Source organism: Oncorhynchus keta, chromosome 29 (assembly GCF_023373465.1).
Source record: "Oncorhynchus keta strain PuntledgeMale-10-30-2019 chromosome 29, Oket_V2, whole genome shotgun sequence".
NCBI lineage: Eukaryota > Metazoa > Chordata > Actinopteri > Salmoniformes > Salmonidae > Oncorhynchus > Oncorhynchus keta.
The window spans coordinates 19,018,226-19,162,404 of record NC_068449.1 but is presented as its reverse complement, the minus strand read 5'-3'; the positions used below and the strand labels follow the sequence as shown (position 1 = coordinate 19,162,404).

Here is a 144,179-nt window from a genome sequence, read left to right as displayed (position 1 = left end):
GCAAACAGTTTGCTAGCCACTGCTAGCTAGCCATCGAGCTAAACAGCTGGTGCAATATTTTTGGTAAACAAAACCCGATTGACTCGAGAACAGACAAAGCAACTGATTGCATCATTTTGAAATAGATGAATGTGGCAATAGCTAAATATGAAGTGATGAATATATTACATGAAAGAAAAACATGCTGAGAGTGGGATATATTACGATGGTTAATTTATAAAACAAAAACTATTTTGCGACTTCACACTCACCCTTCAGCCATCTTCAGACCATGACATCACCAATATTTACTGAACTCTGACCCCACTGAATGAGGAAGAAGCTTGTAAAATGCAGTTTTTCAATTTGTATCTTCTTCTAGTAAATACAGTTTTAGGATATATAGCTGATGTAAAATGTATTATTATTATTTTCCAAATTAATCATGTTAGCTATTAGCTAGCTACGCTCTTGGGCATTTATTTAGGACTACCGTGTCTGCAAAGGCTCAAGCTTCGCGTTGGTAGGCTGCTGCGCTGGCGTTGCTGGTGCAATAACTTTATGAAAACTAAATCTAACATTACGTTCAAATTCTCCTTACAAAATGTATCATAATTGAACACCAACATTGCACCCACTTGTATTTATTATCAAGTCCAGCTAAAGTGAAAGTTATCAAAATATTTCAGAATAAGCCTTTAGGGCTGAGCCAGTTGTTATAGGTTTGCATATTTGGCTAAGTATGCCCTTTCAAAGTTTGTATCACTCATTTTAATGGGATGCACATTATGCAATTACTTTTTAAATGGTTTCTGAAAATGTTCATGGTCTATGGCCTATCCTTTTTAATTAGTTTGAGCTTGTTCAGTATTATAAATAAGGTCAAATGTGGCCTGCCAGTCAATAGCACTCTCTCCTAGAGAGAGGTCTGAAAATGTAGGTAATGAAGCAACACATTATAAGATTTAACTCACCTAGCCACATGATTAGTAATCAAATCCGCCCGTATGTGACTCGATCTTTAATGGGTCTACATTAATTCCCAGACCAGTGGGTTGTTGACCCTATCCCAGCTGCATTTCCCCCTCATCAGTATGCAGGGTGAAGGGATCCCGACTTTACTGAACTGATAGTAAAATGGTCAGGCTGCGAGCTTCTGGAGGAGAGCTCTCCCCTAATTGAAGATCCCCTGTATCCAGACGCAGCACAATGTGTGCGTATGTTCTCCAATATGTCTCCCCTGTCCAGACCCTCAATCCCCCTAATTGGCTCCTTCAGTTCCCTAATTAACGCTGTCGATCCTGTCTACTGCTGAGCCCAGGGTAACACACACCCTTCTATTGATTAGCATTCCCTCCTGTTAACTCATCCATCTGTGTCTATAGGGTGGGGGCCATCAGCTATCATGATCATGACTACTGCATACAATAGTGAAAATTCTGACCACACAGTCTTTACTCTCCACTCATTTGAAAAAAAACGTGGGACTTTTATTTTCTCTGATGCTGCAGTGTATTGTGTCGCTTTCAGATATTTTTCTTCCTACTGAAAAAGCTGTTGAATTTTAGAATGTTTTTGCCCTTAATGTTTATATTTAGTTTTTGAGTGTCATTTTTTATGGATAAGCGCCAAATATTGTCAAGCTGTTCGTGGTAATGTAGAAATAGGCCTGCAGTCATTAAACATGACAAAACCTTTACATTTAAAGCCCTTTTACATTCACACATCCTATGTTATATGTGTTTGATGTGGATTGCCCTAAACGTGGTAGCATATTCACAGCATATGCTCCCAACATACTGTATATACTTCAGACAGCACATAACAGGTCAGCATATGGTAAAAACACTATGATGACAACAGTGGCTGGTCATAATGGCCCAGAAAGGCACTGTCAGTATTGTATGATTTAAGATGCATATCAATTGCACACCACACAGACACACACCCTCACACCCTCACACACTCCCGCACCCTCTCCATCCTGCTGCTGCTGCTCCGTGGGTTAACACCATCTGCTAACGATCAGGAAACACCAGCTTTGCACAAGTCAATGTCCCTAATTATCCACCTAAAGGAGGGAGGACACCAAAGGGAGGCCGACCCCACTAATCCCCACAATGTGTTCTACTTCCCATTCCCACCTGTGCCCAAATAAAGGGGGGCCTAGTGGGAGGACCCAGGATCCAAGTGTCAGGGGACCAGGGACCAGGTGATGCCAGAGCGCCTGTCCCCACCACAGAAGGCCCCTCCCCGGGCTAGGCTGGCAGCTGCCTCCCCCCACTGGGACGTCCCACAGCTGACAGTCCCAGAGTACTGACAGGGGCTCTTTACAGTGTCAATAGCCCCATAAATTAGAGCTAACCGCCTTTGTGGCGGGCGATGTGTCAGGCCTTTTGGCCCAACAGCGCTTGTTACCATGATGAAATGTAGATTGAATGGAGGGGGCCTGTGTCCCAGGCACGAGAGCTTGGCCTCCCCCGGTCTTTGTGTCCCGTGCATGGCTATTGTCCAGCTCTATTCAGAGCTCTCATGGAGAAGGGGGTTGAAGGGGGACTGAGGAGTTACATCTCTTTATTTCTCCCCTGATCTCGACCTCATCCGTCAGCCATGGGAGGATAAGCATGTATTTTACACGCTTGATTTGTTGCTAAGTGAGGGTGAGCCATTGTTGTGGGTTTGAGTAAATACACGTCTGTGTCATCCATCCCACATATGTCATTGTGCCGAAGTGTTTGGTATAGTTAGTCAATCATTGACTATAACGTTTTAAAATATCATTGATTTCATGAAAATATATATTTTTTTATCTTTTAAAAACTGAAAAACAAAAACTTTGATATTCTCTGTTTTGATCTGTTGGTTTTCAAACACTTGAAATTGCAATGGTGCCATATGAGACTTGGTGTGTACGTTGAAACATCCTAAGTAAAAACGGCACGTATTTACTCTTATTGTTCTGATGTGTCATAGGTATGAATACAGGGACAGTGACAAATCCTCTGGCCCATAGATGAGAGGGCCACAGCCCTGTCCCCTGCCTGTGCCAGACAAAAGTGACGCGCCGTCCTGGCGCCCGCACTGCCCTTTCATCTCCCACACCCTGTTGAGGTGAAGATGGATGATCCCAGAGCTCAGAGTGTCATATTCAGCCTCCCTCTGCAGCATTGCATTGTCTGGCCCTTCTCTCTCTCTTTAGCTCAGGGTAGACTTCTCCTCTCCCACCCCTCCCCTACCCTGCTCAGCACCACTAACTACTGCACCTCCCTGTGCAGTGCACAGATAGGGATATCGTTCTTTGTGTTTTACTGTTGTAGTGCTACCTAGCCTGTTTCAGAATGAGAAAGACAAAAGACATGCAAATAAAATGGAAACAGATGTAAATAGATTTACAGCAATTTATGTCTCAAGCAAAACAGCAGAACATGTATTTTTTAAAAGGTTTAATTTAGGAAAATAAGACACCTGCAGAAGGACACAGCACTTTCCATCTTTGTCATTTGTTTCAGTAACACTGAATTTCCGATATGGAATAGCAATAGCAGATATTATCGCTGTTACATTCAAAAAAGAGCTTCAAGAACAATAGTATGAAATACAAAGCATAACCAAATTATCTGGCTTAAATGATCTAAGTGTTTCTGTGTGTGCATTTAAATGTTTTCAATATAATCAAGGAATGTAATTTAGAAAAATAGCAGCGGAATACTCAATAGAAGATATATACAAAATATGTACAGGTCCTGGGGGCTACCAATGTTTTTTACAGTTCAACCAACAATTTATCTCAGTCTTCAGTCCACTACTGGGGTGGGCACTGGGCCTCAAGTACAGAGCTCAGTCCTGGATGTCACCTGCTCACTTGCCCATGGAAAAGCTATGCAGGGTGGATGCGGTGGTTGGTAGAGGTTGGCAGAGCGAACAGGGACAGGGCATACCAGGAAAGTGCCTGTAGGAGCTGGCTAGGTGGAGAGGGTCTTTCAGCAGGCTCTGTACTGGTGCATGGTGGAAGCCCAGGTAGCTTGCAGAGGGTGGTGAGTGTGGGGCTGGAGCCGGGAGAGGTGAAGGGTGGTGGAGAGCCGAGGCCGTGCTACCCACCAGGGAGTGCAGGGACTGGGCCAGGGGGTGTAGGGGGAGGTGAGCTGTGGGGGCCGGAGGGTTGATCCGGCGGTGGCTAGTGCGACTCTGGGAACCACCACCTCCATACACGTCCCCCACCAGCTTCTTCATCTCCTCCAGGGAGCTGGACAGCATGAGGATGTAGTTACGGGCCAACATCAGGGTGGAGATCTTGGAGAGCTTGCGGACGGAGGGCCCCTGGGCATAGGGCATGACCTCCCTCAGGCCGTCCATGGCCTGGTTCAGGTCGTGCATCCTCTTCCTCTCCCTGCCGTTCACCTTCAGCCTCAGGTCCTGCACGTCACCCTCTTTGAGGGTCTTGCTCTTGCCTCCCCCAGCACAGCGGTCAGTCCTGCCCTGCCCAGCGGCCCTGGCTGCCCCCTCATCCCGGCAGTAGGCTTGGAACATCTTGTTGGAGAAGAAGCTGCCCATGGAGTCATCCACCACCAGATCTGGAGATGAGGAGCGGCTGGAGTTGGAGCCAGCGTCAGAGTCCATCTCAACAGATGATGTTTAGAAAATAAATGTAAAACACGAAAGTGGAAAAAAACAACTAAAACCACAAAGCAACTGAGGTTAGAGCCAAAGATGTTTGTGAAAAGTTCTTGAAAACAAAAAACAAAAAGCTGGATCTTTCTTCACTCTCTGTTGTCTGAGTAGGAAAGCTCACAGTTGCCTGAGGGCCGATGCTCTCTCACTGTCACTTCTGTCAGAGTTCAGTAGATAGCTAGATACAGCAGGCGCAGGCTGTGTCTGGTTCTAGTTGGGGGTCTGTCCCCCTGCAGTCCTACAGGAGTGAATTTATACCCCCAACCCCAACAAAGGAACAATGAGGCGCATAATGAGACATTTAGACTCGCAGCCAATTGCAGAAGGGACACAATTTCACCCCTTGCAGCCCCACCCCGCCCTTACAGCCCCCACCTCCCTACGCCCACACCCACGTTTAACTCCCCTTCATCTCCTTACCTTCTTCTGATCATCTCATACACAGTAGCCCTTCCCTGCAATCAAATGACCTAGTGTGCTCGTGGGTGGAATGTTATTCATATTTTTCACAATTTCATAATTAATTAACATAATTTTTTTAAAGATGCAGAAAATCCGGTGTTTCTATGTCAAACGGTTTTGTTATATTTCAGTCTTCTGTGATGTATATAAAGTGTCAAATTGGAATGCAACCTCAAAATGAAAGACTATAATAACCATGAGTGTGAAGTGTATACTATTGTTCCAAAGTAGATTTGCTTGACTACCAAGTAACACTCTGTGTGACCCTGATTTAGCCCATTGCAGTAAAGGTTTTTAACTAGAGCAAGCAAGTATTCACACGTACGTGTTAAGGCATACACAACACTGTGTTAACTTAACACAAGACATCTCACAGTCCATCAGACAACCCACACATTAGACTGACTCATAATGGTCCTCACGTGTTCGTGTGAAGATACAAAGGACACAGTTTGTCATCAGGGGTCTACATTTGCAAGTATGTGAAGGCGTTAATGTAATGGTTATGGTGTGATAAACTATGTTTAAATGACTAATGATTATTCCCCCATTAGAGTCAGTGCCAGTGGGACACTGAAATATGTGTTGAATTCTGACATTCACCCAAGCACTGCGTAATGTAGTCAACATTAAAATGTATGTGCTGCCAGTGCTGGACATTGATCACAGTGATGGACATTGATCACAGTGCTGGACATTGATCAGAGTGATGGACATTGATCACAGTGATGGACATTGATCACAGTGCTGGACATTGATCACAGTGATGGACATTGATCAGAGTGATGGACATTGATCACAGTGATGGACATTGATCACAGTGCTGGACATTGATCACAGTGATGGACATTGATCACAGTGCTGGACATTGATCACAGTGATGGACATTGATCACAGTGCTGGACATTGATCACAGTGCTGGACATTGATCAGAGTGATGGACATTGATCACAGTGATGGACATTGATCACAGTGCTGGACATTGATCACAGTGCTGGACATTGATCACAGTGATGGACATTGATCACAGTGATGGACATTGATCACAGTGCTGGACATTGATCACAGTGCTGGACATTGATCACAGTGATGGACATTGATCACAGTGATGGACATTGATCACAGTGCTGGACATTGATCACAGTGCTGGACATTGATCACAGTGATGGACATTGATCACAGTGATGGACATTGATCACAGTGCTGGACATTGATCACAGTGATGGACATTGATCACAGTGATGGACATTGATCACAGTGATGGACATTGAGTACATGTAATGTTTGATCTGTTGCATTTCATTTGGAGGGAAATGTAACCAAATATTTAAAAAATACCTCCATCTCAATAAGAATGTGAAAATTAGGTCAGTAATGAACCTGAAATATTTAGTACTGCTTCTTGTCTCCACTTAAAGGCTAATATAGTATTCTTGACATGGTCATATAAAATACAGTTATATGAAACCCTGCATGTGGTGCTTAAACCTAGACAAGAACGGTGTTAATGGCAGGCTAAGTACAATTCAACTGTGGATAAAGACAATGGGGTCAGATTCAATAAGACTTAGCCCCCAAACAGTCTGCGAAATCACATCACTATCACTGGAAGGGGGTCCTGGAGAGGGGAGGAGGTAGTTAAAAAGATACTAAAGAGTGGGCGATGCATTGTCGTGCCCTCATTCAGCCGCAAAGCCCTTCAGATTGGTCCGGTTAACTTTCTAAGATCCAGTGTAGCGTGGCTATTCCTCCATGGCTCTGCAGTGGCCATAGAGGCTTCATTAACATCACTGTGTGTGTGCTGGTTCATACGGACTCTGATTACTCACACAACACAGCTTATAACACTTTCCTGAAGTGACAAAACACAGAATTTATGTAGATGTTATATGCCATGGACACTTCTGAAAAGAGTGAGGATAATATCAACATGTATGTACAGTATATATGTACAGTATGTATGCCCACAACATGCTGAATTGCTTGAGAATATACCACACATTTGCTATATTCAAAGCCTACTGGGCACACGCTGGGTTTAATCAACATTGTTTCCAAGTAATTTCATAGAAATTACGTTGAACCAGCGTAGAATAGACATTGAATTGACATCTGTGCCCAGTGGGATAGAATCCTTTTCATTTGGTTGGATATTATCATGCATGGCTCCAGCATGCTGTCCAGATGTCTGGCTGTTTCTCTAATCACATGGCTGAGATATGAAGCCCAGCTCGATCTTTTCTCCGAATCACTCTTCTTATTTTCACTAGCACATTTTTGTCTCTTGCTCTGGAATTTCCTGTGAAATGATGCCAACGTTAACCTAGGGAAAGTATTGTGGGTGGGAGTGTTGGTGAATACACCAGTGCTTTGTGTGTTATGTTGTGTAGTTTCAGATGAACAATGTCCCGATGGGCAGAAATGAGAAGTGTAACTCACTTTTGTAACTATTCCTCCGGCTTGTCTAATGCAATACCAACCTCGACTCTGCTACTGAGCTTCTCTGACTGGTGCACTGGTACTTCGTTCTCTCTGACTAAGCCTGACTCTAAGCCTGAATCTAAGAAGTCGACGGTCTTATCGGTGCAGACAGCTGTTGTATTTGTGGACACATTTAAATAGTGTTAGTGAAAACGGACCATAATGAAAATATATTGTTGTTGTCATTGTGATTCTTTGTGCTTTGGTTGCAATCACTGAAGAGGTAGGCTACCGTATTTACAGTGTGTGTATTTTGATAGCCTGTGATGATTGACTGTTTGAATGTCGTCTGTTCTGTAGTACAGGGGTGTCAAAGTCATTCCATGGAGGGCCTTGTATGTGCTGGTTTTGGTTTTTCCTTTAAATTAAGACCTAGACAACCAGGTGAGGGGAGTTTCTTACTAATCAGTGACCTTAATTCATCAATCAAGTACAAGGGAGAAGCAAAAACCCACAGACATTCGGGCCTCCGTGGAATGAGTTTGACAAGTGCTGTAATACATACATTTACTCTGTCTGAGTGCATGCATGTGTGTCTGTGTGCTCGTCAAACACACACATGCACAAACATAATTCAAGAGAGAATCAAGTGGGTCTACAGGACCCCCTACCTCTGTTCCTATAGGGGGGCTCTGCAGGGTTCCAAGGCTTGGCCAAGTCTCAGGGATCTTATAATTGGATAAACCTTGAGAGCCAACTTGGGCCATTTGTTCAGAACATATGGATTTGACCATCGTTAGGCTGCTAGCCAAAATGGCTGCAGGGGACTCAGACTCCTAATTGGGTTCGGTCCTAATTAAGTATGTGGAACACAATGGCTCTTATTTCGCTCTTTATTAGTCACACACACTTTATAATGGCTGATTTGACTTTCAAACAGGGACAATGTTCCACACTTCACATCAGGGATACCACTGTTCCATCTACTGTTAATCCTTTCAGGTCTATGGTCTACATATTTCTCTTCTTGAGGGAAGAGCATAAAGGTGACAACATTACCCCTTTTGATGACAACAAGATTTAGGAAAATTATGAATCATTACAATAGCTTGTATTTATACAATTAGACCCCTCAAATCCAACTCTGGACCTCGAAGCCAGTGCAACTGCTTTTTAAATGGTTCCCCTCTAATCAGGGACTGATTTAGATCTGGGACACCAGGTGTCTGCAATTAATTATCAGGTAGAACAGAAAACCAGCAGGCTCTAGACCTTGTAAGATTTGAATAACCCTGCCATATAATCCAGCCAGTACCGGGACATGAACTCAGTCACTGTCACTAGCCGACTACCACCCGGTTATTCAACCCTGCACCTTAGAAGCTGTTGCCGTATGTACATAGATATGGAATCAATGGTCACTTTAATAATGGAACACTTGTAACTTCAATAATGTTTACATACTGTTTAACTCATTTCATATGTACTGTATACACTGTATTCTAGTCAATGCCAACCTAGTCAACTATTGCTGTACATATACTGTTGTATTCTACAGATATATTAAATATTCTATCCACATACTGTCCATAAGGTCTATACATCCCAGCCCATACACATATATGTATATATACACAGTACCAGTCAAAGGTTTGGACACAGGTTTTTTCTTTATTTTTACTATTTTCTACACTGTAGAATAATAGTGAAGACATAAAAACTATGAAATAACACATATGGAATCATGAAGTCACCCAAAAAGTGTTAAACAAATCCAAATATATTTTATATTTGAGATTCTTCAAAGTAGCCATCCTTTGCCTTGATGACAGCTTATCCTCTTCAGCAGAGTTAACTCTGGGTCTTCCTTTCCTGTGGCGGTCCTGTGGCGGTCATGAGAGCCAGTTTCTTCATAGTGCTTGATGGTTTTTGCGACTGCACTTGAAGAAACTTTCACTGTTGAATTTGAGACTGGTGTTTTGCGGGTACTATTTATTAAAGCTGCCAATTTAGGACTTGTGAGGTTTCTGTTTCTCAAACTAGATACTCTAATGTACTTGTCTTCTTGCTCAGTTGTGCAACGGGGCCTCCCACTCCTCTTTCTATTCTGGTTAGGGCCAGTGTGCGCTGTTCTGTGAAGGGAGTAGAACACAGCGTTGTACGAGATCTTCCATTTCTTGGCAATTTCCCGCATGGAATAGCCTTGATTTCTCAGAACAAGAACAGACTGATGAGTTTCAGAAGAAAGGTCTTTGTTTCTGGCCATTCTGAGCCAGTAATTGAACGCACAAATACTGATGCTCCAGATACTCAACTAGTCTAAAGAAGGCCAGTTGTATTGCTTCTTTAATCAGAACTACAGTTTTCAGCTGTGCTAACATAATTGCAAAAGGGTTTTCTAATGATCAATTAGTCTTTTAAAATGATAAACTAGTATTAGCTAACACAACCTGCCATTGGAACACAGGAGGGATGGTTGCTGTTAATGGGCCTCTGTACACCTATGTAGATATTCCATACTAAAAAATCTGCCGTTTCCAGCTACATTAGTCATTTACAACATTAACAATGTCTACACTGTATTTCTAATCAATTTGATGTCATTTTAATGGAAAATAATGTGCTTTTCTTTTAAAAACTAGGACATTTATAAGTGACCCCAAACATTTGAACGGTAGTGTACATATATATATATATAATATAATACTCCAGATTCAAACATCGCTCATCCTAATATTTATATATTTCTTAACTGCATTCTTTCACTTTTAGATTTGTGTGTAATGTTGTGATTTGTTAGATATTACTGCACTGTTGGAGCTAGGAACACAAGTATTTCGCTAAACCCGCAATAACAATGGCTAAATATGTGTATTCGACCAAAACAATTTGATTTGATTTGATTAATGAACAACATGTGAAAAACACATTAACAACAAGAGAGTAGGTGAACAGTCCTGCTCTGTCTGCATGTGTAAATGTGAGAGCCTCGTAAAACCCTCTCTCCTTCATTGTTATTCATGTGTTTACAGAAGAGATGGGCCACACACAGAGAGAGAAGGGAAGAAAGAGCAGCCAACCTCCGCTCTCTTTTACCCTGAATTAAAGTGTTTGACTTTCCTCTCTGACCGGTGCCTTTAAAGACCTCTCTCTCTATTCAGGGTCTCCGTGAGTTTCCATTTTGAGGTTTAGGGACCCCTTCGGCCACCTCTTGGGGTTCACGTCCTATGAAAGTGCTCAGGTGACCAGAAAATGAGGGCATTATCACAGGCATATGCTTGTAGCGACAGAGGATCAGGCCAGATTAGACCCATCATGGCTCAATAAAGTACTAAACTAAGGAGTAAACACTGGCCTGTGTACCGTGTGGCTCCGCTACTCTCTCTCTGACATTGTTGAACAGGATCAGTAGAGATGCTCTGTACACATCAGGCCTTAATCTGGACCTACGGGTGACAGGACAACACCACAGAAGACAACAGAATCAAAACCAAAGACAACAACAGTAACGACAGAAAGAGAGATAGACTGGCTAGAGACTCTCATCATCTCTCCATTTCAAACCCTCACTTTGTTTTTGAAGTTTGCTGTGGGACAGATTCGCCAAAAGCCGACCGGCAATGTTATCAGAAAAATATATTTAGGGTTTGATTCATTTGCTCACTTCAACTGTCTGCAAAAGAGTTATCAAGTTGTTTCAGAGTTTAGATGAACAGCCTTACACGTGTTCTGTGAACAGGGAGCGCAGCCCATTGTCATCACCGAGCACTAGCACAAACAGCACTGTGATTTATTCATTTACACAGTCTGAAACAATTGCATTATCTCAACCATAAAAACAAGACAAGGATGCTATGAAATTCCCCCGGGATGTTTATGAGTCACTTAAGAGTCCAATAACTTTCCCTGCACGCTGTTCTTTAGGTCCCTTAATCTTTAAGCGGCTGTGGCTGGGACCCTGCTGTGGGGACTTGAGGGAGAGGGTCCCTGCCGCTCCCTGGGCCCAGGGACAGAGGCTGATTATGGGGGGATGAAAGGAGCCGTGGCCCTGTCCTCTGGACCTGAATGGAGCTCAGTCAGCATGCTGTCCCATATACAGCTCTGCTCCATGCTGCTTGCGCTTCATAAATTACACCACAACTACCACAGAGAGCGCAGGGGAGCTCAGCGGGGAATAAAGAGAGAAAGGGAGAGAAAAGAGAGAGGGTTGTCAGAGACATTGAGGGGACAAGCCCAGGTCCAGTAGAGGAGCAGACCCTTGTCAGGGTGAGAAGGCCCAGTCCAGCAGCTCTCCATCAGGTGTCAGAGACCACCATCACTACCCCTCCCTGGGTCGCTCACACACATTGCCTGGTGGTCTCTGGCTCAAAATGCCACAAAAAATGAAGGGTACACTACATACCTAATTTTACCTACTTCAGTGGTTTACTTTCTGTTAGGCATACACTATCTGTGGTTGGTTGCCTACGAATGCTACAAGGCCATTTGCAGAGAGACACATACAGTAGTTCTCCCTGCAACACAGTGCAATCTTCTCAACTGTCCATCCTGTGACATCATCTTCTTTGCCATGTGAATGATGTGACAATACCTTCACCAACACTTGATCCTGGATAGTCTAGTCTGTGAGTAGATTAGGAAACAGATTAAGCCAGTACAGTATCGATCTAGAATCATGACTACCAATAAAGTCCTGGTACCTATTGATCTATTCTAACAAGGACATTTCTTGCATAATATAGTGTGAATTCAATTGGCTGATCAAATGATCTCTCCATCGTTGTATTGGATAAGACATTTATCACAATCTCTTTCATCACAAACAAAAAAAACACACATACACAACACACACACTTCTTTTCGGAGCCCAGTGTATCAGAGTACCATTGTGCCCGTCACACTTTTGAACAGTTGGCTGCCCACTGGTGCGTGAAGAACGCTTTGTGTCCCCAATCTGCACACTTTTGCCACAGTGCAGTCCCTCTGTCCCCTCCACATGCCCCTCGGTGTCATCCTGCCTGACAACAAGGGGACCTGCCACCAAATAATCTCTCCCCCCAACGCCCAGGCACGACTCCTGGCTTTCATCAGCACCATTGTTTCAGCCTGTTACCTCCGCTTGTGCTCCCTCACCAAGGCAACGCACCCCCCCGTCCCGTCCCGGTCCCGGTCCCATCTGCGGACAGAGGCTGCCATGTGTCCATTGAGAGGGCGCTGTCGGTGACGCCACTGTATGTGAAGTACATGATGCGCTCCTATTGTCTGTGGTCAACACAGAGCTACTTACCGCTGACCCCAAGGTCACAGCACACAAAACACAAGTGTTGGTGGTCACTGTGCCTCCTCATTCCCCAATGATTGACGGGATGTGGAGGGTGTGTGTGTTTGTGTGTGCCATCCTCCTCAAGAGGTGCGCAGGCCCTTTCAAATCTACTGTGCTCCTTCTGTCTATCAGCTCTTTGATGGCATCAGACTGGTTAGAGACACACAACTGGGTTTATTGGCTGATGGTTTGATGAATATAAATTAATAACTGCAATTTATTTCAATGGGCACATGCCTTGTCAGGACATTAAAGGACTGGGAATGCACGGTTTATAGAGCTGTAATGCGTTATGCCTGATTTGTCTGGCCCAAGACAACCAAAGTGCTTATTCTTGTAGTGAAAAAAAACTAAAGATGTGACATATTGAGGGTAGTAGTTGTAGTTGCAGTTTCATTCTCACACACACACACACACACACACACACACACACACACACACACACACACACACACACACACACACACACACACACACACACACACACACACACACACACACACACACACACACACACACACACACACACACACACACACACAATCTAGCACAGATGGGGCTAAGGTGGGAGATTAAGAATATCCATTAAATGCTCATTCAAATTCAGGCAGGTCTGAATTCTAATCATGAGATCAGCTCTGCTTGTGCATGTCACAACCCTTGTGAAAACCACAGTATCTGTAATACCACAGTATTCGTCGTTGGGAGAAAGAGAGGAGGACCAAGGTGCAGCGTGGTAAGTGTTCATCTTGTTTTAATAAGAAATACTGAACACTGAACAAAACAATAAAATGACAAAACGAACAGTCCTGAACGGTGAAACAAAACACAGAACAGAAAATAAGCACCCACAACTCAAAAGTGAAACCAGGCTACCTAAATATGGTTCTCAATCAGGGACAACAATTGACAGCTGCCTCTGATTGAGAACCATACCAGGCCAAACACAGAAATCCCAAATCATAGAAAAAAGAACATAGACAACCCACCCAACTCACGATCTGACCATACTTAGAACAAAGACATAACTAAATAACTAAGGTCAGAACGTGACAGTATCCTACAGATGTAACAGTCAAGGACTTACAGATGGTCAGGATATCTCCAAGCAAACACACAAACACAGGCATACCTGCACCCACATACTCCCACTCCTACAGAAACCCAAACTCTCACTGCCCTCTCCACCTAAATAGGTCCTGTTCCACTCTGATAGCCGGACAATAGAGAGGACACGACCCTGTGGCTCATCGGCCTCCTGTTGTTTAACTAGCGGAACAGGAGTTATTGAACAGGGCTGAGGGGGATGATGTTTCAGACCTGCCCTCTCTATAGGCTCTGGATTTATCAAAGACAATTCATTCAGCCTGTCACTGTATCACTACCACGGAAATGCCAATAACATCATTGTCGTGGCCCTTGGTGATAATGTCAACATTGTCATTATGACCATCATGAATTGTCTAATCATTAAGAATTCAGCATCAGATGTTAGCCAGCTTATCATTCTTATCATGGGCACACGGGCACCTTCATAGATATTATGCCCTCCAAATACACCTCTGCTGTTTTCAATCAGGATCTCAGCAATCTCTGCCTCTTTATCTGCATCCGCTATGGGTCTGTCAAACAACCACCCCTCATCACTATCAAATGCTCCCTAAAACACTAATCGACCTGGCCCGGGTATCCTGGAAGGATATTGACCTCATCCCGTCAGTCGAGGATGCCTGGTCGTTCTTTAAAAGTAATTTCCTCACCATCATAAAAAAGCTTGCCCCATTCAAAAAATGTAGAACTAAGAACAGATATAGCCCTTGGTGCACTCCAGACCTGACTGACCTCGACCAGCACATAAACATCCTGTGGTGGACTGCACTAGCATCGAATAGTCCCTGTGATATGCAACTTTTCAGGGAAGTCATGAACCAATACACGCAGTCAGTCAGGAAAGCAAAGGCTAACGTTTTCAAACAGAAATTTTCAACCTCTAGCTCTAACTCCAAAATGTTTTGGGACACTGTAAAGTCCATGGAGAACAAGAGCACCTCCTTCCAGCTGCCCACTGCACTGAGGCTAGGTAACACAGTCACCACAAATAAATCCACGATAATCGAGAATTTCAATAAGCATTTCTCTACAGCTGGCCATGCTTTCATCCTGGCTACTCCAACCCTGGCCAACAGCTCTACACCCCCCGCAGGTACTTGCCCAAGCCTCCCCAGCTTCTCCTTCACCCAAATCCAGATGATGTTCTGAAAGAGCTGCAAAACCTGGACCCCTACAAATCAGCCGGGCTAGACAATCTGGGCCCTCTCTTTCTAAAATTATCCGCCCCCATTGTTGCAACCCCTATTACCAGTCTGTTCAACCTCTCTTTCGTATCGCCCGAGATCCCTAACGATTGGAAAGCTGCCATGGTCATCCCCCTCTTCAAAGGGGGTGACACTCTAGACCCAAACTGTTACAGACCTATATCCATCCTGCCCTGCCTATCTAAAGTCTTCGAAAGCCAAGTTAATAAACAGATCACTGATCATTTCGAAACCCACCGTACCTTCTCCGCTGTGCAATCCGGTTTCCAAGCTGGTCACGGGTGCACCTCAGCCACGCTCAAGGTACTAAATGATATCGTAACCACCATCGATAAAATACAGTACTGTGCAGCCGTCTTCATCGACCTGGCCAAGGCTTTCGACTCTGTCAATCACCGTATTCTTATCGGCAGACGCAACAGCCTTGGTTTCTGAAATGACTGTCTCGCCTGGTTTACCAACTACTTCTCAGACAGAGTTCAGTGTATCAAATCGGAGGACCTGTTGTCCGGACCTCTGGCAGTCTCTATGGGGGTACCACAGGGTTCAATTCTCGGGACGACTCTTTTCTCTGTATATATCAACGATGTCACTCTTGCTGTGGGCGATTCCCTGATCCACCTCTACGCAGATGACACTATTCTGTATACATCTGGCCCTTCTTTGGACACTGTGCTAACAAACCTGCAAACGAGCTTCAATACCATACAACACTCCTTCCGTGGCCTCCAACTGCTCTTAAACGCTAGTAAAACTGATTGCATGCTTTTCAACCGTTCGCTGCCTGTACCCGCCTGCCCGACTAGCATCACTACTCTGGACTGTTGTTGTTCTGATTTAGAATATGTGGACAACTACAAATACCTCTGTGTCTGGCTAGACTGTAAACTCTCCATCCAGACTCACATTAAACATCTCCAATCCAAAATTAAATCTACAATCGGCTTCCTATTTCGTAACAAAGCCTCCTTCACTCACGCCGCCAAACATACCCTCGTAAAACTGACTATCCTACCGATCCTCGATTTCGGCGAGGTAATTTACAAAATAGCCTCCAACACTCTATCACGTCTGTTTTGTCACCAAAGCCCCATATACCACCCACCACTGCGACCTGTATGCTTTTGTTGGCTGGCCCTCGCTACATATTCGTCACCAGACCCACTGGCTCCAGGTCATCTAAGTCTTTGCTAGGTAAAGCTCCATCATATCTCAGCTCACTGGTCACGATAACAACACCCACCCGTAGCACACGCTGAAGCAGGTATATCTCTCTGGTCAACCCCAAAGCCAACACCCCCTGTGGCCGCCTCTCCTTCCAGTTCTCTGCTGCCAATGACTGGAACGAATTGCAAAAATTGCTGAAGCTGGAGACTAATATTTCTCTCACTAACTTTAAGTATCAGCTATCTGAGCAGCTAGCCGAATGCTGCAGCTGTACTTAGTCCATCTGTAAATAGCCCATCCAATCTGCCTACCTCATCCCCATATTGTTTTTTATTTACTTTTTTGCTCTTTTGCACACCAGTATTTCTACTTGCACGTCATCATCTGCACATCTATCACTCCAGTGTTAATTTGTTAAATTGTAATTACTTACCTACTATGGCCTATTTATTGCCTTACCTCCTCATGCCATTTGCACACACTGTATATAGAGTTTCTTTTTTTATATTGTGTTATTGACTGTACGCTTGTTTATTCCATGTGTTGTTGTTTCTGTCGCACTGCTTTGCTTTATCTTGGCCAGGTCGCAGTTGTAAATTAGGACAAGCCTACCTGGTTAAATAAAGGTGAAATGAATAAAATAAATAAAAAAATCAGGATCATCATTCACTTCTATCAAAACTCCCAGTTATCTGATTGTTCTTTCCTTTCTCTAAAATGACCCTCTAGACCAGAGGAATTTTGAGGCTGGTAAGATCTGATTAATAGGATGGAGCTAGCTTGCAGCTCTATCTTCTGACTGTTATGTTTTCTCATTAGGCCAAACAGGCACCTGTTCCTCATTTGATTCTACAGGTGGAAGTCATATAGATGTGTGTGTAGCACTTTTCTTTTCCTGTTGGAGAGTCGCAGGGCCCTGAGAACCTGCTCTGCTGAGTGTGGAATTAAATATCAATACGTGTCTATGATGGTCATAAACGCTGGACTCAGAGACGAAGGGAGCAATGAAAAGAGAGATGCATTGACCTCACCTGCCATTTGTATCAGGAGGTCGGGCGGATGGTGTAGAAGAGAGGGTTGTAGACAGGGCAGTCCCCGGTAGGGGGCTCCAAACCACATTTATTTATTTATTATAAAAAAATCTATGAATTGGAACTCAGTCGGGGTCTCAACTTACATCAATTTCTGAATTTGGTTGTGCATCAGCAGTTTGGCCCATGTCAATGAACATTTTCTAAGATTGGTAAGTTAGTCTTGCCAGCTACTGTATCTAAACTTGTAGTAATCATGTTTAAATTACTGACTGGCTACGCAGGGCACGTGCCCAGGGGCCCTGTCCTCCAGGTGGCCTCCATTGATTTTGTTGTCAATCTCACTCAGATATCAGATCAACATGGCATAAATCATGGCAAAATGTGTAGAATTGCAGCAAATTTGCTTTAAAAATGAAATATTTCCTCTATGCCCCATGGCAAAATGTATAGAATTGCAGAATACTTTTGTCTGTCTGACTGTGATACTGATATTCAATTATCAATTCTTTATCACTGATTGATATTGTCGACCTGTAATTGATTTGCAATTTATTTTCGACTTTCACTAATATGATCTTTGCATTGAGGAAGATTGATTGATTGATTTGTAATCCTTTTACTCAGTATAATGTCAAATAATAACATCCTAAGAAGAGTAAAAACCATTGCAAATTAATGTGCAACACACTTTAGGGATCCACAAGGCATTAATGCGCTGTAGATTTTAAGGCAGAGTACACAGTACTTAAACAAAAAGCCTAATTAAAGTACAGCTCTACTGACTGCACCACAGTATATTCGGGAGACAGTGGGTTGAAGGGGGACGGTCTAAATTCCGGCCCTTAAAACATTAACCGTGTCCCTACAAAGGCCCAGGGAGCTATGGGGCCGGGCTGGGGACGGAATGGTGAGCGAGTGGGCTGGACGCTGGTTAACCATTGCAGGGCCAGGACTGAGAGGGGTCATGCCTTATTGTTTAGTTAGCAGCTCTGCCCAGGCCACTGTTAGCAGTGTAGAGACAGGTTATGGCAGCCGGAGTGAGCCAATACAAAAGCCGTCGGTCCCGAAAGACTCAGATGGAGATGTATGGGTCCGAGCTGGGGTAGTCAACACGTGGGATCCCCGGTCATAAAAACCCAAAGAGGGACAGCTTGGACAGGGTGAGCCCCCCTCCAGTCCTCTTCTTATGTGTCTCTGGTGTGTGACAGTGATGGACGGAACATGAGGCCTTCCAGACATGGCCTCATTTTCACAATGTGGGCGAAGGCAGGCACAAAGGCGGTGCCAGCCCATTAGGACTTGGGCTCCATGCCGTTCAGGCTGGCTGGAGGGGGCCTCTCACTGCTGCACAGAGGCCACAGGGCTACTCTGCCATGGCCTCTCTACGAGGCCTGGGTTGTTTTGTTTCGCAGAAAAACGTAATAAAAAAATACCCTTAATTGGTGCTCAATAAAATTTGCATCTGCAAGCATATTAGATTTCCTCTCTCCTCTTCTGACATTCTCTCCATCAATGACCCCATTCCAGCCATTCACTTTCAGTCTTTATCCCAGTTTTATTGGGCATCCGAGAAAGAGGAAACTCCTGTAAGATTGCACCATTCCCCCTCCACGTCTCCTCCCACCAATTCTACGATCTCTTAAACAATTGCCTTCTGCTGCGCTGCTGAAAGGCTCTGAGGAGACTGATAATAATACATAGCCTAAATGGAATGTTGTTATGCTAAACTGAGCAGAAGGGATGGATTCACTAGAAGATTTGAATAGTGGTCACAGTTTATTTTATTTTTTTATCGTTATTTCACTAGGCAAGTCAGTTAAGAACAAATTCTTATTTTCAATGGGGCAGAACGACAGATTTTTACCTTGTCAGCTCGGGGATTCGATCTTGGAAACTTTCGGTTACTGGCCAACACTAACCACTAGGCTACCTGCCGACCCCACTAGGCTACCTGCCGACCCCACTAGGCTACCTGCCGACCCCACTAGGCTACCTGCCGACCCCACTAGGCTACCTGCCGACCCCACTAGGCTACCTGCCACCCCCCAAAAAATATGTTTTGATGTTTCTAGACAACAAATGAACATGTTTAAATACACACAGACCTAAATATACAGATGTTGTGATAAGAATTACCATACCATTAGATACCATACCAGAATATCATGCATCTTAATGAATTCACCATAGTTATGACATTCCTAAATTCACATTACAGCCAACAATAACAAACATCTCCCAAAATCTATTTCAGACAAGTTTATAGACATGTCAATGGAGAGCCTGAAATATAATCCCAATAACTTTGAACGGCAAGTCTATTATAGTCTCTCAGGCACCATGGGAAATCATCATCCCAGTGGAAACAGAGGAGGTAAAGGGTTTGGAGACGACATGACATCTTTATGAATGTAATAATATGGCTGATGGGGGCATCAACTGATGAAAAAGTTTGAATGATCATCATCAACATTTGAACTTTAACCGATCAAAAATGAAATGTAGCTGGTGGTAGAAGCTGTAAGAGGACGGTCTCAGTGTAATGACTGGGATGGAGTTAGTGGTACGATATCAAATGCATCAAACATATGGAAACGGTTCCATTCCATGAATTCCATTCCAGCCATTAGAATCAGCCCGTCCTTCTGTAGCTCCCCCCACTGAACAGATGCCTAACAAAGCACAATGTAATAATAACATGGATAATCATCTCTAAGGTGGGGTCACATTACAGTGTATTCAACTGTCATCCTTAACATCAAACATATCGTTATAAAATGAAGACCAAAGTGGCTTAAACATTGTTCCGCTCCCAGCCAGGGACGTCCTAACCCCTAAGGATGTGGTTTAGGGCTGAAGATGTTTTAACTAGAGGATGAGAGAAAAGTTGCTGTGCAGTTGTCTCTCCAAGCCCTGTTAACCTAAAAAGTGTACTTCTCAGAGTTACCTAAGAGGAGGGTTTTGGTTGGAGAATAGTTAAGGGCGAATGTTGTTTCTGGTGGGATGCATGAATGAGATGTATAGATGGATAAAATAAGTATCTCCAGTGCACAGATGGTTACAGGCAATAAAATAGTCTATATATTTTCCATTGTGTATCTCCTAACGACAAAACATTTCAAGTGTTGTATTGTTAGCAAGGTCATGCATATTTTCCAATGTGACTGACTAATACTGTTATAGACAAATATAGTCAAATATATTATAATACAAATATAGACAAATAAAGTTACATGAAATTAATATAATTATTTCTAGATCAACATTCCTTCTGAATCGGTGAGCTGTAGGGTCAAACCAAACATACAGAGAGACCCTAGTTTCCAGTTTCGCCGTGAGGTCCAGTGGTTGTGCCCTGAATGTAGCAGTGGGAGAGGGAACTCTTTCGGAGTGGGGATCCATGATATATCACATATTTTGGGAAAGTGAGTGTTAAAGAGCGGGAACTTCCCCTGTCTTTATGATGTGGTTATTTGGCTGTTCTCTTCTGCTTTTTTGTCTGTAATGAAAGTGATGGTTTCTATGCTTTCCATCAGATAAGATGGATCTGGACTACCTTCATAAGAGCTTGTGCTCCCCCTAGTGGTACCAATCACACATACCATCTGTTTATTTGAAGTAATTCTACAGTACTGCAGTGCTGTGCAGTGAATCATACCACCCAGAGGCTGTAGAGTTGTTCTTCCAGCAATCAATTAAACATCATTCCAACTGGTGTAGAAAAACCTAGCACCAAGATATATAGTCACAGTACAGAATATTCTGTATCTATGCAAACGCTGTTTTACTGTATTTCTAATGAAATGTAACCTTTTGAAATGACCTTAATTCTGAAAACCATAGTGAGTTACTGTATGGGCCAGTCATATGTTTGATTTCAAGGGAAGACGTCATGTCACCACAGCCAACGCCGACATTGCACATCATATTAGGTTCTGTCACACAGGCACAGAGGGCCCTCTTAAAATTCAGACTTGAGGCTTTTAGAAGGGACCTCAGTGCTCCATCACAGAGCAAAAGATTAATCTTGGATGTGTTTCCTGAGAATCACTCATTTCCGCTCGCAAGATGAATAATGCAGTGGAGCCAGCTGATCAGGCACATTTGTGTGGCAGGTTGGCGCGGGGGAGAGTTATGCAAGAGAGAGAGAGAGAGAGAGAGAGAGAGAGAGAGAGAGAGAGAGAGAGAGAGAGAGAGAGAGAGAGAGAGAGAGAGAGAGAGAGAGAGAGAGAGAACAAAATAAAGAAAGAAAGAAAGAAAGAAAGAAAGAAAGAAAGAAAGAGAGCTGAGGCTGAGGCTGAGTTTAGCTGGTCTAGTCTTTGAAGTGGCAGCCACCTCACCACCACCACTTCCCTATGGGATCTATACTGCTATACCCTTGGGATTCTACCCATCCTGATGTTGGTTCCATCTGCCCTCAGTTACCTTAGAAAGGGACTCTCAGTATGGATGATGATTTTGTTTTGAAAGTAAGAAGCCATTTACTGATAGACGTAACTCTTGGTTAGAGGGGTGAGTTCCCTCAGGATGACACAATCTGGGAGATGAGAAGGCAAGTCCTTATCCATTGGCACATGTAAGTAATGACAAGGTTTGGATGGTAGATCAGGGATTGATTGTCATAGGATATTTATGACGGGCATAGAGTAGTTATCACCATTAATGTTATTCATGCATCATTCATTATTAAGTTTGTGTTATGTCTGAAGATATTATACTAAAAGGCATCAAGGGGAGGAGATACATCTCTGTTTACAAGACAGTGTAGGTAAACCTCCTTATCTCTCCTTTCTCTCCATCTCTCCCCTCTCTATCTTTTCTCTCTGTCTCTCCTCTCTCCCCTATCTGTGAGGTGAAGGTGTGCTCTCGCTATTTAATGACATCAGGGTGGCTGGAGGAGGGGGACGAACATCCAGGCAGACACGTAGGTTCAAACATTTATGAGCGTAAATGCACAAAGCGAGGCCAAGGAGAACACCTCCTCCCCCAGGAGAACTAAGGCAGCCAGAAAACTATTAACTCATAGCTGCCAACAGAACAGTAGGATGGAGCAGGTGGTAGATATTGCCCTTCACTAATATCTTTTTCATCCACCTAATGATTTGGAAGGGAGGTACAATGTATAAGGTAATCTGATCCTAGATCTGTGGTTAGGCCGGAGCGGGTACTGCCTGTGTGCTTGTTACTTTAGTAGGCCTCTGATGTTAGGTCTGTGTTAATCAACCTCCCCTCCATGGACCGGCCGGTAGCTAGGAGGCTTAGGATGCCCTACAGTAAAGCACAGGGTTACATTTCACATGTCCTTCTTCTAAATTTGACTAAATCCTACAGATTCCATTTTCTGTTCAAATTTTCACCCAAAAATGTGTAGTTGCCTGAATGTCAATCTCTGCCGGTAAAACGATAATTTTGAATAAAACATCCTGTTCTTTTCCAACTGCTGATGCAGAGTAGAAGTGTGTTATAGAATCGCACTCACACGCTGCAGATAAACTGTCATATTATTGCCTTTCATTTCTTTCCAAATTTGCAGCTCCAAAGATCCTAGAATTTGGGAGAGGAAGCTGAGATATCCTGGGGCACTGGAAGCCTGTTCTCTTTTCATTATTTTCCCCTCCCTCCTCTGTCGCTCTGAAAAGTCATTTAATTCCGCGTCCCGTTTTTAAGTTGTGAGAAAGAAAAGGAGAGGAGAAGAGGAAAAGCTGGAGGGGCTCACGACTCTGTTACCTCCCTTCTCCTACGATTCCTCTGTCATTGAACATGAGCTGGTTAATGACAGAGATATTGATAGCCTCCCGCCTGCTGGGACAAACGTTTCGTTTTCAGTAGGGCATATAACGAATATAGAGAGGGCCTGGTCAACCATCTCATCACTAGGACTTTGAGGAGTCTTTTCAAGTCAGGCACATCAGTTTTATGGGCTGTTTATGGGATAACAAACATTACAAGCCATTTCACTGACCTTCATGAAAAGGGAGAGTATGTGAGAGAGTATGAGTATGAGCTGGAGGTATGGTCACTCTATCAGGTTGTCCTCTAAACCCTCTGACCCCACACATGTTTGTAGTCTCACAGAGGAGAGATTAAACATCACAACAGAGATCCCAGCCAGACCTGATGAGTCAGCCCCACACCATGCACACAGCAAACAGCTGAGGCCGAGATAAACAGGCTACCTGTTCCTTGTGTGTGTCTGTGTCTGCTTACCAGTAATATTTACTGTGCTCCCTGGTGGCCCTACTGCCTGCTCTGTAACACTCCCACTGCACAGACTGACAGTGTGACTCAGCTGCAGGTCCACGACTACATGGGGAGTGATCGAAAGAGCTGAACACAGAGAGATCAGAGTACTACCAAGTCTTCCACTGGAGAGAGGGTTTACTACGACTGACAGAGGGCGCTATGGAGCTCTGCCCACACCACCAATCCTGGCAGCAAAAGTAGAGTATCATTGTGTCTCATGTCAAATAAGAACCGTTTCCTGTAGAAGACAAAGAGCCCTGGTTGGTGGTGTTACATCACTTTACAGGCGTCCTCACCAGGGCCTCTATGGTAAACCTCATGTAACCCAGTCATTGGGTTCATTGGGCTGAGTGTAAAAGTGGGGAGGTTAAGGAACATCCACATAAGGAGAACATATTCTCCAGGGCAGACTGGTTACATAAGTCATAAGGGGATTGGCTAAACTTTGACAACGCTGAAATAATTTAGTAAACCTCTGCCAATAAAATCTAGTAAGACGTTTTCCCATCCACACTCAGATTACTCCCAGACAGTTCAAGCCTAATTCTTGCTCGAGAAATAATATTTAGCTGAAAAACTATTTTTGTCAATTTTAATAGAAAACTATTACAATAAGGTACTTAATTGTTACCCAGAAATGATTTGAGAAAGTGACAGAAAATAGAGAGAAATAGAGACATTCAGAAAGAGAAAGACAGAAATAGAGACAGACAGAGAAAGATAGTTTTAAAAGAGTATGAGATTTTCCAGGCCTGTTGTTCACAGGCATCTCTTCTGTGGGGGTATTACATCTCCCAGAAGGCACAGCAGCAGCACAGACAAGCCTTGGTGCATCTCCAGACACAGCTTCACTCCTCTTACATACACATACACACCACACTGACACACACAGACACACACATTGTCACAGAAAGAGAGAGCACATACTTGAGTCTTAGCCTCAGAGAGAGACAGGGAAAACACATGTGCCTCATCAGGCAGAGAGAGGGACTATGACTCTGCTCTGAGGAATTGTAGCTGGCAGACGTGTGGACTCGAGTCACATGACTTGGACTCGAGTCAGACTCGAGTCACAAATATGATGACTTGCAACTCGACTTTGACTTTAACACCAATGACTCAACTTAATGACTTAACTTGGACTTGAGACTTTTGACTCGAACTGACTTGATACCCTCTCCAAGCCCAAATATTAAAAATTATGCTATTAAAAAAAGTTTGCAGAGCATCGACTCTTTGTTTAATGGATTACAGTTTGAATTGGACAGCAGCCAATCAAATTGTGCCAGCTGAGAAAAAGTGGTGCATGGTAGTGCAGAGGAACGTTGGCAGGTGAATTCAGATGGAGCCCTTGGAAAGATGTTACCCCACATTATTATTTTCGGATATAGACTACGTTGTATCAACAATAAACGGATTGCAACTTGCAAAACATGCGGGAGGAAAATTACAGACAGAGGCGCAACAATTTCCGACTTTGTTCGACATTTGAAGCTGCACAAAGAATGGTAAGTCGTGGCTAATATAGCCGACAGTTATGTCATTTATAATTTTGCTAGTGTAGCATGTTGGCTATAACATTAAATCAATGAGCCTCCACACAGTCAGTCAGTGCGGAAGTGTGATCATTGCACCCAAGATTGAGCTACAACTGGCTAGGCAGTTGGTAGCCTAAACCCTGCCTGATGTTACTGCTGTTCCTAAAACCATTGACATACGTTAGCTCACTGTAACCACACACAGAGAGAGTGTGTGTGTGTGTGTGTGTTAAGGTTGGGTGATTGTGTACAAGCCTACATCGCCCCAATGGGCCACATAGCATTCCTCGATAGTCAATCGCTATGGGGGGGCTTTCTCATGGCTACCCATGTATTTACATGGAAATATAAAGTTTATTTGGAAAGTAATAAATATCTATATTTGTAAAAGCATTCATGATTTGCGTACATGTAATTATACTAACTATTACTCTTGTTAAAAATATGAAATGTAACATTAAATCAATGAGTTTGGTGAAGAGCACATTATGACTTGTTTAGGAATCGAAACTCAAAGTTTAGGACTTGAGACTTGACGGTCTTGACTTGAGAATTGACTCAGACTTGCCTGTCTTGACTTGGGACTTGAGTGCTAAGACTTGAGACTTACTTGTGACTTGAAAAACAATGACTTGGTCCCACCTCTGGTGGCTGGGTCCTGGGAGAACCACCATGACATCTGACATTTGGTCAGGGGTTTGTAAGAACTAATTTACTGCTGGTACAGAGTAAACCTTCAGAGTCCTTAGGCCCCAAAGCACCTTTGTCAATAGAGTAGACAGGAATGCCAGGGTCATGTGGAGCTAAAGGGGTTATGTGGTTTGTTCTCCTGGTCCAATAGACTTCCGAGCCTCATGACGCCTCCTGGCACAGAACACGTTCTCCTGCTCAACGGAGTCCGGATCCATACCTCATAAAAAAACATCCAGCGCTCTCCCCTCCATACTCTCCCGCTCTCCCCTCCATACAAAACCCTCACACTGTAAACAACCTTGTTAAACACCATGGTTTAATTCTCCTGGAGGACCATAATGTTTCCCAGAGTCCCGCAGGGGCCCGACTATCTCACACTGATGCTGACACGGAGAGGAGGAACGCTATTTGCAGGGAATGGAGTCATGGATTTCTGGAAATATTGATGTTTGGTCGCTATGACTACAGGATAATTATGGCGAGTACCGCTTAGCTTGAGCCTGGAATTTATTCAGCTAAGGCCTGTAGAGTGAATCAGAGGCATCCTTGAAGCTAGATTTCAGATTGAATTAAGATTGCTTTGTGTAGCTTCCCATGGTCTTCACCAGCAAGGCAGACACCGCATTGTCCTTCACAGATAAAATATCTCCTCCAATCTGTTGTTGTTAAGTCACTGTGAAAAGTGTCCGAAATATTTTCTCTGTAAATCATGAACATCCTATAACCACTGTGTTGACTGCTTGGTGAAATAGTACAGTGTCATTACCACTAAAGGCTAGCTAAACCCTCATCCTCACAAATGTACACACTTTTCCGTTATAAACAGCTGTTATTAGGTATGTCAGTGTCTACAATGTTACTACTGACCCTGCTATGAGGTCATGGGGGTCAGGGATTAGGGATCAGACACTATACTGGATCAACGTAACCTTTAATACAGTGGTCTGCAGCCAATCAAGACATTCACAGTGTATCAGGATCTTTGTCTACGTGCACAGACAAAGATGTGCACAGACAAACAAATCAAATCACATTTTATTGGTTATATACACATGGTTAGCAGATGTTATTGCGAGTGTAGCGAAATGCTTATGCTTCTAGATCCGACAGTGCAGCAGTAACTCACTGGTAATATCTAACAATTCCACAACAACACCTAATATCTAACAAATTCCACAACAAAACCTAACACACACAATCTAGTAAAGGAATGGGATGAGAATATATAAGTATAAAATATGGATGAGCAGTGACAGAGCAGCTAAGATGCAATAGATAGTGAAGGATATAGTATATACATATGAGATGAGTAATGCAAGATATGTAATCATTCATAAGTGGCATTAATAAAGTGACTAGTGTTTAATTTATTAAAGTGGCCAATGATATCAAGTCTGTATGTAGGAAGCAACCTCTCTGTGCTAGTGGTGGAAGTTTAACAATCTGATGGCCTTGAGATAGAAGCTGTTTTTCAATCTCTCTGTACCAGCTTTGATGCACCTGTACTGACCTCGCCTTCTGGATGGAAGCGGGATGAACAGGCAGTGGCTCGGGTGGTTATTGTCCTTGATGATCTTTATGGCCTTCCTGTAACATCGGGTGTTGTAGGTGACCTAGAGGGCAGGTAGTTTGCCCCCCCCGGTGATTCGTTGTGCAGACCACACCACCCTCTGGAGAGCCCTACGGTTGTGGGCAGTGCAGTTGCCGTACCAGGCGGTGATACAGCCCGACAGGATGCTCTCAATTGTGCACCTGTAAAAGTTAGTGAGGATTTTCGGTGACAAGCCAAATTTTTTCAGCCTCCTGAGGTTGAAGAGGCGCTGCTGCGCCTTCTTATCCACACGGTCTGTGTGCGTGGACCATTTCAGTTTTTCGGTGATATATACACAGAGGAACGTAAAACTTTCTATCTTCTCCACTGCTGTCCCGTCGATGTGGGTAGGGGGGTGCTCCCTTTGCTGTTTCCTGAAGTCCAAGATCATCTCTTCTGTTTTGCTGACATTGAGTGAGAGGTTATTTTCCTGACACCACACTCCGAGGGCCTCCTCCCTGTAGGCGATCTCACCGTTGTTGGTAATCAAGCCTACCACTGTTGTGTCGTCTGCAAACTTGATGATTGAGTTGGAGGTGTGCATGGCCACACAGTCATGGGTGAACATGGAGTACAGGAGGGGCCTGAGAACACAACCTTGTGTTGAGGATCAGTGGGAGTGGAGATGTTTCCTACCTTCACCACCTGGGGGCAGAAAGTCCAGGACCCAGTTGCACAGGGCTGGGTAGTCAATGAACAGCATTCTTACATAGGTATTCCTCTTGTCCAGATTGGATAGAGCAGTGTGCAGTGTGATGGCGATTGCATCGTCTGTGGACCTATTGGAGTGGTAAACAATTTGGAGTGGGTCTAGGGTGACAGGTAGGGTGGAGGACATATGATCCTTGACTAGTGTTACGCACACCTCACCTGGAGGGGGGAACGCAACACCCTGCTACACTCAACTCCCTGTAGAGTGAAAGAGGTATGTGACTGTAGGTGCGGTTAAGGATGACTGAGCCAGAGAATTATACTGTTAACAGGGAATTTATTCCTTCACACAGTAAATTGGGGAAAAGGGGCTGGACGGAACCAAAGCAAAGAAAGTTCAAGTTAAAAAGCCCTATCTCCTACTTACCCACAACTTATCAATTCTTAACGCCACACTCCATCCTATTGGCACACACATACATCTGAAGCAGCAGCTACAAAATACAAAATCTGTCTCTGAGCAATAACCAACACAGGACATACCAATATGCTCTCTCCTCCTAACAAAGGAACACTGGCTTTTAAAGCTGCAGAAGGAGTCGGTAATTGAAAACAGCTGTTCTCCTGACGAGAGGGCGGGGTCAGAGCTCCAATCATCAATGGGGCCGAACAATCAGCTGCTTAGGGGAATCCAGGAAGCCATTTCCTGAAATACATACACATACATACAAACCCAATGTTTTAATAGTCACAGTGGGTACAACATCTCATATACGTACACTTCCTTATAAACTTCAATGTTATTCTCTGAGGCTACCAGGAACATATCCCAGTCCACGTGATCGAAGCGATCGTGAAGCATGGAATCCGATTGGTCAGACCAGCGTTGGATAGACCTAAGCACGGGCACTTCCTGTTTAGTTTCTGCCTATAGGAGGGGAGCAACAGGATGGCTTCATGGTCAGATTTGCCAAAAGGAGGGTGGGTGAGGGCCTTGTATGCATTGCGGGAGTTTGTTCCTGTCGGCGTGATGCACTGAAAATCCCTTTGTCTGTACGGACTCCAACAGCATGTCTCCAACTACCCTTGTCTCCGTGAAACAGAGTATGTATGTTACAATCCCGGATATCTCTTTGGAAGGCAACTCTTGACTTGATTTCGTCAACTTTGTTAACTAGGGGCTGGACATTATTGAGTAATATACTCGGAAGCTGTGGGTGGTGTGTGCACATCCAAAGCCTCACTAGAAGAACGCTTCGGCACCCTCCCTCGGACGGCGTTGTTTTGAGTCGGCCTCTGGAATCAGTTCAAATGCCCTGGGAGGTGCAGACAAAGGATCCACTTTAGGAAAGTCGTGTTCTTGGTCGTATTGCTGATGTGCTGGTAAGTTGACGTCTCTCTGATATCCAATAGTTCTTCCCGGCTGTATGTAATAACACTGAAGGTTTTCTGGGCTAACAATGTAAGAAAGAATACATTAAAAAAACAAAATACTGCACAGTTTCCTAAGGACTAGAAGCAAAGCTGCAATCTCTATCGGCGCCATATAACCATGAACATGAACAAACACACAGACATACAGCACATGCATATGGATGATATGAATCTACCGGCACACAGTGGTGTTTCTGTATCCATGCTACAGAGGACATATATCAGAGAAGAGAGGGAGCAGCATGATGAATCAGAGGCATGGCACAAGTCTTGATCTGAGCTCATGCATCAAGGTGGAGCTTGAACCAAGAGGAGCTCTGGGGAGATTGGGTTAAGTGAAGAAAACAAATCAGCATGTCCTTCAAATTCCTGCCTGTATACCTGCTGGGGGGGGAAGCTGCTCTGCTGAAACTTTGTAGAAGAGTTTTAGTTTTTGTTAAGAATGTAGTGTAGCAGCTCAACCCCAAGCCTCCAGGAACAGAGTGAGACTCTTTATAGACAGGGATCTTCCACTGTGTTTTGTTCTCGGGATGATGAAAGTGAGGAAAGATTAGACAAAACTGTGGAGTTCATTTCAGAGGCATGTTTTATATCTGTCAGCAGGCTGTTGTTGCTTTGTTGTGTCAGAGGAGGTACAGATGATGCAATAATGGAACGACACAAACAAGGGGCTCAATATTCCTTTACTCTAGGGCCCTGAGTTTTCCCTTATCACACCTGAGGAGAAAAACTCCTGGCCTAGTTTAATCCTGGTCACACCATGTGGTCAGTGAAAACTCCTAACCATGACTGTGAGATGTGATGGTATTCTGTGATTGGCCCAACTGTGCTGACAGCAGCTTCCTGTGAACAGATGGCTCACTGGGACTCCACAGAGATGGAGGGCTGTAACTACGGCTCCCTGGAGAGAGCTGTGGAGGAAGAGGCTAAACTGCTCCTCCATTACTTCACAGCAAGACAGGAGATATATTCTACTCACAAGTCATACCAAGAGGTAAAGAGGATGTGGAGGACAACACACGTGATATTGCACACCTCATCCACAGTGCCTCATGCACCTTGGCGTGTGTGTGTGTGTGCCTGTGTGTGCACCAAGGTTATTAATAAATACTGAACAAAAATATAAACGCAACATGCAACAATTTCAAAGGTTTTACATGCAAAGATTTTACTGAGTTACAGTTCATATAAAGAAATCAGTCAATTGAAATCAATTCATTAGGCCCTATCACATGAAGGGAAATACAGATATGCATCTGTTGGTCACGGATCCCGTTAAAAAAAGGTAGGCGATGGATCAGAAAACCAGTCAGTAGTGTGACCACCATTTCAATCATGCAGTGTGACACATCCACTTCGCATAGAGTTGATCAGACTGTTGATTGTTGCCTGTAGAATGTTGTCCCATGACAATGGGCCTCAGGATCTCGTCACTATATCTCTATGCATTCAAATTGCCATTGATAAAATACACTTGTGTTCATTGTCCATGGTTTATGCCTGCCCATACCATAATCCCAACGCCACCATGGAGCACTCTGTTTACAATGTTGACATCAGCAAACTGTTCACCCACACTATGCCATACACATGGTTTATGGTTGTGAGGCCAGTTGGACGTAGTGACAAATTCTCTAAAATGACGTTGGAGGCGGCTTATGGAAGATAAATGAACATTCAATTCTCTGGCAATAACTCTGGTGGAAATTCTTGCAGTCAGAATGTCAGTTGCACGCTCCCTCAACTTGAGACATCTGTGGCATTGTGTTGTTAGACAAAACTGCACATTTGATTGTCCCCAGCGCAAGGTGTACTTGTGTAATGATTATGCTATTTAATCAGTTTCTTGACATACCACACCTGTCAGGTGGATGGATTATCTTGGCAAAGGAGAAATGCTCACTAACAGGGATGAAAACAAATTTGTGCACAACAGTTTTGAAAAATAAGCATTTTGATTTTAATTTGAAATTTAGGTTAGTTAAATTTAGTTTTCAGATCCACTTAATTCGTCTTTATTTAGTTTATCAAAATATTTATATTTAGTTTTTGTCCGGAATATATATAATACAGTGCATTCGGAAAGCATTCAGACCCCTTTCCTTTTCCCACATTTTGTTACTTTATAGCCTTATTCTAAAATGGATTAATTTCAAAATCTTTCCTCATCAATCTACAGACTATAGCCCATAATACAAAGCGAAAACAGGTTTTTAGAAATGTTAGAAAATGTACTAACTATTAAAAAATGGCTACTTTATTTACATAGTAAGTATTCAAACCCTTTGCTATGAGGCTCGGAATTGAGCTCAGGTGCATCCTGTTTCCATTGATCATCCTTGAGATGTTTCTACAGCTTGATTGGAGTCCACCTGTGGTAAATTCAATTGATTGGACATGACTTGGTAAGGCACACATCTGTCTATATAAGGTCCCACAGTTGACAGTAGAGTTGACAGACTCTTCCTGGTGCTGGCTGCCCAGCCAAACTTAGCAATCGGGGGAGAAGACCTTAGTGAGGGAGGTGACTAATGATGGTCACTCTGACAGAGCTTTCCTCTGTGGAGATGGGAGAAACTTCCAGAAGGACAACCATCTCTGCAGCACTCCACCAATCAGGCCTTTATGGTAGAGTGGCCAGATGGAAGCCACTCCTCGGTAAAAGGCACATGACAGCCCGCTTGGAGTTTACCAAAAGGCACTTCAGGACTCTCAGACCATGAGAAACAAGATTCTCTGGTCTAATGAAACCAAGATTGAACTCTTTGGCCTGAATGCCAAGCATCACTTCTGGAGGAAACCTTGCACCATCCCTATGACTGGAACGAATTGCAAAAATCACTGAAGTTACTGTTTTTATTTATTTACTTTTCTGCTCTTTTGCACACCAATATCTCTACCTGTACATGACCATCTGATCATTCATCACAATTGTAATTATTCGCCTACCTCCTCATGCCTTTTGCACACAATGTATATAGACTCTCTTTTTTTCTACTGTGTTATTGACTTGTTAATTGTTTACTCCATGTGTAACTCTGTGTTGTCTGTTCACACTGCTATGCTTTATCTTGGCCAGGTCGCAGTTGCACATGAGAACTTGTTCTCAACTAGCCTACCTGGTTAAATAAAGGTAAAATAAAACAAATAAAATGGTGAAGCATGGTGGTGGCAGCATCATGCTGTGGGGATGTTTTTCAGTGGCAGGACTGGGAGACTAGTCAGGATTGAGGGAAAGATGAATGAATTAAAGTACAGAGAAATCCTTAATAAAAACATGCTCCAGAGAACTCAGGACCTCAGACTGGGGGCGAAGGTTCACCTTCCAACAGGATAACGATCCTAAGCACACAGCCAAGACAACCCAGGAGTGGCTTCGGGACAAGCCTCTGAATGTCCTTGAATGCCCTAGCCAGAGCCCGGACTTGAACCCAATTGAAAAGTAGCTGAAAGTAGCTGTGCAGCTACGCTCCCCATCCAACCTGACAGAGCTTGAGAGGATCTGCAGAGAAGAGTGGGAGAAACTCCCCAAATACAGGTGTGCCAAGCTTGTAGCATCATACCCAAGAAGACTCGAGGCTGTAATCACTGCCAAATGTTCTTCAGCAAAGTACTGAGAAAAGGGTCTGAATTTGATGACTATGTACTTAGGGTATCATTCTCTAATGGCGCGTTTCCACTGCTGGGCCATTGCCGCTTGATTCCTGAAACAAATTGGGTATAATCAGCCTCGTTTGATTATCTCGTACTGACCTCGAATCAAGTAGGCCAGTGGGTGCTGTTACTAATGGCCATACTCAATGATTGGTCTCACGCAAAGATGTCACAATGTTGGGTATTTTGTTACTTGAGACATTTCTATAAGAGAAGGTAAATCTGTCTACGAATGGTACAACCACAGATAGAACTTGGTACAGCTACACTAACCAAGAACTCTAAAGCTAAAACTGATAACTGATTTGTCAGTTGGAGATGTCCAGGTGCTTGTGGGCATTTGAGCAGACTCCAGCATGCAGAGGCAACTGGATTCTTCGACCAGGAATGGAAAGGTAAAAAAAGAAGAACAGGGGGAAACATTAGCTGAGATGGGAAGTAAAACATTGCAGGGGAAGAAATAAGAAACTCAAAAAATTATTTTAGAAGGTAAAGTCACATTTGTAGGGTCATTGATTGGTGAGGAATAAATCCATAAAATAAACATTTAAAAAAGAACAGGAAAAAGTGGATCAGAAGGCAATATTAGAAGACATGATGACGCAGAGCAGTGATGATCAGCACGGTAATATATTGTTTTTAGCTAAATTACTATCTAGTTAGCTACCGATGTCTTCAGTGTAGCTTGCTGTAGTGTGTGAGAGTGAGCACTGAGCGAGATGTGAATCTGGGTCAACAATTTGTCATATAAACATCCGTGGAAGGCCATTGTCGAGGGCTTAGCTGCATGTTTGATATTAGCCGGAGTATCTAACATTACATTATAAAAACATACTTATACTTTCAGAGGACATTCCTGAACCTAAAGACTCAGAGGAAGCTGCGTGCTCGAATAGTGAAGTCACAACCTCAGAGCCCTGCACCATCAGGCGCCAAAACAGTTCACTGTCAATTGATTGTCAAAAGTCACACAATTTATCACAAATTAAACAGGGGTGGCCAAACTCATCCACAGATGATGTTCCTAAACATTATTCAAGGAGATAGTGTGGATCTAGGAATGCATATTTACAACTGTCACACTTATTCAATGAATCATAGTTTGACCCATAGCCTTTATTATTTGCATCATTGGTGCATCTGGTTGGTAGATCTGGTTGGCTCCCCACTAGCCTTTGCTGGATAATATTTAATAAATGTGATGAGACAATACATGGTTGGAGAACAAAACTGCACTGACACTGGCTGCACTCAGGTTTGCTTTGGAGTCTGTACCTTATCATTCCTGAACTGTACATCATTACGTCTGCCTATATATTCTCTCAGAGAAGAGAAAACACACTTCGAGCACAACCAGCGAATACCTGCATTTCATCAGGGAGACCGAGGCCTCATACCAGGAGACACTTGAGGCCCAACGTCAGCAGCAGGATCAGCTAATCAAATCACTTCAATCCGCTGCGGGAAGATGAGGCAGCAGCCAGTGCAGCAGACAGGACAGCCAGTGCAGCAGACAGGACAGCCAGTGCAGCAGACAGGACAGCCAGGGCAGCAGACAGGACAGCCAGGGCAGCAGACAGGACAGCCAGTGCAGCAGACAGGACAGCCAGGGCAGCAGACAGGACAGCCAGTGCAGCAGACAGGACAGCCAGTGCAGCAGACAGGACAGCCAGGGCAGCAGACAGGACAGCCAGTGCAGCAGACAGGACAGGCAGGGCAGCAGACAGGACAGCCAGGGCAGCAGACAGGACAGCCAGTGCAGCAGACAGGACAGCCAGAGCAGCAGACAGGGCAGCCAGAGCAGCAGACAGAACAGCCAGGGCAGCAGACAGGACAGCTAGGGCAGCAGACAGGACAGGACAGCCAGGGCAGCAGACAGGACAGCCAGGGCAGCAGAAAGGACAGACAGGACAGACAGGACAGCCAGGGCAGCAGACAGGACAGCCAGGGCAGCTGAGGCGGCCCAGACCGCTTCGTTAATTAAACAACAGCTGCATAGCTATATTTGGACAGTTTGCCCAAGCCATAAAAGGACTTCAGACACCAGCAGTCACTAGACTAAACTGGCTGAAGGTTTTTTGCACTACACCAAAGCATTGTGAATTTGGCTTACATTTAGTATTCATTGAATTTAGCCTACTGTTAAACAATGAAAAGGATGTAGATTTTGCAGATTTTGGAGCAATAAACTTCTTGAACATGCTTAGTTGTGTTGATTTTTAAATGTAAGAACTAAAGTTTAGACAGTGTACTATGATTTACACACTTTTATTAAACAACAATCAAACATTGGTCAAACATAGAAGATACAATTGTGTAGTATGGTATTCGCCGGGGGTCAAATAAAAACTATAGTATAAGAACATGCTGTACAGTACCAGTCAACAGTTTTGACACACCTATTCATTATCTTTAAAAAAATGATTTATATATATTTTCTACACTGTAGAATAATAGCGAAGACATCAAAACTATGAAATAACAGATATGGAATCATAACCAAAAACTGTTAAACAAATAAAACTATTTTTGATTTTTCAAAGTATGATGACAGCTTGGCATTCTCTGAACCAGCTTCACGAGGAATGCTTTTCCAATACTCTTGAAGGAGTTCCCACATATGCTGAGCACTTGTTGGCTGTTTTTCCTTCACTCTGAGGTCCAACTCATCCCAAACCATCTCAATTGGGTTGAGGTCGTGTGATTGTGGAGGCCAGGTCATCTGATGCAGCACTCCACCACTCTCCTTCTTGGTCAAATTGCCCTTACACAGCCTGGAGGTGTGATGGGTCATTGAGCATGCACCCTTGTGGGGCCCCCATGTTGAGGATCAGCGTGGCAAATGTGTTGTTGCCTACTTTCACCACCTGGTAGACTCAGCAAAGATGACTAAGATGCACAAAGTAAACAGTAGTAGTCTGTCAATTTCCGCTTCAACCAGGAGCTGAAGGCTAAACTTCTCTGCTGTTTTGGTTCCGTAGCTACCATGTTGTAGCAGCGTATTGTGCACCCGTGCACATGCACAGATACTTTGTGTGACTGTGTGAGAGCAAAGTCTTGCATCGGCCGGGTTAGAGCGGACCAGCAATGGCCGGGTTAGAGCGGACCGGCAATGGCCGGGTTAGAGCGGACCAGCAATGGCCGGGTTAGAGCGGACCGGCAATGGCCGGGTTAGAGCGGACCAGCAATGGCCGGGTTAGAGCGGACCGGCAATGGCCGGGTTAGAGCGGACCAGCAATGGCCGGGTTAGAGCGGACCGGCAATGGCCGGGTTAGAGCGGACCGGCAATGGCCGGGTTAGGACCACTTGTCAAGTCGGTGACCAGCCTTTCAAAGTGTGTTACATTCTGGGGCAAAAGATTGGCGGACTTGCGCCTATAGGTCAACTGCATGAACTTTATAAAATTACGTGATCAAAGGTCATTGAGTTTTGATTGCAGTCAACTGCAAGTTTCTTCAGTTGCTCTTCACCACCTTCATCCTGCAGTCATCGCCTGCATTGTGGGAGGCTCTATTGTCAACCAATCATTAGTGTGTTTTTGTTTGACCCACGTGAACATGACCAAAGACATGACTGAAACTGCGATTTATGTATTTAAATGTATACAGTGGATATAAACAAATAAATGGGACATTGAAAAGCCACGTTAGTGTTGGACTTTCACCTACAGTCGGTTGCTTTAGCCTTTACCACCCAGTCGAGCCCAATGTTTGCAGTGGCAACGTCATCTCGCATCTCAACGTCATCTCGCGTCATCAACGTCATCTCATGGCAACGTCATCTCGCTGAGTCTACCTTTAAATGATAAAGTAAACATCAATGTGATTCAGAAGCTTGAAAACCCCATGAGAAAAAATGATTGAAAACCTATTTGATGTTTGCCCCTAGCTCCTGTCCCAGCCCCAGCCCCAGCCCCAGCCCCAGCCCCAGACCCAGACCCAGACCCAGCCCCAGCCCCAGCCCCAAAACTAAATCCAAATATAATTCATTCTGGTTTTATTTGATTTTATTTTGTTTTGGAGTTAAAGCCCGGGCTGTATCACAACTGGCTGTGATCGGGAGTCCCATAGGGCGGAGCACAATTGGCCCAGCATCGTCCGGGTTAGGGGATGGTTTGGCCTGGGTAGGCCATCATTGTAAATAAGAATTTGTTCTTAACTGACTTGCCTAGTTGAATAAATGTTTAATAAGATAAAAAGTATATAATAACCTTGGTGTGCATGCACACCCACAGAGAGAGATTTGGAGAGAGGGAGATAACACCAACCCTTCTCAACCAACTCACTTTCATCCGTGTCTGCCACTCTGACCCTGTGGAATCTCTGCGTCTGTGTTCCTCGGCTGAGAGATGCTCTATGGGGCTGAGGGGTCATGTGGGTCACCCTTCATTAGTGAGGGACTGGGACTGTTCCTTCTCTCCCTGTCAGATCCACATGCTGCATCTTCCATCTCCACCATCCTTATCTCTTATCAACTAACACAGTGTTTCCCAACCCTGGTCCTCGAGGACCCCCAACAGTACACCATTTTGTTTTAGCCCTTGACAAACACACCTCATTCAACTCATTGAGGCCTTGATGATTAATTGATAAGTTGAATCATGTGTGCTTGTCCAGGGCTACAATTAAAATGTGCACTGTTGGGGATACTGCAGGGTTGGGAAACACTGATCTAACATGACTGACAGCAGGGAGCCATCCATACCCTGGGAGCCAACACACACATGTGAATGCACATACATGGAGAAGGGCTGCTTAGTGCAGATGCAAATACACCACATCCTATCAATACATTTCATTAGTCTATACTGTCTTCTTGGAAAGACAATAGCAATTGGAAAAGTAAAAACATAAACTGAAAGGTATCAAAGCTCTTTAAAGCAGACAAATCTCATGGATTTTCCATCAATATTTCAAAAATGTCATTAGCTGTGTCACAGCCTCGCTAGCCATAGTGATTCCTCAATGGGGTTTTTCTGCTCCTCACAATACTCTGAATATTTCATCACACCCACAGCAAATAAAGAGCTACAATATTAATTTCCTCTGAAGCAAATATTCTTCATCTCCTCTCCTCTCTACTCCTCCCCTTTTCCTCTCCTCTCCTCTCCTCTCCTCTCTACTCCTCCCATTTCCCTCTCCTCTCCTCTCCTCTCCTCTCCACTCCTCCCCTTTCCCTCTCCTCTCCTCTCCTCTCCTCTCCTCTCCTCTCCTCTCCTCTCCTCTCTACTCCTCCCCTTTCCCTCTCCTCTCCAAAATTTCAAAGAGCCACACAGGCTTAGAAGAGATATGTTTTCCCTACCACTTACCGGACCTTATTATAAAGTGTTACCAAATGCTTGAACTGAAAGTGCACTCAGAGATAGGGAAACAGACTTATTGGAGCAGTCAGAGAACTTTCGGCAGAGCCTGTAAGAGGGAGTTTAAACAAATTTCATCCACGGATTTTAAGCAGCACTCATGACTCAAATAGTGAGAGGAAGATGAAGAAAGAGGAGCCATGGGTGTCTGACACAGAGGACTCAGGTGTTGGGTAGATACCCACTGGGAACAGATGTCTGTTCAACTTATATTTTGGATTTGTTGTCAACTAATGTGAAATCAACATCAAATCAATGTCACCATGTCATTGGCTTTAGGTCAAAAGTTGGGTGAAAAAAACATGAAAATTCCCTTATGGTGATAAGTTTTTGCAAACCCAATCAGTTTTTCACGTTGATTAAAATGTAATCACGTTGCATTTTTTTTTGTTGAAACGACGTGGAAACAACTTTGATTAAACAAGTTTTGCCCAGTAGGTAATGACTGAAATGAATGCCGCGGAACCTGTTCCCAACATTCCTGCATGCTAAGCTGCCAGGGAATATTACACAGCTGATCTGAGCCCGTTTCATAACGTCACTTACAAGGTAAGACATTCACCCACACACTCATGTTAAATTAAAACAGCCAGCTCTCTGTCTGTCCTTCTATGAGGTGTGCTATTGATTGTATTCCCCCAGGCCTCACAAAGTGATGTTTTCCAATCAGTCAATATTCATCGCTCATAAAAACCTTTCATGGTCTGTCATGTCTCCACTCTCTGCTGCTACAGTATGGTCTGTCATGTCTCCACTCTCTGCTGCTACAGTATGGTCTGTCATGTCTCCACCCTCTGCTGCTACAGTATGGTCTGTCATGTCTCCACCCTCTGCTACTACAGTATGGTCTGTCATGTCTCCACTCTCTGCTGCTACAGTATGGTCTGTCATGTCTCCACCCTCTGCTGCTACAGTATGGTCTGTCATGTCTCCACTCTCTGCTGCTACAGTATGGTCTGTCATGTCTCCACTCTCTGCTACTACAGTATGGTCTGTCATGTCTCCACTCTCTGCTGCTACAGTATGGTCTGTCATGTCTCCACCCTCTGCTGCTACAGTATGGTCTGTCATGTCTCCACCCTCTGCTGCTACAGTATGGTCTGTCATGTCTCCACTCTCTGCTGCTACAGTATGGTCTGTCATGTCTCCACCCTCTGCTGCTACAGTATGGTCTGTCATGTCTCCACTCTCTGCTGCTACAGTATGGTCTGTCATGTCTCCACCCTCTGCTGCTACAGTATGGTCTGTCATGTCTCCACCCTCTGCTGCTACAGTATGGTCTGTCATGTCTCCACCCTCTGCTGCTACAGTATGGTCTGTCATGTCTCCACTCTCTGCTGCTACAGTATGGTCTGTCATGTCTCCACCCTCTGCTGCTACAGTATGGTCTGTCATGTCTCCACTCTCTGCTGCTACAGTCTGTCATGTCCCCACCCTCTGCTACTACAGTATGGTCTGTCATGTCTCCACCCTCTGCTGCTACAGTATGGTCTGTCATGTCTCCACCCTCTGCTGCGACAGTATGGTCTGTCATGTCTCCACTCTCTGCTGCTACAGTATGGTCTGTCATGTCTCCACTCTCTGCTGCTACAGTATGGTCTGTCATGTCTCCACCCTCTGCTACTACAGTATGGTCTGTCATGTCTCCACTCTCTGCTACTACAGTATGGTCTGTCATGTCTCCACTCTCTGCTACTACAGTATGGTCTGTCATGTCTCCACTCTCTGCTACTACAGTATGGTCTGTCATGTCTCCACCCTCTGCTACTACAGTATGGTCTGTCATGTCTCCACTCTCTGCTACTACAGTATGGTCTGTCATGTCTCCACTCTCTGCTGCTACAGTATGGTCTGTCATGTCTCCACCCTCTGCTGCTACAGTATGGTCTGTCATGTCTCCACCCTCTGCTGCTACAGTATGGTCTGTCATGTCTCCACCCTCTGCTGCTACAGTATGGTCTGTCATGTCTCCACCCTCTGCTGCTACAGTATGGTCTGTCATGTCTCCACCCTCTGCTGCTACAGTATGGTCTGTCATGTCTCCACCCTCTGCTGCTACAGTATGGTCTGTCATGTCTCCACTCTCTGCTGCTACAGTATGGTCTGTCATGTCTCCACCCTCTGCTGCTACAGTATGGTCTGTCATGTCTCCACTCTCTGCTGCTACAGTATGGTCTGTCATGTCTCCACCCTCTGCTGCTACAGTATGGTCTGTCATGTCTCCACTCTCTGCTGCTACAGTATGGTCTGTCATGTCCCCACCCTCTGCTACTACAGTATGGTCTGTCATGTCTCCACTCTCTGCTGCTACAGTATGGTCTGTCATGTCTCCACCCTCTGCTGCTACAGTATGGTCTGTCATGTCTCCACTCTCTGCTGCTACAGTATGGTCTGTCATGTCTCCACTCTCTGCTGCTACAGTATGGTCTGTCATGTCTCCACCCTCTGCTGCTACAGTATGGTCTGTCATGTCTCCACTCTCTGCTGCTACAGTATGGTCTGTCATGTCTCCACTCTCTGCTGCTACAGTATGGTATGTCATGTCTCCACCCTCTGCCGCTACAGTATGGTCTGTCATGTCTCCACTCTCTGCTGCTACAGTATGGTCTGTCATGTCTCCACTCTCTGCTGCTACAGTATGGTCTGTCATGTCTCCACCCTCTGCTGCTACAGTATGGTCTGTCATGTCTCCACCCTCTGCTGCTACAGTATGGTATGTCATGTCTCCACTCTCTGCTGCTACAGTATGGTCTGTCATGTCTCCACCCTATGCTGCTACAGTATGGCCTGTCATGTCTCCACTCTCTGCTGCTACAGTATGGTCTGTCATGTCTCCACCCTCTGCTGCTACAGTATGGTCTGTCATGTCTCCACTCTCTGCTGCTCCAGTATGGTCTGTCATGTCTCCACCCTCTGCTACTACAGTATGGTCTGTCATGTCTCCACTCTCTGCTGCTACAGTATGGTCTGTCATGTCTCCACCCTCTGCTGCTACAGTATGGTCTGTCATGTCTCCACCCTCTGCTGCTACAGTATGGTCTGTCATGTCTCCACCCTCTGCTGCTACAGTATGGTCTGTCATGTCTCCACCCTCTGCTGCTACAGTATGGTCTGTCATGTCTCCACACTCTGCTTCTACAGTATGGTCTGTCATGTCTCCACACTCTGCTTCTACAGTATGGTCTGTCATGTCTCCACCCTCTGCTGCTACAGTATGGTCTGTCATGTCTCCACCCTCTGCTGCTACAGTATGGTCTGTCATGTCTCCACTCTCTGCTGCTACAGTATGGTCTGTCATGTCTCCACTCTCTGCTCTACAGTATGGTCTGTCATGTCTCCACACTCTGCTGCTACAGTATGGTCTGTCATGTCTCCACCCTCTGCTGCTACAGTATGGTCTGTCATGCCTCCACTCTCTGCTGCTACAGTATGGTCTGTCATGTCTCCACTCTCTGCTGCTACAGTATGGTCTGTCATGTCTCCACCCTCTGCTGCTACAGTATGGTCTGTCATGCCTCCACTCTCTGCTGCTACAGTATGGTCTGTCATGTCTCCACTCTCTGCTGCTACAGTATGGTCTGTCATGTCTCCACTCTCTGCTGCTACAGTATGGTCTGTCATGTATCCACTCTCTGCTGCTACAGTATGGTCTGTCATGCCTCCACTCTCTGCTGCTACAGTATGGTCTGTCATGTCTCCACTCTCTGCTGCTACAGTATGGTCTGTCATGTCTCCACTCTCTGCTGCTACAGTATGGTCTGTCATGTCTCCACTCTCTGCTTCTACAGTATGGTCTGTCATGTCTCCACCCTCTGCTGCTACAGTATGGTCTGTCATGTCTCCACCCTCTGCTGCTACAGTATGGTCTGTCATGTCTCCACACTCTGCTTCTACAGTATGGTCTGTCATGTCTCCACCCTCTGCTGCTACAGTATTGTCTGTCATGTCTCCACCCTCTGCTGCTACAGTATGGTCTGTCATGTCTCCACCCTCTGCTGCTACAGTATGGTCTGTCATGTCTCCACCCTCTGCTGCTACAGTATGTTCTGTCATGTCTCCACACTCTGCTGCTCCACTATAATTATTTTGCAGTCAAGATAAGTGCCCAAAATAGGCGGTCCAATGCCGTTAAAGGCTCGGCTATCCTGTAGAAACAGGAAACATTACAAGCTTAGAAAAAAAGGTTCTACCTAAAAGTGACTTGTTAATTGATTCCGTATAGAAGGTAAGCTGTGTGGTGTTGTGTGTTATTGGGGAGCAGTGCTAATAGTCGGCTGTGGTTCTGTTCTGTGTTGGGGTAATGTACTGTGAAGTGGAGGGGAGCTGGTGACACATCTCCGTGGTGGTAACATTGTCTTCTAAAAGGTTCATTATCTCTTCCCTCCTCTGTTTCAGTCCACATCATCTATCAATGTAGACAATAACAGAGACAATCACAGAGACAATGCCAGGATGTTGTAGCGGGATCCAAGAGCATCCACAGTCGTGGCTGAAAATAGGAAAACAAATAATGTGCCATAGCTGGAAAGAACATTATGGGAAATTATCATGATGGTTTATTGTGTCCTGACCCTGCTTTCACATTAGGTCCAGTTAGGTGTTGTATTTGGACATGGAGCAGCTTGGCATGGTGTGTGGATCAGATGTGGTTGCAGTACATGCAGTGTGTAGAGTACATCAGAGGCCAGGGCTCATCAGAGGCCAGGGCTCATCAGAGGCCAGGGCTCATCAGAGGCCAGGGCTCATCAGAGGCCAGGGCTCATCAGAGGCCAGGGCTCATCAGAGGCCAGGGCTCAGTCCTCTCATTTGTAAATATTTATTTTTACCTTTATTTTGACATTGAAGTCATACTAAGACAAGGGTCTCTTTTACAGATGATCACTGCATAAATACAAGTCAGTATACAACATCCATCCATGTCTGAGGACGTTGGGAGAGGATGTGGAAACCTGCCACTAGGGGCAATAGTGAACACAGTTACCGTCAAGTAGGTGTTGTGGACGGGGATGGTGAATGGGTGTAAGTGTAACAGTATAGCTTCCGCCCCTCTCCTCACCCCTACCTGGGCTCGAACCAGGGACCCTCTGCACACGTCGACAACAGCCACCCCCGAAGCATCATGCCACAAAAGCCGCGGCCCTTGCAGAGCAATGGTACAGTATGGTAGCGTGAAGGACTCATAAATCAGGTTAGCTATTACTGGGCCGATGAGGCTCTGTGGCCCTCTGATGGCTGTTTATGGATCTGGGCTCAGACATCTCAAACAGCCCTGATTATTTTAACACTGTACACACTCCATCCAGACAAGGACTCTCACAGTCACTGGGGGGCTGTAGAACCCAATGACATAATGAGATAATGTACAGGACACTGTAATATAATGATTTACAACATCTCATCCATACTCATAGTGTGTAGTGGACACCAGGCATATGCCCACATAATGGGATTGATTGTATGTAATGACTAACATAAACTCGCCATCCACTAATTTACAGGACAGCTCATCTCCGCGATGAAGTTGTAAACAATGTGTTACAAAACAATCAATTTGGTGATTATACAAAACAGCACACACACATAATTAAATACATACACAACTATTAGGGCACAGGGCGAGACCCAGACGCAGACACGGGAGGCAGATGGTTTGAGTCTCTAATATTTATTATAATCCAAGGGGCAGGCAAGAGAATGGTCGTGGACAGGCAAAAGATCATAAACTAGGTCAGAGTCCAGGAGGTACAGAGTGGCAGGCAGGATCAAGGTCAGGGCAGGCAGTATGGTCAGGTAGGCGGCTTCAGAGTAAAGCCAGGCAAGGGTCAAAACTGGGAGGACTAGCAAAAACAGAGAAAAGGAAAAAAACAGGAGCACAGACATGACATGCTGGTTGACTTGACAAACCAAGATGAACTGGCAACAGACACACAGGGAACACAGGAATAAGTACCCAGGGACTAATTAGGAAAACAGGTGACACCTGGAGGTGGGTGGAGACAATCACAAAGACAGGTGAAACAGATCAGGGTGTGACAACAACTCTTTATTCAGTAGTGGATACCACAAAAAATGTACTTGCATTGTTAGGCATACACTGTTGTAATATTTAGCTGCAAGATTGTCTTGGGGTGAGACAGGGACATGTAATGCACACATGCACACTCTTTCCCACTCTCTCACACACACACAAACATACACACACACACACACACACACACACACACACACACACACACACACACACACACACACACACACACACACACACACACACACACACACACACACACACACACACACACACACACATGCGTACAGCATGATGTCTCTGAACTCCTCTGGCTCTTAGATGTGGTGTTGCTGAGCAGCTGGTATATTTCTATACTGATGAAAGAGGGACGGAAAGATTGAAGATTGAAGAGGAGGAGTAGTGAGGGAGAGCAGAGAGGGGCTCGATCAAACAATTGCCTAATCAGCAATCTCTCTATAGGGGCTCTGTGTGTACCCTCACATCATCATCAAACATCAAGCCAGCACAGAGCGCTACACACTGTCATCAAACATCAAGTCAGCACAGATCGCTACACACCACCATCAAACATCAAGACAGCACAGATCGCTACACACCACCATCAAACATCAAGTCAGCACAGATCGCTACATACCACCATCAAACATCAAGTCAGCACAGATCGCTACACACTGTCATCAAACATCAAGTCAGCACAGATCGCTACACACTGTCATCAAACATCAAGTCAGCACAGATCGCTACACACCACCATCAAACATCAAGTCAGCACAGATCGCTACACACCACCATCAAACATCAAGTCAGCACAGATCGCTACACACCACCATCAAACATCAAGTCAGCACAGATCGCTACACACTGTCATCAAACATCAAGCCAGCACAGATCGCTACACACCACCATCAAACATCAAGACAGCACAGATCACTACACACCACCATCAAACATCAAGTCAGCACAGATCGCTACACACCACCATCAAACATCAAGTCAGCACAGATCGCTACACACCACCATCAAACATCAAGTCAGCACAGATCGCTACACACCACCATCAAACATCAAGTCAGCACAGATCGCTACACACCACCATCAAACATCAAGTCAGCACAGATCACTACACACCACCATCAAACATCAAGTCAGCACAGATCGCTACACACCACCATCAAACATCAAGTCAGCACAGATCGCTACACATCATCATCAAACATCAAGTCAGCACAGATCGCTACACACCACCATCAAACATCAAGTCAGCACAGATCACTACACACCACCATCAAACATCAAGTCAGCACAGATCACTACACACCACCATCAAACATCAAGTCAGCACAGATCGCTACACACCACCATCAAACATCAAGTCAGCACAGATCACTACACACCACCATCAAACATCAAGTCAGCACAGATCACTACACACCACCATCAAACATCAAGTCAGCACAGATCGCTACACACTGTCATCAAACATCAAGCCAGCACAGATCACACACTGTCATCAAACATTAAGCCAGCACAGATCGCTACACACCACCATCAAACATCAAGCCAGCACAGATCGCTACACACCACCATCAAACATCAAGTCAGCACAGATCAGTCATCAAACATCAAGTCAGCACGGATCGCTACACACCACCATCAAAGTCAAGTCAGCACAGATCGCTACACACTGTCATCAAACATCAAGTCAGCACAGATCGCTACACACCACCATCAAACATCAAGTCAGCACAGATCGCTACACACTGTCATCAAACATCAAGTCAGCACAGATCGCTACACACCACCATCAAACATCAAGTCAGCACAGATCGCTACACACCACCATCAACCATCAAGTCAGCACAGATCGCTAACACATCATCAAACATCAAGTCAGCACAGATCACTACACACCACCATCAACCATCAAGTCAGCACAGATCAAGTCATCAAACATCAAGCCAGCACAGATCGCTACACACCACCATCAAACATCAAGCCAGCACAGATCGCTACACACTGTCATCAAACATCAAGCCAGCACAGATCACTACACACCACCATCAAACATCAAGTCAGCACAGATCACTACACACCACCATCAAACATCAAGCCAGCACAGATCGCTACACACTGTCATCAAACATCAAGCCAGCACAGATCGCTACACACCACCATCAAACATCAAGCCAGCACAGATCAGTCAGCACAGATCGCTACACACCACCATCAAACATCAAGTCAGCACAGATCGCTACACACTGTCATCAAACATCAAGTCAGCACGGATCGCTACACACTGTCATCAAAGTCAAGTCAGCACAGATCGCTACACACTGTCATCAAACATCAAGTCAGCACAGATCGCTACACACCACCATCAAACATCAAGTCAGCACAGATCGCTACACACCACCATCAAACATCAAGTCAGCACAGATCGCTACACACCACCATCAAACATCAAGTCAGCACAGATCGCTACACACCACCATCAAACATCAAGTCAGCACAGATCGCTACACACCACCATCAAACATCAAGCCAGCACAGATCGCTACACACCGCCATCAAACATCAAGTCAGCACAGATCGCTACACACCACCATCAAACATCAAGCCAGCACAGATCGCTACACACTGTCATCAAACATCAAGTCAGCACAGATCGCTACACACTGTCATCAAACATCAAGTCAGCACAGATCGCTACACACCACCATCAAACATCAAGCCAGCACAGATCGCTAGTCATCAAACATCAAGTCAGCACAGATCGCTACACACTGTCATCAAACATCAAGTCAGCACAGATCGCTACACACTGTCATCAAACATCAAGTCAGCACAGATCGCTACACACCACCATCAACCATCAAGTCAGCACAGATCGCTACACATCATCAAAACATCAAGTCAGCACAGATCGCTACACACCACCATCAAACATCAAGTCAGCACAGATCACTACACACCACCATCAAACATCAAGTCAGCACAGATCACTACACACCACCATCAAACATCAAGCCAGCACAGATCGCTACACACCACCATCAAACATCAAGTCAGCACAGATCGCTACACACCACCATCAAACATCAAGTCAGCACAGATCGCTACACACCACCATCAAACATCAAGCCAGCACAGATCGCTACACACCACCATCAAACATCAAGTCAGCACAGATCGCTACACACCACCATCAAACATCAAGTCAGCACAGATCGCTACACACCACCATCAAACATCAAGTCAGCACAGATCGCTACACACCACCATCAAACATCAAGTCAGCACAGATCGCTACACACCACCATCAAACATCAAGTCAGCACAGATCGCTACACACTGTCATCAAACATCAAGTCAGCACGGATCGCTACACACTGTCATCAAAGTCAAGTCAGCACAGATCGCTACACACTGTCATCAAACATCAAGTCAGCACAGATCGCTACACACCACCATCAAACATCAAGTCAGCACAGATCGCTACACACTGTCATCAAACATCAAGTCAGCACAGATCGCTACACACTGTCATCAAACATCAAGTCAGCACAGATCGCTACACACTGTCATCAAACATCAAGTCAGCACGGATCGCTACACACCACCATCAAACATCAAGTCAGCACAGATCGCTACACACTGTCATCAAACATCAAGTCAGCACAGATCGCTCACACTGTCATCAAACATCAAGTCAGCACAGATCGCTACACACTGTCATCAAACATCAAGTCAGCACAGATCGCTACACACTGTCATCAAACATCAAGTCAGCACAGATCGCTACACATCATCATCAAACATCAAGTCAGCACAGATCGCTACACACTGTCATCAAACATCAAGCCAGCACAGATCATCAAACATCAAGTCAGCACAGATCGCTACACACTGTCATCAAACATCAAGACAGCACAGATCACTACACACCACCGTCAAACATCAAGACAGCACAGATCGCTACACACTGTCATCAAAGTCAAGTCAGCACAGATCGCTACACACCACCATCAAACATCAAGTCAGCACAGATCGCTACACACTGTCATCAAACATCAAGTCAGCACAGATCGCTACACACCACCATCAAACATCAAGTCAGCACAGATCGCTACACACCACCATCAACCATCAAGTCAGCACAGATCGCTACACATCATCATCAAACATCAAGTCAGCACAGATCACTACACACCACCATCAACCATCAAGTCAGCACAGATCGCTACACACTGTCATCAAACATCAAGCCAGCACAGATCGCTACACACCACCATCAAACATCAAGCCAGCACAGATCGCTACACACTGTCATCAAACATCAAGCCAGCACAGATCACTACACACCACCATCAAACATCAAGTCAGCACAGATCACTAACACCACCATCAAACATCAAGCCAGCACAGATCGCTACACACTGTCATCAAACATCAAGCCAGCACAGATCGCTACACACCACCATCAAACATCAAGCCAGCACAGATCGCTACACACCACCATCAAACATCAAGTCAGCACAGATCGCTACACACCACCATCAAACATCAAGTCAGCACAGATCGCTACACACTGTCATCAAACATCAAGTCAGCACGGATCGCTACACACTGTCATCAAAGTCAAGTCAGCACAGATCGCTACACACTGTCATCAAACATCAAGTCAGCACAGATCGCTACACACCACCATCAAACATCAAGTCAGCACAGATCGCTACACACCACCATCAAACATCAAGTCAGCACAGATCGCTACACATCACCATCAAACATCAAGTCAGCACAGATCAAGTCAGCACAGATCGCTACACACCACCATCAAACATCAAGCCAGCACAGATCAAACATCAAACATCAAGTCAGCACAGATCGCTACACACCACCATCAAACATCAAGCCAGCACAGATCGCTACACACTGTCATCAAACATCAAGTCAGCACAGATCGCTACACACTGTCATCAAACATCAAGTCAGCACAGATCGCTACACACCACCATCAAACATCAAGCCAGCACAGATCGCTACACACTGTCATCAAACATCAAGTCAGCACAGATCGCTACACACTGTCATCAAACATCAAGTCAGCACAGATCGCTACACACTGTCATCAAACATCAAGTCAGCACAGATCGCTACACACCACCATCAAATCAAGTCAGCACAGATCAGCATCAAGTCAGCACAGATCGCTACACACCACCATCAAACATCAAGTCAGCACAGATCACTACACACCACCATCAACCATCAAGTCAGCACAGATCACTACACACCACCATCAAACATCAAGCCAGCACAGATCAGCAGCACAGATCGCTACACACTGTCATCAAACATCAAGTCAGCACAGATCGCTACACACCACCATCAAACATCAAGCCAGCACAGATCGCTACACACCACCATCAAACATCAAGTCAGCACAGATCGCTACACACCACCATCAAACATCAAGTCAGCACAGATCGCTACACACCACCATCAAACATCAAGTCAGCACAGATCGCTACACACTGTCATCAAACATCAAGTCAGCACAGATCGCTACACATCACCATCAAACATCAAGTCAGCACAGATCGCTACACACTGTCATCAAACATCAAGTCAGCACGGATCGCTACACACTGTCATCAAAGTCAAGTCAGCACAGATCGCTACACACTGTCATCAAACATCAAGTCAGCACAGATCGCTACACACCACCATCAAACATCAAGTCAGCACAGATCGCTACACACTGTCATCAAACATCAAGTCAGCACAGATCGCTACACACTGTCATCAAACATCAAGTCAGCACAGATCGCTACACACTGTCATCAAACATCAAGTCAGCACGGATCGCTACACACCACCATCAAACATCAAGTCAGCACAGATCGCTACACACTGTCATCAAACATCAAGTCAGCACAGATCGCTACACACTGTCATCAAACATCAAGTCAGCACAGATCGCTACACACTGTCATCAAACATCAAGTCAGCACAGATCGCTACACACTGTCATCAAACATCAAGTCAGCACAGATCGCTACACATCATCATCAAACATCAAGTCAGCACAGATCGCTACACACTGTCATCAAACATCAAGCCAGCACAGATCGCTACACACCACCATCAAACATCAAGTCAGCACAGATCGCTACACACTGTCATCAAACATCAAGACAGCACAGATCACTACACACCACCGTCAAACATCAAGACAGCACAGATCGCTACACACTGTCATCAAAGTCAAGCCAGCACAGATCGCTACACACCACCATCAAACATCAAGTCAGCACAGATCGCTACACACCACCATCAACCATCAAGCTAGCACTGTTCGCTACACACTGTCATCAAACATCAAGTCAGCACAGATCACTACACACCACCATCAAACATCAAGTCAGCACAGATCACTACACACCACCATCAAACATCAAGTCAGCACATCCACACTATCTAGTTTAATGTATATAGTGTGGATAGTCCTGACCCTAAGTCCTTAGCCTGGGTGCCAGTCAGTTCTACCAAATCTCTATCAACATGTTAAATGTGCAACCGGAGGGAAAAAAATTCTAGATCACCTTTACTCCACACACAGAGACGCGTACAGAGCTCTCCCTCTCCCTCCACTTGGTAAATCCGACCACAACTCTATCCTCCTGATTCCTGCTTACAAGCGAAAATTAAAGCAGGAAGCACCAGTGACCCGGTCTATAAAAAATGGTCAGATGAAACAGGTGCTAAACAACAGGACTGTTTTGCTATCACAGACTGGAACATGTTCCGGGATTCTTCCGATGGCATTGAGGAGTACACCACATCAGTCACTGGATTTATCAATAAGTGCATTAAGGACGTCATACATACCCCAACCAGAAGCCATGGATTACAGGCAACATTCGCACTGAGCTAAAGGGTAGAGCTGCCGCTTTCAAGGTGTGGGAAGCTTACAAGAAATCCCACTATGCCCTGCGACGAACCATCAAACAGGCAAAGCGTCAATAAAGGGATAAGATTGAATCATACTACACCGGCCCCCGACGCTCATCGGATGTGGCAGGGCTCGCAAACTATTACAGACTACAAAGGGAAGCACAGCCACGAGCTGCCCAGTGACACGAGCCTACCAGACGAGCTAAATCACTTCTATGCTCGCTTCGAGGCAAGCAACACTGAGGCATGCATATGAGAGCATCAGCTGTTCCAGACGACTGTGTGATCACGCACTCTGTAGCCGACGTGAGTAAGACCTTTAAACAGGTCAACATTCACAAGGCTGCGGGGCCAGACAGATTACCAGGGCGTGTACTCCGAGCATGCACTGACCAACTGGCAAGTGTCTTTACTGACATTTTCAACCTCTCTCTGTCTGAATCTGAAATACCAGCATGTTTCAAGCAGACCACCATAGTCCTGGGGCGCAAGAACACTAAGGTAACCTGCATAAATTACTACCGACCCATAGCACTCATGTCTGTAGCCATGAAATGCTTTGAAAGGCTGGTCATGCTCACATCAACACTATTATCTCAGAAACGCTAGACCCACTCCAATTTGCATACCGCCAAAACAGATCCACAGATGATGCAATCTCTATTGCACTCCACACTGCCCTTTCCCACCTGGACAAAAGGAACACCTATGTGAGAATGCTATTCATTGACTACAGCTCAGCGTTCAACACCATAGTGCCCTCAAAGCTCATCACTAAGCTAAGGAACCTGGGACTTAACACCTCCCTCAGCAACTGAATCATGGACTTCCTGACGGGCCGCCCCCAGGTGGTGAGGGTAGGTAGCAACACATCTGCTATGCTTATCCTCAACACCGGAGGTCCCCAGGGGTGCGTGCTCAGTCCCCTCCTGTACTCCCTGTTCACCCACGACTGCATGGCCAGGCACGACTCCAACACCATCATTAAGTTTGCTGACGACACAACAATGGTCGGCCTGATCACCGACAACGACGAGACAGCCTATAGGGAGGAGGTCAGAGACCTGGTCGTGTGGTGCCAGAATAACAACCTATCTCTCAACGTAACCAAGACTAAGGAGATGATTGTGGGCTACAGGAAAAGAAGGACTGAGCACGTCCCCATTATCATCGACGGGGCTGTAGTGGAGCAGGTTGAGAGCTTCAAATTCATTGGTGTCTACATCAACAACAAACTAGATTGGTCCAAACACACCAAGACAGTTGTGAAGAGGGCACAACAAAGCCTATTCCCCCTCAGGAAACTAAAAAGATTTGGCATGGGTCCTGAGATCCTCAAAAGGTTCAACAGCGGCAACATCAAGAGCATCCTGACCGGTTGCATCACTGGGGCACTTCAGAGGGTAGTGAGTACGGCCCAGTACATCACTGGGGCAAAGCTGCCTGCCATCCAGGAACTCTACACCAGGCGGTGTCAGAGGAAGGCCCTGAAAATTGTCAAAGACCTCAGCCACACCAGTCATAGACTGTTCTCTCTACTACCACATGGCAAGCGGTACCGGAGTGCCAAGTCTAGGACAAAAAGAGTCAACAGTTTTTACCCCCAAACCATAAGACTCCTGAACAGTTAACCAAATGGTTACACGGAATATTTGCATTGTGTGCCTCCCCCAACCCCTCTTTTCCGCTGCTGCTACTCTCTGATTATCTTATATGCATAGTCACTTTAACTATACATTCATGTACATAATACCTAATTGGCCCGACCAACCAGTGCTCCCGCACATTGGCTAACCGTGCTATCTGCATTGTGTCCCACCACCTGCCAACCCCTCTTTTACGCTACTGCTTGTCTCTGTTCATCATATATGCGTAGTCACTTTAACCATACCCACATGTACATACTACCTCAATAAGCCTGAGGCTAGTAATTCCTCACATCAGGACACACATCCCAACATGGCTGCTTCTACATATTTACTCTACACTTGCATACCCTCAAATTCTTCTGATTGTTCTCATTCGGTAAGAGAGGAAGCTTAAAAGAGATATGATGAGATAATAGGATGACTGAGAGAGAGAGAGAGAGAGAGAGAGAGAGAGAGAGAGAGAGAGAGAGAGAGAGAGAGAGAGAGAGAGAGAGAGAGAGAGAGAGAGAGAGAGAGAGAGAGAGAGAGAGAGAGAGTAAGGATGGAACTTCTGTCAGTGAGCTAGTGCAGTTAGTGAGTTAGAGCCGTGGAGATCATTCCTCCATTAGAGTATTTAACACACCTCAGAGGGTATATGATGGTCAATGGACTCTAAGCACACATTAGGAGCTGAGGGTATATCATGGTGGTCAATCTGTCTGTCTACGTACACCGCAGGGACTTTGGTTATTGCATGCTGGTCAATTCAACCTATCACTTGTGGATATACTCCTGTCAGTGGAATCTGGGCTGTGGGGTCGGTCGGTTCAAATCATTTCTCTTTTCATTTACAATACCACAATAGCTTATCATAGGTCCAATTTGTAGCAACAGTCCTTGTGCAGTGGTCAGTAATACCTATGAGAACTTAAGAGTGGTATCTGTAAGGATGGGTGGTTAAACAACACACAGTCAGGTCTCCAATAAGTTTGTGGAAGCTATCCCTCATCTCTCAGCTCACAGATGGAGAGAGAGTTGAGCAGCTTCTTAGAGTAGCAGTCCGTGAATAGAGCAGACACCATTTGCTGGAATAAACCTCTGTCTCCCTGCACAGTCTAGCCCCAATGCTTAACGCCGTCACTTTCAAAGTCTTCCCATTAGTGTCAATAGCTGTGCAGCATTATTCATGGTGCCTATGGATTACAGAACCCAAGCTGCGGGAACTGTGGGATGTAATTCCAGAAAATGTGGCAGAAAAGATTTCCACTGTCGGTTTTCCTTTCATATGTGGCCAGTAGGAGAGGAAGTGGAGAGGAGGAGGAGGCAGAAAGCTGAGAAAGTTGATTTGTCAAATCGTGGCTGAATGGAGGCTCCAGTGATTGAGGGATTATAATGATTATCAAGCAGAAGTCTGTTGTAATGTTATAGGCACAACCAGCACAGCTTTACCACTTCTTTTAGGCCAAATTATTTAGATTTTATACCTGGCTAATGATACCCATCCATCCTCCTCAAATGTCTGGGTAGTAATCTAACATGTCCCGTGTTAAACACACACACACATGATCGTACACGCTCGCCCACACACACACACACACACACACACACACACACACACACACACACACACACACACACACACACACACACACACACACACACACACACACATGATCGCACACACACATGATCGCACACACACATGATCGCACACGCACACACACACACACACACACACACACACACACACACACACACACACACACACACACACACACACACACACACACACACACACGATCGTACACGCCGCACACACACACACACACACACACACACACACACACACACACACACACACACACACACACACACACACACACACACACACACATGATCGGACACACACACACATCACACACACACACACACACACACACACACACACACACACACACACACACACACACACACACACACACACACACACACACACACACACACTTAAGGGTTGACTTTCTGTTCCTCACCGAGGCCCATCTACATGCACCACATCAAGTACAATTTGTCTCAGAAAGGGTTTCCTGAAGTTGTGACTCTTCACAGTGAATTATGAGTGATAAGACAGAATGAGGGTAATTTGCTGTTTGGCAAATGTGATTGTGTATGTTTTTAATCAGGCCATGCCTGGCCACCCACTAAAGAGGTGTCTGGCCCGAGACGACGTATTGTATGGTCACTGTGAATAGAGTGGAGCTGTAACTCGTTTGGCCTTGTCACTATCGTAGGCTTTATGATTAAACACACATCCTCATTTAACGGCCCTCCTTCAAATGAACCACTCGGCTGTGAAACAGCGTAAGTGCTCCCTAAAGAGGAGTCTGGGTAGAGAGGGGAGGTTCGGGGCCGAGGGGGAGCGAGCCATTGGAGAAATGGCATATTCACCACATTGCTATTCATGGTTTTGTCCTGTCCATTAATTACATTCCAAAGCATTTCTTACAAAGGTGCTCCTGTGAAGAGTGGCTCCTCCACGGAAAAAATGTGTCTTACCCGGGATAAAAGCACACCTTGCCACCGTCCACAAAGTCATTTAGATTCATACATTAATAACTCTGGAGAGAAGGAGAAATTAATTTAAACATGGGCAGGATTTATGCTCTATGTTTCCACAACTTTAGTGAGTCTTATCAAACCCTCACACAGTCTACATCTATTTTTCAATTATTGGTATTTTTTTCCAGAAGTGCCCAGACGGCAGGTTATTACTTAGAGTAAGGGCCCCAAACTTCCCTGATCAATAAAGTGCCAGTGGAGGAAAATCATTTATTTATTTGAGGCTCCCTTTGGCGGGATCAATGCATTTTAATTTCACCACTATGGCATCTCTGTCCGGAGCTACGGCCACCACTGAGGGGAAGGCGACACTGGAGTCAAATAACACCAATATTCCTAGAGTTATTCAATCATGAATGACAACCAAATCCGCATTAGCACAACAGCACAGAGTACTGATGAGGGTTAGGAATTGGCTGGTGAATTGATATTCCACAGCCCCAATTCCCCTGCTACATGAATCAGGAGGCTAGTCTGTACATTCGTATCTCAGCAGGCCAAGGCCAGGAACAGCACCCGTAATGACCAACAATAGCATTCTCCATCTCCACACGGCAATATAAATGACTCTATCGATTCCCCCAACTGCCATTACACTGCTCTACTGCTACCCACATCACTGCCATTACTGACACTCTTATGACTGGAGTTGACTAGTATGATGTGAGTAGCCCCTCCACACACACCCTCTTTCTACAGTAAGCTTGTGTATTGGTCTTCAGGCTCTGTGGTACGTCAGTAGAACAGAGTCCTCTCCATCTTGTCTGAGGGCACAATTAGCATTATGTTGGCAGGCTGGGAGTGAGGAGGGGGGAGGAGCGGGGTTGCTGATAATGATGAGGGGGTGATGGCATCAGGCATCAGGCTCGTAGGTATGCACACACAAACTCACAAACTCATACAGTACACACACGCACACACTCACCTTGTCTGTTACACATGCAGGGCATACAAAGTCTGTCAAAATGATGGGTAATGATGTCATAACCTCTTTGTCACACCAAGAACGCATTATCATTAATTAAAGAAAGTACATTGGTGCAGAAACCCCCCCCTCCCCCATCCCATTGCTCACAGATATGAGTAAATCACATACATGACCGTTCATGTCATCTCAGGCATGGCTCAGTAGGCAGGGCTGGAAATTGCCAGAGACCTCACAATACAATATTATCACGATACTTAGTTGGCGATATGATATGTATTGCAATTCTATATGTATCACGATTCTATATTAATTGCAATTCGATCATTTTGGAGGTAAAATCGCTCAAAACATGTTTGCTCACCATTTAAAACGTTTAAAAATAAGATGGAGCACGAGCTATAGGATGATAAATACCTGAGTTTTGAAGCAGGTATAATGACTAACGCTAGCTAACGTAAACAACCAAGTAAAAAAAAAAAGTACAGTATTGATATAAAATTTGCTAAAATATTACTGCCATACTCACCTATATCGATTTTTCCCTCAACCCTATTAGTATTTGCCAATACTGCTTCAGAATATCAAGTTTGATGCAGATACATCTGTTTAATTAGAAGGCATGTGAGAGGCCTCCCACTTGTCCATTCATTCATCTGGCGTTGAACTAAACAACAAGCAAAGCTATTTTAATCCTTGTTAAAAACAGGCCTGGTTCATCTCATCATCAGCAACATATTTATCCTCCCAACAATGTATTGGCATTGTGTCACCACTCCAGAACTTTTCTCTGGAAAGCAATTAAACAAAGCAGGACCATACCGCAGCACTGATTAAATCATCAAACATGCTCTCCTCTAATTTCCAATATGTCATTTGGCTCTGCCAACTTAATGCTTTGATGGCATTAGTATTAACCAGTGTGTGGACGGACAAGGGCAGGGGTGTGTGTGTGTGATATAATATATATAATGCAATATAATCTTCATTCAGATCGTCCACCTAGCTGACATTTATTCTGATAAATCATGAGGTTAAAAGCTGATCCTTTTCACATCGTTTACAAGTGGCTGCCATTCGATTATGAGCGCTTGCCAAGTCCACTTTTTGAGATTCTCTGACGGGTCATTTTTCTTCTTTATCGATCCATTCCCCTGGTGTGTGGAGCACATCAATAATAAGCCACCCATCAGCTCTCCATCTGGTTCAATGGCTTTTTGATGTGAGGAGGGAGGTGACTCGTCACTCAGTGTCACACCTCTCTGTGACACCTGCCATTCTGGCAACACAGGTGGGAGTGTGGGTGTGGGTGTGGGACAATATGGAGGAGGGACACTTTCACTAAAGACAAAATGAGACATCTGCTCATAGGGTTTATCTGCGCATAGGGCTTATCTGTGCATAGGGCTTATCTGTGCATAGGGCTTATCTGTGCATAGGGCTTATCTGTGCATAGGGCTTATCTGTGCATAAGGCTTATCTGTGCATATGGCTTATCTGTGCATAGGGCTTATCTGTGCATAGGGCTTAGTCCTGATTTGAGATATGTGTCATTTATGCAATCAAGTCTTTTGTGTAGATATTTAACAGAAATAAATGGATGTGGCTGTACCATATGAATGTTGCAGCCAGTTGAATTTCACCTGACAGATTGTTGTGTTCTTCGGCTGTCGTGGCCTGTCCTCTATATTTTCTCCAATTCAACTGCCCCGATCTCTGCCATTCCATTTCCGAGGCACATTCCCACATCCCCATTCTCCTGTTCTCTGCTCCCATTCCATGAATCATTTTAAATGTGAGAGAATGTCTCATCTGCGCCACAGACAGAGATAGACTGCTCCACCCCCAGCATGTAATCCCTGCAGCAAATGTAACTGCGTTAAGCCCACTATTGTGGCCCATGTCAGATTTGCATAGGGAATGGTCCACGCTGTTACATGCGTTCCAGTGTTTCAGTCAGTATATTACTTTACATTAAGCTATTAGACACAGAGATGAGATATAAGACCTTTAACAGGTTTACAGGTCATTATGAAGAATTACAGAGCTCATCTGTAAACATGTCTCCCATAATCGATCTCTATCAAGTACTGAAGACTAGTGGTATGTGCTGAAGGCTGTGAGCTAGTGAGTGATTGATTTACATTTTGTTTTGTTTTATTTAACTAGGCAATTCAGTTAAGAACAAATTCTTATTTACTTTGACAACCTACCAGCGAACAGTGGGTTAACTGCCTTTTTCAGGGGCAGAACAACACATTTTTACCTTGTCAGCTCAGGGATTTGATCCAACAACCTTTCGGTGACTGGCCCAACGCTCTAACCAGCCTTCAGTAGGCTACCTGCCTGCTACGCTGCCTTATCATCATGGCTAACTGTGAAAAAGACCTGGGATCAAATGGCCCATGTGTAATATATATTATTTGAGACAGAAGTAAGGACTTTGCGCAGGTAACTGTGTGGGGGAGGTCTTTTATATTTGGGATGTACGTGTATGCATGTTCACAGTGTATGAGGGTGTTGAGTATTTGGGCTGCTGTATTGTATAAGCTCCAAGTTACAGACAGGGATGGTATTTAGTATTGGGACAGTTTATGATGAGTTACAGATAGGGATGGTATTTAGTATTGGGACAGTTTATGATGAGTTACAGATAGGGATGGTATTTAGTATTGGGACAGTTTATGATGAGTTACAGATAGGGGTGGTATTTAGTATTGGGACAGTTTATGATGAGTTACAGATAGGGATGGTATTTAGTATTGGGACAGTTTATGATGAGTTACAGACAGGTGGAACAGTTTATGATGAGTTACAGATAGGGATTGTATTTAGTATTGGGACAGTTTATGATGAGTTACAGATAGTTTTGGTATTTAGTATTGGAACAGTTTATGATGAGTTACAGATAGGGATGGTATTTAGTATTGGAACAGTTTATGATGAGTTACAGATAGGATTGGTATTTAGTATTGGGACAGTTTATGATGAGTTACAGATAGGGATGGTATTTAGTATTGGGACAGTTTATGATGAGTTACAGATAGGGATGGTATTTAGTATTGGGACAGTTTATGATGAGTTACAGATAGGGATGGTATTTAGTATTGGGACAGTTTATGATGAGTTACAGATAGGGATGGTATTTAGTATTGGGACAGTTTATGATGAGTTACAGACAGGGATGGTATTTAGTATTGGAACAGTTTATGATGAGTTACAGATAGGGATTGTATTTAGTATTGGGACAGTTTATGATGAGTTACAGATAGGGATGGTATTTAGTATTGGAACAGTTTATGATGAGTTACAGATAGGGATGGTATTTAGTATTGGGACAGTTTATGATGAGTTACAGATAGGGATGGTATTTAGTATTGGGACAGTTTATGATGAGTTACAGATAGGGATGGTATTTAGTATTGGGACAGTTTATGATGAGTTACAGACAGGGATGGTATTTAGTATTGGAACAGTTTATGATGAGTTACAGATAGGGATGGTATTTAGTATTGGGACCGTTTATGATGAGTTACAGATAGGGTTTGTATTTAGTATTGGGACAGTTTATGATGAGATACAGATAGGGATGGTATTTAGTATTGGAACAGTTTATGATGAGTTACAGACAGGGATGGTATTTAGTATTGGGACAGTTTATGATGAGTTACAGACAGGGATGGTATTTAGTATTGGAACAGTTTATGATGAGTTACAGACAGGGATGGTATTTAGTATTGGGACAGTTTATGATGAGTTACAGATAGGGATGGTATTTAGTATTGGGACAGTTTATGATGAGTTACAGATAGGGATGGTATTTAGTATTGGGACAGTTTATTCTGTGTTACAGATAGGGATGGTATTTAGTATTGGGACAGTTTATGATGAGTTACAGATAGGGATGGTATTTAGTATTGGAACAGTTTATGATGAGTTACAGATAGGGATGGTATTTAGTATTGGGACAGTTTATTCTGTGTTACAGATAGGGATGGTATTTAGTATTGGGACAGTTTATGATGAGTTACAGATAGGGATGGTATTTAGTATTGGAACAGTTTATGATGAGTTACAGATAGGGATGGTATTTAGTATTGGGACAGTTTATGATGAGTTACAGATAGGGGTGGTATTTAGTATTGGAACAGTTTATGATGAGTTACAGATAGGGGGGTATTTAGTATTGGGACAGTTTATGATGAGTTACAGATAGGGATGGTATTTAGTATTGGAACAGTTAATGATGGGTTACAGATAGGGATGGTATTTAGTATTGGGACAGTTTATGATGAGTTACAGATAGGGTAGGTATTTAGTATTGGGACAGTTTATGATGAGTTACAGATAGGGATGGTATTTAGTATTGGGACAGTTTATGATGAGTTACAGATAGGGATGGTATTTAGTATTGGAACAGTTTATGATGAGTTACAGATAGGGATGGTATTTAGTATTGGAACAGTTTATGATGAGTTACAGATAGGGATGGTATTTAGTATTGGGACAGTTTATGATGAGTTACAGATAGGAATGGTATTTAGTATTGGGACAGTTTATGATGAGTTACAGATAGGGATGGTATTTAGTATTGGAATAGTTTATGATGAGTTACAGATAGGGATGGTATTTAGTATTGGGACAGTTTATGATGAGTTACAGATAGGGATGGTATTTAGTATTGGGACAGTTTATGATGAGTTACAGATAGGGATGGTATTTAGTATTGGAACAGTTTATGATGAGTTACAGACAGGGATGGTATTTAGTATTGGGACAGTTTATGATGAGTTACAGATAGGGATGGTATTTAGTATTGGAACAGTTTATGATGAGTTACAGATAGGGATGGTATTTAGTATTGGAACAGTTTATGATGAGTTACAGACAGGGATGGTATTTAGTATTGGGACAGTTTATGATGAGTTACAGACAGGGATGGTATTTAGTATTGGAACAGTTTATGATGAGTTACAGATAGGGATGGTATTTAGTATTGGGACAGTTTATGATGAGTTACAGATAGGGATGGTATTTAGTATTGGGACAGTTTATGATGAGTTACAGATAGGGATGGTATTTAGTATTGGGACAGTTTTTGATGAGTTACAGACAGGGATGGTATTTAGTATTGGGACAGTTTATGATGAGTTACAGATAGGGATGGTATTTAGTATTGGGACAGTTTATGATGAGTTACAGACAGGGATGGTATTTAGTATTGGGACAGTTTATGATGAGTTACAGATAGGGATGGTATTTAGTATTGGGACAGTTTATGATGAGTTACAGATAGGGATGGTATTTAGTATTGGGACAGTTTATGATGAGTTACAGACAGGGATGGTATTTAGTATTGGGACAGTTTATGATGAGTTACAGATAGGGATGGTATTTAGTATTGGGACAGTTTATGATGAGTTACAGATAGGGATGGTATTTAGTATTGGAACAGTTTATGATGAGTTACAGATAGGGATGGTATTTAGTATTGGGACAGTTTATGATGAGTTACAGATAGGGATGGTATTTAGTATTGGGACAGTTTATGATGAGTTACAGATAGGGATGGTATTTAGTATTGGAACAGTTTATGATGAGTTACAGATAGGGATGGTATTTAGTATTGGAACAGTTTATGATGAGTTACAGACAGGGTGTCACGACTTCCGCTGAAGTTGGCTCTCCTGCCTGTTCGGGTGGTGCTCGGCAGTCGGCGTCACCGTCCTACGTTTGTCTATTGGTTTTGTCTTATTAGTTTCACCTGTGTGTATTTTAGTTTAATTAACGTCCTTATATGTATTGGGCCAGTGTCAAAAACCCTTTTTGGATTGCTACATTTTAACCCCAGCACATGGATACTGTGGAAGAGGGATGGCTGATGTGGGATGAGGTGCTGGAGGTTAAATGAGAACTAATGCCATGTTTCCTTGTTGCCATGTTTTCAAGGCTGCAAGTAACACAGGTGCTTTTCTATACAGGCTGTCTGTGCTGAACTGGTCAGTTAGATGTATTTCTTGAACAATGTGGAACATTGTATCTGCTCATAATACTTAATAAATGAAATGCTTAAGTTTTGATTTATCACACGTTTAACTTTTTTGAATTCAGAGAGATAAATATCTGAACATACTGTAATCTACAATGTCCATCTCAGATGCAATCTGCAATTTCCCAAACTGAACTCTTCCACTCTCCTTCCATAAGATGAAGTTTGGCATAGCATGCTGTTACTGGGCATAAATCATATGCTTTATCATTCCTGCAGACTCAATAAAACTCCTCTAAATGTAAATGGATTCACACGTGGCTGCCTTTGCAGGCTGAATTTAAAAGAATAACCAAGTTTGTTTAAGGGACGCCACGTAAACAGCTTTCTCACTATTGTGATGATCAAACATACCAACTGGTCCCCATAACCTGCCTGGCTTTCCTCATATCCATAAAAACACACCATTATCAAGTAGCTTCTATCAGGCACACAAACAAACACAGGCTGGGGAATGTCTTTCAACTAAGAGGAATGAGAAATGTTGGATCATAACATTTTCACAACCACTAGCTACGGCAATGCCACAATCAGCAGAGCTAGAGAGGGGGAAAGAGAGAGGAAGAGAGAGAGAGAGAGAGAGAGAGAGAGAGAGAGAGAGAGAGAGAGAGAGAGAGAGAGAGAGAGAGAGAGAGAGAGAGAGAGAGAGAGAGAGAGAGAGAGAGAGAGAGAGAGAGAGAGAGAGAGAGAGAGAGAGAGAGAGAGAGAGAGAGAGAGATGCCAAATATAGAATCAGACTGTGTGAGTAAGAGCTGGGGCAGAAGAGGTCTTGAATGATTACCACCATCTAGTATAATGCTGAAATTGTGTTATAAGTAATGCTCTCTAAAACCATTCCTCAGTAACCGTTGTGTTTTCCCTCCAGTAAATGGTGGTACTTCTAGACATATTTCTATTTATGAGTCATTTGTCTATTTAATTACGTAAATCTGGTTAGCAGCAAAAAACAACATAAAACATTTTTATTCTACAAAGTATGGTATGATGTGCTTCATTAACACGATTGGACCAGATGGTGGAGACTGGAGTGGTTCATTCCGGTGGTGGACAGGTCAGGCGCTTAGAGGTGACTGTCTGCTGCGTGGCCTGTAAAGAAACACAACGCTTTACCTCAAACTAGTTCTCCATAGAGATGGAGGTGTGACTTGTTGTTGACTCCTATTCTGATATTGTTGAGTTTTTCTTGTCATCCTATACCTACTACTGTGCTCAATAGGGGGAATAGTTCAAACCTGCAAACCAAATACAAACAGTGAGGCAGCTCTTACATATAATTATATCAGAGAAGATTTCCATCGAACATCCAAGGAAACTCATGAATGTCAGTCATGAAGCTAGATGACTCAGCAACCATCTGGCCATAATGTCACCAGTTAAGGATCAAGACCAACTTTATAAATACTGCCAAGTATCAAAGAAACACATCAATGAATCTGAGTGGTAAACATCTGATGACAGGATCATTTCCTGTTTACGACCAGCTATCCTGTCTCATCCAATCACAATAAAGTTTGTGAGTGCTTCTGCAATGAGGCAGTAGTCCTATTCCGGTGGCTGTGCTGACGAGTAGCCAGGGTCAACAACCTGTTCTCTCAGCCAACAACCAGCACAATTGAGAAAACCAGTGCATCTATGAAAGGAGTCCCCAACATGGTCAACTTGAAATGCTCTTGGTTCCTCCCTAAATGTTTTAGGCCTCCTATTTGGGTAAATGATGATAGTTAAGTGGGTAGGTGATGAACACTGCCTTTATAATGTGGTTAGGCTGTTTATGAGTGATATTAAAGTGAGCTGCTTTTATCAATGGGTAATGAACACTTTATACTATTAATATACTGTACTTCCACCCTGCTTCAATCGATATTCAATACCCGAAAGCTTTAGCGGGCACCACTCTTCTCACTTCCTTAATTGCCTCCTTTATTTATTTGCATATTTATGGTGAAGAGTATTGATGTTCTACCTCATAAATGGTTAAGGTGTGTTTGAATTACAGATAATTTGCATATTCAATCTATTTCTCTCTCTCTCGCTTGATAATTATAAAGAAGTATTTAGCTAAGAGACCAAATGAGCCATAAATGTAAAAGCCAATGACTGAGTCAAACCTCAAATGGATGGGAAGAGAGAGTTCCACCTAGTGTACCAGGTTCTCTCTACAGACTTCCACGATGCGTGACTCTCAAACAGTGGAAAGGCCACAGAACAGACATGTAAATTCAAAGCCGCAAGGGCCATCCAGCAGACGCTGTTGTAAATATCACACCCTGTGTCATGCATCTTCTCATCAACAACCATGTGCTACTGGTTTGCTGCTCAAACCATCTCTCTCTCTCTCTCTCCCTCTCTCTCTCTCTCTGCTTCCCCTTCTACTTTCCCTCTCCCCGTATCTCTCCATATCTGTTCTCTTCATCTTTCTCTCTTAATCATCTATTTCTTATTCTCTCCCCTGTCCTGCTATTCATCATCTATACAGTAACAATTCAATGCTGCATCCTCTTCCTCTCCCCTGGGGGATAGCTGGATCTCATTGTGTAGTGACCCTCCACTCTTGCTGTATTGGCCTTTAGTGCTAAGGGAGACACAGAAACCCCTGTGAGCCAGGAGCGTCAAGCCCTGAGAGCTCCAACAGAGAGACAGACACACTGGTCACAACACAGAGTATATAATAGACTGGCAGGCTGTGTGAGGTGTACACAACATACTGCAGCTGACCCCTACTAAAGTCATGTTCACCTCTGCTGCTTTTCTATTTCTCCCTTCATCCCCCGCTCTGTAGCCATCCCCATCAGTATATCACCCCAAGAACAATTCCCTTCCTCTCATTCTTCAACGTCATCTCTCCCTCCTGTACATCCATCACTGTCCGCTCCTCTTCCTATTCCCCTGAATACATGCAATCTTTTTTTAACTCATCCTCAATCTGTCTGTTTGTTGCATTAGAGTACTCTGGCCAAGGCTGGTCCTGTGAACATTGCTCTCTGTCTGTATCAGCATTCAGCAGGTAGGTCTACGTCAGCCCTGAAAGATGGCTAATAGCAATGACCTGCACCGAAGGAGAAGAGAAGGATAAAGAAAGAAAGAGAAAGTGGGTGAGTGAGGAAGATAGAGAGAGAGAGAGAGAGAGAGAGAGAGAGAGAGAGAGAGAGAGAGAGAGAGAGAGAGAGAGAGAGAGAGAGAGAGATGTCTCAAACCATGGCTTGGGAGTGAGAAGATTGACAGGTGTTTTCCCCATTCCAAACTATTAGGCTGTCTTGGACAGGTCCATCTTCACAGAGTGAAACTAAGTGGTATGAATGGTCATTTATATCCATATGTACTCTATACAGTTCATGCTTGGGAAAGGTAATTTAATCATGGTAACACAATTGTGTTGTATTCCAATACATTCCTCTCCACACAGAGACAAATCAATAGTGAGAAAGAGACTATGAGGACAGACCTCAGCGATTTATTCACAGATTACAGATAATACAGATCGCCTGCAAATGTGACCTATTAATGAACATACATAGATAACAAAGCCCAATAATACAAGTGTTTTAAAGAATAGCAGGGTCTATTCAATCACAGTGATTAATGACCCCACTTCCTCTATGGGTAGCCATACAACCTCCTGACACATTATCATGGACAGGGGTGTGTTTAATTTGACATTGCATCAATGTTGATATCATTTTCCATGATTTGATGGAGTAAACCAAATTTAACGGGAAAACATTTGCAATCCAAACATACTGTAAAAGCAGAGTTTTTTCCCTATACTCTAACTATGATGAATTTCCACTCAACTTTACAATGAGTACATTTCCATATGTTTTAACTAGTCTGCCTGGAATCTGCTAGTCTCCACATTGAAGATTATGTAACCATGGTTACCTGACCAAATGGACACACCCTTCTCATGTCAACCACATCAGTAGGAGCATTTCACTGTAAGGTGGGAGACACCTGTTGTATTCGGAGCACGTGACAAATAAACTTTGATTTGATCAGGACATCATATGTTATGCTTAAATCTTGACTGGTGTGTAGAAGAAAAAAGAGAGCGTACATACTGTCTGTATACATTACGTCAGTAAGATGTATGTGTCAAAGTACACCATTACATCCATGTGAAGGAAGGACACGTGGGCGTGTAAATATGCATTGGTGCGTTGCCCTCCCTGGTGGATTAGTTCCTGGAATATTAGTCTGCTTTCCTCTTACACTCAGATCATGCATTACCAAAACATTACTTGAAGCAGTGCAAAGCCTGTTGCACAAGTGCACATAGAGAACTTATAGTGTGTGAGTGAATGTTTTTTTCTCCATCAAATAAACAGCCAATTCTAAAAGAACATTCATGACAAGACCTGTCATGAACTGGAACCAATATGAATTTCAAAAGATCTATTTCTCTGTCATGTTGAAAACAAACACACTGTTTCCCCTGTGCCAGCCAGCCAGAGCTGCACATACGGGCCTTCTCAGAAGACGACAGTCACCGGTAACAGAAACACAAAGTTGTCATAGTGTCACGAAGTCGGTTCCTCTCCTTGTTCGGTGGTCGACATCACCGGTCTTCTAGCCATCGCCGATCCACCTTTCAATTTCCATTTGTTTTGTCTTGTTTTCCCACACACCTGGTTTACATTCCCTCATTACTAGTTGTGTATTTAACCCTCTGTTCCCCCCATATCATCTGTGTGAAATGGTTTGTTGTAAAGTGTTTGTGCACTCTGACTAGATCGCGACGGGTTATTTTGTACCCATATTTTGTTGTTCTGAGTGCCGTTGGTTTTGCATATTAAACTGCTCTGGTTATTACCCAGTTCTGCTCTCCTGCGCCTGACTTCCCTGCAGCCAGTCACGCACCACTTACACATAGCCCCATTGTCCTTGTCAATGTCCCCCTGAAATAGAGTTTATTATAGTGGGTGGAAAGGTTTGTCAGCCCCGGCCATGAGCCCCATGGCTGCTGGCAGGGAATCTCTCATTGGATAGTAATAGTTGTGGTTAGTGGGCCATTTCATTGAGATTGACAGTGAGTGGCAGGTAAAGAGGAGGAGGGGGAGGCGTCTGCCAAGCTACAGTGGATATGTGAGTTTCCTGCACTGCATTTACTGGCCTGTCACTGCAAGAACAGACGTTATGCGAAAGAGGAATTAACAGCCATACAAAGGAAGTCTGATGCTCTTGCTTCCATCTCACGAGGAGTGAAATATTATTATGATGTTCTATCTAATGTATATTGTGTTTTTGACAATTCCCAGCTCCATCATTTTGACATTTACAAAATGTAAAAAACAATTCCACAGTGGTTTCCTGGAGCGATGCATGGAACTTCAATGACATTGCAGCCCTGAACTGTCAGCATCTCAGCATCCTACAGATGCTGCTTTGGGATTTTTCCTAACTCAATCGCTCTCATTCACATGTACTGATTCATAAGAGGTGGATTTAGAGCTTTCTGCTTTGATGACTGGTGCAGAGAAATAGGAAACCAGTAGAAATAAATCAAATCAAATCAAATCCAATCAAATGTATTTATATAGCCCTTCGTACATCAGCTGATATCTCAAAGTGCAGTACAGATACCCAGCCTAAAACCCCAAACAGCAAGCAATGCAGGTGTAGAAGCACGGTGGCTAGGAAAAACTCCCTAGAAAGGCCAAAACCTAGGAAGCAACCTAGAGCAACCTAGAGAGGAACCAGGCTATGTGGGGTGGCCAGTCCTCTTCTGGCTGTGCCGGGTGGAGATTATAACAGAACATGGCCAAGATGTTCAAATGTTCATAAATGACCAGCATGGTCAAATAATAATAATCACAGGCAGAACAGTTGAAACTGGAGCAGCAGTACGGCCAGGTGGACTGGGGACAGCAAGGAGTCATCATGTCAGGTAGTCCTGAGGCATGGTCCTAGGGCTCAGGTCCTCCGAGAGAGAGAAAGAAAGAGAGAATTAGAGAAGGCATACTTAAATTCACACAGGACACCGGATAGGACAGGAGAAGTACTCCAGATATAACAAACTGACCCTAGCCCCCCGACACATAAACTACTGCAGCATAAATACTGGAAGCTGAGACAGGAGGGGTCAGGAGACACAGAAATAAGGCGTTGGTGTGTGATAGAGAATGAGATCCACCAAACCTGGGCAAAATAAGAAACTGGCTTGAACTGACTGAGCTAGTTTGACAAAAAATACTGTATGAATCACACCATTCCACACATTCAGTCACCTACAGCAAATTCCTTTGTTTATGGATTTGTGTAATTTCAAGAATTTCAGTGAGGTATTTTAATTTAACACAATGCATTCCAGTGCCAGTTTCCATTCAAATTGCTACATTGTGGATCTAAAAGGAGGTTATTATGCGTGAAATCCAAAGAAAATATGTTTAAACAAAACTAAAATAGCACGCACATACTGTAATTGATCGAGATTATCTGGGCATTTCATGCCAAGCAGCACTGTGCTTTACTGATTTACCTGACTATCAGGTACAAAGAACTGCCTTTCTTTTGGTGTGCAAAGTGCATAATTTGAATACTCTCTGATGCTTCATCTAATGATCATTTCCCCTCCTGCATCATTTCATACTTGTTTCATAAAATTAACATTACTTCTTACAATTGCGTTGGATATTAAACCGTATATGAATTATGGGACCATTGTAGAGGGAGACCATTTTCCGACTAGGGCTGCAAAATGCACTCATAAAATATATAGTAAAATAACTCTCTGCTATGCAGAACCATTCAGATTAAATTGACTTTTCCACTCAAGTAGCAAATGTCCCCTTGCACTGTAACCATGGAACCGAATGTAAAAAAAGGTATTTTAAATATGGATTGAAAATGTTCTCTCCGTTACCCCTGAAAATCACCTATTTGTTCATACATTAGAAGACACAGGGCCCACACTGTTATTGACATTGAATAGAACTGCATAGACTACAACTAGAAGCGGTGTCCATGGTCCTGAATGTAGACTAAAACCTTATTGGTGTAATTATTTGGGTAGACTTGCCTGGCTGAATTAGCTCTGACTGAGGGATAGCCCTAAATCTTAAGGCATTGAGACATATCCTATTGTGGCACTAGGTATGGACATCCATTCTTAACTATTAACTGCGCCTGATACTGTCTAATAGGTACAGTATATATACACACGTGGCCAGTTTATTAGGTACCTCATTCACGAAAATGGTTCGCTCCTACAGAGTGAGTCACGTAGTCATGGCTTGCTATATAAAGCAGGTAGACAGGCATCAAGGCATTAAGTTCCGTTTCGATTGAACGTTGGAGTGGGAAAAACGAGTGAGCTAAGCGACTTTGATCATTGTATGATTGTCGGTGCAAGGCGCACCGGTGTCAGTTTCTCAGAAATGGCTTTTCACTTTTCACGCACGACAGTGTCTAGAGTTTACCAAGAATGGTGTAACAAACAAAAACATACAGTCAGCTGCAGTCCTGTGGGTGGAAACAGCTCGTTGATGAGAGGTCGAAGGGGAATGGCAAGAATCGTGCAAGCTAACAGGCGGGCCACAAACTGACAAATAAAATGGCAGTAGAACAGTGTGCAGAACGGAATGACACACACATGTCCCTCTCACCACACACAACTTGTCGGTCCTTGTCACAGACGGGTATTGCGGCAGATGACCACACCGGGTTCCACTCCTATCAGCTAAAAACAAGAAAAAGCAGCTCTTTTTGGCACACGATCACCAACACTAGACAGTTGAGGAGTGGAAAAACATGGCCGGCTCCGACAAATCTCGGGTTCCTGATGCGCCATGCTGATGGCAGATTCAGGATTTGGTGTAAGCAGCATGAGTCCATGGCCCCATCCTGCCTGGTGTCAATGGTAGAAGTTGGTGGCGGTGGTGTAATGGTGTGGGGAATGTTTTTCTGGCACACGTTAGGTCCCTTTATACCAATTGAGCAACATTTCCATGCCCTGAAGAATTCACACACAGCCAGTAGTGGAGTAGATCCACGACATTAGACATAGACATAATAATTGATTCAATCAAGTGTTCCTGAAGAAACTATTCATCTGAAGCAGTGATCACCATAAGAAGATAGACATTTTGATAAATGGGGACTTTTTGGCACATCTGCTCCTGCTACGCCCTCTGGTGTTCATCCGGTGTCTTCTTGACCAGCTGCAATTCGTTCCATAATCAAGAAATCTACAAATACTCAGCCCTGCCACTTCCATTCTGCCTGTTTGTAATCTCTGCTCAGTCAGTTCATGATTCTAGCAATGTATGATTACGCAAGAGCCTGTTACGCTGCTGTGCCTGTTTCCCTGCCTGACACTGTTTATCCTCTCATTGCAGTTACCGCTGTCTCCTGTTCCACATCTCACCACCCAACTACCTTGCTCTGGATTTTACTCACCACCACTACCTTGGATTCCTCTCAGGACCTGTTTACCCTGTTCCAACTTGGCTAACTCCAACCTCTGTCTCCACATCTGGCTTTTCTGCAACTCGTCTGAGGTTCCCTGGATCTGCACTCCATATCTCTCTGTGTAACAACAAATATTTTGGTTCATTCGTCCCTGTTTCTACATCTGTCTGCTCTTGGGTTCCCCTGAGTCGCTCTGGATAACAGTACGATCTTGCCAAGATATGAACCCAGCAGACTCCACTACTCTTCACCAAATTCTTGTTGGTCAAGGCAACCTTCTTGAGCAACATGACCAAGCCCTGAACTTCATGGTCTCCAGCAGGGTTTTCACAAAGCCTGTGTGACCTACAGGTCCAAACCTCCGCCCAGAGTTCACAACCAGTCTCATGTCCCCCTTCTCCGCCCTGGGAGCCTTTTGTTCCAACTCCAGAGCGCTATGATGGTAATCTTGGCGCTTGCAGAGCCTTGTTCACTAGTATTTGAGAAACAGCCCTACTCTTATGCTAGTGAATGAGCCACGATTTATTTTTTGATTGGCTACCTTTGGGGAGCAGCGCTTTCCTGGGCAAATGAGGTGTGGGAGAGGCACCTATCTGCTTCTCCTATGGTGGATGCACAGATGAGATGAGGAAGGTCTTCGCTGAGACTCACTGAGACCCTCAAAGATGAGTTGGTGTCCAGAGAGGAGCCTGATGGACTTGACAAATTAATTTCTCTCTATCTGCATTGTCAAACGTCTCCGTGAGCATCAGAGGGGAGGTAGGGTTGCATGTCCCATAACATCTGCTTCAGTGCCTTGCTCTCTTTGTCTGACTGCATCACATCTCCAGGCATGTTCTAATCCTGAACCCATGCAGCTTGGCCAGATCCATTATCTCCAGAGAGGCGGTGGTGTCTCAGTACTAGGAGCTGTCTATTTGGTCTCCACTTGTTCCCTGTGCCCAGCAAGAGGGTGCTCAGCAGTAGTGGGGGATATACTGTTGAACCAAATCGCTTGCCCATCATCTCCCAGACCCTTTTCCTCTACCTGCTCATCGATTCAGGCGCCGACGAGCGCTTTCTGGACTGAGGGGTTGTTAATCAGTTGGGTCTGGACACTGTTTCGCTCGATTCACCTCTGGATGCCAACGCTCTCAATGGAAAGCTACTCTTCTGTGTTTTGGAGAGAACTGATCCTGTTATCCTGCGTCTCTCTGGAAATCACCAGGTAAAGATCAGTTTCCACATAATCGTCCTTGTAAGGCTCTGTTTGTGCCAGATTCAGTTCATTCTTATGATCTTCAATGGGCCCATTCTACTCCTGTCACCCTGGCATGACCCGGACTGTCACCTTCCTGCGTCAGCGATTTTGGTGGTCCACCACAAAGACGCTTGGGAATTCATCTCAGCCTGCTCTGTCTGTGCTCGGAACAAAACCTCCACCAAACCTACATCTGGTCTGCTTCTTCCCATACCCGGTCGCCCCTGGTCACACAGCTTTGGACTTCGTCACTGGCCTTCCCCCATCGAATGGTAACTGACATCCTCACTAATATTGACTGATTTTTTTTTTTTTGTTCTCCAAAGCGACTCACTTCATTCAACTCTCAAAGCTTCCTTCCTCCCGGGAGACTGCGGACCTGCTGGTATCCCATGTTACACGGCTGCATGGCATCCCTAGTGACATTGTTTCTGACAGAGGACTCCAGTTTACATCCCAGGTATGGAGAGCCTTCTGCACAGCTCTGGGTATTAAATACAGCATTTTGTCTGGATATCACCCCCAGACCAATGGCCAGACCGAGCGAGCCAACCAGGAGTTGGAAACTGCAATACGCTGTGACTTCGGCTAACCCTTCCTCCTGGAGTGCCCAGCTTCCCTGGGTTGAATATGCCCACAACACCTCATCAACGGCTCATCAGTTATGTCTCCCTTTGAGTGTGCTCTGGGTTACCAACCTCCCTTGTTCCCTGCCCAAGAGGCCGAAGTAGCGGTGCCCTCAGTCCAGGACGACATGTGCCATTGTCGTCGCACCTGGAGGAGGGCCCGGAGTGCCCTGCTTCGTGCCTCCACCAGGACCCAATCCCAAGCTAAACGTCGCCGTGCTTCAGCCCCAGTCTACACTCCAGGCCAAAAGGTATGGCTTTCATTTAAGGACTTGTTACTGAAAATGGTTTCCAAAGGAACTAGCTCCCAGACTCATTGGCCCCTTTTGAGATTGATCATATCATAAACCCCTCTGATGTTCATCTGAAACTCAGCCTCTCAATTTACTCCACCTTCCATGTATCCTTAATTAAACCAGTCTGCTCCAGTCCCCTGTCCTGTCCGGCAGCTGCTCCTCCACCCCCTCGGCTCATCGACCATCCTGCCTATACCATCCGGCGGCTTTGGATGTGCGCCATCAGGGCCCTACGCCCTCTGGTGTTCATATGGTGTCTTGACCTGCAGTTACTCCCCCTATACAGTCTCCCTCTCTCTGTGTGGTTGGAAACAGGTGTGCTGGAATCAGAGCAGATTGCTACCAGCTGCAACTAATGATCAGCTGCAACTCAACTCATCAGTTCATGATTCTAGCAATGTAGGATTACGCAAGATACTGTTACGCTGCTGTACCTGTTTCCCTGCCTGACACATTTATCCTCTCATTGCAGTTACCGCTGTCTCCTGTTCCACATCTCACCACCCAACTACCTTGCTCTGGATTTATTCACCACCACTACCTTGGATTCCCCTCAGGACCTGTTTACCCAGTTCTACTTGGTTAACTCCAACCTCAGTCTCCACATCTAGCTTTTCTGCAACTCACCTGAGCTTATATGAGCAAATATTTTGGTTCATTCATCCCTGTTTACCCATCTGTCTGCTCTTGGGTTCCCCTGTGTCGCTCCGCTCAACACTTTTGGGGATTAAAATAGCCACCATGGATCATGAGTTTCGTTGCTAGTCCTTCCGTGACCGTTAAACAAAACAAATTTTAAGTTATTTCTGAAACGGCATATTTCTTGTGTTAAACCTAAGAGGCTTTGTGGCGGTGTGCCTGTTCAGATTTTCCACTTTTCTGACGGGAGTGTGTCTCAGCACAAAGTGAAGAAATTAACTCTGAATTCAATGGAGCTGTAATGAGATTAGGACCGGGAAGTCAATCATTCAATGGCGAACTCCACATGAGCAGAGTGCTCATCCTCTTGTGCAAAAACAGTGTCAGGGGCAAGAATCCAAGCCACGTGAACATTTTAGCGCATATCATACATTTGCAGGTGTTTGGAAATTGTTCAGAAATCATAGATTAAAATCCATATTTTTGTGAATTGGTTAAAGTATGAGACATGGATTTGAAGTAATTTAGGTTACTTTCCTGTGAGTTCACACCAAAGCCCTGCATCTGTTTTCGTGACTCATAAACTGGTAATCATCTTACCTTATTTATTTCCCCTCTCTTCCCTGAGCCTCTCCTGTCATGGCCTTATCTTTCAGTCCCTTCCCTCCTGATGTTCTGGGCCAGCATTCCAATCAGGTCAGTCTGAGACGGCGAACAAAGAAGTCCTGTCCTGCTGCTACCTCCACTGGACCTTCAACCAGAGTAGCCCTGCCCTTCAACCAGAGTAGCCCTGCCTCCTCAGTCCTCCTTGAAAGTCACACAATATGAGTTCTGCCTCAGCAACTGGAAATGGCTGCAGGTTTTTACCATGGTAAATGCACACAGATTCATTTGTAATGTATTTTATCTATCCAAAACCAAGGCCAACCATGTCTGCCTCAAACACCAATGGAATGCATTAAAACATGTCAGTGTGACCACTGTAGGGCCTCCACAGCCTGATCTACATCCACCTATTAATGATCATCAAAATCAAGCTCTCTGATCAACCCAGAGAAATGCCAAATCAATAGTCCCTCTGCTCTTGTTTTCAATCTCTCTACCATATTGCTAATCCACCATGAATGACTGGACCAGTTAATTCTCTATGCAAACACAGAGCAATTGGCTTCAACAGTCTCCACGTGGACGTGGCAGATGGGTCCCAGGCAGATTGGGAAACTTCAAAGGGTCGGGAAATCAACTCTTTTTCGTATTCTCACTAACTCCAGTCTAATGTTTCTCTTTATGGCTCCCTTTTTACTTTCAGATGATTATAGCAACCATAGAAATGTACACACAGCAAAACAAACCCAGACAGAGTATAAACGTTCAGCATCTTCCATCAGAGTGAGGACCTCCGGGAAAACGGATATACCACAACGTCCATTAAAAACAGCTCTGATTTATTAGTGATTTTCTGCTTGATCTACGTTTAATATTGTGAACTGTAAGGTATCAGTGAAGCCCTTTCCAAAAGAAAATTACACGCTTGGACTCAGTCCTTTATGTGTTTGCTGAGTGGTGAATTTAAAGCCCATTCATATTCTATAGGCCCTAGACTTAAGAGATCTCTTGCAATTCCTCCATTTGGTTCCGGTCAAGAATCCACTGTGCTGTAGAAAAAAACAAGGGAAGCGCTGCAACATCCGGGACTCGCATTAGCCACTGGTGGGAAATGGTGATTCATAAAGAAAGTAACCATATTTTTTCTGTTTTTTCCCCCACCTTTTCCACCTCACCCTTAAAGGAGGAAATGGATGCCTTTGCACACTGAATGGAGAATATTTCATTTTTGAACACGGTCCACAGGGATAGGAGTGTATAAATCGGCATAGATTCACTTCGGAGGGTAAGATGAAACGACTCAATATCGCCATCTGCCGGCCTTTGGGCTCAAATTCTCAGTCGGCTCTATGACTCTGGAGCAGAGTGAAAAAAACTTGTATTGGTATTGTTTGAATAGAACACACATGACCAAAGCTGGACGCTACAACTTGGTCTCAGAGCATTTTGTAATAATCTATATGTAAATCTGACACACTACATTAAGCATGATATGTTACGTGTCGTACAGTATGTTTTAATTTGTGGATGTTCATAATATGATATGAATTCCAATTTGTTGTGGCTAATGTGGCTAGGTGGCTAACGTCAGATAGACTAGGGGTTAAGGTTAGAGTTAGGTGTTAGGTTAAAGGGTTATGGTTTGGGTTAGGGGAAGGGTTAGTTAACATGCTGAGTAATAGCAAAATAGCTAAAGTAATAAGTAGTTGCAAAAATGCTAAAGTTGAGAATATACTCCTACCCATCCACCCCAACCAACCACCCTTCTTTAATTGTTGCCTTAAATAAGTAGCTTTCTGTCTTATGTAACAAAGTCCTGAATTTACATTTACTATGTTACTATACTAGTCTATGAGCCCAGCCTGGACTGAGTAGCAGCAGTATACTTCACCTGATGTCCCATTAACCATGCACAAGTGACACACTGAGGGTTTTGCACCAGAACAACATTTGTCCTCAGGGACAGAGTTTTACATTTTAATGTTGCAACTCATAAACATGTACAGTAGCTCATTTCTAAGGAGTGTCTTCCTCTTTATCTTAAATGTGTGAGGTAAAATATAATCAACCTCCACGGAATTGACTTGGAAACACTTGCTTTTATGACATTGCTGCAAAGAACAATTACACACACGCACACACTTGCACACACTCGCAAGCACACCTTCATTCACTTATTCTCTATCACACGCACACACGCCATCACCCAGACAGATGCTGTAAAGCTGTGTGTAGTGTGAGAGGAAGTGTGGTGTGGTGCCTGTCTTGGGGACACCGAGGACATTCACTAACGTCGCTTCTCATTTGGGCAGCCCGACTCCGGACGCGTGCTTTCTCAAAGTGAAGCATGCGCACACATCACTGAGCGGCGACTGATGTAGGCTACAGCTCAGGTAAGATCGGCTTTCATGTAACTTTTATCTGTAAAATAATTCTAGGCAGTTATATATATTGAAATAGAGGAGGTCATGGGTGTGGTGGTGTGGCTGCTTTAACTATAGTGAATGGACGGATTTGTGCGGTTCAACAGCGTGTCAAATAACTACATAAGTTATTAATCAATGCACAGGCGGCTGTTTTTAGCGTGGGCTTCTACATGCATTATTTGATAATGGTGTAGACTGAAAATAATTATTAGATGCGACGGGGTGTCGGTGACAGAGTGCACTCGATCACATCACTGACATGACAGGCTCAGAATATTTAACTGGTCAATGACAAATGGGACGTCCGCTAGATTGACTTGGTTTTATATCAATCACAATGATAGATAGCTTCACCCCATGTGTAACTGTATGAAAACTGAAATTATTAAAAGTTTAGACTTAATTGGAATGCATTTTTTTTATTGAAAAAAACATTCCTCACCCCAGGGCTCTTCAACGGATGAAATAGGGAAACATGGTTGTATGTCCCGCCAATAAATGACCAGATCAGAAACAGAGTGCACATTTTTCTTTATTGCATTATTTCTATCCTGCAGGCATAACATTTTGTCAGAGCCATAATACACCATACTAATTGCCTATAGAGCACTAAGTACCCACAGGTTAAATCAACGTTTTTTCCACGTCATTTCAATGAAATTGCGTTGAACCAACGTATAATAGACGTTGCATTGACGTCTGTGCCCAGTGGGCAAGCTATACAAACTATGCAAACTTGAAATATGCCACATATCCTACCCCACTGCTGTATAACCTACCAAAATGCAAGTCTGAAATGTCTGAATATTCAAGCTTCAACACCTGAACTCAAGTCTCTCACAGCCTTTGTCTATACCTGAGAAAAATATAGTGACACTTTAAGCAAAATTCAAAGTTATTGCTGTTTAGTGTAACCAATAGCAATCTGTGAGATGCTTTCATACCTAATTTAATCAGAATGAATAAAGTTTACAAGTGGACATTATGTGTGCATAGAGGTATAATTGCTGCGCATGTTAATAATAACAGGGGCTTAGAGTGTATGCCTGTGTGTTTGTGCATGATGCATCTCTCCTCTTTAGCCCATGATTACGCACGCGAGAGTCAATGGACAGGCATCTCGAGCCAGTAGCACAGGCAGTGAGAGCAGCGCGAGCACATTCTGTCTGCGGTAGCCTAGTTGAATGCCACTGAGCACCACCCAACTTCAGTGGCACAGATGTGTCTGGTCGTCTCTCGTCTGTACTTCAATGTCTGTAATTATCTCTCGTAGTCGAGGAAGAGCGGTCGTGGGCGACACACAACAAACAACAAGGTCCGCAGCATATTTAAGCACATTTAGCCACTGTTGAATGCAGGTGGCAGAACGCAGTCGCTGTCCCTGGTGCTGAATGCGCTCGCCAGTCGATCTGCGGCAAGCGTTGCGAGACAGTAAACGTTTTTTGGTCGAGAAAATACCCATGGACTGACGTGAATGCTGAACAACCAAGCGGTTAACATAGCGCTGTGCAGAGTAAATTGGATCTCAAGTCCTCTAATGCTTGAAGGATGGAGAGATTTTTCCTGTCAACCGTGCCACTGATAATTCTCAGCTGCCTATGTGTCTCTCGCGTTTTAGCGGGTAAGTTAATATTTATGTAGGCTACTTAAAAATATATATATTTTTCAGCAATTATTCACCAGGGCATTCACGTATTCGCCATGCAGTGAGAACGCTAAGGTTAATGTGTGAGCGTTAGGGTGATTGCATTGGTGTTCGTGCAAATAAACGATGGGAATAAGTGAATGTTTGTCCTAATTTGTTTCTAATTGGCATTTAGGCTAGCCTATTCTGTGCAATGAGTGATGAAGCCTGTGTGTGTGTGTAAGATCCTGTATTGATAGAATGCTCCAGACATTTTACACTGGGACTGGTCTATACTGGTGAAGAAACCAAAGAATTTGGTAATATAATAGGATATCTTTGGGAAAAACACTCGATATGCTATGGAACAATAGCAGTTACGTTTCTGGATTTAAAGGTTAGACAAATTGATTTGTAACAATTCAGCACTTACTTTATGTTTCGAGGATTTTTGAATTACTGTAGCCTATTTCATATATAGTACCAATAAGCAAGATTAGTACTAGACGTTGAGCCAAGCAGTTGCCAAATGGTTACTTTCATAAGATTTAGACTCATATGATGTTAAACTGACTTAACCCGAACATGTTCATAGATAACCAACTGTGTGTGTCTGTGTTCCAAGTAAAGCTGATCTTTGAATTTAATTAAGTAGCACAATGTACAGGTTCAAGCCTAATGTCCCAGGTAATGAAATAGCTTTAATAAAATAATATATTTTTTACTATCCAGAAATCTTTTTTTGGGCTGTGATTCACATGTACTGTTATTACATAATGATGGAGTAGGAAAACAAATCTATGCAGATCTTATTCTAAACACATCACAGTAATATGTCATATCTATACAGCAAGGGACCAAAATAACAGTTAATGGACCACTGGCACACGTTGCTATACAATCTTTGGAAGAAAATAACAATTTCACATTGTTCCTTGGAAGGCGTGCTGGCAGATCTATGTGTGGGAGTGAGCCCGGGGAATAGACTGGTGAGAAGAACCCCAGCAGAATCCATATTGTGCCTGCCCGAAACACATGAGTGCTGTGGCTTTCACAGCTCATCTTGACGGACTGCTGCTAATCAAACTGACACACTACTGCAATAAGAATTCACCTCTGGTCCACACAACCCTGCCCTCTCCAGCATTTACATTTCAGCTGGATTGCATTGCTCCCATCGTCCTCCTCTTTATACCACCTATCTCTCTTTCGCACACACACTCATACATACACACAGATACTTAGACACAGCCTAGACACAGAAAATTTCATGCATGCACACACACACACACACACACACATCCTTCCTGTGTAAGCACATCATGTTTTGCAAAAAGTGGAGTGCACATATGGGTGGCATGGCTCCTCAATCTAGATTCTCATATCCTCTTCTCTGGTTACCTGTCATGCTTTCCTTTCTCCTCTACATTGACTTTCTAAAGACTTTTGAGAAGAAACACATTCTGAAGAGTATTTTAGACAAGTGCAATGTTCCCTCCAATCCAATCTCCATCCAGAAGTGCCCTTGACTCTCTCCACTTAACACTTCTACTAAGGAGATGGACGAGGATTAATGGTCTCTCTGATTGTCTGAGTGTTCTTCAATCCTGGTCCTCGAGACCCACAGGGTATTAGAACTGGACTGGAAAAAAGCCTGCACACTCGGTGTATCCCTAGGTCCACTGGATTGAAGAACACTATTAGATCTATGAATTAGGGGCTAGCTGCATCGCTATGTGTATTGTCTCTCTAGTACTGTCTGGTGAAATGACATACAATAGGTGAAAGTTACTGTGGCTATAAGGAGTTTGATGTAGATGGAGCAAATTCTCTCTGCGCTGCCTGCAGGACTGGCTCATGAGTCAGTGCTTTATTCAATCGTACAGCACAATCAGAATGTATTAAACAATTAGTGTGAGTAGGACGGACAAATTGAAACAAGCGTGTGGGTGGGCGTCAACACACTGTAAACTTTACAGTTGTGACATCCTTTAATGTGTTTCTGTTTAATGTGAGTCATAAAGTGTAAGTTGCCCTGGACTACGAATACAAAGCTAATGTTTCCATTTAAAATTAACCTCACACTCTTAACGTGGGTGTAAATTCCACCAGACATTGCACTGCTCTGAAACAGGCTCGCCATGACACACAATAAATCAGTCAATCAACAAATCAAATCAACCAATCAATCAATCAAATAATTAAACAGTGACCAATTAGTAGAAATGCCCAGCAAGTCCTCCTTTAGGGACCCTTTCATGTTCTGATGAACCGAGTAGCTGTTCTAAAGAAACATGTTCAACTCCCCCAATGAGGACTCTAATGCTCGTGAACCAGAGGAGTCTTGGCACTCCCTAACCCTGCCACAGATTGTCAGTAGCGGTAGTATATTAACTGTCAAGTGTCAAGTCATCACACCATCCACCTGGAGGAGTTACAGCACCCAGACAGAGTAGCCAAAGGTAGTTAAACACTCATCATCTCCACTCTACTGCCAAATTACTAGCTGTGGAAATGATGATGTCGCCGGAGGGGATGGCTCCAAACCAACTGTGCTATTTTGTTTGTTTTTTCGCATTGTTTGTAACTTATTTTGTACATAAAATTGCTGCTACCGTCTCTTATTACAGAAAATAGCTTCTGAACATCAGAACAGCGATAACTCACCTCAAACTGGATGAAGATTTATTCTTTATAGAGTCCAACATGAAGGATACACTGCTTCCCGGAGACCAGGTCCAAATCCCCATCATTTGCATGAAGAAAAGACAGAGATACAGGGGCGAAGGTCCTGTGAGGATTCGTAGGCGAGTGAGTAAATTGCCACTACCAACGGTTCTATAGGCCAATGTGCAATCATTGGAAAACAAACTGGATGATCTACTGTTGAGACTATCCTACCAACGGTACATTAAAAACTGTAATATCTTATGTTTCATGAGTCATGGCTAAACGTAAACTGTTTACCACACTATCTACCAAGAGAGTTCTCATATTATTCGCAGCCGTCTATTTACCACCACAGTAAGACAGTAAGAAGGCCAAAGCAAACAAGAAAATGCTCATCCAAAAGTGTCACTCCTAGTGGCCGGGGACTTTAATGAAGGCAAACTGAAATCAGTTTTACCTCATTTCTACCAGCATGTCGCATGTGCAAACAGAGGTAAAAATAACTCTAGACAACCTTTACTCCACACACAGAGACGCATACAAAGCTCCCTCGCCCTCCATTTGGCAAATCTGATCATGATTCTATCCTCCTGGTTCCTGCATGCAAGCAAAAACTAAAACAGGAAGTACCAGTGACTTGCTTAATGATGCGGATGCTACGCTACAGGACTGTCTTGCAAGCACAGACTGGAATATGTTCCGTGATTCATCCAACGGCATTGAGGAGTATACCACCTCAGACACTGGCTTCATCAATAAGTGTATCGATGACGTCGTCCCCACAGTGACCGTACGTACATATCCCAACCAGAAGCCATGGATTACAGGCAACATCCGCACCGATCTAAAGGCTAGCGCTACTGCTTTCAAGGAGTGGGACACTAATCCGGACACTTATAAGAAATCCCACTATGCCCTCAGATTGAATCCTACTACACCGGCTCCGACTTTTGTCGGATGTGGCAGGGCTTGCAAACTATTGTTGACTACAAAAGGAAACCCAGCTGCGAGCTGCCTAGTGACGCGAGCCTACCAGATGAGCTAAATGCCTTTCATGTTCGCTTCGAGGCAAGCAACACTGAAGCATGCACGAGAGCACCAGCTGTTCTGGACGACTGTATGATCACGCTTTCCGTAGCAGATGTGACCAAGACCTTTAAACAGGTCAACATTCACAAGGCCGCGGGGCCAGACGGATTACCAGGGCGTGTACTCAGAGCATGCACGGACCAACTGGCAAGTGTCTTCACTGACATTTTCAACCTCTCCCTGACCGATCCGTAATACCTACATGTTTCAAGCAGACCGCCATAGTCCCTGTAACCAAGAAAATGAAGGTAACCTGCCTAAATGACTACCGCCCTGTAGCACTCACATCAGAAGCCATGAAGTGCTTTGAAAGAATGGTCATATCTACACCAAAGTCCCGGAAACCCTAGACCCACTTCAATTTGCCTACTTCCCAACAGATCTACAGATTACGCAATCTCAATCACACTTCACAATGCACTTTCCCACCTGGACAAAAGGAAAACCTACGTAGGAATGTTGTTCATTGACTACAGTTTAGCGTTCAACACCATAGTACCCACAAAGCTCATCACTAAGCTAAGAACCCTGGGACTAAACCCCTCCCTCTGCAACTGGATCCTGGACTTCCTGACAGACCGCCCCCAGGTGGTAATGGTAGGCAACAACAAATCTGCCACACTGATCCTCAACACTGGGACCCCTCAGGGGTGCATGCTTAGTCCCCTTCTGTACTCCCTGTTCATCCACGACTGCGTGGCCAAGTGCGACTCCAACACAATCACCACACAACAGTGGTAGGCCTGATCACCAACAACGATGAGACAGCCTATAGGGAGGAGGTCAGAGACCTGGCAGTGTGGTGCCAGGACAACAACCTTTCCCTCAATGTGAGCAAGACAAAAGAGATGATCGTGGACTACAGGAAAAGGAGAGCCGAAAGGCATCCATTAACATCGACAGGGCAGTAGTGAAGCGGGTCGAGAGTTTCAAGTTCCTTGGTGTCCACATCACCAACAAACTATCATAGTCCAAACACAACAAGACAGTCGTGAAGAGGGCACGACAACACCTTTTCCCCTTCAGGAGACTGAAAAGATTTGGCATGGGTCCACAGATCCTCAAAAAGTGTTGCAGCTGCACCATTGAGAGTATCCTGACCAGTTGCATCACCGCCTGGTATGGCAACTGTTCGGTATCCAACCGTAAGGCGCTACAGAGGGTAGTGCATACTGCCCAATACATCACTGGGGCCAAGGTTCCTGCCATCCAGGACCTATATACTGGGCGTGTCAGAGGAAGGCCCAAAAAATTGGCAAAGACTCCAGTCACCCAAGTCATAGACTCGTCTCTCTGCTACTGCACGGCAAGTGGTACAGGAGCGGCAAGTGTTAGCCCAAAATTCACATTATTAATAGCTTCTATCCCCAAACCATAAGACTACAGAACAATGAATCAAATGGCCACCCAGACTATTTATATTGACCCCCCCCACTGCTGCTACGCTGTTAATTATCTACGCATAGTCACTTTATCTTTATCTACATGTACTGTACAAATTACCTTTACTAACCTGTACCCCCACACATTGACTTGGTACCGGTACCCCTTGTATATAGCCTTGTTATTGTGATGTCAACTGCATTGTTGGTTAAGGGCTTGTAAGTAAGAATTTCACAGTAATGTGCCAAATAAAATGTGATTTGATTTGGCTAAAAAGTTATTTCAATAATATTTACTGGTGAGGTGGTTTATCAGAAAAGCATCTAAAATCACAGTATGTTAAACAAACTAGGGGACATGCACTGTTGTTCCTGAAGGTCTGTCTTCAACATGCTCTTTCTTCACTTTAGTCTTATATTGTTCTCCTTTATGCTAAATAATGTTCTGAATCTTTCGAAATATGAATAATACGAATATTATCCCATAGCTACTGTTTTGAACTTCATCTGGCTCGGCTGATTTCTCTAAATGGCTGGTTGTTATCTAGGCCAACCACTTCTGATTGGGTGAATCATCACAGTTTCAAAAGAGCAGGCTGTTTAAACTCGGACAATACCCAGCAGACAGACACACAACCAAAAGAGGAGGAAACAGAACATGCGTGGGGTTATACAGCAAAAGGAAGGGTACCTTACACGTACGTACTACATGTATGGGGGCTGTTTGGAGGCAGCGCATTTTACGACATGAGTAGAGTGTGTGCCAGTGTCTGCTTGAGTGTGTGTTTATGCATGTGTGTGGTAACAGTTTAATAGTAATCAAATAGTAATCATTCATTGGCTGGCTGTATTATTAAATGTTTAATGAGTTATCTGGCAGTAGAACTGTAGACAAAAGTAGAGAATTCTCTCAAGAGGGCATTTGCAGCTCAGCATACACATAAATTAAAGCCATTACCAGCACTAACAAGCACTAATAAAGCCATGTTACCCCTGTTAATCAAACAGAACAGCTTTAATGACACGCTGATGGTATTTTTGAACACAGCAGGCAAACACACTAGAGAGAACAGATAAAATGCTTCCGAGATAAAATGGCGCCGGAGCAGAAGGAAGAGGTTTTACATGCCCCCAACCAATTATGTTTTTTATTATTTTATCTGTGTTAATTTGTAAGTAAGTCTTTAATTAAATTTGTACATAATGTTGCCGTCTCTTATGACCGAAAATAACTTCTAGAAATCAGGACTGCAATTACTCACAACAGACTAGCAGAATCTATTTTCTTCTTTGAAGTCTCTCAAACAAGCCAGAAGGGGGAGTATATACGGCTCCCTTGGGAACAGGTCCTGACCCCCGTGATCTGCGTGAAGAGGAGGTGGAGAAAGAGAGGCTGGAGAGCGGGCTGCCTGCTGAGAATTCCGAAGGCAATCGAATAAACCCCCACTTCCCTAAATTCTGCTAGCAAACGTGCAATCTTTGGACAATAAAATCGGCAAGTTACGGGGATGATTAAACTACCAACGGGACATTCAAAACTGTAACATCTTATGCTTCACGGAGTCGTGGCTGAACGACGACAATATCAACATACAGCTGGCTGGTTATACAATGTACAGGCGGGATAGAACAGCGGCATCTGGTAAGACAAGGGGTGGTGGACTATGTATTTTTGCAAATAACAGCTGGTGCACTATATCTAAGGAAGCCTCGAGCTATTGCTCACCTAGGTTGAGTATATCATGATAAGCTGTAGACCACACTACCTACAGAGAGAGTTCTCATTTGTATTCTTCGTAGCAGTTTATATACCACCTCAGTCAGAGGCTGGAACTAAGATTGCATTGAATGAGCTGTATTCCGCCATAATCAAACAAGAAAACGCTCACCCAGAGGCGACGCTAGTCGCCGGGGACTTTAATGCAGGGAAACTTAAAATCAGTTTTACCAAATTTCTATCATCATGTTAAATGTGCAACCAGAGAGAAAAAAAACTATGGACCACCTATACTCCACATATAGAGACACTTACAGTACAAAGATCTCCCTTGCCCTCCATTTGGCAAATCTGACCATAATTCCATCCTCCTGAATCCTGCTTACAAGCAAAAATTAAAGCAGGAAGCACCAGTGACTTGATCGCTAAAAAAATGGTCAGATGAAGCAGATGCTAAACTGCAGGACTGTTTTGCTATCACAGACTGGAATATGTTCCGGGATTCATCCAATGGTATTGAGGAGTACACCACATTTGTCATTGGCTTCATCAATAAGTGTATCGAGGACGTCGTCCCCACTTTGACCATACGTACATACCCCAATCAGAAGCCATGGATTACCGGCAACATCCACACTGAGCTAAAGGCCAGAGCTGCCACTTTCAAGGAGCGGGACTCGAACCCGGAAGCTTATAAGAAATCCCACTATGCCCTCAGACGAGGGAGAGGGGGGAGGGGGTATTGTCGGGCCTCTCCTTGTTCGGGCGGCGCTCTGCGGTCGGTGTCGCCGGTCTTCTAGCCATCATCGATCCACTTTTCATTTTCCATGTGTTTTGTCTTGTTTTTCCTCACACCTTGTTTCAATTCCCTCAATCATTTGTTGTGTATTTAACCCTCTGTTCCCCCTCATGTCTTTGTGTGTGATTGTTTTTTGTAAGTGCTTGTGCACGTGTTGTTTGGTGCGCGACGGGTTTTGTACCCAATTATTCTTGTGCCGTGGGTTTTGCTAATAAACTGCTCCGGCTATTAAGTTCTGCTCTCCTGCGTCTGACTTCCTGCCACCGATTACGCATCCCTTACATTACTGCTGCTCTATAATTACTTGCTATTTTTTATCTTTTATTTTTATCCATATTCTTTTTAAACTGCACTGTCGGTTAGGGGCTCTGTAAGGTTGTATTCGGCGCATTTGACTAATAAAAATGTATTCTATTTGATTCTGTGAGGGTATGTATTTAGGAACTGTTGAGTATGGTTAACTGAAATACATCTCAACACAACAGCATCTGTTCAGTGTCTTTTTACAGTGGAACTCATTTCAGCAGCTTATTTTCCAGCGCACCATGTAATGTACTCCAGAGCATCATGAAGTGTACTCCAGCGCACCATGTAGTGTACTCCAGCACATCATGAAGTGTACTCCAGCGCACCATGTAGTGTACTCCAGCGCACCATGTAGTGTACTCCAGCGCATCATGAAGTGTACTCCAGCTCACCATGTAATGTACTCCAGCGCACCATGTAATGTACTCCAGCACACCATGTAATGCACTCCAGGGCACCATGTAATGTACTCCAGCGCACCATGTAATGTACTCCAGGGCACCATGTAATGTACTCCAATGCATCATGTAGTGTACTCCAGCACACCATGTAATGTACTCCAGGGCACCATGTAATGTACTCCAGCGCACCATGTAATGTACTCCAGGGCACCATGTAGTGTACTCCAGCTCACCATGTAGTGTACTCCAGCGCATCATGAAGTGTACTCCAGCTCACCATGTAATGTACTCCAGCGCACCATGTAATGTACTCCAGCACACCATGTAATGTACTCCAGGGCACCATGTAGTGTACTCCAGCTCACCATGTAGTGTACTCCAGGGCACCATGTAGTGTACTCCAGCGCATCATGTAGTGTACTCCAGCGCACCATGTAATGTACTCCAGGGCACCATGTTGTGTACTCCAGCGCACCATGTAGTGTACTCCAGCACACCATGTAATGTACTCCAGGGCACCATGTAGTGTACTCCAGCTCATCATGTAGTGTACTCAATTGCTCACTTTTTGTCTGAGTCCATATTATCTACATTTCTGATCTCAAAGAGCTGAGCTAGATGGAAATGAATGGATGTGCTTGTGTTTGCCTGAGACTGAGGGGCATTGTTGCTGTCATTGAGAACACACAGTAGACAGACAGACACTAGCTCCTGGCCATCAGGAACACACACACACACACACACACACACACACACACACACACACACACACACACACACACACACACACACACACACACACACAGCCCCCTTGGCAGCTCACCAGAGAGTAAAAATACTGTTTTTATTTTCTCCTCTCTGTTAATGTCCTGGGGGATAGCCCAGATGGTGTGAGTTACATTAGTATGCTTCCAGGAGTTTACCTGTATCAGTTTCCCCCTCACTCTCTTCTGTAATAACATGCTGTCTAACTCTGCTGCCAGATCTCTGCTGCACTAGTCCCAGTGCTAATCCTCTCTGCTGCTGCTGCACAGTCTAAAACTCAAATTTTCCATAGTCTTCCTGAAAGTTCATGTGTGTGCATGAGATAAACTGGACTGGGCAGCAGGAGAAAGAGTAAGAGCTACAGGCCTGGGGACATTCAGGGCGTTAAGACAGGGAAGAGGGAGAGAAGCATGCCTCTCACCCCCCCAGGGGCGGCTCTCAGAGCAGAACAGTCATGCTCACCAGGAGAGAAAGAGAAAGTGAGAGAGGAAAGGAAGAGAGGCACAGAGAAAGAGAAAACAAGAGAGGGAGAGAGAGGGAGACCAAGAGTGTGAGAGAGAAAAAAGTGAGAGGGAAATACAGCCAGACAGAGAAAGAAAGTGAGGCAGGCAGCTAGACATTACCACACCAGCTGCCTCAACAGAGTGGCTTACACTCAACACAGAGAGAGAGAGAGAGAGAGAGAGAGGGGGATAAGGAGGAGAGAAATAAAGAAAATTAGACAGGAAGTGAGGGATGAGGGGAAAGATGATGAGAGAGTGGATAGGAGAAGAGTAGGTTACAGGGAAGTGGAGTGATGAATAGGAGCGAGTGAAAGAAGGAGAAAGGAAGAATAGTGAAAAAATCCTATCATGTTTATGTGCTGGGTGTATTATGTGCCTAGCTCTACTGGGACATTGATTGTGCAGGAGCCTTGATGGGGATTAGATTTAATTTGCAGTTAACAGACGAGCAGATGCAGGTGCTTGTCAAATAATCAGCACCGCCACCCATGCTCCTTTAACTTGGTTGGTTATGTTTCCACTTGCCACTGTAGAAATATGTATTCAATGTTTATGTATTTTTATTGGTTGGTTGAATTTACATAGCAATAAGGTGTTATGCCATTGGTTACGCTTGCAGATAGGAAGAGATTGCGAATGTAAATGATTCTCAGTCTGATATTGACATGCAAGCAATAGGTCACATTCTGAAATACTATATTCTAATTTCATATTTTTACCTTGTCACCTCTGGGATTTGATCTAGCAACCTTTTGGTTACTGTCCCAACGGTCTAACCACTAGGCTACCTGCCGCCCCAGTTAGCTAGCACGAGTTAGCTAGTGTGCTCTAGTTGTAATGGCCGCATTAGCTCCCTGCTAATTCACAGTTATTTCCATGCTAACAGACGAATCACAAATCTTCAGCCATGTCCCCCACGTCTGAATGATCGGCTATGAAAAGCCAACTGACATTTATTCCTGAGGTGCTGACCTGTTGCACCCTCTACAACCACTGTGATTATTATTATTTGACCCTGCTGGTCATCTATGAACGATTGAACTTCTTGGCCATGCATTGTTATAATCTCCACCCGGCACATGTCAAATACGACATAAGAAACTGGAGGTGTTGAGTACCATGAAGGGTCACTCACATGACCAATAACAAAAGCAGCACAGCCATGATGTCTACTTTGATTCTCTTTCAGACCAGATGTGTTAAGACAACTGGTGTCCTTTATCTTTATAGACTTTGGGATCACTTTCATCATGTGTGAAAGTCAATAGCAACCCTTTCCTGAGTTGTTCAAACAAACACTATGAAGAAATTCCAACAGTTTCCAGAAGAGGACTGGCAACCCCTCCGAGCCTGGTTCCTCTCTAGGTTTCTTCCTAGGTTTTTCCTTTCTATGGAGTTTTTCTAGGGAGTTTTTCCCAGCTAAGATGGGGAGAAGTCTATCCACAAAGAGGGACAGTAAAATTGCAACTGGCTCAGAACAGGGCAGCACAGCTGGCCCTTAGATGTAAACAGAGAGCTAACATTAATAATATGCATGTCAGTCTCTCCTGGCTCAAAGTGGAGAGAGATTGACTTCATCACTACTTGTATTTGTGAGAGGTATTGACATGTTGAATCCCCAAGTGCAGAACACACTATGGGAGGTGCACAGTACTACATAGAGCCATGACTGCATGGAAGTTTATTCCACGTCAAGTAACTCATGCAAGCAAAGAACTTAGATTTTTAAAAATAGATAAAAATACCTTATGGAACAGCATGGACTGTGAAGCAACACAAACATAGGCACAGACTAATGCATACAAACACACAATAACATATGCACTATACTCACATGCACATGGTTTTTGTGTTGTATCTATGTGGTAGTTGAGCAGGGGCCTGAGGGCATACACGTAATGTGTTGTGAAATCTGTTGTGAATGTATTGTAATGTTTTTAAACTTGTATAACTGCCTTAATGTTGCTGGACCCCAGGAAGAGTAGCTGCTGCCCTGGCAGCATCTAATGGGGATCCATAATAAATACAAATCTGTCACACTGGTGCTGAGACCAGTATTCTTGTCTTCGTGGCACATCTGTTAATTGTGCGAGTGAGTGGGAGTGTGAGTGGGTGAGAGAGTGATAGAGTGAGATGATATTTTGGAGCTCGCCTCTTTGCTGCTCTCTTGGCCGGCGGGTTGGAGAATTCATTTGGTAAAAGTAAATAACTCATTTCTCCTCAAAAGAGGAAAGGCTTGGAGGTATGCTTATCACAACACTCGTTTGCGGAGTGGAGCTACTGCATGGAGAGGGAAAAGACAGAGAAAAGACACTTATGCATACACACACTGGTCTCTATGGTTTTGGACAAGGGGTTTGAAGCCACACTCCAGTGGTTCGCATTCTGGGTTGTACATTTCCACAGTAAACTAGACCATACCATTTTCTATGTTAAACCAGGCCTTAATGAGCTCTTGGTTCGGAGCTGTCTGTGCCCCTGTAACTCTGTATGTACTGTAAACCTGGAGTGTGTCTATTTATCCGTACTTCTTCTGCCAATCACAACCAGAGGGATGCATAGTACAAACCATGTTAACAGTATGCAAGTGAGTCATAGCGTGCTGTATTTTAAAGGCTGTGGATTGATCTGGGGGTGTTGGAAGGATGCAGAGATTATGAGGGGGTGGGGTGGTGGTAGGGGTTGGTTGTTCTATGCCAAGCCTTAACTTTGACTTTCTATTGTCTGAAGTGGAGGAGGCACTGAGCAGCTCCCACTGAAGTGTCAGTCCTCCTGAGCACTCTTTACATTCAGAAGAACTAGGATAGGTCTGCAGTCCACCTGTCAAACTAGGCCCAACTGGAGCACAAACACACCAGCAACATAGATGGAGACGGGTACAGATGAAGAGAGAGAAAGAGAAAGAGGGAGAGTGTTGAGTCATATAGACAAGGAAAGAGAATGGCTGAACGAAAGAGGAGGGAAAGTGAGTATGTATGAGAAAGATGGAGATGAAGAGAAAGAGTGACCAAGAGAACAGGAAACAGTTTTGTTCCCCGGGCCCATGCCGCGGCAATAAGCAGCGACAATAAGCAGTGGAGATTGAGTGAGATTGAAGGGCTAGATTTAATAAAACAGGTGATAGTGCCATCATGTTATGGCTCCCAGTCTCTCCCTGCTCGACTATCGCAGACCTTAATTATTCAACAGCTGCTTTAGATGCCAAATGAGACACATTAACTATATTGTTCCAACTCCGCCTCGGCCTTTCCTGCTGTTTCTTTAACTGCTGTGGGTTTGAAAGTGAGTATGTGACTGCGTGCGGGCAGGCAGGAGTGGGCGCCAAGGTCCTTTCTGGAAAACTACAGATCAGCACAAACCACTGATTTCTCTATCATGGCACACTAACTATGAATGAACAAAGAACACACCTGCCAACTGTTTTTGATAATGCAGGGACGTACTGCACAGTCCAGTCAGCCTGAAGAAGAGTAGGAATGACTGGGAAGCACAACAGGACAAGTGTTTCCTCTTGCAATCTCAATGACACGTTTGGAGGATATTGAAAAGCCACTTGTGATTCCACCAGGGTGCTCGTTAGCAGCAGGCGAGGACGTGTTAATGAACATGTGCTAATTTATCGCCACTCATATCCCCAGGAGGGCAGACTATGGCTGAGACAGCAACCCAAGGTTCAGTTCATTTGTCTGTTTATGGTCTCTCCCCACTGGGCACAGATGCCAATTCAACGTCTATTAATTTCATTGAAATGACGTGGAAACAACATTGATTCAACCAGGATGTGCCCATTGGGTCATTGCACACACACATTAGTGAGAAGAACCACCGTATGGGTCCACTTTGATATTCTACTCCCCTCAGCTATTAATGCCAGCATGTCTGTCTGTGTGATATTTACCAATGAAATGAGAAGGGTGTCATTGATTGCTGAGCAGTAAGAGCTGTATGAGCACAGAGGCGTGAAAGGATGAAATGCTGCCGGACCACACCAGGGTCTAAGATCAGCAAAGCAACTCAGTCAGACTCAGCCTTGGTTCAACACTCAGAGAGTGCATCTCTCTGGGACAGATGGACAGTACAGAGGGAAGGAAGGTCACAGGGGCAGATGTACCCACATCTCTGACTGTATTAATGTGTGGCTTGTGTCACAGCAGTACAGACAGACAGACAGACAGACAGACAGACAGACAGACAGACAGACAGACAGACAGACAGACAGACAGACAGACAGACAGACAGACAGACAGACAGACAGACAGACAGACAGAAGGGCCTGGGCAGGTCAGAGAAGTACATTCATTAATGAGAATTAGACTAGGTAGGAGACAGCCAGGGTTTGTGTGTGTGTGCTTACATGTGTGTGTTTGTGTGTGCAAGTACTTAAAGGTCTAATGCAGCCATTTTATTTATATATCACATAATTTCTGGCTAACAATTACAACTAGCTCTCACAGTATCACGTCAGAATCAGAAGTTCATCCATGTTTCTCAAACGTCAAATTTCAAAGTTGTTTTAAACACCAAATGTAAAAGGGTTTAAGGTTATGTTTAGGCATTAAGTCCACATTTTTAAGGATAGTGTTACGTTTAGGCATGAACTTTGAATGTTTAAGGTTTGGGTTAAGGTTTGGGATAAGGTTTGGGTTAAGGTAAGGGATAAGGTTTGGGCTAAGTTTTGGGTTAAGGGTTGGGTTAAGGTTTGGGTTAAGGTTTGGGATAAGGTTTGGGTTAAGGTAAGGGATAAGGTTTGGGCTAAGTTTTGGGTTAAGGGTTGGGTTAAGGTTTGGGTTAAGGGTTTGGTTAAGGTTTGGGTTAAGGTTTGGATTAAGGGTTTGGTTAAGGTTTGGGTTAAGGTAAGGGTTAAGGTTTGGGTTAAGGTAAGGGTTAAGGTTTGGGTTAAGGGTTGGGTTAAGGTAAGGGTTAAGGGTTGGGTTAAGGGTTTGGATTAAGGGTTTGGGTTAAGGGTTGGGTTAAGGTTTGGGTTAAGGTAAGGGTTAAGGTTTGGGTTAAGGTAAGGGTTAAGGTTTGGGTTAAGGTAAAGGTTAAGGTTTGGGTTAAGGTAAGGGTTAAGGTTTGGGTTAAGGTTTGGGTTAAGGTAAGGGTTAAGGTTTGGGTTAAGGTTTGAATTAAGGGTTTGGTTAAGGTTTGGGTTAAGGTTTGGATTAAGGGTTTGGTTAAGGTTTGGGTTAAGGTTTGGATTAAGTTTTTGGTTAAGGTAAGGGTTAAGGTTTGGGTTAAGGTAAGGGTTAAGGGTTTGGTTAAGGTTTGGGTTAAGGTTTGGGTTAAGGTAAGGGTTAAGGGGTTGTGTTAAGGGTTTGGTTAAGGTTTGGGTTAAGGTTTGGGTTAAGGTAAGGGTTAAGGGGTTGTGTTAAGGGTTTGGTTAAGGTTTGGGTTAAGGTTTGGGTTAATGTTTGAGATAAGGTTTGGGATAAGGTTTGGGTTAAGGGTTGGGTTAAGGGTTGGGTTAAGGTTTGGATTAAGGGTTTGGTTAAGGTTTGGGTTAAGGTTTGGGTTAAGGGTTTGGGTTAAGGGTTTGGTTAAGGTTTGGGTTAAGGTAAGGGTTAAGGGGTTGTGTTAAGGGTTTGGTTAAGGTTTGGGTTAAGGTTTGGGTTAAGGTTTGTGTGTTTGTGTGTGCAAGTACTTAAAGGTCTAATGCAGCCATTTTATTTATATATCACATAATTTCTGGCTAACAATTACAACTAGCTCTCACAGTATCACGTCAGAATCAGAAGTTCATCCATGTTTCTCAAACGTCAAATTTCAAAGTTGTTTTAAACACCAAATGTAAAAGGGTTTAAGGTTATGTTTAGGCATTAAGTCCACATTTTTAAGGATAGTGTTACGTTTAGGCATGAACTTTGAATGTTTAAGGTTTGGGTTAAGGTTTGGGATAAGGTTTGGGTTAAGGTAAGGGATAAGGTTTGGGCTAAGTTTTGGGTTAAGGGTTGGGTTAAGGTTTGGGATAAGGTTTGGGTTAAGGTAAGGGATAAGGTTTGGGCTAAGTTTTGGGTTAAGGGTTGGGTTAAGGTTTGGGTTAAGGGTTTGGTTAAGGTTTGGGTTAAGGTTTGGATTAAGGGTTTGGTTAAGGTTTGGGTTAAGGTAAGGGTTAAGGTTTGGGTTAAGGTAAGGGTTAAGGTTTGGGTTAAGGGTTGGGTTAAGGTAAGGGTTAAGGGTTGGGTTAAGGGTTTGGATTAAGGGTTTGGGTTAAGGGTTGGGTTAAGGTTTGGGTTAAGGTAAGGGTTAAGGTTTGGGTTAAGGTAAGGGTTAAGGTTTGGGTTAAGGTAAAGGTTAAGGTTTGGGTTAAGGTAAGGGTTAAGGTTTGGGTTAAGGTTTGGGTTAAGGTAAGGGTTAAGGTTTGGGTTAAGGTTTGAATTAAGGGTTTGGTTAAGGTTTGGGTTAAGGTTTGGATTAAGGGTTTGGTTAAGGTTTGGGTTAAGGTTTGGATTAAGTGTTTGGTTAAGGTAAGGGTTAAGGTTTGGGTTACGGTAAGGGTTAAGGGGTTGTGTTAAGGGTTTGGTTAAGGTTTGGGTTAAGGTTTGAATTAAGGGTTTGGTTAAGGTTTGGGTTAAGGTTTGGGTTAAGGTAAGGGTTAAGGGGTTGTGTTAAGGGTTTGGTTAAGGTTTGGGTTAAGGTTTGGGTTAATGTTTGAGATAAGGTTTGGGTTAAGGGTTGGGTTAAGGGTTGGGTTAAGGTTTGGATTAAGGGTTTGGTTAAGGTTTGGGTTAAGGTTTGGGTTAAGGGTTTGGGTTAAGGGTTTGGTTAAGGTTTGGGTTAAGGTAAGGGTTAAGGGGTTGTGTTAAGGGTTTGGTTAAGGTTTGGGTTAAGGTTTGGGTTAAGGTTTGGGTTAATGTTTGAGATAAGGTTTGGGATAAGGTTTGGGTTAAGGGTTGGGTTAAGGTAAGGGTTAAGGTTTGGGATAAGGTTTGGGTTAAGATTTGAGTTAATGTTTGGGATAAGGTTTGAGTTAAGGTATGAGTTAATGTTTGGGATAAGGTTTGAGTTAAGGTATGAGTTAAGGTTTGGGATAAGGTTTGGGTTAAGGTATGAGTTAAGGTTTGAGATAAGTTTAATGTTTGGGATAAGGTATGAGTTAATGTTTGGGATAAGGTCTGAGTTAAGGTATGAGTTAAGGTTTGAGTTAAGATATGATTTAAGGTTTGGGATAAGGTATGAGTTAAGATATGAGTTAAGGTTTGAGTTAAGATTTGAGTTAAGATATGAGTTAAGGTATGAGTTAATGTTTGGGATAAGGTATGAGTTAATGTTTGGGATAAGATATGAGTTAAGGTTTGAGTTAAGATATGAGTTAAGGTTTGAGATAAGGTTTGGGATAAGGTATGAGTTAATGTTTGGGATAAGGTATGAGTTAAGGTATGAGTTAATGTATGAGTTAAGGTATGAGTTAAGGTTTGGGATAAGGTTTGAGTTAAGATATGAGTTAAGGTTTGAGATAGGCTTAAAACAAAAATCTCAAAGCAACTTTCTATCGCTGGATTGGAACTTTGTAACCAGGGGCAGATGCACATGACCAAACATACAGCCTTGGTCTTCTACATCCCCCTCTCCTTAGAAGTCTGCAGTACTTCAGCCACCCTCGAGCAGTGCTCTGTAATGAAGGGAGATGTTAGTGAGCTGTCACCCACTGAACACGGTCACCCTCATGACACAGCCCAGCGCTCCACACACTACTTACTGCCTGTCACTGATGAATCTAACAAAGACTTGCTAGTGTCTGCTCCCTCACAAGCATGCACGCACGCACGCACGCACGCACGCACGCACGCACGCACGCACACACACACACACACACACACACACACACACACACACACACACACACACACACACACACACACACACACACACACACACACACACACACACACACACACACACACACACACACACACAGGAGCTTCATGCACCCATTACTTTAGAGGAGGCAAGAAGTACGTGAGAATGGAGGGGGGATACAGCTTTTTCCTGCAATCTAGCTATGTTACCAAAACACCTTATACCCCCCACCACTGCGACCTGTATACTCTAGTGGGCTGGCCCTCTCTACATATTCGTCGCCAGTACAACTGGCTCCAGGTCATCTATAAGTCTATGCTAGGTAAAGCTCCGCCTTATCTCAGCTCACTGGTCACGATAACAACACCCATGCGTAGCACGCGTTCCAGCAGGTATATCTCACTGATCATCCCCAAAGCCAACACCTCATTTGGTAGCCTTTCCTTCCAGTTCTCTGCTGCCAGTGACTGGAACGAATTGCAAAAATCCCTGAAGCTGGAGACTTATATTTCCCTCACCAACTTTAAACATCAGCTATCTGAGCAGCTAACCGATCGCTGCAGCTGTACGTAGTCCATCTGTAAATAGCCCACCCAATCTAGCTGCCTCATCCCCAAAATGTTTTTATTTACTTTTCTGCTCTTTTGCACACCAGTATCTCTACTTGCACATCATCATCTGCTCATTTATCACTCCAGTGTTAATCTGCTAAATTGTAATTCTTCGCTACTATGGCCTATTTATTGCCTACCTTCTCATGCCTTTTGCACACATTGTATACAGACTTTCTTTTTTTCTACTATGTTATTGACTTGTTTATTGTGTTATTGGCTTGTTTATTCCATGTTATTACATGTGTAACTCTGTGTTGTTGTTCTTGTCGCACTGCTTTGCTTTATCTTGGCCAGGTCGCAGTTGTAAATGAGAACTTGTTCTCAACTAGCCTACCTGGTTAAATAAAGGTGTTCTCAACTAGCCTACCTGGTTAAATAAAGGTGTTCTCAACTAGCCTACCTGGTTAAATAAAGGTGTTCTCAACTAGCCTACCTGGTTAAATAAAGGTGTTCTCAACTAGCCTACCTGGTTAAATAAAGGTGTTCTCAACTAGCCTACCTGGTTAAATAAAGGTGTTCTCAACTAGCCTACCTGGTTAAATAAAGGTGTTCTCAACTAGCCTACCTGGTTAAATAAAGGTGTTCTCAACTAGCCTACCTGGTCAAATAAAGGTGTTCTCAACTAGCCTACCTGGTTAAATAAAGGTGTTCTCAACTAGCCTACCTGGTTAAATAAAGGTGTTCTCAACTAGCCTACCTGGTTAAATAAAGGTGTTCTCAACTAGCCTACCTGGTTAAATAAAGGTGTTCTCAACTAGCCTACCTGGTTAAATAAAGGTGTTCTCAACTAGCCTACCTGGTTAAATAAAGGTGTTCTCAACTAGCCTACCTGGTCAAATAAAGGTGTTCTCAACTAGCCTACCTGGTTAAATAAAGGTGTTCTCAACTAGCCTACCTGGTTAAATAAAGGTGTTCTCAACTAGCCTACCTGGTTAAATAAAGGTGTTCTCAACTAGCCTACCTGGTCAAATAAAGGTGTTCTCAACTAGCCTACCTGGTTAAATAAAGGTGTTCTCAACTAGCCTACCTGGTCAAATAAAGGTGTTCTCAACTAGCCTACCTGGTTAAATAAAGGTGTTCTCAACTAGCCTACCTGGTTAAATAAAGGTGTTCTCAACTAGCCTACCTGGTCAAATAAAGGTGTTCTCAACTAGCCTACCTGGTTAAATAAAGGTGTTCTCAACTAGCCTACCTGGTTAAATAAAGGTGTTCTCAACTAGCCTACCTGGTCAAATAAAGGTGTTCTCAACTAGCCTACCTGGTTAAATAAAGGTGTTCTCAACTAGCCTACCTGGTTAAATAAAGGTGTTCTCAACTAGCCTACCTGGTTAAATAAAGGTGTTCTCAACTAGCCTACCTGGTTAAATAAAGGTGTTCTCAACTAGCCTACCTGGTTAAATAAAGGTGTTCTCAACTAGCCTACCTGGTTAAATAAAGGTGTTCTCAACTGGCCTACCTGGTTAAATAAAGGTGTTCTCAACTAGCCTACCTGGTTAAATAAAGGTGTTCTCAACTGGCCTACCTGGTCAAATAAAGGTGTTCTCAACTAGCCTACCTGGTTAAATAAAGGTGTTCTCAACTAGCCTACCTGGTCAAATAAAGGTGTTCTCAACTAGCCTACCTGGTTAAATAAAGGTGTTCTCAACTAGCCTACCTGGTTAAATAAAGGTGTTCTCAACTAGCCTACCTGGTTAAATAAAGGTGTTCTCAACTAGCCTACCTGGTTAAATAAAGGTGTTCTCAACTAGCCTACCTGGTTAAATAAAGGTGTTCTCAACTAGCCTACCTGGTTAAATAAAGGTGTTCTCAACTAGCCTACCTGGTTAAATAAAGGTGTTCTCAACTAGCCTACCTGGTTAAATAAAGGTGTTCTCAACTAGCCTACCTGGTTAAATAAAGGTGTTCTCAACTAGCCTACCTGGTACCTGGTTAAATAAAGGTGTTCTCAACTAGCCTACCTGGTTAAATAAAGGTGTTCTCAACTAGCCTACCTGGTTAAATAAAGGTGTTCTCAACTAGCCTACCTGGTTAAATAAAGGTGTTCTCAACTAGCCTACCTGGTTAAATAAAGGTGTTCTCAACTAGCCTACCTGGTCAAATAAAGGTGTTCTCAACTAGCCTACCTGGTCAAATAAAGGTGTTCTCAACTAGCCTACCTGGTTAAATAAAGGTGTTCTCAACTAGCCTACCTGGTTAAATAAAGGTGTTCTCAACTAGCCTACCTGGTTAAATAAAGGTGTTCTCAACTAGCCTACCTGGTTAAATAAAGGTGTTCTCAACTAGCCTACCTGGTTAAATAAAGGTGTTCTCAACTAGCCTACCTGGTTAAATAAAGGTGTTCTCAACTAGCCTACCTGGTTAAATAAAGGTGTTCTCAACTAGCCTACCTGGTCAAATAAAGGTGTTCTCAACTAGCCTACCTGGTTAAATAAAGGTGTTCTCAACTAGCCTACCTGGTTAAATAAAGGTGTTCTCAACTAGCCTACCTGGTTAAATAAAGGTGTTCTCAACTAGCCTACCTGGTTAAATAAAGGTGTTCTCAACTAGCCTACCTGGTTAAATAAAGGTGTTCTCAACTAGCCTACCTGGTTAAATAAAGGTGTTCTCAACTAGCCTACCTGGTTAAATAAAGGTGTTCTCAACTAGCCTACCTGGTTAAATAAAGTTGAAATATACAGCACTGCTCTTTACCTGTTCAATTGTAATTTTAATCAGGGTGGCATTCTGACTGTTGTAAATCACACATCTCAATATACTACACTAACATGCCTACCCACTGGGCACAGACATCAGTTCAACATCTCATTTTTATGTGAATTTTGTTTAGTTGACAACTAATGTACATTCAATGTGAAGTCATAATGAAATAAGTTGGGTGGAAAAAAAACGAAATTCCCTTACATTGATGACAAATCTGTTTTCCACGTTGATTCAACGTCACCACATATCATTTTTTTTGTGGGGGGTATTAGAGCCAAATGGAGAACAATCAGATCAAACTGACTCAGTGACTGGAAGTACTGGATGTGAGGAGGACTCTTTGCATAGAGGATAAATAGTATATGTCTAACTGGAGAAACATTCAGAGGACATTTCTTCTCACTGCATGGGCCTCTCTCTGTCTTTTTATCTGTCTGTCTCAATCTCTGCCTGTCTTTCTGTCTCTCTGTCTCTCTCCCTCTGCCTGTCTCTCTGTTTCTCTCTCTCTCTCTCTGCCTGTCTTACTATCTCTCAACTCTACTTGGTTAAATAACTCTGCCTGTCTTTCTGTCTCTGTTCTCTCTCTCTACCTGGTTGCCTGTCTTTCTGTCTCTGTTAAATAAAGGTCTTCTCTCTCTCTGCCTGTCTTTCTGTCTCTGTCTGTCTTTCTGTCTCTCTGTTTCTCTCTCTCTCTCTCTGCCTGTCTTTCTGTCTCTCTGTTTCTCTCTCTCTCTCTGCCTGTCTTTCTGTCTCTCTGTCTCTCTCCCTCTGCCTGTCTCTCTGTTTCTCTCTCTCTGCCTGTATTTCTGTCTCTCTATTTCTCACTCTCTCTGCCTGTCTTTCTGTCTCTCTGTTTCTTTCTCTCTGCCTGTCTTTCTGTCTCTCTGTCTCTCTCTGCCTGTCTTTCTGTCTCTCTCTCTGCCTGTCTTTCTGTCTCCCTGTCTCTCTCTCTGCCTGTCTTTCTGTCTCTCTGTTTCTCTAACTGCCTGTCTTTCTGTCTCTCTGTTTCTCTCTGTTTATCTCTCTCTGCCTGTCTTTCTGTCTCTCTGTCTCTCTCCCTCTGCCTGTCTCTCTGTTTCTCTCTCTCTCAGCCTGTATTTCTGTCTCGCTGTCTCTCTCCCTCTGCCTGTCTCTCTGTTTCTCTCTCTCTCTCTGCCTGTCTTACTATCGCTCTCTCTCTTTCTCTCTCTCTCTGCCTGTATTTCTGTCTCTCTGTTTCTCTCTCTCTCTGCCTGTCTTTCTGTCTCTCTGTCTCTCTCCCTCTGCCTGTCTCTCTGTTTCTCTCTCTCTGCCTGTATTTCTGTCTCTGTTTCTCTCTCTCTGCCTGTCTTTCTGTCTCTCTGTTTCTCTCTCTCTGCCTGTCTTTCTGTCTCTCTGTGTCTCTCTCTATCTCTGCCTGTCTTTCTGTCTCTCTGCCTGTCTCTCTGTTATCTCTGCCTGTCTTTCTGTCTCTCTGTTTCTCTCTCTCTCTGCCTGTCTTTCTGTCTCTCTGTCTCTCTGTCTCTTTCCCTCTGCCTGTCTCTCTGTTTCTCTCTCTCTGCCTGTCTTTCTGTCTCTGTTTCTTTCTGTCTCTCTGTTTCTCTCTGCCTGTCTTTCTGTCTCTCTGTTTCTCTCTCTCTGCCTGTCTCTCTGTTTCTCTCTCTCTGCCTGTATTTCTGTCTCTGTTTCTCTCTCTCTCTGCCTGTCTTTCTGTCTCTCTGTTTCTCTCTCTCTGCCTGTCTTTCTGTCTCTCTGTGTCTCTCTCTATCTCTGCCTGTCTTTCTGTCTCTCTGTGTCTCTCTCTATCTCTGCCTGTCTTTCTGTCTCTCTGTTTCTCTCTCTCTCTGCCTGTCTTTCTGTCTCTCTGTCTCTCTGTCTCTTTCCCTCTGCCTGTCTCTCTGTTTCTCTCTCTCTGCCTGTATTTCTGTCTCTCTGTTTCTCTCTCTCTCTGCCTGTCTTTCTGTCTCTGTTTCTCTCTCTCTCTCTGCCTGTCTTTCTGTCTCTCTGTGTCTCTCTCTCTCTGCCTGTCTTTCGCTCTCTCTGTTTCTCTCTCTGCCTATCTTTCTGTCTCTCTGTCTGTCTTTCTGTCTCTCTATTTCTCTCTCTCTGCCTGTCTTTCTGTCTCTCTGTTTCTCTATCTGTCTGTCTTTCTGTCTCTCTGTCTCTCTCTCTGCCTGTCTTTCTGTCTCTCTGTTTCTCTCTCTCTGCCTGTCTTTCTGTCTCTCTGTGTCTCTCTCTCTCTGCCTGTCTTTCTGTCTCTCTGTGTCTCTCTCTCTCTGCCTGTCTTTCGGTCTCTCTGTCTGTCTTTCTGTCTCTCTGTTTCTCTCTCTCTCTCTGCCTGTCTTTCTGTCTCTCTGTTTCTCTCTCTGTTTGTCTTTCTGTCTCTCTGTTTCTCTCTTTTTGCCTGTCTTTCTGTCTCTCTGTCTCTCTCTCTCTGCCTGTCTTTCTGTTTCTCTCTCTCTGCCTATCTTTCTGTCTCCCTTTCTCTCTCTCTCTCTGCCTGTCTTTCTGTCTCTCTGTTTCACTCTCTGCCTGTCTTTCTGTCTCTCTATTTCTCTCTCTCTGCCTGTCTTTCTGTCTCTCTGTTTCTCTATCTGTCTGTCTTTCTGTCTCTCTGTCTCTCTCTCTCTGCCTGTCTTTCTGTCTCTCTGTTTCTCTCTCTCTGCCTGTCTTTCTGTCTCTCTGTGTCTCTCTCTCTCTGCCTGTCTTTCTGTCTCTCTGTGTCTCTCTCTCTCTGCCTGTCTTTCGGTCTCTCTGTCTGTCTTTCTGTCTCTCTGTTTCTCTCTCTCTCTCTGTCTGTCTTTCTGTCTCTCTGTCTCTCTCCCTCTACCTGTCTCTCTGTTTCTCTCTCTCTCTGCCTGTATTTCTGTCTCTCTGTCTCTCTCTCTCTCTGCCTGTCTCTCTGTTTCTCTCTCTCTCTCTCTGCCTGTCTTACTATCTCTCTCTCTCTTTCGCTCTCACTCTGCCTGTCTTTCTGTCTCTGTTTCTCTCTCTCTCTCTCTCTGCCTGTCTTTCTGTCTCTGTTTCTCTCTCTCTCTCTCTGCCTGTCTTTCTGTCTCTGTCTGTCTTTCTGTCTCTCTGTTTCTCTCTCTCTCTGCCTGTATTTCTGTCTCTCTGTTTCTCTCTCTCTCTGCCTGTCTTTCTGTCTCTCTGTTTCTCTCTCTCTCTGTTTCTCTCTCTCTCTGTCTGTCTTTCTGTCTCTGTTTCTCTCTCTCTCTCTGCCTGTCTTTCTGTCTCTCTGTGTGTCTCTCTCTCTGCCTGTCTTTCGGTCTCTCTGTTTCTCTCTCTGTCTGTCTTTCTGTCTCTCTGTTTCTCTCTTTTTGCCTGTCTTTCTGTCTCTCTGTCTCTCTCTGCCTGTCTTTCTGTCTCTCTGTTTCTCTCTCTCTGCCTATCTTTCTGTCTCCCTTTCTCTCTCTCTCTGCCTGTCTTTCTGTCTCTCTGTTTCGCTCTCTGCCTGCCTTTCTGTCTCTCTGTTTCTCTATGTTTCTCTCTGCCTGTCTTTCTGTCTCTCTGTCTCTCTCCTTCTACCTGTCTCTCTGTTTCTCTCTCTCTCTGCCTGTATTTCTGTCTCTCTGTCTCTCTCCCTCTGCCTGTCTCGCTGTTTCTCTCTCTCTCTCTCTCTGCCTGTCTTACTATCTCTCTCTCTTTTGCTCTCTCTCTCTGCCTGTCTTTCTGTCTCTGTTTCTCTCTCTCTCTCTCTCTCTGCCTGTCTTTCTGTCTCTCTATTTCTCTCTCGCTCTCTCTGCCTGTCATTCTGTCTCTCTGTTTCTCTCTCTGCCTCTCTTTCTGCCTGTCTTTCTGTCTCTCTGTCTCTCTCCCTCTGCCTGTCTCTCTGTTTCTCTCTCTCTGCCTGTATGTCTGTCTCTCTGTTTCTCTCTCTCTCTGCCTGTATTTCTGTCTCTCTGTTTCTCTCTCTCTCTCTGCCTGTCTTTCTGTCTCTCTGTGTCTCTCTCTCTCTGCCTGTCTTTCGGTCTCTCTGTTTCTCTCTCTGCCTATCTTTCTGTCTCTCTGTCTGTCTTTCTGTCTCTCTGTTTCTCTCTCTCTGCCTGTCTTTCTGTCTCTCTGTTTCTCTCTCTGTCTGTCTCTCTGTTTCTCTCTTTCTGCCTGTCTTTCTGTCTCTCTGTCTCTCTCTCTCTGCCTGTCTTTCTGTCTCTCTGTTTCTCTCTCTCTGCCTGTCTTTCTGTCTCTCTGTTTCTCTCTCTCTGCCTGTCTTTCTGTCTCTCTGTGTCTCTCTCTCTCTGCCTGTCTTTCGGTCTGTCTTTCTGTCTCTCTGTTTCTCTCTCTGCCTGTCTTTCTGTCTCTCTGTCTGTCTTTCTGTCTCTCTGTTTCTCTCTCTCTCTGCCTGTCTTTCTGTCTCTCTGTTTCTCTCTCTGTCTGTCTCTCTGTTTCTCTCTTTCTGCCTGTCTTTCTGTCTCTCTGTTTCTCTCTCTCTGCCTGTCTTTCTGTCTCTCTGTTTCTCTCTCTCTGCCTGTCTTTCTGTCTCTCTGTGTCTCTCTCTCTCTGCCTGTCTTTCGGTCTCTCTGTTTCTCTCTCTGCCTATCTATCTGTCTGTCTTTCTGTCTCTCTGTTTCTCTCTCTCTGCCTGTCTTTCTGTCTCTCTGTTTCTCTCTCTCTGCCTGTCTTTCTGTCTCTCTGTCTCTCTCTATCTGCCTGTCTTTCTGTCTCTCTGTTTCTCTATGTTTCTCTCTCTCTGCCTGTCTTTCTGTCTCTCGCTCTCTGCCTGTCTTTCTGTCTCTCTGTTTCTCGCTCTCTCTCTGCTTGTCTTTCTGTCTCTCGGTTTCTCTATGTTTCCCTCTCTCTGCCTGTCTTTCTGTCTCTCTGTCTCTCTCTCTCTGCCTGTCTCTCTGTCTCTCTCTCTGCCTGTCTTTCTCTCTCTCTCTCTCTCTCTCTCTCTCTCTCTCTCTCTCTCTCTCTCTCTCTCTCTCTCTCTCTCTCTGCCTGTCTTTCTGTCTCCATGTCTCTCTCTCTCTGCCTGTCTTGCTGTCTCTCTGTTTCTCTCTCTGCCTGTCTTTCTGTCTCTCTGCCTGTCTTTCTGTCTCTATGTTTCTCTCTCTCTCTCTCTGCCTGTCTTTCTGTCTCCATGTCTCTCTCTATCTGTCTGTCTTTCTGTCTCTCTGTTTCTCTCTCTGCCTGTCTTTCTGTCTCTCTGTTTCTCACTCTCTCTGCCTGTCTTTCTGTCTCTCTGTTTCTCTCTCTCTCTCTGTCTGTCTCTCTGTCTCTCTCTCTGCCTGTCTTTCTGTCTCTCTCTCTCTCTCTCTGCCTGTCTTTCTGTCTCTCTGTTTCTCTCTGTTTCTCTCTCTCTGCCTGTCTTTCTGTCTCTCTGTCTCTCTCTCTCTCTGTCTGTCTCTCTGTCTCTCTCTCTGCCTGTCTTTCTGGCTCTCTCTCTGCCTGTCTTTCTGGCTCTCTTTTTCTCTCTCTGCCTGTCTTTCTGTCTCTCTGTTTCTCACTCTCTCTCTGCCTGTCTTTCTGTCTCTCTGTTTCTCTCTCTCTCTGCCTGTCTTTCTGTCTCCATGTCTCTCTCTCTCTGCCTGTCTTTCTGTCCTCTGTTTCTCCCTCTCTCTGCCTGTCTTTCTGTCTCTCTGTTTCTCTCTCTCTCTGCCTGTCTTTCTGTCTCTCTGTTTCTCTCTCTCTCTGCCTGTCTTTCTGTCTCCATGTCTCTCTCTCTCTGCCTGTCTTTCTGTCCTCTGTTTCTCCCTCTCTCTGCCTGTCTTTCTGTCTCTCTGTTTCTCCCTCTCTCTGCCTGTCTTTCTGTCTCTCTGTTTCTCTCTCTCTCTCTCTCTGCTTGTCTTTCTGTCTCTCTGTTTCTCGCTCTCTCTCTGCCTGTCTTTCTGTCTCTCTGTTTCTCACTCTCTCTCTGCCTGTCTTTCTGTCTCTCTGTTTCTCTCTCTCTCTCTGCCTGTCTTTCTGTCTCTCTGTTTCTCTCTTTCTGTCTCTCTGTTTCTCTCTCTCTCTCTGCCTGTCTTTCTGTCTCTCTGTCTCTCTGTTTATTTCTCTATATACATCTCTCTCTGCCTGTCTTTCTGTCTTTCTCTCTCTCCTGCTCTGTCATAAGCACTCATCCACTAGTTGGGTTATCATGCACAGAACTGACAATACACAAAGCAAATGTGTGTGTGTGTGCATGTGTATATGCATACATCCATTGGTGTGAATGTACAAACAACTGATTTGTGTCACAGTCACAGAAATGAATGTATGCCTCTGCTGGCGGCGTTGGGAACTAAACACTGTCTGTCACATTTAGACCGGGGACTTGGTTAAGTGGTGGCTGCTGTGTGTCTTCACTGCCATTCCCTGGAGAGCCTGTCTCTCTGTTTCTCTCTCTCTCTCTCTCTGCCTGTCTTTCTGTCTCTCTGTTTCTCCCTCTCTCTGCCTGTCTTTCTGTCTCTCTGCATCTCTCTCTCTCTGCCTGTCTTTCTGTCTCTCTGTTTCTCTCTCTCTGCCTGTCTTTCTGTCTCTCTGTTTCTCTCTCTCTCTCTCTCTCTCTGCCTGTCTTTCTTTCTCTCTGTTTCTCGCTCTCTCTCTGCCTGTCTTTCTGTCTCTCTGTTTCTCTCTCTCTCTCTGCCTGTCTTTCTGTCTCTCTGTTTCTCTCTCTGCCTGTCTTTCTGTCTCTCTGTTTCTCTCTCTCTGCCTGTCTTTGTCTCTCCTCAGGTACAGTGCCTTGCGAAAGTATTCAGCCCTCTTGAACTTTGCGACCTTTTGCCACATTTCAGGCTTCAGACATAAAGATATAAAACTATATTTTTTTGTGAAGAATCAACAACAAGTGGGACACAATCATGAAGTGGAACGACATTTATTGGATATTTCAAACTTTTTTAACAAATCAAAAACTGAAAAATTGGGCGTGCAAAATTATTCAGCCCCTTTACTTTCAGTGCAGCAAACTCTCTCCAGAAGTTCAGTGAGGATCTCTGAATGATCCAATGTTGACCTAAATGACTAATGATGATAAATACAATCCACCGGTGTGTAATCAAGTCTCCGTATAAATGCACCTGCACTGTGATAGTCTCAGAGGTCCGTTAAAAGCGCAGAGAGCATCATGAAGAACAAGGAACACACCAGGCAGGTCCGAGATACTGTTGTGAAGAAGTTTAAAGCCGGATTTGGATACAAAAAGATTTCCCAAGCTTTAAACATCCCAAGGAGCACTGTGCAAGCGATAATATTGAAATGGAAGGAGTATCAGACCACTGCAAATCTACCAAGACCTGGCCGTCCCTCTAAACTTTCAGCTCATACAAGGAGAAGACTGATCAGAGATGCAGCCAAGAGGCCCATGATCACTCTGGATGAACTGCAGAGATCTACCGCTGAGGTGGGAGACTCTGTCCATAGGACAACAATCAGTCTTCAGTAGATCAGTATATTGCACAAATCTTTATGGAAGAGTGGCAAGAAGAAAGCCATTTCTTAAAGATATCCATAAAAAGTGTTGTTTAAAGTTTGCCACAAGCCACCTGGGAGACACACCAAACATGTGGAAGAAGGTGCTCTGGTCAGATGAAACCAAAATTGAACTTTTTGGCAACAATGCAAAACGTTATGTTTGGCGTAAAAGCAACACAGCTCATCACCCTGAATACACCATCCCCACTGTCAAACATGGTGGTGGCAGCATCATGGTTTGGGCCTGCTTTTCTTCAGCAGGGACAGGGAAGATGGTTAAAATTGATGGGAAGATGGATGGAGCCAAATACAGGACCATTCTGGAAGAAAACCTGATGGAGTCTGCAAAAGACCTGAGACTGGGACGGAGATTTGTCTTCCAATAAGACAATGATCCAAAACATAAAGCAAAATCTACAATGGAATGGTTCAAAAATAAACATATCCAGGTGTTAGAATGGCCAAGTCAAAGTCCAGACCTGAATCCAATCGAGAATCTGTGGAAAGAACTGAAAACTGCTGTTCACAAATGCTCTCCATCCAACCTCACTGAGCTCGAGCTGTTTTGCAAGGAGGAATGGGAAAAAATTCAGTCTCTCGATGTGTAAAACTGATAGAGACATACCCCAAGCGACTTACAGCTGTAATCGCAGCAAAAGGTGGCGCTACAAAGTATTAACTTAAGGGGGCTGAATAATTTTGCACGCCCAATTTTTCAGTTTTTGATTTGTTAAAGTTTGAAATATGCAATAAATGTCGTTCCACTTCATGATTGTGTCCCACTTGTTGTTGATTCTTCACAAAAAAATACAGTTTTATATCTTTATGTTTGAAGCCTGAAATGTGGCAAAAGGTCGCAAAGTTCAAGGAGGCCGAATACTTTCGCAAGGCACTGTAATAGCTGAGGACACACACACAACAAAAATGAATTACACAGCAACAAATCATTACTTTGAAGTCATGTATCATATAAGCCCTAATTAAAATGCCAAGGTAAGCAGCACGTACAACGTATCATTACTCCGAATAACAAAAAGTGATCCAACTCTATACAGTACCCCATTTAATTTAACTGAATATTCAACTGATGCTAAATCTGAAGCTATTCAAAATTCTACCCTTAATTGCAAGGCTATTCAAAATCCAACCCCTTAATAGTAGCTCCACTCTAGATTTGATTGCAGTTGTATTTCTTATGAATCATAATTATGCTGAATGGATGTGAATAATGAATCAGGCCACAGCTCTCCCTCGGTAAGTAGTAGTGTAGTAGTGAACAATTAAACCACCTCAGGAAGGCTGATGGCCAATCTGTAGCCATACTGTCTAGACTAGCCAAGTTCCGAGATTTTCTGAATTGTTTGAAGTACTCTATTGAGGCAGTGTAAATAATACATGTACCCATGACTGTACCCACTCTACCCAGTACCCACTAGACAGTAAGAACGTCTACTTAATTTGCTTCATGTGTATCTCCTCTCTCTCTTTTTCTCTTTCTCTGTGTGTTTGCAGACAGCTTGTCGGCTCCTGTCAATGTGACCATCAAGGCTCTGAAGGCCAACTCTGCCGTGGTGACATGGGACATCCCCGAGGGGGACCCCGTCATCGGCTTCGCCATCACACAGCAGGTGAGAGAGACAGAGCGCAACATGGAGGAGGATACACTCACACACACCACACACACAAACACACAATCACACACACACTTGCCAACGGGAGAGTAATTAGTACCTGTCACCAATCGTTACCCACCATCTCTCCGCTGCGTCCCCGGCCAGCCGCTTGTTTTGCAGAACAGTTGTCACAGGACGTTATGTTGTCGGGACGATCGTGCCAGAGCGCCTGTCTCCTCGACGACGGCAGTGGATGATGACAGCTATGTAAAGAGGGAAAAACAATATGATTTATCTTGGCACACACAGTCCCTGTCGAGCACACATCTTTGCTTTGCGCATCTCTGAACACTCACTCTGTAGTTCAGCATAGTAATGAAGATGGACAGGTGTGTGGTCAATATGACAGTCAGTGTAGATAACTTGGCCAATGAGACAGCAAAGTGTAGGTTAGGATTAGAGCAGGGGGGTCAAGCCAGATCCGACCCACGAGGGAACAAACTCAATATCCTTTAAAATGACTAAAACCAAATTGAAACTGTTTAGAAATAATAATAAAAGTTTCTTGAGTGTGTTCAGCTAGATAATTATCACTGAAATTAAAGCTAGACAATCAGGGAGCATTGAAAATTCCATAAACGATGGATAGAGATAAATATTGCTTGCAAATTTTGATGATGAGGAAATGTAACCAATTTTGAGTTTGGCCCCCTGGACCTCGTTGAAGACCAAATGCAGCCCCCGGGGCAAAATGCTCAAGATCAAGACTAGGAGACAATAATGTTTATATTTGACAACCAAAATGTGACAGAAGTGAAACAGTACAAGAGAGAGTAGTTGATCCAATCATTGAGCAGTAGGCCTGAGTAAAGCTGTTCCCATGGGTTATTTTAAACAAATATTACAAATCCATATTGGACACACACATTACTAAGAAGTAGTGGTATGTGTTGCAGGCAAAGATCAGGGCTTAATCTTTGAAATGGAGTCAATGGTTCGGTTCCATTCTAGCCCATTAGGCAGATGATTTCTTGGTCCCAGAAGCCCAGATGAGAGCCCTGGTCCCAGAAGCCCAGATGATTTCCTTGTCCCAGAAGCCCAGATTATTTCCTGGTCCCAGAAGCCCAGATGATTTCCTGGTCCCAGAAGCCCAGATGAGAGCCCTGGTCCCAGAAGCCCAGATGATGTCCTGGTCCCAGAAGCACAGATGATTTCCTGGTCCCAGAAGCACAGATGATTTCCTGGTTCCAGAAGCCCAGATGAGAGCCCTGGTCCCAGAAGCCCAGATGATTTCCTGGTCCCAGAAGCCCAGATGATTTCCTGGTCCCAGAAGCCCAGATGATTTCCTGGTCCCAGAAGCCCAGATGATTTCCTGGTCCCAGAAGCCCAGATTATTTCCTGGTCCCAGAAGCCCAGATGATGTCCTGGTCCCAGAAGCCCAGATGATGTCCTTGTCCCAGAAGCCCAGATGATTTCCTGGTCCCAGAAGCACAGATGATTTCCTGGTCCCAGAAGCCCAGATGATTTCCTTGTCCCAGAAGCCCAGATGATTTCCTTGTCCCAGAAGCCCAGATGATTTCCTGGTCCCAGAAGCCCAGATGATTTCCTGGTCCCAGAAGCACAGATGATTTCCTGGTCCCAGAAACCCAGATGATTTCCTTGTCCCAGAAGCCCAGATGATTTCCTTGTCCCAGAAGCCCAGTTGATTTCCTGGTCCCAGAAGCCCAGATGAGAGCCCTGGTCCCATCCATCTCCTGACTGCTGCTCCATCTCTCCACTCCTCCACATACAGCTCCTCTCCACACAGTCTATTTCTGTCTACTATTACTGCACAGTACCTGCATACTTCTACTACTAAGACTTATTTTTGTTGTTTCTTGCCGTCTTTTCAAAATATAACTCTTATTTTTTTACGTAGATTTAAAAAAGGATTATTAGTTATTTAATGTCATTGTCTATAACTGTTCTGTACTTTGTGATGTATTTGTATTATGTGGACCCCAGGAAGAGTAGCTTTTGCATGTGCAGTAGCTAATAGGGATCCTAATAAACTAAACTAAACTAAACTTGGGAGTGAGTGGGTGATATCTGTGAGAAGTTCACTACGGTGCAATGTTGTGTGTGAGACTTCTCTTCAACATCAGTGGATATGTTTGTGTTACACTGCTCGCTAAATGCCCCTCTGTGATGATGCGCCAACAGAAAAAGGATGTGCGCATGCTACGCTTCATCCAGGAAGTGAACACCACCACCCGCTCCTGTGCATTATGGGACTTGGCGGAGGAGACCGACTACATTGTGCACGTGCAGTCCATCAGCATGAGTGGGCCCATGAGTCCGCACAGCGAACCCCTGCGCTTCCGGACACCCAAGGAGGCCGAGACACAGGCCTCCAAGAGTAAAGGTAAACACCTCAACAAGCAAATACACACAGTACCTAAGGTAAAAACTAAGTCTAAAGTACTTCTCCGGGTTCCTGTACCTTATTATAATACACGTACAGTGCCAAAAAAGAACGAGGAAACTCTGTGCACAGCAGTGCCTCAACATACCATGTCTAGAGTACAGCTTGCAATTGGACTCTTTACAACTCTTGACAGATTACGTAAAGGCCAATTCAAATCAATAGGGACACAAAGCATGAAATTAAGTTCCACAACAGAATGCTCTTAAACATCAAGCACTCTTACCACAATTCCTGAATACAATGCCTTCAGAGTGCTCTTCATGATGTATTGATGTGTCTACCCCAACTGCCCACAGGCCCTGCCCTGTGCTGGCACCCCTTACCTCACCCCCCTCGCTACCTCGCTCCTTCACTCACTACTCACCCCCTCGCCACCTCGCTCCTTCACTCACTACTCACCCCCCTCGCCGCCTCGCTCCTTCACTCACGACTCACCCCCCTCGCTGCCTCGCTCCTTCACTCACTACTCACCCCCCTCGCCGCCTCGCTCCTTCACTCGCTACTCACCCCCTCGCCGCCTCGCTCCTTCACTTACTACCCCTCCACCTCTCTGCCTCGCTCCTTCACTCACTACTCACCCCCCTCGCCACCTCGCTCCTTCGCTCAATACCCCTCCACCTCGCTGCCTCACTCCTTCACTCACTACTCACCCCCCTTGCTGCCTTGCTCCTTCACTCACTACTCACCCTCTCGCCGCCTCGTTCCTTCACCCACTCCTCACTCACACTCACAGGAAGCAGAGGCAAGGACAGCAAAGGGCTTGTGATTCTGGGAACACTTCTGTCACGGGCATAGGCTGTTTGCACACACGGCCGTAGGCGCGCACACATGCACACACGCGCACACACACTAACACACATACACTTCTCGCATGTAACTTAGTATAGACATTCTCATGATTCCCAGCTAGGAGAAACTAGCAGAAAATGCTACCAACAGCTCCATCACATTGATGTCCAGTCCCCAGGGTCCCCAACCTTCTCAGAGCTACATCCATATAGGTGGATGAGAGGAGACGAGACCCTGTGCAGTGAAAGTGGTGGTAGTGTATGAGCGATGGCTAGGCTGAGATTAAATGGATCTGGCTGAGGCTGATTTGTGCGTGCCTCTGAGAAGTGTTTGTTTCCCTGTGTAAAGCCAGGCAGACACCTTGAAAAATGACTGTAGAGTTGAGGTGTGACATCCATCTTTCTCCCTCTCTTTCCATCCCTCTCTTTCTATCCCTCTCTCTCTCTCTACCTCTACATCCCTCTCTTTCCATCCCTCTCTTCACATCAAGCCACACTGTCAACCTGGCTCAGAGTACTACCTACAGCACTATGCCAGGAAGGGGCAACACACACACACACACACACACACACACACACACACACACACACACACACACACACACACACACACACACACACACACACACACACACACACACACACACACACACAGTTGCTTTGTTGTAATAGTTTGTTGCCGTAGTTGCAATAGCAATGTTCAGTCATGTTGGCAGCGCAATGGTACTATTACCATTAGTAGAAGCAGGAGTCAAAGTTTATGATGATTTGTGTATTCATACGCTACATTTACAAAAGTATATGGACACCCCTTCAAATTATTGGAGTCGGCTATTTCAGCCACACCTGTTCCTGACAGGTAAAATCGAGCACACAGCCATGCAATCTCCATAGACAAACATTGAATGGCCTTTCTGAAGAGGTCAGTGACTTTCAACGTGGCAATGTCATAGGATGCCACCTTTCCAACAAGTCCGTTAGTCAAATTTCTGATGTGCTAGCTCTAAACCCGGTCAACTTTGAGTGCTGTTACTGTGAAGTGGAAACTTCTAGGAGCAACAATGGCTCAGCTGCAAAGTGGTAGGAACAGGGCAAATAGAACAGGACCGCCAAGTGCTGTCCTCTGTTGCAACACTCACTACGGAGTTCCAAACAGCCTCTGGAAGCAACATCAGCACAATAACTGTTCATCAGAAGCTTCATGAAATGGGTTTCCATGGCCGAACAGCCGCACACAAGCCTAAAATCACCATGGGCAATGCCAAGCGTCGGCTGGAGTGGTGTAAATCTCGTACCCATTGGACTCTGGAGCAGTGGAAACGCGTACTCTGGAGTAATGAATCACGCTTCACCATCTGGCAGTACGACAGACGAATCTGGGTTTGGCGTATGTCAGGGGAACGCTACATGCCCCAATGTGTGCCAAATGTAAAGTTTGGTGGAAGAGGAATAAAGGCCTGGGGCTGTTTTTAATGATTCGGGCTAGGCCCCTTAGTTCCAGTGAAAGGAAATCTTAATGCTACAGCATACAATAACATTCTAAACGATTCTGTACTTCCAACTTCGTGGCAACAGTTTGGGGAAGGTTCTTTCCTGTTTCAGCAAGACAATGTTGACAATGCATGACAATACTGTTCACAAAGCGAGGTGGTTTGTCGAGATCGGTGTGAAAGAACTTGACTGGCCTGTACAGAGCTCTGACCTCAACCCCATTGAACACCTTTGGAATGAATTGGAACGCCGACTGCAAGCCAGGCCTAATAGCCCAACATCAGTGCTGACTTCACTAATGGTCTTGTGACTGAAGGGAAGCAATGTTCTAACATCTGGTGGAAAGTCTTTCCGGAAGACTGGAGACTGTTGTAGCAGCAAACTCCATATTAATGCCCATCATTTTGGAATGAGATCTTCGATGAGCAGGTGTCCATAGACGCTTCGTCATGTAACGTATATTTATGTGTTGTGAAATCCAATGAGGCCATTTAGAATAGACATCCCACTCAAGGGCACAAAATCCCACTCAAGGGCACCACTCTGGGACTCAACAGCCTTCTGGTTCAGCTCAGACATCCATTTCTCAGAACACTGCACCATATCACACAAACACAGAGAGATCTATGTACAAACAATCACACTTTACCATCCCACACAAACACATACACACACTTTTTTATACATACCGGTAAACACTGACTGCACCATTTAACAGACACTGCAGTAAACACTGCAATGAACATCACACACATCCATCCATTTCCCCAAGCACTACACCATCGCACATACCAACCAAGTTCGCCCACACATTGCATCCCAAAAGCACACAGTCATACTAAGGGAGAGATGACCTGTGCTAAATGTACCGTCCTCTCAAATGACTCTCTCGGTATTGCATAACCTCTCTGGCAGTCTCATATACACAGTGACATGTATTTATGGATCCCAAGGGAAGCCACCAAAAAACAAGTGTCAAGGGAAGCCAGTTTGGATTTGTCTTTCCTCCAATCATATCACATTGAGAGCAATTGACAGAAAAACTTTAATAGTTGCATCTCATTGTGTGGTTGTCCGGTGGCTAGATAGTTAAAATTGGTCCTTTCCTAAAATAGCCATGGATGGAGATAGGGATTTGAGCTTATGGTTTTACTTAATTCTCCATAGTGGCCAATAATAAGAACTGCTATTCTGATCAAACCATAAATTCATACATTGTTCCCCTGGCCTGAGCGGATGGAAGTTCAGTATGTAGCTAGATGTAGAAGGCTAATGTTTAACTAGATAACGTTGCCCAGGAAAGGAAGTTAGGCTAGCGAGCAAGCATTTTCGCCAGGTAGCCTAGGACAGTGGTTCCCAAACTTTTTATAGTCCCGTACCCCTTCAAACACTCACCCTCCAGGTGCGTACCCCCTCTAGCACCAGGTTCAGCACAATCTCAAATGTTGTTTTCTGCCATCATTACAAGCCTGCCACACAGACAATGTACGATACATTTCTTAAACATAAGAATTAGTTTTTGTCACAACCCGGCTCGTGGGACGTGACAAAGAGTTCTTATAGGACCAGGGCACAATAAATAATATAATAATAATCTTTACTTAACCATCTTACATATAAAACCTTATTTGTTCATCAAAAATTGGGAATAACTCATCACAGGTTAATGAGGAGGGTGCACGACTGAGTCTGGTGCACATGAGATAGTACCCGCAAAACACCAGTCTCAACTTCAACATTGAAGAGGAGATTCCGGGATGCTGGACTTATAGGCAGAGTTGCAAAGAAAAAGCCATATCTCAGACTGGCTAATGAAAATAAAATATTAAGATGGGCAAAAGAACACAGGCACTGGACAGAGGAACAGCATCCCGGAGTTGCCTCTTCACTGTTGACATTGAGACTGGTGTTTTGCGGGTACTATTTAATGAAGCTGCAAGTTGAGGCCTTGTGAGGCGTCTGTTTCTCAAACTAGACACTCTAATGTACTTGTCCTCTTGCTCAGTTGTGCACCGGGGCCTCCCACTCCTCTTTCTATCCTGGTTAGAGCCAGTTTGCGCGGTTCTGTGAAGGGAGTAGCACACAGCGTTGTACGAGATCTTCAGTTTCTTGGCAATTTCTCGCATGGAATAGCCTTCATTTCTCAGAACAGGAATAGACTTACGAGTTTCAGAAGAAAGTGTTTTGTTTCTAGCCATTTTGAGCCTGTAATCGAACCCACAAATGCTGATGCTCCAGATACTCAACTAGTCTAAAGAAGAACAGTTTTATTGCTTCTTTAATCCGCACAACAATTTTCAACTGTGCTAACGTAATTGCAAAAGGGTTTTCCAATAATCAATCAGCCTTTTAAAATGATAAACTTGGATTAGCTAACACAATGTGCCATTGGAATATAGGGGTGATGGTTGCTGATAATGGGCCTCTGTATGCTTATGTAGATAGTCCATAAAAAATAAACCGTTTCCAGCTATAATAGTAATTTACATTAACAATGTCTACACTATATTCTGATCATTTTAAAGGTTTTTTAATATACAAAAAAGGTGCTTGTCTTTCAAAAACAAGGAAATGTGACCCCAAACTTTTGAACGGTTCTGAAGCAATTCCAGCGTTGCTTTGCTGTGTGCTTGGGATCATTGTCCCGTTGGAACGTAAATCTTCTCCCCAGTCTAAGGTCGGTTGCACTCTGAAGCAGGTTCTCTTCAAGATTTGCCTGTAATTGGCTCCATTCATTGTCCCCTCTATCCTTACCAGTCCCTGTCTCTGAAAAGCATCCCCATTGCATGAAGCTGCCACCACCATGCTTCACGGGAATGGATGGCGTTATATGGGTGATGAGCTGTGCCAGGTTTTCTCCAGACATAGCGCTTTGCATTCAGGCCAAAATGTTCAAATTTGTCTCATCAGAACACATCATAGTTAAACCTATGCTCTCTTTCACCTGCCTTATTGCAAACTCCAGGCGTGTTGTCGTGCCTTTTTCTCAGGAGTTGCTTCCGTCTAGCCCCTCCCCCATAAAGCTCAGATTGATGAAGTGCTGTAGAGACTGTTTTCCTTCTGGCAGGATCTCCCATCTCAGCCAAGGAACATTGTAGTTCTATCAGAGTGGTCATTGGGTTCTTGGTCACCTCCCTGACCAAGGTCCTTCTTGGCCGGTTGCTCAATTTGGTTGGACGGCCAGCTCTAGGCAGAGCCTGGATAGTTCCATATTAGTTCAATTTCCCAATGACGGAGACCACTGTGCTATTGGAAACTTTCAACACTCTGGATATTGTTTATACCCTTTCTCAGATATGCAGTACCAGTCAAAAGTTTAGACACACCTACTCATTCAAGGGTTTCTCTTTATTTTTACTATTTTCTACATTGTAGAATAATAGTGAAGATATCAAAACTATGAAATAACACATATGGAATCATGTAGTAACCAAAAATGTGTTCAACAAATCAAAATATATTTTATATTTGAGATTCTTCAAAGTAGCCACCCTTTGCCTTGATGACAGCTTGGCATTCTCTCAACCAGCTTCATGAACTAGTCACCTGGAATGGATTTCAAGTAACAAGTGTGTCTTGTTAAAAGTTAATTTGTAGAGTTTATTTCCTTCTTAATGCGTTTGAGCCAATCAGTTGTGTTGTGACAAGGTAGGGGTGGTATACAGAAGATAGCCCTATTTGGTAAAAGACCAAGCCCATATTATGGCAAGAACAGCTCAAATAAGCAAAGAGAAATGACAGTCCATCATTACTTTAAGACATGAAGGTCGGTCAAGTGCAGTCACAAAAACCATCAAGCTCTATGATGAAACTGGCTCTCATGAGAACCGCCACAGGAAAGGAAGACCCAGAGTTACCTCTGCTGCAGAGGATAAGTTCATTAGAGTTACCAGCCTCAGAAACTGCAGCCCAAATAAATGCTTCACAGAGTTCAAGTAACAGACACATGTCAACATCAACTGTTCAGAGGAGACTGTGTGAATCAGGCCTTCATGGCCAAATTGCTGCAAAGAAGGCACTACTAAAGGACACCAATAATAAGAAGAGACTTGCTTGGGCCAAAAAACACAAGCAATGGACATTAGACTGGTGGAATTTGAGATGTTTGTTTCCAACCGCCAGGTCTTTGTGAGACACAGAGTAGGTGAACGGATTATCTCCGCATGTGTGGTTCCCAACGTGAAGCATGGAGGAGGAGGCGTGCTGGTGTGGGGGTGCTTTGCTGATGACACTATCAGTGATTTATTTAGAATTCAATGCACACTTAACTAGCATGGCTACCACAACATTCTGCAGCGATACGCCATCCCATCTGGTTTGCGCTTAGTGGGACTATCATTTGTTTTTCAGCAGAACAATGACCCAAAACACACCTCCAGGCTGTGTAAGGGCCATTTGACCAAGAAGGAGAGTGATGGAGTGCTACATCAGATGACCTGGCCTCCACAATCACCTGACCTCAATCCCATTGAGATGGTTTGGGATGAGTTGGACCGCAGAGTGATGGAAAAGCAGCGGCTACATTGTGCAACTGGTCACCTGATGGCTCCCAGAGATTATTTCTTGTGTAAAATACAGAGGTAGCCATTATTCCAATCGGTCCTACTGAAAAACCAATTGTCCCGGTGGATATATTATCGAATAGATATTTGAAAAACACCTTGAGGATTGATTGACTGCCCGTTCCATGATCTCGCCATCACGGTTGACAACTCCATTGTGTCCTCCTCCCAGAGCGCTAAGAACCTTGGCGTGATCCTGGACAACACCCTGTCGTTCTCAACTAACATCAAGGCAGTGGCCCGTTCCTGTAGGGTCATGCTCTACAACATCCGCAGAGTACGACCCTGCCTCACACAGGAAGCGGCGCAGGTCCTAATCCAGGCACTTGTCATCTCCCGTCTGGATTACTGCAACTCGCTGTTGGCTGTGCTCCCTGCCTGTGCCATTAAATCCCTACAACTCATCCAGAACGCCGCAGCCCGTCTGGTGTTCAACCTTCCCAAGTTCTCTCACGTCACCCCGCTCCTCCGCTCTCTCCACTGGCTTCCAGTTGAAGCTCGCATCCGCTACAAGACCATGGTGCTTGCCTACGGAGCTGTGAGGGGAACGGCACCTCAGTACCTCCAGGCTCTGATCAGGCCCTACACCCAAACAAGGGCACTGCGTTCATCCATCTCTGGCCTGCTCGCCTCCCTACCACTGAGGAAGTACAGTTCCCGCTCAGCCCAGTCAAAACTGGTCGCTGCTCTGGCCCCCCAATGGTGGAACAAACTCCCTCACGACGCCAGGACAGCGGAGTCAATCACCACCTTCCGGAGACACCTGGAACCCCACCTCTTTAAGGAATACCTAGGATAGGATAAAGTAATCCTTCTCACCCCCCCCCCCCTTAAAATATTTAGATGCACTATTGTAAAGTGGCTGTTCAACTGGATGTCATAAGGTGAATGCACCAATTTGTAAGTCGCTCTGGATAAGAGCGTCTGCTAAATGACTTAAATGTAAATGATTATAAACAACGTTTGCCATGTTTCTGTCAATATTATGGAGCTAATTTGGAATATTTTTTTTATAATAGTTTTCGTGACTGCAATTTCCGGGCGATTTATCAGCCAAACGTGAAGAACAAACGGAGCTATTTCGCCTACAAAAATAATATTTTTGGAAAAAAGGAACATTGTCTATCTAACTGGGAGTCTCGTGAGTGAAAACATCCGAAGCTCATCAAAGGTAAACGATTTAATTTGATTGCTTTTCTGATATCCGTGACCAAGTTACCTGCTGCTAGCTGGACAAAATGCTATGCTAGGCTATCGATAAACTTACACAAATGCTTGTCTAGCTTTGGCTGTAAAGCATATTTAGAAAATCTGAGATGACAGGGTGATTAACAAAAGGCTAAGCTGTGTCTCAATATATTTCACTTGTGATTTTCATGAATAGGAATATTTTCTAGGAATATTTATGTCCGTTGCGTTATGCTAATTAGTGTCAGTCGATGATTAAGAGGTTAACACTTTTTTGGTTACTACAATATTTTATATGTGTTATTTCACAGTTTTGATGTCTTCACTATTTTTCTACAATGTAGAAAATAGAAAGAATGAAGAAAAACGATGAGAAGGTGTGTCCAAACGTTTGACTGGTACTGTATGCCTCATCACAACTCTATCTCAGAGATCTACAGACAGTCCCTTGGACTTCATGTATAGTTTCTGCTCTGACATACACTGTCAACTGTGGGACCTTATATAGACAGGTGTGTCTTTCTAAATAAATAATGTCCAAACAAGTGAATTGGCCACAGGTGGACTCCAGTTAAGTTGTATTAAGGCTGTAAGACAACAAAATGTGGGGTATGAATACTTTCGGAATGCACTGTATGTGTTTGTTTCCCAAGACCATAGATATAGAACAGACATGTGGTCTGTGCCTAAGACTCCGATGAGGGAGGTTTTCTAGAGTGACCGGTGGGATGTCTGCAAAACAGTACTGCAGTTAAACAGATGTATAACACTCCAATACAATTTCTCTACTTGCATAATCCTGCAGCTATATGGCATACAGTTGACCATGTCCCTGAATGTACCCACCTGCAAACTCCCTACTCTACACACAGTACGCCCCACTTCTTACTGTCTGCAGGGGACTCAATCTGTCTCTGGGACTGGAGACTGTGTGTCCGTGACATTAGAGCTGGCCAATATTAGCCAGGTGGAGGCCATCTGGCAGTGGTGTCAGTAATGTTTGGCTGTCCAGCTTTGATTTGTTAATGCCCATCGATTGACTGAATCGCTCATTGGGAGAACATGCAGGAGGGTAGTGGAGCTACCCAGGGCCCTCAGAATGTCAGAGTCACTGCCTTCTTCTGTTTGGTCTTTAAATGGGGTGCACTCAGTATGCTGTTGTGTGGTAAACTTTAGCCAGCAATCTCCTGAAGTCGCAAGCAGTCCAATATGTGATGTTGCTTTCAGTTGCTTTGTATGAGTGGACCATGAACACACAGAAACATAGGCCACACATGCATGCAAACACACACACACACACACACACACACACACACACACACACACACACACACACACACACACACACACACACACACACACACACACACACACACACACACACACACACACACACACACACACACACACACACACACACACACAAACAACTCTGATTCTTTTTGCCGCTTTATTTGTAATAATAATGATTATTGAGTTCTGTCTAGGCCCAGCACAATCATTCCTGGCTGCTGTGATTAACTGTCTCTCTCCAACCCATTTAGAGTGGGGATCCCCACTGGCCCTGCCTCTACCTTATGCATTCACTTCATGCTCAGCTTCTACTGAATCATTTGACACCATAAGCCTCTCTCAGACAGAGTGATCTAATAGGGGCGTCTGCTGTGAGTTTCCCACATAGCAGCGCTCTTCATTGGGGAGCTACGCTGAACAAAAATATAAACAAAAATATAAACGCAACATGCAAACATGTAAAGTCCCATGTTTCATGAGCTGAAATAAAAGATCACAGAAATGTTCCATATGCACAAAAAGCTTATTTCTCTAAAATGTTGTGCACAAATTTGTTTACATCCCTGTTAGTGAGCATTTCTCTACCTGACAGGTGTGGCATATCAAGAAGATGATTAAATAGCATACTCATTACACAGGTGCACCTCGTGCTGGGGACAATAAAAGGCAACTCTACAATGTGCAGTTTTGTCACACAACACAATGCTACAGAAGTCTCAAGTTTTGAGGGAGCATGCAATTAGCATGCTGACTGCAGGAATGTCCACCAGAGCTGTTGCCAGAGAATGTTGCCACATGTATGGCGTTGTGTGGGTGAGCAGGTTTGCTGATGTAAACATTGTGAACAGTGTGCTACATGGTGGAGGTGGGGTTATGGTATGGGCAGGCAGGCAGGCATAAGCTACGGACACCGAACTCAATTGCATTTTATTGATGGCAATTTGAAAGCACAAAAATACTTTGACGAGATCCTGAGGCCCATTGTGGGGCCCATTTTATGTATTTGTTATCTGTGACCAACAGATGCATATCTGTAGTCACAGAGGCTGAGGCTGTACACAAGTTTTTAGGGTTGTGTCAGAATCACCTGAAATCGTGAAAAACCTGGTCTGTTTGAAGCAGTGCTAATTGACAGAGAGACAGTGATGAGTGGTGCCATTCTGGGACTGGAGAGGAATAGCAAGATCAGTCTACAATACACTGTCAGCAGACAGTTCTATCCAGCTAACAAGGAGCAGACCAACTACAGTGTATGTATAGTTACAGTAGAGAGGAGAGGGTATACGGGGCTCACTGAGGTTATGCCCTTCCTATTCAAATGACGACACTCCCCCATCATTAATCTGGCCTGTTGTGAGCACCAGTGGAGTTATTTAATAAGTTGCCAGTTACCAACAATAACTCTGATGATGGTGTTGCCATGGTGACCAAATGATTGTGCTGATGTATCTTGACCCTCCAGACGAGGTGACCATGGAGGAAGTGGGAGCTCAGCTGAGGGCGGGGGAGTTCATCATTATCGTGGTGGTGCTGATCATGTGGGCAGGTGAGGGGTGGAATGTTCCAAAGGTCAGAGTGCTACCTACACACTAGGGATACAACATTCCAGAAGGTTTCCCCAAATTCCCAGGTGTTCCAGAAATATTTTGAGGATTCTGGATTTCCTGCTTATTCTGTGAATCTTCCAACCAGGATTATTGGAAATCCTGGAAATTTTGTGAAATTTACCGGAATTTCACAACCCTACCACACACACACACCACAGACCATCACACATACACCCTCAAGAGTGTAGAACAAAGGAAGGGTATATTTTTAACAAATATTGTCCACAATTTGTAGTAATTTGTCCTTGTAAAATTATTTCCGTCTGCTCTTCACTTCGGTAATGTGGTTGTTATTTACGATCTGTCTGTGTGTGCCCTCTTCTCCTCTCTCTGTCAGGTGTGATTGCTCTCTTCTGCCGTCAGTATGACATCATCAAAGACAACGAGCCCAACAACAACAAGGACAAAGCCAAGACCTCATCAGAGTGCAGTACTCCGGAGCACCCAACGGGGGGGCTGTTGCGCAGTAAGGTATAACCCCCCCATCCCCTCCACACTGAGTCCCAACCGACACCGGGCAGGTGAATCGTCCCGGCGACTTAAAACCTTCCACTTCCACCAGCACCTAGCACAGTAACACACATAGTACCATCAGGGCAACGCCCACCCTATAACAGAACATGCATTGATTTACCAGCATTTTTGGCAGCACTTCGTCCTAAAAAACACAGTTAAAATGCAAACATGCATCTCTCTCAGGATATAAGCCACAACAGTGCTATAAAGCCAAACGCCTTTCAATCAATGCACGAACAGCCCATTTGCTGCTGGCATGATTGTCCCATGTCCATTCGCTCCTCTCCATCTCCCTCAACCACTTGCCTGATGCCCTCCGGTCATCTCCGATCAAGCCAACTAGACCAATTCTGACACTAAAATGATCAAATACCCTCTATCTCCCTTCCAGAGAAAGAGCATCATAAGACCAAGGCATCCTCCCATTTTGTCCAGGTGCTCCGTGCTCATAGAAGAATGACGCTTTATTCAAGGTTTAGAGAGGGCCTTCATCTTTCTCATCACTGCTGTTCCCCTTCTTCCCCTCTACAGTTCCCCAAGAACAATAACAACAACAACCGTACTCCATCTGTGAACATCATCGAGCTGTGATGACTAGGACCCTCTCTAATCCAAAGGACTGAGTGTCTTCTGAACAGAGCAACCAAAATGCCCGTTATGCCCATCTGCTTGTTAGGGTGAGGCTGGGACTGTGGGCGCGCCCCCTTGGCCGTGCCCAGCCCTTTGGCATGGGGCTTGGATGTGAACTGGGCCCCCAGGACTCCAGGGGTTAGGCCTCAAAGGAGAGGCTCTAGGTGTGATAGCAGGACTGTGGCTGTCACTGCTCTAATCACTGCCACAGGGCCAAGGAGATGAGGGCCAAATGGATTCAGCTGTAAGCTGAGAAACAGACGGGAAATATGAACATGGCCAGGGGACTGCAGGTAACCAGGGCCAGAGGCCATCTCTCTATTAGCTTCAGTGCAGGCTGCTGAGGGGAGGACAGCTCATAACAATGGCTAGAACATAGTTTTATTATTATGATCCGTCCTCCACTCAGCAACCTCCACTGCTCAGCATGTTATCAATGAACTGAAACACACTGTTTCCCCCCTGTTCACCATGCTGCAACCGAGGCTGGAGCACTGAGAACCGTGTGAAAGTGAATTCCACCTGTTTCTCTCTTAAACAGTAACCTTGTTTCTTTATTTATTTGTCTCCTACCAAGCTCTTGCTGTAAGGCACATACTGTCTTTGATATCATCTATCTTGTTTGACATATTATACCGTTTATTCAAACTCAAACTACATCTCTGTATCAAAGTCTGTCTTCTTTTTTTGTCAATCTACTCACGAATACGTATTTGCAGGATACCAATCAAGGTCAGTTATATACATCTCCCTATGGTTATATAGACCTCCCTGTGGTTATATAGACCTCCCTGTGGTTATATAGACCTCCCTATGGTTATATAGATCTCCCTTTGGTTATCTAGATCTCCCTGTGGTTATATAGACCTCCCTGTGGTTATATAGATCTCCCTATGGTTATATAGATCTCCCTATGGTTATCTAGATCTCCCTGTGGTTATATAGACCTCCCTATGGTTATATAGATCTCCCTATGGTTATCTAGATCTCCCTGTGGTTATATAGACCTCCCTGTGGTTATATAGATCTCCCTATGGTTATATAGACCTCCCTATGGTTATCTAGATCTCCCTGTGGTTATATAGACCTCCCTGTGGTTATATAGACCTCCCTATGGTTATCTAGATCTCCCTGTGGTTATATAGATCTCCCTGTGGTTATATAGACCTCCCTGTGGTTATATAGACCTCCCTATGGTTATATAGATCTCCCTATGGTTATCTAGATCTCCCTGTGGTTATATAGACCTCCCTGTGGTTATATAGATCTCCCTATGGTTATATAGACCTCCCTATGGTTATCTAGATCTCCCTGTGGTTATATAGACCTCCCTGTGGTTATATAGACCTCCCTATGGTTATCTAGATCTCCCTGTGGTTATATAGACCTCCCTATGGTTATCTAGATCTCCCTGTGGTTATATAGACCTCCCTGTGGTTATATAGACCTCCCTGTGGTTATATAGACCTCCCTGTGGTTATATAGATCTCCCTATGGTTATATAGACCTCCCTATGGTTATCTAGATCTCCCTGTGGTTATCTAGATCTCCCTGTGGTTATATAGACCTCCCTGTGGTTATATACATCTCCCTATGGTTATATAGATCTCCCTGTGGTTATATAGACCTCCCTGTGGTTATATAGACCTCCCTGTGGTTATATAGATCTCCCTATGGTTATATAGACCTCCCTATGGTTATCTAGATCTCCCTGTGGTTATCTAGATCTCCCTGTGGTTATATAGACCTCCCTGTGGTTATATACATCTCCCTATGGTTATATAGATCTCCCTATGGTTATATAGATCTCCCTATGGTTATATACATCTCCCTGTGGTTATATAGACCTCCCTATGGTTATATAGATCTCCCTGTGGTTATATAGATCTCCCTATGGTTATATACATCTCCCTGTGGTTATATAGATCTCCCTATGGTTATATAGATCTCCCTGTGGTTATATAGACCTCCCTATGGTTATCTAGATCTCCCTATGGTTATATACATCTCCCTATGGTTATATAGATCTCCCTATGGTTATATAGATCTCCCTATGGTTATATACATCTCCCTGTGGTTATATAGACCTCCCTATGGTTATCTAGATCTCCCTATGGTTATATACATCTCCCTATGGTTATATAGATCTCCCTATGGTTATATAGATCTCCCTGTGGTTATATAGACCTCCCTATGGTTATCTAGATCTCCCTATGGTTATATAGATCTCCCTGTGGTTATATACATCTCCCTGTGGTTATATAGACCTCCCTATGGTTATCTAGTTCTCCCTATGGTTATCTAGATCTCCCTATGGTTATATAGACCTCCCTATGGTTATATAGACCTCCCTATGGTTATATAGACCTCCCTATGGTTATCTAGATCTCCCTATGGTTATATAGATCTCCCTATGGTTATATAGACCTCCCTATGGTTATATAGACCTCCCTATGGTTATATAGACCTCCCTATGGTTATCTAGATCTCCCTATGGTTATATAGACCTCCCTATGGTTATATAGACCTCCCTATGGTTATATAGACCTCCCTATGGTTATCTAGATCTCCCTATGGTTATATAGACCTCCCTATGGTTATCTAGATCTCCCTATGGTTATATAGACCTCCCTATGGTTATATAGACCTCCCTATATTTATATAGACCTCCCTATGGTTATATAGACCTCCCTATGGTTATCTAGATCTCCCTATGGTTATCTAGATCTCCCTATGTTTATATAGACCTCCCTATGTTTATATAGACCTCCCTGTGGTTATATAGACCTCCCTGTGGTTATATAGACCTCCCTATGTTTATATAGACCTCCCTATGGTTATATAGATCTCCCTATGGTTATATAGACCTTCCTATGTTTATATAGACCTCCCTATATGGTTATATAGATCTCCCTATGGTTATCTAGACCTCCCTATGTTTATATAGATCTCCCTATGTTTATATAGATCTCCCTATGGTTATCTAGACCTCCCTATGTTTATATAGATCTCCCTATGGTTATATAGATCTCCCTATGGTTATCTAGACCTCCCTATGGTTATCTAGATCTCCCTATGTTTATATAGACCTCCCTATGTTTATATAGATCTCCCTATGGTTATATAGACCTCCCTATGGTAATATACATCTCCCTATGTTTATATAGACCTCCCTATGGTTATATAGACCTCCCTATGTTTATATAGACCTCCCTATGGTTATCTAGATCTCCCTATGGTTATATAGATCTCCCTATGGTTATATAGACCTCCCTATGGTTATACAATAAAGACCTCCCTATGGTTATATAGATCTCTGTGGTTATCTAGATCTCCCTATGGTTATATAGACCTCCCTATGGTTATACAGTAAAGACCTCCCTATGGTTATATAGATCTCTGTGGTTATCTAGATCTCCCTATGGTTATCTAGATCTTACTCTAGTTATATAGATCTCCCTGTGGCTATCTAGATCTCCCTATGGTTATCTAGATTTCTCTATTGTTTTCTAGATCTCACTCTGGTTAAACTCCCTGAAACATCCTCTGAGAGATGTTTTCATTCGATCAAGGAATCCAGACAACACAAGGCTAATTTGGGAGGCCTATCTGACGCAAGGTGATGGCAATGACGTCAGAGCAGGATCAAAAGATTACTCAAGACACTTGTGCGGCAGAATTCTCAACATATCTGGAGTATTAAAACTCGTTAGCTCTTTTAGCAGAAAGAACAATGTAATTGATAAACAAAGTTGGTCTGTGCATACACACACCAAGAAACTTCTTATTCACCATTGGTCATCTTAAATATTGAATTGTCCTTGGAAGTATGATTTTTTTTTTACTGATTAGTAGATTTATATTTTTGAAGTGTATCCTTTCTCTTATCACCTACTTTTATTAGTGAGCGTTCTAGAGAGGAGAAAGAAAATACGATTTAGGCAAGTCTTGTTAAGTTTATGGACTCACCTTTAAGAGGGCCTTGACTCATGTGTATAGACTGGATGTATCTCTGAAGAAGGGCTAAACAGGCCTCTCCCATGTCAGCAATAACATCACTGAGTGTGGCAGTGAAGCGTCTCACACACCAGCAGGCCATGAAGCACCTGGGAGGGTCACACCTGTCCACGTACTTCCCAACATTCTGAGCTCGGGGGCAACAATACTCAACAGACTTGATGCAGGGTGACTTTAAAAGGTGATTAACATTGTTAGGGTTTTTTGAGGAGTTTAAATACGTTTTATTTTATGAGTATCCTTGTTTATGAAAGACCTTTCTATGAAATGCCTGCCACCTCCAACTTGCCCTGAAAGTTGCCACTAGGGTGCCCAGGCCTAATCAAAGATTTGATCACAAGCTCCATATGTTGGCTCTAAACTTTGACCCCTTTAATTCAGTCCCATCTGACACCATCACTAGTTGCCAGCTTGACAGAAGGGCTTCTACCAAAGAGGAAGCGGCGAAGCGAGAGAGATTACTCCATCAAAATGTGTCTACGATAAGCAGACTGATAAGCATACCGATAAGCAGACCGCCACCCTCCCGCCTTTGGGACAACAACTCCGATTGTTAGGGTGAGGACTAACCTAACGTAGCAGGCGTAAAGGAAACACTTGCCCAGAGTTCCCACATCCGATTTTCAGTGGAAAATGAAGCTACGGTTGATAGCGCAATGGTTGAATTAATGTTGTTTCCAGGTGATTTCAATGAAACTAAGTTGAACCAACGTGGAATAGACATTGAATTAACGTCTGTGCCCAGTGGGCCGTACCCCTGAAAACCCGGATGCATCTGCTAAGGGTGGGAGGAGACTCGTCCATCTCGTCTTTATATACAGTATCTCTGCTTCTACGGACTCATCTTCTTCACCGTGTGTGAGTCCACCCTTCCCACCCCATGTACTGTGTATCACAGACACAGACAGAGCTGTTATTGACATGCTGTATGAAGAGACTATAATGTGGAGATTCTCAATGGGCCTAACAACCTCCTCCACATCCCCATGAAGGGGACATCGCTGTGGTGAATGAGGTCATGTGTTTTAGGGCTGATTAAAAAAGCACTGCCTTAAATACCTAAATCTTCCATTTTCTTTGATAGGATGGAATGATAAAGGCCCAAATTGTTCCACATGTTTTCCATTTCCCCTTTCCTTGCCTCTTGTCCCATGGGAAGGCTGCAGTATGGTGGTCTGTCTACAACCGTTTGAAGTTGGTTTATGGGAAACATGCTAAGAGAAAAACTATAATTAGATTTCAGAGCACATTCCTAAGGGATGGGTGAACGTAATGCTCAATGAAGAGCATGACAGATAAATGTGTACATACATTTTCTCCATTATTATTATGTGGTTTCTAGAAATGCTACATATAAATATTATTTGAGAATATATTATTATGTTTTCAGGAAATGGTTTGAGAGTCTCAAGGGCAATTTAAATATAATTTCATTGTAGAAAATGTGTTCGTGATACTTCTTTACTTTCAAAGTATTTCTATCACATTCTATGGTTGTCTTATAGCCTATATCCATTATTAAACAATCTTGTTAATTGTGAATATAGAGGAATAGAGAAATCTTAATATTTTAATATAATAATATCTTAATATTAGGAGGATGGGCTCATTGAAATTGCTGGAATGGAATGAAATGGAGTCATACATGTGGTTTCCAGTCATTACAAAGAGCCTGTCCTCCTATAGCTCCTCCCACCAGCCCCCATTGGTTTGTACAGTATCTCATGAATTACTCCAGCTCTGTTACGACTCATCACCTTCTGTGTCAGATTAGCCATGACTGAACTGTGACTGTTGACACATCAAACAGCCTTCCGCTACTCCCCACCTTCCTATCGCACACACACACACACACACACACACAGACCTAGACCTACACACACACACACACACACACAGACCTAGACCTACACACACACACACACAGACCTAGACCTACACACACACACACACAGACCTAGACCTACACACACACACACACACAGACCTAGACCTACACACACACACACACACACACACACAGACCTAGACCTACACACACACACACACACACAGACCTAGACCTACACACACACACACACACACACACACACACAGACCTAGACCTACACACACACACACACACAGACCTAGACCTACACACACACACACACACAGACCTAGACCTACACACACACACACACAGACCTAGACCTACACACACACACAGACCTAGACCTACACACACACACACACAGACCTAGACCTACACACACACACACACAGACCTAGACCCACACACACACACACACAGACCTAGACCTACACACACACACAGACCTAGACCTACACACACACACACACAGACCTAGACCTACACACACACACAGACCTAGACCTACACACACACACAGACAGACCTACACCTACACACACACACAGACCTAGACCTACACACACACACAGACCTAGACCTACACACACACACAGACCTAGACCTACACACACACACAGACCTAGACCTAGACACTACACACACACACAGACCTAGACCTACACACACACACAGACCTAGACCTACACACACACACAGACCTAGACCTACACACACACACAGACCTAGACCTACACACACACACAAAAACACTGAGGTAGCACACACTTATGCACGGCGCACGCACACACACGCACGTACTCACGCACACACACACTCTGAGGTAGCACACACGGACTAAGGTAGCACACAGTAATTCCAGCTGTACCCGTTGCGGTGAAGACAGTCCTCCCTGCAGGTGATTAACCTTGGCTGTGGGGGAGAGGCAGACTGTAATGACAGGCATAGCCCAGCGATGTTGACATGGGTTATAGAAGGAGGGAGCTGACTGATAACTAATACAATGGCAGGGTTTTGTCTTTCTCTCTCTCCTCACTTCCACCTTTAATGAGAAAGACGGGAGCAGAACTCGGCTTCCATTTCTCCAATAAACTGTGATTCATGTCAGGGACAAGAGCAGGCTTCAGGCAGAGAGGGAGGAGAGAGAAAAGAAAATGAGGGAGGGAGAACGAAAGGAATGAGAAGGAGAGGGCCCATTTGATTGATTAACACAGACATATGGATGTTCGGAGGACAAACTTGGTGTTCTGCTGCATTACCCAAAGCACTTCTCACAAAAGTTTCTGTGCTGGAGGTTCAAATCAAATCAAATCAAATGTATTTATATAGCCCTTCTTACATCAGCTGATATCTCAAAGTGCTGTACAGAAACCCAGCCTAAAACCCCAAACAGCAAGCAATGCAGGTGTAGAAGCACAGTGGCTAGGAAAAACTCCCTAGAAAGGCCAAAACCTAGGAAGAAACCTAGAGAGGAACCAGGCTATGAGGGGTGGCCAGTCCTCTTCTGGCTGTGCCGGGTGGAGATTATAACAGAACATGGCCAAGATGTTCAAATGTTCATAAATGACCAGCATGGTCAAATAATAATAATCACAGTAGTTGTCGAGGGTGCAGCAAGTCAGCACCTCAGGAGTAAATGTCAGTTGGCTTTTCATAGCCGATCATCAAGAGTATCTCTACCGCTCCTGCTGTCTCTATAGAGTTGAAAACAGCAGGTCTGGGACAAGGTAGCACGTCCGGTGAACAGGCCAGTGTTCCATAGCCGCAGGCAGAACAGTTGAAACTGGAGCAGCAGCACGGCCAGGTGGACTGGGGACAGCAAGGTGTCATCATGTAGTCCTTGGTCCTTCTGGTGGTCCTTCTGTAGCTCAGTTGGTAGAGCATGGCGCTTGTAACGCCAGGGTAGTGGGTTCGATTCCCGGGACCACCCATACGTAGAATGTATGCACACATGACTGTAAGTCGCTTTGGATAAAAGCGTCTGCTAAATGGCATATATTATTATATTATATTATCATGCCAAGTAGTTCTGAGGCATGGTCCTAGGGCTCAGGTCCTCCGAGAGAGAGAGAGAAAAAGAGAGAATTAGAGAGAGCAAACTTAAATTCACACGGGACACCGGATAAGACAGAAGTACTCCAGATATAACAGACTGACCCTAGCCCCCCGACACATAAACTACATAAATACTGGTGGCTGAGACAGGAGGGGTTAGGAGACACTGTGGCCCCATCTGAAACCATGTGAAACCATGTGTCCTTAAGACTGCTGGTACTGATAGCTCATTGCAATCGATAGGCATCCGTCGACTCAGTAACGGATGATGGTCATCTCCCTGGATGATTTCCTTTGAACTGGGTCCATGTCTGTTTGCAGTGTACCAGCACTACATCCCACAATGGCACACAGGAATTGCTTCTTTCTCATTCACCTATTTACTTGCAGAGTTGGGTATTTTACTGTCCGCACTGGATTTGGCAACTCTAAACTTTCCGTTATGTTGAGATTCATAGTCAGGGCCAAACATAACCAATACAGTGCTCATATATTTGATTAAAAGTTGCTTAAAGTTCATTCTCAAAAAAGGTTATTGAATGAAGTGTATCTTAAGAACTTTTCACTATGGCACACCGTTTGCTCTATGTTGCCAATGTAAATAAAATCATAATGGCATTCCTGTTTCAATAATATTCACACATTTAGGGCTAATGTACTGTAAAGCATATTACATTTTTGTTATGTTGCCAAGTTGCGGTCCAACCATGCGGTTTCAGTTCTGCGTTGATGGATTATCTGCTTGACTTTCTCTGTAAGCCAACACATCCTGATGTCATAGTATATATACAGTGGGATTGATCAATCATCCATGCAAGGAGGCCAACAGCATAAAAATATAATATTATTTATATGGCCAACAGTTCTCTGCAACCTTGCCATATATGAACTGGTTTCTTTGGATCAAAGTCCCTTGGGAGATACAGACTCTTTAAAATAACTTGGCTGTCAGAGGTTTCTGATATGACTTGGTGACATTTTCATCCAGTATTCAGATCAAGGTTAGGGCCCAGCTGGGGCTTCTGGGGGGATAGGTAGCTTTTTTTAAGACTGTAAGAACTTAACGTTCCACTTCGATCTTGTGGTGTTAACCGACACATTTTATATGCTGAAAAATAGGACAAAAACCAGGGGATGGGACTTGTTTCGTGAGGTTTAGTCCAATGATAATATCAGGCAAATGCAAAGAGATGTTATTCTAAGTTGTACATTTTGCAGAGCCAAAAGAAACTTTAAATGAAAAGCAATGATTTTAGGGTGTGGGACTCTTTACTTTTACTTTGGTACTTGCAAAGAAGCTGGTTAAGAAAATATTAAAAGCTTTATCAATGTCATCATGTTTATATTCCATGTATAAAATAAACAAGTAATTGCTTAGTGAGGGCTAGCATGGTTCAACTATTATGCACATGGTTACACCATTTCTATAATGAGGAATATGGTTAATGCTTAGGTTACTTCTGGATGGTTAATCAAATAAAAATGATTTAACATTTTCAAATAAAGTATGTTAGTTTTTCTCATTTTCTCACATTAGTTTTTGAGGTCAAATACTACTGTACATCAAATGATTTTCTTCCACAATTCCAACCATGTAATTGAGAGGGATGAACTCAAGTTTAGTATTCATATCCACATATAGGTACTTCAATCACAGGCAATACATGTAAATCAGAGATTTAGAATAGCAATGTTATGATTATAAGAACCAAAAAATAACAAGTAAAGAAATTAGAGAGCCCCCCCCCTTCCTCCCTTCCTAGACATTAGCACCAGTGAGCCACATCTCCTCAGTCACTGACTGCACTTACATATGGTATTCTGACTGGGATAGACATTTATAATTTACAACAGGGTTTCAGGCAACTGCTGTTGTTGTAGAGTTAGCAACCAGTGCTAGAAACGTGCAGAGATTCACAATGTCACAGAAATCAATACCCGAACATAACAGAACCCTACAAATGGGCTTTTATCTCACTTAATTCCCACACTAGATTGTGTTTACAGCTGTCTCTCCAACACGAGCATCAATACAGGGCCAATTCCTATCTGCATCGCATCGCAGCACAGAATAGGCTAGATCAGGGGTACTCAACTCTTATCCTATGAGGTCCAGAGCCTGCTCGTTTTCTGTTCTACCTGATAAATAATTTCACCCACCTGGTGTTACAGGTCTAAATCAGTCCCTGATTAGAGGGAACAATAAAAAATGCAGTGGAATTGGGTGACTGGAGTGTTTGAAAATGTTTGGGGCCTTCCTCTGACACCACCTAGTTTAAACTGCAGGTCCTGGGTGGCACGCATACGCATTACCCTCTGTAGCGTCTTACAGTGGCCATACCAGGCGGTGATGCAAGCAATAAGGATGCTCTCGATGGTGCATCTGTGTAAGTTTTTGAGGAACACTAACAGGAGTGTCATTAAAATGCCTTGGAAGGAGTCAGATAAGAGGTATCAAAGGTCACTGAACCAGTAGAAAAAAGGCATGATATGAAAACTGTCATGTAAAAATCCTAGAAAGGCTAGAGACTCATGAAAATGAATCATAACATGGCCTCAAGACAAAATTACATTAAATTCTGACTAAATTCTGACTAATGCTAATAAACAAATGACAGACCATCTGAGTCAGCAAGTGAAGAGCATGTCTGGACATGTACATATCATATCACACCAGAAATGCCATGGATCAAAAAAGTGATTGTCTCTTCAAACTGTTCTAGCTGAACCAGGGTTAATCAGAAGTACTAAAAAAACGTCAACAGTATGAACACAAAATGTATTGGGTAAGAAATTAAAACTGCACAAATAAGTACTTAGACAGGGAAATACGCAAAGCATTCAAGAAGCTAATCAAGACTAGGAATGAAGTTATAAACAACGTGCAGCAATGAACCCATGAAATGAGGGAATGATGACCAGAGCCCTCCACATATGCAACATACTAAGGTGCAGGCAAAATGACTAGACTATTAGTCTGCTTTTACGTTTTGTCATTTTCTTTTTGTTGTTGTCAATGTTATCCTATACTGGAGGGTAAGCTGACAGGAACATTTTTAAATTAAATTATAACAAAAAAAGACAATCATCACACTCTAATATTACTGAAAACAAAAGAAAAACAAACAATGACTGAAATCTCTGGACTGCAAGCCACTTTAGCAATTAACATATTAAATCTTGATGCAAATGAATACATTTCAGATAAAAGATCCTTTGTTGCTTGGATTTACAGAACCGGACTTCTCTTGAAGATCTGTGGGACCGGGAGTTCATGTAGTTCTGATCTGAGGGGGACCTGCCTCTGCCTGCCGTTGAGGCTTGGTGCCTGGTCAGCCACATGGTTCATCAGGTTCAGCAGCTCGGTCATCCCCCCTGGAGACAAACCTAACCTACCTACCTACACACACATTACAGGCTGAACAAGTTCAAATAAAATGAACAAGAATAAGATGCAGGACAGAAAGAAAGAATATACAATATCAATGGCATGAAAAACCTGGGAATTATCATTCCATTTGAGAGTCATTATGAGTGTCATTCATAAAAGCTTGAATAAGTGGCTTTGGATAAAACCGTATGCTAAGTGGCTTATATACCATTACTTAATAATACTAATACTTATCAAACTATTATTATTATGATTATATATTATATTAAGCTCATGTCCATTATCAAAAAGGGATGCAATAATTGTATTCGAGATAAAAAAGGAAATTATCAATCTAGAAAAATCACATCTGAAACAAGTCTGCTCTAACACGTGGGAAACTGTCCAAAAACCATGTGATGTCATAGCTCGCTGAGGAATGGAAATCCAAGAGAGCTTCCTTCCTATTGTTACATGTGCGCCACCTGAGGAGGAAGGGCTTGTGGTAATGGCTGGAGCGGAATTCGTGGAATGGTATCAAACACATCAAACACATGTGTTTGATACCATTCCATTTGCGCCGTTCCAGCCATTATTATGAGCCGTCCTCCCCTCAGCAGCCTCCACTGATGTGCGCATGTATATGGCGACGGCTTAAGCACTGCACAGATTTGAAAGCAGCTTTAAGATCCCTAGGTAGGTTAGGATTCAAGTTTATTAATACTGGTATGAATTAAAGAGATTGAACAGGATCTTAAGTACTTACACATTTTTTACATATTGTATGAATTGGAATTTGTGACATGTACAAAGTGCAAGATATTTCTTTTGCAGGACATAACATATGAAATGGATGATGCTGTACACCAATCCTCCGTGGTTGGCTTATGAGCCCTACTTTCAGAATAACTGCCTGAAGTTATACAAAACCTTTATAACGCATCTTTAAGTCTCACTCCAGACTGGGAGTTCATACACAACCCTGCAGGTCATTACAGCCAACCACGGAGGATTCACGACAACATAAGATAAGGACTTGGTAAATGGATAAACGCTACAAAGATTGTGTGTGTGTGGGTGTGGACAGGGAAGGGTTTTTTTTGGGGGGGGGGGGATAAATACAGACTTCAAGAGGAGAATGAGAGGCAAGGCAACAATCAAGAAATAGAGTATATCCTGCTTCCTTATAAGACCTCAGATATGACCAGACAACTTATGCTATATTGATGCTTTCACCCTTCTAGTCATGTGAAAGCATTGATTAAATAATGATGCATTTGTGAAGTGGTTGAGTGGGAACATAACCAGACTGGCTGTCTACATTCAGAGTAGAATTTCAGAGAAATAAACCAGTCTCTGGAAATAATACTTGTCAGGTAAGAAATGATCAAATTGCTCCCTCTAGAGGAAATAGAGAACTTCACAAGGACTGTACCCTCCTGAATGTACCCTCCTGAAGATTCTTCTCTGGAGATGATTCCTGCACAGACCTGGTCTCGAATCCTTTCTGCTCAGGCGGCGTTGAGGGTATGCTGCTATTGCTCTGTTGCACGCTGGGAACCACCAGTACTGACCTCACCTGGACACGGCAGAAGGTCTTAGAGCAATATGAACAGAGAAATCCACACAACAGCTATACAGTCACAACCAAATCTTAACAGTTGATACAGGCAAAACAAATAAATAAATGTGCATATGGACACAAAATACAGGAAACTTGTTTGTTAATGATGAAATATTGTTAGTTATATCTCACAGCTACATTAAGAGAAACAAAATATTTGCATATTACAATGTGTCAGTTTTAGGGTTGTGAACATTTAAACCAAATTGGAATCCTTAACATTAAGAAAAATCCCTAAAGGAAATACTATGCAGCATTCCATTGCGGATAGTTAGGCCTAGTGCACGATTCGGCCTGGTTGTCAACTGCCTATACTGTGCCCCTCCTCTTCTCTCAGTCCCTCGCTAGCTCTCTATGAAAGACGCAAGTGTTCTTGGAAGTATGGCAACTAATCAGTCTCCTCCATTCCAAAAAACTGCATCTTAGGAGTCGATTCCTAGCAGAAGAGGTATTTTCTTTCTACTAACAAACTTTCAAGAACTTTATTTTAAGAGAGAGTGGTGTGCGTCCTGTTTGATTGACAGTTCTGGTAGCCTAGTAATGGACGTTAGTCCTGCTTCAGAAGCGGCATTCAGAGACACGTTCAAGGGTATACGACTGCGGTAGATATAACTTTATTGCCCGGCCCTAGCGGTCATATATACGTAATAGGATCATTGTTCTGCATTGTGAATTGAAGTGGAATTCTATGATTTTCTATCGTTTTAACGGAAAACCAATTTAAAAATGGCTGTTTTAACGTTAAGCATAATTGTCCATTTGTCACATCTCTGGTCAGCTTAAGGACCTCTTACCTGGACTTGGAGAGGCTATGGAATGAATGAAGCACCCCTTCCTCCTCCACCTCCAAGCCCTCATCTGCACCCTCCACTGGGACTAGAGGTGCCCCATATAACCCATAAGAAACAACCTCCAGAGTGAATGAGTCGATCGGCTGGCAAACCACAGCCTGGCACTCATTAGGCTCAGGAAAACCTGGGGGATACGGTGGCTCCCCCTCCTCTGACGCAGCCACCTGCGGCCTCTGCAATCCTTCCCTTGACCAAAGGGCTGTACGAGATGTGGGGCTGCAGGGGCGTCACAGCTTGCGACACGTCCTTCCCTGCCCTCAGTGCTTATAGGTAGGACCTGGAGAAATAACCCTCATCACTTACTCTCTCCTCTTCCTCCTGTTGTTTTATCTTTTCCTTTCCCTCTTTTTCTTTCTCCTTCTCCCACCACCTTGTCTCCTTTTCATCCTCCCCCTCTCTCAACTCATCATTTCCCTACCCTGTGTTGGACTGAGCCAAGAGATGCTTAGTTTGCTGGTTGTCTCCGTCACTGGGGTTACGGACACTGTCCTTGTCGTATAAGCTGTTACAGCTTTTGACGAAGGCTTCAATGCCCTCATTAAATCCCCCTGTCGCTGTCAATGTGGCTCAGGCACACGTCAACCACGTCAAGGTCAAAAACAGGCCTCAGTGTCATTAGATGCTGGGCTGCTTGGAGCCGCAACACCACCCTGTCTAGTGCCTGCTTCTCCTTCTTGCCCACTCTGGACATGATCAAAGTTTGACACATACAGATTGGTGTGGTACCTTTAACTTGAACTTTCACTGTATTTTCCACACTAGATGGAACTTCTTGGGTGTCAGTAGCAGGGGAGACAGTGACTTTATCTGGAAGGGGGTTGTATGCATCTACAACACAAGCCAGGTCTGAGGAAACTGACTACAGGGCTTTTTGTAAGGAGTCTTGTTCCTGTCATCAATTCAGGAGCCATCCAATTGCCTCTTGTGACTTCTAGGGGCATTGTTGTTCACAATCTCTATTTTCAAGTTGCAGAATGTCTGAATTGCGTGACTGGTTAGTGCTGCTAGGACTAACCCTACCACTTTTGCAAGTTATCATTCTGGAATACACAGAGTGGTCTCAAGTGGCCAAAAGTACAATTATCATCTACTTTATTCATGGTTTCTCCCTACTAAGCCTATGACACCAAGCATGCCATGACAATGAAAATGATCCAGAATCACGGGAGGATGGAGAACAATCCACATTATGTTATTTTTCTAAATATTGAAATAAGAAAATCTAACATGAAACTAGCTTTACTCTGTGCTGAACCAAGCCATATACCTACCAGCTCTTTAAAAAGTTTGGTAAACAATACTTTCCTGTGGATATTTTTGTCTCAAATTTAGAGCAGGACAAACAGTACAGCAACCGGTAGAGTTTGCATGTAATTTTATTCAACACTCTGACTTGTAAGGAACATTTACACAGGTTCGCACACAAATGTCTCAGGCTGTATATACAATGCATTCGGGAAGTATTCAGACCGACCCCTTCCCTTTTTCCACATTTATTACTTTACAGCCTTATTCTAAACTGGATTAAATACATTTTTTTCCTCAATCTACACACAATACCCCAAGATGACAAATTGAAAACAGGTTTTGAATTCTTTGCAAATTCATTTAAAAAAAAAAACATAAGTATTCAGACCCTTTGCTATGAGACTTGAAATTGAGCTCAGCACATCCTGTTTCCTCAATTGATAGGACATGATTTGGTAAGGCACACACATGTCTATATAAGGTCCCACAGTTGACAGTGCATGTCAGAGAAAAAAAACAAGCCATGAGGTTGAAGGAATTATCTGTAGAGCTCCGAGACAAGATTGTGTCGAATGCACTGTCACGGTTTTCTGATTGGGAAACATATTGAGAACCACTTCAGACAGCCATAGACTAACCTAGAACACCCCACTAAGCTACAATCCCACTATCTACACACCACATACAAAAACCCATGTCACACCCTGGCCTGACCAAATACATGAAGAAAAACACAAAATACTACGACCAGGGCGTGACATGCACAGATCTAGGTAAGGGTACCAAAAACTGTCTACAGCATTGGTCCTTCTGTAGCTCAGTTGGTAGAGCATGGCGCTTGTAACGCCAGGGTAGTGGGTTCGATCCCCGGGACCACCCATACGTAGAATGTATGCACACATCGCTTTGGATAAAAGCGTCTGCTAAATGGCATATATTATTATTATATTGAAGGTCTCCAAGAACACAGTGACCTTTATCATTCTTAAATGGAATTAGTTTGGAACCACCAAGACTCTTCCTAGAGCTTGGTGGTTCCAGGACCTCGGCCAGGCACGACTCCAACACCATCATTAAGTTTGCCGATGACACAACAGTGGTAGGCCTGATCACCGACAATGATGAGAAAGCCTATAGGGAGTAGGTCAGAGACCTGACCTTGTGGTGCAAGGACAAGAACCTCTCCCTCAACGTGATCAAGACAAATGTGATGGTTGTGGACTACGGGAAAAGGAGGACCGAGCACGCCCCCATTCTCATCGACGGGGCTGTAATGGAGCAGGTTCCTTGGTGTCCACATCCTCAACAAACTAACATGGTCGAAGCACACCAAGACAGTCGTGAAGAGGGCACGACAAAACCTATTCCCCCTCAGGACACGGTCTTCAGATCCTCAAACGGTTTTACAGCTGCATCATCGAGAGCATCATGATGGGTTGCATCACTGCCTGGTATGGCAACTGCTCGACCACAAGGCACTACAGAGGGTAGTGCTTACGGACCAGCACATCACCGGGGCCAAGCTTTCTGCCATCCAGGACCTCTATACGGCTCGTCTGATGTTACTAGCTATTGTTAGCTAGCTAGCTAGCACTTATTTGCTTCCCTCCCCCATATCATATTTATAGTATTTACCATTACAAATAAGCACTGACCTGCATGGGTTTGTACAACTTGTTGGACTGTGTGAGTGAAGTGTCAAATTTAGCTTATGTTCATAAGCCATTTCTATTTTGGATAAACCACCAATGGCACGGCAAAAGCTTGGCACCTTCATTTTACATTTGCATGCATGAAACTAGAGGTCAGTGAGTTCATATGACGTCTTCACATTATGGATTTAGCCAGATCCCCGAAGATCTACAATCAGAAATAGGCAAAGATACATTCAAATATGTCTTGCTACAAAATCCAAAATATCAAAAAGACCAATCAAATATAAAATACTGGTGCCAAACAATGTGACCCTATGACCAACAATGCCATGAACAATACAAATACAAAAAACAATACAAAAGGTACCATCTATGACAGATAATTGGCACAGTTCATAGTGTAAGTCTTCAGAGCTTTGTGGCCCCTATTTAGTGAATACATATTACTCAAAAATTCAATGTGTTGGTGTCAGAAATTAGTTTCCATGAGAGTGACATAATCAGAGGTGCATGTGGAGGCACAAAAGGGTATAAAGTTGAGGCAGGGGATTCGCTTCCTGAATGAGAGTAAGTATAATGATAGTGTGGCAATAACATAGTGTGTTCACTTTCAAAGTTGACTTCAATTCCACCTTTTGGAGCAAATTCACTGCATTATCCTCAGTCTTGAAGTGCATTCAATGTGCTTCAACTACCAACACCTCTCAAGGCCTCACACTACAGTGGAGCAACATTGGGGTGATAGAGGGCCACAAAATTGTGAACCACTATAAAAAAAGTATTTTGAAAATACAAAATACCATTCTCTGAAGTATCTTGTTACAAATTAAATTGTGATTTTTCCAGGCCTTTGAAATACAAATTACTAATGTAAATCCTCAAAAGTAATTGAAATATGCATTTTAAATACATGTAACAGAAATACTGCCCATCTCTGCCTACAGTGACCTAAACAAACAAGACCTAACATTATTATCCTCATATAACATGAATTTATATTAATGTTTAATATCAATGGCATTAATTACTTGAAAATAACCACAGAGATAGCTATTATTTGATGACGGAGCAGAGCAGTGTGCATTATATACAGGACCAGTCAAAAGTTTGGACACACCTACTCCTTCAAGGGCTTTTCTTTATTTTTACTATTTTCTACATTGTAAAATAGTAGTGAAGACATCAAAACTATAAAATAACACATTTAGAATCATGTAGTAACCAAAAATATATTTTACATTTGAAATTCTTCAAAGTATCCACTTGATGACAGCTTTCAACACTCTTGGCATTCTCTCAACCAGCTTCACCTGGAATGCTTTTCCAACAGTCTTGAAGGAGTACCCACATATGCTGAGCACTATTGGCTGCTTTGCCTTCACTCTGCGGTCCAACTCATCCCAAACCATCTCAATTGAGTTGAGGTCGGGTGATTGTGGAGGCAAGGTATTTTGATGTAGCACTCCATCACTCTCCTTCTTGGTCAAATTGCCCTTACACAGCCTGGAGGTGTGTTGGGTCATTGTCCTGTTGAAAAACAAATGATAGTCCCACTAAGCGCAAACCAGATGGGATGGCTTATCGCTGCAGAATGCTGTGGTAGCCATGTTGGTTAAGTTTTCCTTGAATTTGAAATAAATCACTGACATTGTCACCAGCAATGGACCCCCACACCTTCTCCTCCATGTTTCACGGTGGGAACCACACATGCGGAGATTATCCGTTCACCTACTCTGCGTCTCACATAGACGAGGCGGTTGGAAACAAAAATCTCCTGTGGTCTAACGTCCATTGCCCGTGTTTCTTGGCCCAAGCAAGTCTCTTTTTATGATTGGTGTCCTTTAGTGGTTTCTTTGCAGCAATTCAACCATGAAGGCCTGATTCACGCAGTCTCCTCTAAAACAGTTGAGGTTGAGATGTGTCTGTTACATTTATTTGGGGTGTAATCTGAAGCTGGTAACTCTAATGAACTTATCCTCTGAGGCAGAGGTAACTCTGGATATTCCTTTCCTGTGGCGATCCTCATGAGAGCCAGTTATCATAGCTCTTGGTGGTTTTTGCGAGTGAACTTTAAAACTTTTCCGCATTGACTGACCTTCATGAAAGAAATTCCACAAATTAACTTTAAACAAGGCACACCTGTTAATTTAAATGCATTCCAGGTGACTACCTCATGAAGCTGGTTGAGAGAATGCCAAGAGTGTGCAAAGCTGTCATCAAGGCAAAGAGTGGATTCTTTGAAGAATCTCAAATATACAATTATTTGATTTGTTGAACACTTTTTTGGTTACTACATGATTCCATATGTGTTATTTTTTGTTTTGATGTCTTCACTATTACTATTCTTCTAATGTAGAAAATAGTACAAATAAAGAAAAACACTGGAATGAGTAGATGTCCAAACTTTTGACTGGTACCGTGTGTGTGTATATATATATATATATATATATATATATATATATATATACAGTATATCACAAAAGTGAGTACACCCCTCACATTTTTTGTAAATATTTGAGTATACCTTTTCATGTGAAAACACTGAAGAAATGACACTTTGCTACAATGTAAAGTAGTGAGTGTACAGCTTGTATAACAGTGTAAATTTGCTGTCCCCTCAAAATAACTCAACACACAGCCATTAATGTCTAAACCGCTGGCAACAAAAGTGAGGACACCCCTATTCGAAAATGTCCAAATTGGGCCCATTTAGCCAGTTTCCCACCCCGGTGACACGTGACTCGTTAGTGCATCCCCAGCCGCGCCCTCAGAGCATGCGCAGACCAGCTGGCCGGTGTGTTTACGGACATATTCAATCAATCCCTATACCAGTCTGCTGTTCCCACATGCTTCAAGAGGGCCACCATTGTTCCTGTTCCCAAGAAAGCTAAGGTAACTGAGCTAAACGACTACCGCCCCGTAGCACTCATTTCCGTCACCATGAAGTGCTTTGAGAGACTAGTCAAGGACCATATCACCTCCACCCTACCTGACACCCTAGACCCACTCCAATTTGCTTACCGCCCAAATAGGTCCACAGACGATGCAATCTCAACCACACTGCACACTGCCCTAACCCACCTGGACAAGAGGAATACCTATGTGAGAATGCTGTTCATCGACTACAGCTCGGCATTCAACACCATAGTACCCTCCAAGCTCGTCATCAAGCTCGAGACCCTGGGTCTCGACCCCGCCCTGTGCAACTGGGTACTGGACTTCCTGACGGGCCGCCCCCAGGTGGTGAGGGTAGGCAACAACATCTCCTCCCCGCTGATCCTCAACACGGGGGCCCCACAAGGGTGCGTTCTGAGCCCTCTCCTGTACTCCCTGTTCACCCACGACTGCGTGGCCACGCACGCCTCCAACTCAATCATCAAGTTTGCGGACGACACAACAGTGGTAGGCTTGATTACCAACAACGACGAGACGGCCTACAGGGAGGAGGTGAGGGCCCTCGGAGTGTGGTGTCAGGAAAATAACCTCACACTCAACGTCAACAAAACTAAGGAGATGAGTGTGGACTTCAGGAAACAGCAGAGGGAACACCCCCTATCCACATCGATGGAACAGTAGTGGAGAGGGTAGCAAGTTTTAAGTTCCTCGGCATACACATCACAGACAAACTGAATTGGTCCACTCACACTGACAGCGTCGCGAAGAAGGCGCAGCAGCGCCTCTTCAACCTCAGGAGGCTGAAGAAATTCGGCTTGTCACCAAAAGCACTCACAAACTTCTACAGATGCACAATCGAGAGCATCCTGGCGGGCTGTATCACCGCCTGGTACGGCAACTGCTCCGCCCTCAACCGTAAGGCTCTCCAGAGGGTAGTGAGGTCTGCACAACGCATCACCGGGGGCAAACTACCTGCCCTCCAGGACACCTACACCACCCGATGTTACAGGAAGGCCATAAAGATCATCAAGGACATCAACCACTCGAACCACTGCCTGTTCACCCCGCTATTATCCAGAAGGCGAGGTCAGTACAGGTGCATCAAAGCTGGGACCGAGAGACTGAAAAACAGCTTCTATCTCAAAGCCATCAGACTGTTAAACAGCCACCACTAACATTGAGTGGCTGCTGCCAACACACTGTCATTGACACTGACCAAACTCCAGCCACTTTAATAATGGGAATTGATGGGAAATGATGTAAATATATCACTAGCCACTTTAAACAATGCTACCTTATATAATGTTACTTACCCTATATTATTCATCTTATATGCATACGTATATACTGTACTCTACATCATCGACTGCATCCTTATGTAATACATGTATCACTAGCCACTTTAACTATGCCACTTTGTTTACTTTGTCTACATACTCATCTCATATGTATATACTGTACTCGATACCATCTACTGTATGCTGCTCTGTACCATCACTCATTCATATATCCTTATGTACATATTCTTTATCCCCTTACACTGTGTATAAGACAGTAGTTTTGGAATTGTTAGTTAGATTACTTGTTGGTTATCACTGCATTGTCGGAACTAGAAGCACAAGCATTTCGCTACACTCGCATTAACATCTGCTAACCATGTGTATGTGACAAATAAAATTGGATTTGATTTGATTTGTTACAAGGTCTCAGGTGTGTTA

The 144,179-nt window shown here is 43.9% G+C and overlaps 3 protein-coding genes and 1 long non-coding RNA gene across 14 annotated transcripts in view; 1 reads left to right on the top strand and 3 right to left on the bottom strand.

The window, feature by feature from the left end:
• Positions 1–449, bottom strand: part of LOC118380077 (BSD domain-containing protein 1-like) — a 12,041-nt gene extending 11,592 nt beyond the window's left edge. Inside the window, exon 1 of the mRNA XM_035767084.2 lies at positions 252–449. Coding sequence (XP_035622977.1) covers positions 252–262 — 11 coding nt within the window. The 5' untranslated portion in view covers positions 263–449. The remainder of the gene's footprint in view (positions 1–251) is intronic.
• Positions 450–3,636: 3,187 nt separating this feature from the next.
• On the bottom strand, positions 3,637–4,869 carry LOC118380076 (oligodendrocyte transcription factor 3-like). The gene has a single exon (XM_035767083.2). It carries the CDS (start codon positions 4,594–4,596, stop codon positions 3,838–3,840), a length of 759 nt encoding a protein of 252 aa, XP_035622976.1. The 5' UTR covers positions 4,597–4,869; the 3' UTR covers positions 3,637–3,837.
• Positions 4,870–78,165: 73,296 nt separating this feature from the next.
• fndc5a (fibronectin type III domain containing 5a) lies at positions 78,166–123,527 on the top strand. Of its 2 annotated transcripts, XM_035742242.2 has the most exons (6): positions 78,166–78,601; positions 108,231–108,346; positions 110,534–110,735; positions 121,583–121,666; positions 122,065–122,198; positions 122,775–123,527. In XM_035742242.2, exons 1-6 carry the CDS (start codon positions 78,529–78,531, stop codon positions 122,832–122,834), a joined length of 669 nt encoding a protein of 222 aa, XP_035598135.1. In that variant the 5' UTR covers positions 78,166–78,528; the 3' UTR covers positions 122,835–123,527. The 2 variants fall into 2 exon arrangements, with proteins under 2 accessions (XP_035598135.1, XP_035598136.1); XM_035742243.2 differs by lacking the exon at positions 122,775–123,527 and having other exon boundaries at positions 122,065–122,204.
• Positions 96,923–99,025, bottom strand: LOC127913621 (uncharacterized). Of its 10 annotated transcripts, XR_008086198.1 has the most exons (5): positions 98,738–99,025; positions 98,170–98,268; positions 97,873–97,905; positions 97,675–97,806; positions 96,923–97,641 (listed from the first exon to the last, which is right to left on the bottom strand). It is a non-coding gene; the product is annotated as an uncharacterized LOC127913621 (long non-coding RNA). The 10 variants fall into 10 exon arrangements; XR_008086201.1 differs by lacking the exon at positions 97,873–97,905; XR_008086193.1 differs by lacking the exon at positions 98,170–98,268 and having other exon boundaries at positions 96,923–97,278; positions 97,477–97,641; positions 97,675–97,905.
• Positions 123,528–144,179: the final 20,652 nt, after the last annotated feature.

Coding starts and splice junctions, on each gene's coding strand:
- fndc5a (XM_035742242.2), top strand. CDS start 78,529: ATGGAGAGATTTTTCCTGTCAACCGTGCCACTGATAATTCTCAGCTGC. Junction 78,602..108,230: donor TGTCTCTCGCGTTTTAGCGG/GTAAGTTAATAT, acceptor GTGTGTTTGCAG/ACAGCTTGTCGGCTCCTGTC. Junction 121,667..122,064: donor GGTGCTGATCATGTGGGCAG/GTGAGGGGTGGA, acceptor TCTCTCTGTCAG/GTGTGATTGCTCTCTTCTGC.
- LOC118380076 (XM_035767083.2), bottom strand. CDS start 4,596: ATGGACTCTGACGCTGGCTCCAACTCCAGCCGCTCCTCATCTCCAGAT.